Source organism: Heterocephalus glaber, unplaced genomic scaffold (assembly GCF_053883595.1).
Source record: "Heterocephalus glaber isolate CG9 unplaced genomic scaffold, H.glaber_assembly_v1.0 deba00001606, whole genome shotgun sequence".
Taxonomy (NCBI): Eukaryota; Metazoa; Chordata; class Mammalia; order Rodentia; family Bathyergidae; genus Heterocephalus; species Heterocephalus glaber.
In genome coordinates, this window is record NW_028258377.1 from 42,477,338 (window position 1) to 42,585,988 (window position 108,651).

A 108,651-nucleotide genomic window follows, 5' to 3' on the forward strand; every position below is an offset into this window, starting at 1 on the left:
ATGTGAGATTTCATAATTAACAGTTGATGCTGGAGTCAGTTAGGATAACTTGGGCTTTTGGGATGAGCTGAATGTATTTTGCATGCAAGTGCATGAATTTTGGGGGGCAAGTGGGTGGAAAGTTATGACATTGTGACTCCCCCAATTCCTATGATAGAGTTCCAACCCTCACACCTCAGGAGGTAACAGTATTTGGAGACAGGTTGTGTATTGAAGTAATTAAGGCCAAATGAGGTCACTGGGGGGGGGTGTCTTAACCCAATATAAGTAATAAGAAGAGGGGACCAGGACAGAGACATGAAAAGGAAACTCCATGTGAAGAAACAGGGAAAGAGTGGCCATCCACAAACCAAGGAGGGTGGCTCAGAAGAAACTGAACCTGCCAATACCTTGATTTCAGACTTCCGGCCTCCAGAATTGTGAGAAAATTAATTTCTGCCGTTTAAATAAAAAGGAAGAAGGAAAGTAATGCAGTACTGATACATGCCACAACATAGATGAATCTCAAAAACGTTATGCTAAGCAAAAGAGAGTAGACACAAAAGACTATACCTTGAAGGATCCACTTACACGAAGTATCCAGAAAGGGCACTGTTGCGCCGGGGATTTAGCTCAGTGGTTTCGCCGCGGGCTGTGCAAGCGCAAGGACCCAAGTTCGATCCCCGGTACCAAAACAAAACAAAACAAAACAAAAACCCCAGAAAGGGCACTGTGTATATATTTATATAGAAACTGCATCAGGTGTTGCTGGGGCCTGTGAGTGAGAATGGGGAGTGAGTACAAAGAGCCATGACTTTTCTTGTTGGGATAATGGAAATGTTAATAAATTAGATTCTGGTACAAGTTCTACATTTTATAAAGTTACTGAAAATTCTTGAAGTGTAATCTTGAATGGGTGAGTTTTATCATGTAAATTATGTCTCAAAATTGTTTAAAAAGTTAATAACTGAAAAGAACTGAGGTGATATTTGTAGGATGACAAAACATATTTTACTCTTCTTGGTACGGGGGATCGAACTCACGTCCTTGCACTTGCAAAGCAAGCAGCAGAACCACTGAGCTAAATCCCCGGCCAAAACATATGTCACTTTAATGTGTCTATAAGAAAAATTTGTTTGACTAATTCGTTCAATTAATAAGTTTAACATTTAAATATTTAACCATCAAAACTTATTGAAATTTCATATAACTTTAATTACATTTTAGAATCTCCTTTAAACATCTGGGATAATTCCTTTTCATATTGTGACAGTTTATACATGACTACTATGACTTTTTCTCTTACCTCATCTTAGAAAAGGTTTGGAAGCATAGCAGGCTGATACGAAAATAAATAAATAGATAAATATCGGGAAGCCAAGATACCAACATCGTTAAAACCGTTTCAAGCCAGACTCCTGAACTGTAGAAGCCTCTTTCATGTCTTAGGAACGCACAACGTTCCCGCCGGTGGCTCGGCTGGTTACACAGCGTCGGCGAGGACAGGGCGCCCCTCCGACGGTTCCGCTCAGCCCTCCCGCCCTGCCTGACCCCCAACCCGGCCCGGGGCGGGACCTGGAGGGCTGGGGACTCCAGGGGGCGCGGTCCTCTAGGCTCCGGAAGCCGGGCAGACCTGGCGCGAGTGCGCCCCGCTCCGGCCGGGAAGGGCGGGCCCGAGGAGGCTCCCCCGCCCGCGCCCCAACGCCCGCGCCCCACGTCGCGCGCTCCAGGAGTCTGCGCTGTGGGCGCCTCGGCGGCTAACGGAAACCTCCGGCCCGCGACTCCGTTTGCGGAACCCGACCTGCAGAACCGCCCTTCATGGGCGGTTACCTGAGCCGGGCGCGCCAGGGCCCGCAGCCCCTACCCGTGCGGGGCCAGGACCAGCTGGAGAGGCCGCAGAGCCTCGCACTCCCCCGCCGCGACCGCCGCGTGTCCTCTGCTTTCCGGGTCCCCTCGAGGTTGCTGTCCCCCAACCTGACGAGCAGACTGTCCTGTGAGCACCCCGTGGCTTCCCCCTGGCGACGTCGGCACCGTCGGCGGCTTCTCGTCGTCCACAGCCAGCGAGGTCCCGCCCAGAAGGCTCGGTGTTTGTTTCTGGGGGTCTTTCCCTCCACGCCCTCGAGGGGCTTTCAGAAGAAGCCGGCGCGGTCAGTGTCCAGCCTCAGGATGGCCTGCCCCGCAGCCATCCTGAGCCTGGCGTCCGCGAGGGGAAAACTCAGGCTCTGTTTGGCTCTGGACCCGTCAGCCTTGACCGGCTGGACTTCGCGAACCGGCCTCTTCTCAGTCTCAATTGCAAAGCAGTCCCGGCTGACAGCTCTAGAAGAAAGTAGTCCAGAGAAAGCCAAGGAGGAGAAAGACCTGGCCTCCCCGGGAGAGAGCGGGGAAGGATTTACAAGGCAGGAGGAGAGCAGCGCTATCCCGGAAAGACAGGCGGATCCGAGAAGGCTTTCTGAAGGCAGCGAGAGCCACCAGTCTGCGGTTAGGCGCCTCGAGGTCAGCGGGGCGCTCTCTTCTTTCTTGCCCGGGCCTGGGCCTCTGAAGATGGGCTTCTGTTCCGGGAGCTCAGTGAATAGTCTGATGACGGAATCCCAGGGCTGTTTCTCGAGCTCACGCAGCAAACGCAACGCCATCACCAGTTCCTACAGTTCCACCCAAGGCCTCCCACTGCTGCCCAAGAGAGGTGGTGCAGGCCCTGCTGGGCGCCCCCACCCAGGCCCATCCCATTTTCTGGTGCCTGCAAAGAAACCCAGTGAGGAAGGCCATCAGGCTAGCTCTTCGACCTCGGTGGTATCACAGAGGAAAAGCCAGCACGAGAAGGGCACCAACGCTCCATCAAGCCAGCAACAAAGCCTGCGGGGTTGCTCAAACCCGTCTGATCTTTCAAGGCACCCCAAACGAAAGATTCTTCTGCTGTCCTGTACAAGAAAAGACCCAGTGATCCTCCCCCCACCTCTCCTGCTTGGCTATCGGGTCACGGCTGAAGACTTGGACCTAGAGAAGAGAGCTGCAATCCAGTGGGTCAACAAAGTCTTGAAGGGTAAGACCTAGGACGCGTAGAGCGCAATGCCGTCCAGCCTTCCTCTTACTCCTGCCTGTCTGCTCGGTCACGCAAAGCACTAGCGCTTCCTCCAGTTCTAGCACTCGTTTGTGTCCAGAGGGCTTCTGGAAGATGAGCAGGCCAGGACTGCTGGCCTTCTCATAACCTGGCACAGCTGCTTCAGTGGGCTGCTTGCTTGGTTCTTCCCAAAATTTACTTACTTGGTCTGGCTGTGAAGAAATAGGGTACTTCCCCCTGGCCTACCAGGGTCTGTTCCCAAGTATTTTGCCGCCTGGCTCTGGCTGATTACTGGGATGGTCACTGTGGGAGACGATCATGAGTCCAGCTTTGCTCTTGAGGAGCCCAAGGGACCCCCCCCCCCAAAGGAGCTCCCATGGACCCTCCAAGATGGTGTCCCAGAGTGACAGTGTTCCATTCCCATCCTCTTTTCTGCCAGAAGTGCCTCCAAAAGTTGGTTGCTGGAGGCTATCAGGCTGATTCGCCTCAGTGATTAGGGACTTGCAACAGAAGAGTGAAATTTGGACCAGTTTTTCCTCGAGGCAGGAAGAGGCAGGATGCCCATGGTTCTTGTGGCTTCTCCCATTGTCTTAACTGAGTCCTTATCCATCTTTTTTAAACAACAGAAAACACACGCACATGCACACGCACACATCTGTCATGCATCGATTGACAGTGGAGATCCGAGGAATGCACGGTCAAGGAATGTTGTCACTGTGTGAACACCAGAGTGCGTACACATAAACCTGGATGGTATATGTCAATCACTTGATGTGGCCTCTTGATGCAGGACAGAGATGGAGTAGGGCCTGGGGTTGTGGTTCAGTGGTGGAGTGTGTGGTTAGCATGTGCTAGTACTTGGATGGGATCTCCAGCATTGCAGGGGAAAAATCCTCCCAAATTTGGTAAATATAAGATGGGTGAGGCTGCTGCTGGCATAATAAGGCATGTTGTTTTAAGTAAACACTTTTAAAGAAGAATTCTATAGAGGTAATATCCTCAGGATATCACAGGGAGTACAGAGTATCCATGTTTTCTGTGGGTCCTGTTACCCTTAATGATCTACTGTAAAGTTACTGTTTTTCCCTGTATAATAAGTATGTGGAAGCGGACACACTTTGATGCTATGCAAAAATTCTATATATCTTTAAACTTTCACCACCAATTTTCGTTTTTTATTTTAAGGTATACTTTATTTTAGTTGGCACAGAGTTGCACAAATTTTTGGAATACAGTGTGATGTTCTAACACATTTTCATATTGTATAAGGAACATGTAAGGACAGTTAGCATAGCTGTCACCTTCAAACATTTATTATTTACTTGTGGTGAAGCATTCAAAATCTTCTAGCTCTTTAAAAATTCACATTATTTTTTGTTTGCTTAAATTCTTTTATTGGTACATTTTAGGTATACAATACGTTTACGTTTGTCATTGGGTGCTTGTACCTGTACATGATGGATCTTGGTTCTTGTTTTTTCCCCATTCCCTGTGCGCCCTTCATCCCTCCACCCTTCCCTATTTACATAGACTTCGTTTCCATTGTTTTTCTTTTCTCATAATTTTTCCTTTCCCTTCTTGGCTTTCCCCATCTCCTCCCACCACCCCTACCCCTTTGGACCTTTTCCTATTTAAAAGTATCAATTATTAGTTATTAATCCTTTTAGTCCTTATTTACACTCTCAGTTTCTCACACTGGAGAAACTATTCGGTATTTACACATGTGTGTCTTACTTATTTCACTTAAGAGTATGGCCTCAATATGCATCCATTTAGCTATAAATGACTCTAGTTTCTCGTTCTTTATGGCTGAGTAGTACTCCATTTTATTAAAAAACCACATCTTCTTTGTCCAGTCTCCAGTTGGGCACTTGGGCTGTTTCCAAGCTTTAGCTATTACAAACTGTGCTGCTATGAACATGGGTGCCCATATATCACTGTGGTATGATTCTTTTAATTCTTTTGGGAAGATCCCCAGCAGGGCAATAGCTGGGTCAAATGGGACCTCCAGCCCTAGTTCTTTGAGGTATCTCCACACTGATTTCCATAGTGGTTGCACCAGTCTGCACTGTCACCAACAATGGAGAAGGGTTCCTTTCTCTCCACTCCCCCGCCAGCATTTGTTATTGGTTGATTTCTTCATAGCAGCCACTCTTCCTGGGGTGAGGTGGAATTTCAGTGTTGTTTTCATCTGCATCTCTTGAATGACCAGTGATGTTGAACATTTTTTCATATGTTTATTTGCTGCTTTTACTTCTTTGTCTGAGAAATGTTCATTTCAGATGCCCGTTTTTGAATTGGGTCTTTGAATTTGGGGGGTCTGATTTTTTTCAATTCTTTATATATTCTAGATAGTAGCCATTTATCTGAGTTACAGCTGCTAAAAATTTCTTCCGACATTGTAGGCTGTCTGTTAGCTCTGTTGGTGGTTTCTTTTGCAATGCAGAAGCTTTTTAATAAGATGAAATCCCAGTTGTTGATTCTTTCTGCTAGCCCCCGTGCTACTGAGGTTTTGTTCATAAAGTCTTTTCCTATGCCAATATCTTCAAGAGTTCTACCTAACTTATCTTCCAGCAAGTTTAGTGTTTCTGTCTCAATATTTAGATCTTTAATCCACTTAGATCTTAGTTTAGTTCATGATGATAGATATGGGTCTAGTTTTCATCTCTGACAGGTTGAAATCCAGTTTTTCCAACACCATTTATTAAATAGGCTATCTTTCCTCCAATGAGGGTGGTTGGCTCCTTTGTCAAAGATGAGGTGGCTGAGTACATCTGAAGTTGTTTCTGCATCTTCTAATCTATTCCACTGATCCTCGGGTCTGTTTCTTTGCCAGTATCATGCTGTTTTTATCACAGTAGCTTTGTAGTATAGTTTCAAGTTGGGGATTGTGATACCCTAGCCATGTCTCTGTTGCCCAGAATTGCTTTTGCTATTCTAGGTCTCTTCTGGTTCCGAATGAATTTTTGGATTGTTTTCTCTAGTTCTGTGAAGTATATTGTTGGAATTTCAATCGGCATTGCATTAAATCTATATAGCAGTTTTGGAAGTATGGCCATTTTCACTATATTGATTTTTCCTACCCAGGAACATGGGATGTCTTTCCATTTTCTTATATCCTCCTCGATCTCCTTTGTCAGAGTGCTGTAGTTTTCAGTGTAGAGGTCTTTTGCTTTCTTTGTTAGATTGATTCCTAGATAATTCATTTTTTTGGATGCTATTGTAAAAGGAATTGTTTCCCTAATTTCTCTCTCAATGAGTCTGCTATTTGTGTATAAGAAGGCTATTGTTTTTTGAGTGTTGACCTTGTATCCAGCTACTCTACTGAATCTGACAATTAAGTCTAGATGTCTTTTGGTAGAGTTTTTTGGGTCTTCTATGTAAAGTATCATATCATCAGCAAATAATGAGAGTTTAACTTCTTCCTTTCCTATCTTTATTCCTTTTATTTCTTTCTCTTTTCTAATTGCTGTGGCTAATGTTTCAAAAATTCACATTATTTTGTGCGGTTTTTTTGTTTGTTTTTTGGGTTTTTTTGGTACTGGGAATCGAACTAGGGACCTTGCACTTGCGAGGCAGGCAGCAGAACCACTGAGCTAAATCCCCAGCCCAAAAATTCACATTAATGACTATTATCACTCTGCTGTGCTGTGCAGAGTAGAACTTATTTCTCTTATTTATGTGTAACTTTTTACACAGTGGCCAACTTCTCCTCATTCCCTTCCACCTCTCCAGCCTCTTCTGACCATTATCTACTCTCCTGTGAGATCATCCTTTTTAGAATTTACATGAATGAGGTCATGCAGTATTTGCCTTTTGTGCCTGGCTTATTAAACTTAGCATAATGTCCTCTGGGTAATTCCACATTGTTCAAATGATATGATTTCATCTTTCTGAGTTTGAATAATAATCCATTGTGTACATATACTACGTTTTCAAGTCCATTCATTCTTTGATGGACACTTAGGTTGATTCCATATCAGTATCTTGGCTGTTGGGAATAGTGATACAGTAAACATGTCACTACTGCTTTTGGCATTCATCAGTGAGTACATCTTACCTGCAGCAACTATTATTGTAGTGTTCTAAGGGTGATTTTCTGTTCCCTTGTTTCTTCTACATTTATTTAGTATTCTTCTTTAAGAGTTTTCTCAATTTATTTAATCGTTTATATCTGGACTTACTTATTTCATTCTTTGGGCTGTTACATGTTATTACTGTATATTTTGTTGCTCAGATTTTTCCAGATGGGCGTTTGTGAAGTCTTCAGGTTCGCTCCTGAATCTTTTAAACATACTTGCATCCCCCCTCCAGGAATTTTTTTCCCAAGCACTTCTTTGCCTTCTAGCCCCATAAAATGCTCTGGATCATCTTGTATTTTATGTGCCCCAGTTCTGGAGCCAACTGCTTCTTCAAGGAGCTTTGGTTCCTTTTACTGGAGAATGGAATTTAAAAAATATGGTCATGAGACTTAGATGTGCTCATGACGACTAAGAAATCTCTTGCTTCTTCTAAGTCCACTTATGAGACACAGCTAGGAAATATATGTATATATATATATATATATTCTAACCCATTTACACACAGATATATATCTGTGTGTAAATAAATTCATTACTGACTTCTCAAACTCGAATTCAGAACCACAGAGTTTATTCTAGAAATTTCCTCCTTTCCTTATGTATAACTTCTTTCTCCAACAGTTTCTCCAGAAAAACCTGATCTAATTATCTACATATATTGTTCAACCTTAGTATACATGTAGAATAGTTTCAGAATTGCTAAACCTGTGTGAAATTTAGCAATGGCTTTAGTGTACAGTTCTTTCTGTATGTAGGGTTAGTATCCAGTAAAACACTGTTTCTCAAAATTACTTGATTTACTCTTTCTTCTTCAGTAACACTGTGTGATTCCTTTGTAATACAGTTAGACCCACTTGTCACAACCACACTCTGCATTCCATGACGGGGTCCTCCAACAACATAGTAAAAATCGATTTGCAAATGGTAAAACTTACTCTTTATGGTGTATAATTTACTTATATTTTGTTGAGTATTTTTATGTCTGTATTCATGAAAGATGTTGGCCTAGCTTTGTCTGGTTTTGTTGTCAGGGTAAGATTTCCTACATAGAATGAGTTGGGAAGGGTGGACTCTATCTCTCATTTGGAAGGATTTGTAGAACAGTTGGTAAAATTTTTTCTTCCTCTTCCTTTCTCCCTCCTCTCTTTCCCCTTTCTATCTTCCCTCTCCTTCCTTCCCCCTTTCTATCTTCCCTCTCCTTCCTTCCCCCTCTTCTTCTACCGTCTCCTTTTCTTCTTCTTCTTTTATTTTTTGAGACAGAGTCTCCCTATGTACGTCAGGCTGGCTTTGAACTGGTGGTAATTCTCCTGCCTCAGCTTCCCAAGGGGTGGTATTACAGGTGTGCACTACCATGCCTTGCTAAAATTTCTTTTTTCAGTGTTTGGAAGAATTCATTAATGAAGCCATCTGGCACTGGGTTTTTCTTTATGGAAAGATTTTAAATTGCTTATTCAATTTATTTTACTTGTAGGTCTCCTGAGATTTTGTTTTTGAGTCTGTTTCAGTAATTGATGCTTTCCTGGAAATCTGTCCGTTTCATCTATATTGTCTAACTCAGTGTCATAAATTGTTCATAGCACTTTCTATAAAGATAATAGGAAGCATTGTAGTATCTGTAAGGTAGAAATTGATGCCCTCTCTAACTCCTGGTCACTATAATACCTGATAACATATTTGGCAAGCCATCCAGGAGGTAACAAACAGAGCCAGGAAATAAGGCCATAGAGCATGGTTACAGTCTTTTAATGTATTCTTTTGAATTTAATTCATTCCCCCCATGAATCTTCTTGGGATAATGCTGGCTTACCTTCTGCTATTCCTGTAGATTCACCTGAGGCGTAATTAGAAGCTTCTGTAGGTGTTCACTGTGCAGTGACTGCTGTTTAAACGACTCTTTGTAGTTACTTTTGATGTCACATGCTTCAGTTTATCCCTGAACTCTCCAACTCTCAGAAATCATTTTCTATCTTACTGTGTTTAGTGCCATGCTCTAGTCGTATCTGTGCCAACAGCTCTTTGTTGGTATGGGGCAACGTATATATTGTATTATATAATCTTGTATAATACATGTAGTCTTGCGTAAATATGTAAAATGCTATAAGATTTATATTCACATTTGTTTCATAACAGGAAGCTGAGGGCCTCTAGGAATCCAAGAGTTATATTAAGGTATTCTCGGAAGTTTGGTCCCCACCAATCTTGATCTCAGTTCCAACATTATATGAGTAGATGCTCTTAAAGCTCACAAAGTACCAACTATTTAAAAAGCTTTACAAGTACCATTGGTTCAAATCATTGTGTGTTCATAATGTATCATGTGTATTGTATTGAAGAGGGAGGGCTGAAAAATTTGGGGTATTGTAAGTTCAAAGGTATTGCTGAAGAGTTTAGTATAAAAATATTGTCCATTTTTCCATTTTATAGAAGAAAAGATACCAGGTTTGGGGACTACATATCAGTGTTCCTATCTGAAAAGGGTATTTCACATTCCCTGGTATCTATTGGCAGAGTATGAGCAAAGGTAAGTAGTGCTATGCTGTTAGATAATATTTAGTTCATTTTCCAGCACACCCTACACTAGACAGACACCAAAGGAGTCACTACCTGCGTAGAGATCAGAGAGATGTTCAAAAAGATGGACTACAGAGCAGAATTCCTGCTGTGCTGCTCATTTCTAGAATGCTAGGTTTTATTCGAATTGATGTCTTCACTGGCAAAAACCTGGAACGTGCTCTGTGTCTTCAAGATATCCAGAGAGAGGATAGTTACATTGCTCAGAGGACTCTGACTGAAGGAAGGGCCGCCTCTGACCTGATAAGGGTATCTCGGTAGAAAGTGGAAATTCCTTTGTCAAGATATAACCTGCTAGGGGAAAAGCAGCAGGTGACAACAGCAAGGAGCTGAGACTCTGAGACCAATGGCTGTGAGTGATGCAGCAGGAAGCTGATGTGTATAATATTAAGAAACTGGATGCTCATTAGTTGATAAAATCCAGCCTCAGCTCTGGCCTAATGATTATTGGCTCGTTCCCTAGATTTCTGTCTGGAATTCTGGTAATTACCCTAGTAAAATGAAAAAAGTCCTTAGACCTACAGACATTGCCAGCTTGAGGGTTTCCATTAACTCATTATTTTAACGACTCTAAGAAAATATGTTATCCATTCAGAAAATTTTGTTAAGAAGGTAATATGTGATAGACATTATAAAAATAATGAACAAAACATAGAAATATCTTGTCCTCATTGAATGCACGTAATGTTGGCAGAGATAGAAAATAAACAAGATAAACAGGTAATAATGTGAAAAACTGAACATTGGTATGATACTACTTTGAGAAGACATGAAAGGATCCTAACAGCAAGAGGAAAATTTGTGGGGGACAATCCAAGAGAGATGGTGGTGGTCAGACACTAGATATATGTTCACCAGCATAGGACTTGTGCCACATTGAGTACAGAATGTGGAAAGAGAGAAAAGGCGTGTTTCAACAAGTTACAGATGTTTAGTTCTTGTATTAAAAGCATGTAAGTATGGGGAAAATGTCATCTAGGATATTCCTTTCACTATTCTTTGGAATTTGTTTATATTTGAAAATGCTCAGAGTAGAAAGTTAAGGAGGAAATCCATAACCATAGACACTTGCTAAGCAGTAGTCCAATCAATTGCATTTTAATTTGCTGTGATATTGGCATTTGTTGTTGTTTTTAATATAATAAATTCCACATATACACTCTTTCCAAGACACTGTGACCACATCCAGTAAAAGTTTTCATTTCCTGATGATCAAATCTATCAATGACCTTTAGGTTTTGAATTGAAGATGCCTTTTAATGTTACAGAAGATTTCAGAGCAAGATAGCTTTTGAATTCTGTGATTTCCCTAACACCAAAATAGTTATGTTAGGGAAAATTCCTGTTTGTACATAATCAGTGTGACTGGGTTATTGGTTTTGATAGGAAAGCAGGTTAGCAACCCACAATTTTTTTTTGTATTAAATTCTTTTATTGGTACCTTGTAGGTATACAACACAATTACATTTCTCATTGGGAATTGTACCTTTACATCATGCATCTTGGTTCTTATTTTTTCCCCATTCCTAGCCCTCCCTTCACGCCCTCCACCCTTCCCTATTTACAAAGACTTTATTTCCATTTTTTCCATTTCTCATCATTTTTCCTTTCCCTTCTTTCCTTTCCCCCGCCCCTCCCACTACCCCTACCCCTTTGGACTTTTTCTTCCTATTTTACATTATCGATTATTCATTCTAATCATTGGTACATTTTAGGTATACAATATAATGACATTCATCATTGGAAATTTGCACCTTTACATAGTCTCTCTTGGTTCTTATTTTTCGCCCTTGCCCAGCCCTCCTTTCAACCCCTCCAGTCCTCCCTATTTACAAAGATTTTGTTCCTATTTTTCCGTTTTCTCATATTAATCCCATTCCCTTCTATCTTTTCCCCTAGCCCTCCCACTTCCTTCCCCTTTGCCCCTTTTCTTCCTATTTCACATGACCTATTACACATTTAGTCCTTATTCACACTTTCAGTTTCTCACACCAGAGAAACTATTTGGTATTTACACATGTGTGTCCTATTTATTTCACTTAAGAGTATCGCCTCAATGTGCATCCACTTAGTTATAAATGTCTCTAATTTCTCATTTTTTATGGCTGAGTAGTACTCCATTTTATTAAAAAACCACATTTTCTTTATCCAGTCTCCAGTTGATGGGCATTTGGGCTGTTTCCAAGTTTTAGCTATTACAAACTGCTCTGCTATGAACATGGGTGCACATATATCACTGTGGTATGATTCTTTTAATTCTTTGGGGAAGATCCCCAGCAGTGGACTAGCGGGGTCAAATGGGACTTCCAGTCGTAGTTCTTTGAGGTATCTCCGTACTGATTTCCACAGTGGTCGTACCAGTCTGCACTCCCACCAGCAGTGGAGCAGGGTTCCTCTTTCCCCACAGCCCCGCCAGCATTTGTTATTGGTTGATTTCTTGATAGCAGCCATTCTTTCTGGAGTGAAGTGGAATCTCAGCGTTGTTTTCATTTGCATCTCTCGAATGACCAGTGATGTTGAACATTTTTTCATGTATTTATTTAGCAACCCACAATTAAGTGTCGAAGTCAGTATATGGGCCAGTTCAAAATGAATAAATGTGTGTAACTCATATTATTATGGGAGATTGTGATGCTAAATTGAAGCAGTTTAAAAATAAATCAGTTTCATGTAGTGAGAAAAAAATGGTTGTTAGAGTGTTTTAGTAAAGGTTACGTGCTTCCTACAAGCCAGTTTCAGATCAACCTGAGAGTAAGGCAGCTCTTTCAAAAATGAACAGCAGCCTCTCTAAAAAATAAAATGCTTTAATGAAAAGCATGAACAGCTGATGAGGATCTATTCTTTTAATATGTAAATAATAGCTCTACATGCCAGGGATTTAGCTCAGTGGTTCTGCTGCCTGTCCCATTAAGCGCAAGGATCCGAGTTTGATCCCTGGTACAAAAAAAACCAAAACAGCTCTACAGTAATGGACGCTAACAAGTCCTAAACTGCAGAGTCTGAAATAATGGCCCTTTAATGAATTGCCCACGTTTCTCTGCAGGAAAAACTGTCTTCTGTTAGTCATTGCCTTCTATGCTTCTACAATTGCTAAAGAAGGCTTATTTAGCCAAAAGAGTTTCCTTACTCTGGGTTCTGATTATGCTGTGCTTCCCTCAATGAACCGTGAAGTAGAGGAACTGTGAGAAAAATTGTTCCAAAGTCAAATCCTCTTTTCGCACCAATCTCTGGATTGACTGGCCTAGACCCTCTCTGAGAGTGGGGACAGTCAGTCCTCCAGTGCCATTCGTCAGGCACATTGGCCACTTGACACTTGGAGCAGGGCCCAGGTGGTGGCTTGGTGGAGTTACAGGCCCAGCGTTCAGTCTTCTTGCATTTAAAGTGGGAACCTTTTAAAAATTGTACTTGGGCATCCCCCTTAGATGACTGGGGTGTGTTTAAAGCATTGCCAATCATGACCGCTACAATTAGGGCCTTTTTCCCTTAGCCTTTGTCTTTTTATCTTCCTCAACATCCTGAATGTCGAACACAGGAAAGGCCATTTCCAGCGGTTGGGTCATATGGGTCTAGTGCAGTTCCTGAGTATTTACCACCTGAGCATTAGAAGGGAAAGTTGAGGCTCCACCAGTGTGGTTGCTGTCCTTAAGCAGGTGGGAGCACCCTGTATCCTTGAGAGACAGGTGGGGATCTGAGGACAGGACCAGTAATGACATCAACTTCCTCTTCCTCAGGGACCTCTCTAATTACCATAGTTTCTCCAGAGATAGTTACAAAAGCCTTGAACAGAAGGGACTTTGCTCCATTTTCTACACTTTTTGCATAAACAATCTAACTACAAACTAGTATCTTAATTTAAACCGCCATCCTTTACTCATCTGCCATTCCTTAGTTCATACTGGACCCAAACTATATTGCAATAGTAGATACAAGTTGTTATTTTTTCAGAATGGCTGGGTCAAATCTTCTACAGTGTTGAAGGATGTAGCCTAATGGCAAGGTCGCTGGTATCTGGGGGATGTTTTTTAGGGTATTTACTATGGAGGGAGAAAATTAGATCTGAGGTCCTTCATAGGGCATCCCCTACAGAAGGAGGCAGGTCCATGAGTTCACAAAGCACCCTTGTGATACTCAAGCACTTACTAAGCAGATGTCTCTGCTCCAAGCTCTGGCAGTGTCACCAGTGTCTTCCTAGAAGAGTGGAGCTCCCAGTGACTCCCTCGACCTTGGGACTCTCCATGATGTGGCCCACTAACTCCTTAGGGAGAAGAATAGAAGCCCCTGGGGGTCGCTTAGCCACTTGAGAAGCAGCAGATTAGGGTGGAGCCCTCCCACGGCTTCCAGCTCCCTTGGCCACCTAGGAAACACTGTCTTACACTCATCCTGTCAGTGCTTTGTTTAAGGCAGTAAAGGTGGGAATTTAAAGTAATTATCTGAATTTTGAAACAAGGAGGGGATCTAACCTGAGTCCCACAGTTCTCTGAAAGCAAAGGCTTTGGGTTTTACCTATAAGGTTGATTCACTCAGCATTTTTATGCTCCCAAACCACAATCCATGTCCATTCATTCACAAGACTTACAAAAATAATATACCAGCTTTTTCTTTAAATCTCTTCTTCATATCTTCAGATTACAAGACACCAACAAATAGAGTGGGCACAGGAATCTTTAGCAACTTCTCAAAATATTGTTCTTTTATTTTAATGGGCCTTCAGGTTTTTCCACACTCTGTGAAGCTGAAACAATCTATCTTGGAACCCTCATGTTCAGACCTCTCCTCATCTGTCATTTCTCTTCTGTTCCTAGCAATTCTTTGGGTTGGATTTGTGAACAAAGTATTTTTGAACACTTGTTCCAAGGTGACTTGTTAAGAACATCAGAGAATCTTCTCTTGCTCTAACACACTGACTGAAGGAAATAGCATAATCTTCTAAAGGAGTCGTTCCTGTCATTACTGGGATTGGACACCAAAGAGAGAGGCCTAAAGCCTCTTTGGGAAATGAAAAGGCTGATAGGCAAGAAGAGCAGCTTTGCAGCCCCTCAAGACCCTAGCCTTGTTCCCAGTTCCTGAGGAACCATTCTGGTCCTTCCTCAGGGGACTCAGTGACAAGCTATAAAAACTCTACATGGGAAGTGTTCTCTTGGATTTTCACAGGACTAAGACTCTACTCCTGTGAACCTGTAGAAGACCAAAGGTTCCTCTTCAAAAACCAAGACTACAGTTCTGCTTTGAGTACAGATCACTAATGACCCCTAATCCATCACAATTTAGATAGGCAGTGGTAGCCTATCTAACATCATTTTGCATCCAGATGCTCCTGACAGGTTCACATCATCCTCAGGTAGTTGGAGACTACATAATCCCCAGTAGGTAGGGCCTGTGGTCCCCTTCTGCAGGAAGCAGGTATATGAGGACAGATACCTCCACTCCTTCAGCAATCCATAAAGGATTAGGAGGATTTGTATCTCTTGGGGAAAATGAGGCAGGAGATTAGGGCATGGCAAAGTGGCTGGGGGAATTGGGTGTGACCTGTCAATCATGGAAACTTGTTAACCATGAAGATTCAGGAAGGATGCAGAGCAGTGTCTGAGCACTGCACCTGATACTAATCAGGGAATGTGGTCTTCAGTTCTTCTGGTGTGGGATCTTCACAAGAGCAAGCCGAGCCCCACACCTGATGCTAATCTTTTGAGATCAAGCAGGTGTTTGATGGATGGCTTAGATCGGATGTCAGAAAGAGGATATAAAAGATGGTGGCTATCAAGCTTCTGCCTGGTGTGAGCCTTTTCACCAGCCTACCCTGATGCATTCTGCAAGGTGTATTTCTTTTCCTACTTTCAACTTGCCCACACTCACTCTGCAGAGTAGTTTTTCTTCTTGAGCACTTCTTTTGTGCTTATTTTTTTCTTACTTTGCCCCAAATAGACATTAAACGTTCACATTCATCAATTATTCCATCCAATTCTTTGAACAGGACAAAAGAGCCTGGAAAGGACAATACCCAATAACATCATTTCTATCCTTCTGTCACTGTCTCTATATCATTCTCACTTTTGCTTTCATTTTGGTCAGTATGGAGAAAAGTTTGTTGATTGTGTTGATTTTTCTTTTAAAGAGCCAAGGTTGGCGTGCATGCCTGCAATCCTAGCACCCTGGGTGGCCGAGGCACAGGAATCACAAGTTTGAACCTAACCTGGGCAACTTAGTGAGTTAGCAAGACTCTCTCTTAAAATAAAAAACAAAAATGACTGAGGATGATATAGCTCTGTGTGAAGCCCTGGGTTCGATCTCCAGTACAAAAAAATAATTTAGCCTTTGATTTTTATTATTTCATTCTATCTGTTTCTTTTGGGCTCAGCTTGCTCTTTTACTAGTTTCTTAATTAGGCTATGAATTTGAGATGTTTTTCTTTTGTAACTCAAGTGTTGAAATCTATAGATTTCTTTGTATTTTATTGACATGTCTTATTTTGAATCTGAAGTATCTCTTATAGTCTATATAATTGGATTCTACCTCTGAAAAAAATCCAATCTACTATGCTTTTTCATTAGAGTTTTAAATCTATCCACAGTTAATGTAATTGTTGCCATGGCTGAGTTTAACTTTTCCATTTTGCTAACTATTTTGTTTGTCTCATATCTGCTTTCTTCTTTTGCTTCTCTCTTCTTCCTGCACTATCTTTGTTTGTGCTAAGTAGATATTCTTATTGTCTCATTTTGTTTTGTGGTGCTGGATTTGAACTCAGGGTCTTGTGTGTGCCAGCCAAGCAAGTGGTCTACCACTGAACCACACCCCCCATCCCTAGGTTGTTTTTAAACCTTTTTTTTTTTTTTAAGTAAAAGAGAATAATTTTAGAATGATTTTAGTGGTTAAATCTCCAGTACAAATAATCATTTAGGCTTTGATTTTTATTCTAAGAATTATAATATGACCTTAAAATTTCAAAACTGACTTCAAGATTTAAAGATGGCAAATAAACTCATAAAAATATTTAAAATCATTCATCATGAGGAAAATGCAAATTAAAATCGCAATGAGATATCACTATGCCCATATCAGAATGGCCAAAATAGTGATAATATCAAATGCTGGTGAGGATTCAGAAATCTTATATATTCCTGTTGGAATGCAAAGTGATACCAATAAGCATAGATGTGCACACATGTACACACACACACACACACATGCACACACACAAAGCCTGCTCTATCTGGCCATGGGACAAGAAAAAAGGAGCCCAACCAAGACCTAACTGTGAGCCCTGACCTTCACTGCACAAGTGGGTCATCCATAAGCATCCCCAAATGCTCACAGTAGACTCCCTGCTGTCTGCCAATAGCTTAAGGAGACCACTCTGGAACAGAGTTTGGTAGTTCCTTTTTTTAATAGTTTATTTTTAAAATTTATATTTGTTTTATTTTATTATTTAGTCTTTTAAAAAGCAGTGGAAAAGTTTTTTTAAAAAAGTAGAAGTGTTGGGGGCCGGGGATTTAGCTCAGTGGTTTGGCTGCCTGCTGTGCAAGCGCAAGGACCTGAGTTCAATCCCCAGTACCAAAAAAAAAAAAAAAAAAAAAAAAGTAAAAGTGAAGAGTGGGGAGAAACTGGCTCTACAGAGCAAGCTTGGGCTGAGTAAAAGGAGAAAGAAAGATAAATGTACACCCCAGAGAATGCAGGGCAGGATATTGTGAGGAAAGCCTTGACAGCAAGCTCTTCCTGGTGTCTCTGTGCTTTTATACTGTTAAAATCTTGAGGAAACCCATGAGAACTTCTACATACGGGTCCTGAGAGATGGTGCTGGGATCCCATGCCTCCAGCTGATGTCAGATCTAGGCCATACTATTGAAAACCTGCTTGAGTTTTTGCAAGATGTCCACGTGCAGGGCTTTGGGAACTGTTCCGTGCGTGTGTCTGGGATCTTGTAATTAACAAGTCACGCCTACTCCAGCCAGCTTTGCCATGCCCTAATCTCCTATCTCATTTCCCCCTGAGAGACACAAATACCCATAATTCTTTTTTTCTTTTTTTGGTACTGGGGAGACAGGTGGCGGAACCACTGAGCTAAATCCCCGGCCCCCCATAATTCTTTATAGCGTGCTGAGGGAGTGGAGGTCTCTATGTTCTGTACCTTCTTCAAGCTGGAAGGGGCTATAGACCCTACCTATTGGGGATTATGTGCTCTACAACTACCTTGAGGTGCTGTGGCTCACTGGCTGGGTTGAAGAAAGAAAACCCTGTGAGAAAACAATAAGAGAAGAGTTAATGACCGTTGAACTTCACTGTCAGTCCAAATATGAAAAGCATATTAGATTTCTATGCTTTCTGTACCAGCATGGGAGTCTTGCTTTTTGAAGAGAAATATCAAGTTTTCCAGAGGCTCACAGAGTAGCTTTCCCATTTTGGGTGATCTTGTTCTTCAGACAGTTCAGGTGAGATTGACTCTATTCTAGAAAGATGAATCCAATTATCCATCTCTGCCACCTTCACTGCAATGGGTGTGGCAAAGATCATTGAGAAGAAGCCCTTTCATTTTGGCTTTAATTGGTCAGTGGATAGGTATCCTCTCTCTCCAAGTTTTTATGAGGAGTTGGTCTCCAAGACAGACAGTAGATGGTCCTCCTGGGCCAAGAGGTGTCAGGAATTTGTTCCTGTACATTTAGATAGCCTGTTGTACTTGGGCCAGATTAATGAGATATTGTAATAACCTCGTGGTCTCTGGGTCTACTATCATATCAGAGAATACAAGTGGCCTCCCATATAATATCTCAGATAGGCTCAAACGTAGCCCAGTTTTGGGCATGTTATGAACCCTCATGAGCACTATTGGCAGCAGTTGGAGCCATGAGTCAGACATCTCTTGACAAAGTTTTGCCAGTTTCCTTTAGAGTCTGGCTGGCTCTCTCTACCTTTCCAGAAGGTTGATGCCACTAGGAGGAATGGAGGTGGTGCTTTATTCCTAAAGCCTTTGCCACCCCCCTGAATTGTTTGGGAGATAAAATATGGTCCATTGTCATTCTGGAGGGATTTGGGTAGTCCAAATCTAGGGATGATTTCTTTTCTTTTGTTGACTACGTCCATAGCCTTTTCTGAATGGGTAGGATAAGCTTCAGTCCTGCCTGTAAAGGACCAATATCTGTGTAAATCCTCTGTGTGGTGGCATATGAGTGGTCTAATTGCCAGTCCTCTTCAGGGTAGGTCCCTCTCCTTTTCTAATAAAGGAAGTAGTTTGGGCTCTCCTGGGTTATTATAGGCACAGAGTAGGCAAGCTTTGCAGACAAGTTGGGTAGTTGCCACTAGTCCTACTCCTGTGAAAACTCAAGTGACACTACCAATGTAGCATCTCTTCCCATATGGAAGGAATAATGTAGGACTTTTGTAGTCCTCCACTGTGTTCCTTGAGGAAGGGCCAGTTTGTTTTCCAAATACCACCAGAGTCCCTTTTTAATTTCCCCCTGTCCTGATGCCCATTTATTTTCCTGGGGAATATAGATTGGTTTTACTGGTTCCTTTGAAACTTGGAATAAGACTAGAGTCTTAAGGGGCTGTAAGGTTGCTCTTTTTGCTTCCCTATGAGCCATTTGATTTTCCAAGGAGACTTCAGACATGTCTCTTTGGTGCCCTTTATAGTGCATAACTACAATCTTCTTGGGAAGAGGGACTGCCTCTAGGAGTTGTAGAATTTCCTGCTTCTGCTTGATAGATGATTATTAGTCATTAAAGCCATTTTACTTCCAGATTGCTGAATGGACATGAGTATCAGAAAGGCATATTTGGAGTTCGTATAGATAGTTAGCCTTCTTTTTCCTAATATCAATGCCTGTGTAAGAGCTACTATCTCTGCCTTTTGAGCACAGGTTCCAAGAGGAAGATATTTAGCTTCAGTGACCTATTTGTGAACCAATGACTACATAACCTGCTTTTCAATGTCCTTCTTGGACATTGCTACTTCTATCAGTGAACCACACTTCTTCAGGGTGGGGCAGATCCCTGGTGTCTTGCTTAATTGTATAGGTCTAGGAGATGACTTGTTTACAAGAGTGGCTAACTTCTGGGCTGTAGGCATCAAAGAAGCAGGGTTAATAGTAGTGAAAGTTTTTGTAATAACTTCAGGGGTGTCTAAGAGTATGGCATGATACTTAGTGAGCAATTCTGCTGTTAACCACAAGTAACCTTTTGTCTCCAGAATGGCTTTGACCTGATGGGGAGTTAGGACTTCTAGTTTCTGTCCCAAAATTAAAATTTCAGCTTCCTCTCTTAGTGCAGCTGTAGCTGCCACTGTACTCAGGCAGGGTGACCATCCAGTTCCTCTAATTTTTTTTGCAAATTCTGCCACTGGGCAGGGTTCATGTCCTAGTGTTTGGGTCAAGGCCCCCAAAGTGATTCCTTTCTTTTCTGATACATAGAGAAAGAAAAGTTTTCTTAAGTCAGATATTCCCAGTGCAGGAGCCTGAGTAAGGGCCTTCTTTATTTCCCTTTATTTGTCCTTTCTAGAGGCATAGGCCATTGACAGGCTCATATAGAGACTTTGCCATTAGTCCAAAAGTAGGTAACCAGATCCTACAAAAGATGGCCATCCTCAGGAAAGAGTGCAGCTGTTTGGTGGCAGGAGGCCCAAAATCATAGATAGCCTGGGTCCAATCCCTAGTCAGCTATCATTCCCCAGGTGTAAGAATATATCTCAGATATTGAACTTTTCGGAGGGATATCTGAGCCCCTTTTTTGGAGACTTTATATCCCTTCTGAAAAGTTGAGAGTGTAATTGTTAGATAATTTCTGAATTGGGCTACAAACTAGAATATCATCTATACATTGTAGAATGGTTCCCTGTTTAAGCTTTAAATTTCTCAAGTCTTTCTCTAGTGTCTGAGCAAAAAGGTGAGGACTGTCTCTAAACCCCATGGGACAACTGTGTTGCTGCTTTTCTCTTGAAATGGAATTTTCCCATTCACTTCAGATGCCCATTTTGGATTGGATCTTTAACTTGCGGGGCGGTCGTCAGAGTTTTTAAAAGTTCTTTGAATATTCTAGATGTTTAGTCCTTTGTCTGAGGAATAGCTGGTAAAAATATTTTCCCATTCTGCGGGTTGTCTCTTTACTCTATTGGTGATTTCTTTCACTGTGCAAAAACTTTTTAATTTGAAGAGCTTTGTTTTCTTATAAATAAAATGAGGATGGTCATGAGAAGTAAAAATTACAGAATGGGTTATATATATATATCTTCCATGAGGTCAGGTGCTTTGTATTTGTTCCTCTTTACATAGTTACTAATATTTTTGTTTTTTACAGAAGACCCCCAAGTGATTAAATGACTTGAGGACAGCCATATGATTCATCTGCATAGGAACTGACCTACAAATCTGAGTGCCTAGTGTATACTCTGTCCATGTAGTGCAAGATCACATTTCATGTAGGGTCATTTTGATACTTAAAGAAGATAATCATTTTAAGTGCTAATAAACTGTATTGTCTGATGTATACGGAAGAGTATGGTCCATATGTTCTCCTACTATGCCTGTGTCCGCCCCTTTGTAGGCCACAGGTGTGGACCAAACAGACCCTTGAAGTCTTCCCACCTCTCACTCGTCCTTCTCCGCTGTCGTATTTCTAACCACTCATCTTCTCACTTGTACTTCTACCCTCCTTTGTCAGTGCCATTAAACCCAATCTAGTTTCCTTCTCTAGGGCAGTAACAAAAATAAGACAGAGCTTCAACAGCTACAGAAGAAAGAAGACTACAAGGGGCTTGAGACCTGAGTGGGAGCTAAATCCTGAAAGACAGGGATATGTAATTGGAGTGTCTGAGACAAGACATGCCACCAACACCAGGACAGAGGGCCCTGTTAGAACAATGGCAGAAGAGGACTGAACTGTTCTAGGTAGGACAGGAACAGAGACAAGGGAGGAACTTAGCGTTAGGTGTGCAGAAAATGATCGCACTGTAAATAATCCCCCGGAAGCCTTTTCATGGGTCTGGTGTGCAGTAGTCCTCTCTAATCCACAGCCTAACTTTCTGCAGTTTTAGATACCCATGATCAACTGTGGTTTGAAAACATTAAATGGAAAATTCCAGAAATAAACAATTCATAAGCTTTAAATTACACCCTGTTCTGAGTGCAGTGTTCTAAGTTCATCATCATTTTGAGGTAGTTCAGTCTAGCCTTGAACTCACTATGTAGTCCAGGCTGGCCTCAAACTCACAGCAATCATCCTGCCTTAGCCTACCGAGTGCTGGATTATAGGCCTGCATCCAGCTTGCAATGATAAAATCTTGTGCCATTCTGCTCCATCTCATGTGGAACATGAACCATGCCTCTGTCCAGCATATCTACACTCCCTGTGCTACCTACCTATTGCCCACTTTGTGACTATCTCAGCAATAAGATTGGCTACTATGTTGTCACAATGAGTTTAAGTCACTTTGTGTTTACATAACTTACTGTAATAAATAATGTTCCCTAGGGCCGGGGATTTAGCTCAGTGGTTCTGGCGCCTGCCTTGCATGCGCAAGGTCCTGAGTTCAATCCCTGGTACCAAAAAAAAAAAATATTCCCAAAGCACAGGAGTAGTGATGCTGATAATTTGAATATGAAAGAAAGGCCATGAAGTGTTTCCTTTAAGCAGACAGATGAAGCTGAAATAAGTTATTTTGAGAGTATCCACATTCACATTTTATTACAGTATATTATTATAACCTATCTATTGTATTAGTAGTTATTGTTAACTTCTTACGTGCCTCATTTATAAACTTTTTAATAGTTAATGTGTACAGAAAACTGTACAGTTGTTCCTCAGTGTCCATGAAGGATTTGTTCCAGGACTCCTGCAGCTATCCAAATCCATGGCCATTCAAGTTCCTTATATAAAATGGAATGGAGGTTGCGTATAACTTACACACATCCTCCCATATACTTTAAATAATCTCTAGATTATTTATACTATCTTATATAATTCAAACACTGGTTATATTGTACTGTTTAAAGAATAATGAAGACAAGAAAGTGTACATATTCATTGCACATGCAAATAAACACTTTTCAGTCAGTGTTTTGTTGAATCCTTGATTATGGAACATGTGGAAATGAAGAGACACTGAGTTTACAGGGATCAGTACTATCTGAGATTTCGAGGATTCTGTGTATGAAAGGAGTGCCATATTTGCATTTTCATGGTTTGCAGTGGCAATGGAGATGCTTCTTCTGGTACCTTTGCAAATATTTGCAGATGAGTGAATTGTTTCATTTAGAAAAGTGGTTTACAAGGGTTCACTCCAATAGCTTAGGTCTTGCCATTTATTCCATTTGTTAAATAAACCCAGTATATTTGTGAGAGTGAATCTGTCAGGTCCTCAGCTTTTTTTAGTTGATAGATTTTTAAAATTGCATTTTATTGACTGATATTGGATTATTGAGAATTTTTGTACATTGATTCATTTTTGGCAATTCATATATATTTAGGAATCTATCCATTTATTCTGAAGTTTTCATTTTATGAGAGTACAGGTTCTCAAAGTAGTTACTGATCATCTGGATTTCCGCAGAATCCATCGTGATTTCATCCTTTTTATTTCTAATGACATGGATTTCGGTCATTTCTTTCCTTGTTTTGATAAGTGCTATAGTTACTTTTTTCAATGCTGAAACAGAATACCCAATACCCAGAGTTGAAGCAGAAAAGGTTCACTTTGGCTCATAGTATGTAGAAGTTTCAGTCCATAGTTGGCTGGCTTTAGGGAGCATGGCATGGCAGAGGAGCATCACAGGGTGGCAGGTACATGGCAACAAGCAGCAAACAGCCTGGTTTCTTTGTTCCTTTAAATTTCATACAGTCTAAAAACCTATTATAGATGGCACCCACATCCAGTATGGAGCTTCCATTATGTGCATCCTTAATCCAAATTTCACACCCTTAATTCACATTCACACATCCTAATTCCTGCCACCTCCAAAAAGCCCCACCTATGACAGCATGAGGATTTGGGAGGACATCTAGATACAAACCATAACAATAAGGTTGGCTAAGGGTTGGTCTATTTTATTTAATCTTTCGAAGAACCAATTCTTTTATTTGTTGATTTTTTTTGTATTGCTTTTTTAGTCTATATTTCATTTATTTCTGCTCTGATTTTTATAATTTCCTTCTTTGTACTAGCTTTGGGTTTGGAATGTTCATGTTTTTCTAGGACATTGAGGTGCATATTAGGTTACTTATTTGCTCCATTTTTCTGATGTGGAAATTAACTGCTATACACTTCCCTCTTAGGAGTACTTTCATTTCATCCCATAGGTTCTCATATGTTGTACTAGCATTATCATTTGATAGTAGGAACTACCTAATTTCTTCTGTGACCATTGATTATTCAAGAAACTATTGTTTAATTTCTATATGTTTAAATAGTTTTTTTGGTGTCTTTTGGTGTTGATTTCTAGTTTCATTGCACTATGATCTGAAAATATGCATGGGATAATTTAAATTCCTTTGCTTTACTTAAGCATGCTCTGTGGGTCCATATGTGGTCTATTTTGGAGAAAGTCCCAAGTGCTGCTGAGAAGGATGTATATTCTGTTGCTTTTAAGTGGAATACTGTAGATATCTATTAAGTTCATTTGTTCAAAGTTTGGTTCAACTCTGATAGTTCTTTGTTGATCTCTTGTCTCATTGATCTGTCTATTCATGACAGTGGAGAATTGAGTTCCCTCATTAAAATTTTATTGGTGTTTATTTGAATAATTTTCATATTCCTTAGTGTTTGTTTTATGAAGTTGGGTGTACTGGCATTTGGTGCATATATATTTATAATTATACTTTTTTTTCATTGCACAGCAGGCGATGAAACTACTGAGCTAAATCCCCGGCTGTGCATATATATTTATGACTAGTATTCTGTTGAATTGCTCCCTTAATCATTATGCAGTTACCTTCTTTGTTTCTTCTGATCAGTCTCTGCTTGAAGTCCACTTTGCAATTGGGATAGCTACTGCTGTTTTTTGTTTTTTTTTTCTGTTTCCTACTGCATGAAGTATTGTTTTCCATTGTCTTAGCTACTTTCTCGTTGCTGGGACAAAATATCTGACAACCAGAAGTTAATGGAAGAAAGGTTTACTTTTTTTTCTCAGCACTAGGGATTGAACTCAGGACCTTGTGCTTGCCAGGCAAGCGTGGCACCATTGAGCCACATCCCCAGCAAGAAAGGTTTATTTTTAACTTATAGTTTGTAGAGGTTTCAGTCCACAGTCTAACCCAAGACACAGACTAACCCCAGACAGGGTGGCATGGGAGAAGAGCAGCAGGCAAGGCAGGCAGGCAGCAGCAAGCAGTGAGCAGCAGCAGCCTCCCTTCTTTACCATCCAGGCTGCAAGCCTATTGGTTGGTGCCACCCACACCCAGGGAGGGACTTCCCATTATCCAGACCAAGACTATGCTAAAGTAGTTTAGTTACCACACACCCTAATCCATAGTCACACACTCCAGATCCAGCCACCTCCCAAAGCCCCATCTGTGAGCCCATGAGACTTTGGGAGAACATCTAGATAGAATCCTTAGAATTTTGTAGCTAAGCGTAATGGAAGATTTTGGCTAAAGCTCAGAAAACCAGAATGCTGGTTGGAATGCAGACAGTAAAGTTCAGATTCAAGAGGTTTCAGGTGGAGCAGAGACTCCATCAGCAGTTAGAGTAGAAGGCATGTATGTTACACTCTGGCAGAAAATTTTCTCCATTTTTCCTATGGTCTTTGACTTTATTGAAGACCAAAATTAAGGATGGTACACTCATTAATCAGCAGAGGAAATTTCAGTGGAGGCCAAAGTTTAGGCTGTGGTATGAATACTGCTGGTTGCTTTTAGTGAGATCTACAGTGAAAAAGAAAGACCAAAAGGAAAATATAAAAAGCAGTTTCATTAGGAAGGAAGCACCTATAAAGTTAAGAACATAGAGAATTTGGTTTCTTTTGAAAAGACCAGCATTTAAAAGTAGCCAAGCACTTTGTATTAGTACAATAGAAAAGATGGTTTGAAGGCATCTCAGGAATCAGCAGGGCATCTCGGGAAAAGGCAAACCTGTGCCCTTCACAGGCTCAAGGGCGCAAAACTGTAAAGCTTTCATTTGGAAAGAAAGCCCCTAGGTCCCCTGCTCAAGAAGGGCTGCCTAGGGAATTGGTTCCTCAGAATTCATTTCAGAGGGCTCAGTCATCCAGATACTCGGCAGCCTCTGCAGTCAGGATTCAAGGGGGTCTGGCTACTGCTTTAGCTGGCACTAGACCTTAGCATCATCCATGTAGTAGTACTGGTTTTACAGGCATGCAGAATGGAAGAGTTATGGGATCATGGAGTATCTTAGTCACTTTTTTGTCACTGTAACAAAATATACAACATCCACAACTTAAAGGAGGAGAGGTTTATTTTGACCCACATTTTCTGTCCATAGTCAGCTGGCTCCAAGACAGAAATGGCGTGGTAGAAGGGCCTAGGTAGGGCACAGCTGCTCATTCCATAGTAGCTGGGAAACAGAGAGAGAAAGGAGGAGCCAGGAGGGAGATATCCAGGTTATATCTCCAGTGACTTATTTCTTCTGAGCAGGACTCACCTACTAACAGCACACCCACCTATGCACCCATCAGTGGGATAATCCACTGATGAGAATAGTATTCCCATGATCCAATCACTTTCCAAAAGCCCCACCTCTGAACACATGAGGCTCAGGGAACATCCTAGATCTAAACATGGAGGCTTCCATCCAGACTTCAGAAGAAGGCCTGTGAGGCCGGGGAGTGTGCCCCTGAAAAGGAAGTGTATGGACCTTGTGAGAGTGAAACTTGAAGTGCAGAAGAGACCACAGGAAGTTCGAGATACCAGGAACACGGATTGTCTGCTGAGCAAAGCTGCTGGCCGTGAGTGCAGCCACTCCAGGAGAGAGGCCATTTAGCCTGCAACGGGCAAGGTCTTGGGGGGGTCTGTAGGCCCTTTGGAGTTCACATTTCACCGAGGTTTGTCTCCAGTGGTGGACACGGAACTATAGGATTTAAAGTTTGCCCTGCAGGTCCCATGACTTTCCTCTAGTAGCATATTTTGATTCCTTTTAATTTTTTTAAAATTAATTTTATTGGTACATTTTAGTTATACATAATGATAACATTTCAATTTGTATCTGTGCGGGATAGATCTTGATTCTTCTTTTTTTCCTATTTATCTCCCCTTCCTTCAACTCCTCTTCCCTTCCTTATTTACAAAAGCTTTGTTTCCATTTTTTCCTTCTTATTCTCTTTTTTCTTTTTCTTTGCTCCCTTTTACCCTCCCTAGTTCCCCTTCCCATTTGAACATGCTCTTTGTATTTAACAATATCTGTTATACATTTTGGTCCTTACTTAAACTTTTGGTTTCTCTCACCAGAGAAACAATGTGATATTTGGACATGTGTGTCTGATTTATTTCACTTAAGAGTATGATCTTAAGGTACATTCATTTAGCTATCCATAAATGTCTCAAGTTTGTCCTTCTTTATGCTGAATAGTACTCCATTGTATAAACCCTCCCCCACATTTTCTCCATCCATTCATCCATTGATGGGCACTTGGGCTATTCCAAGAGTTAGCTATTACAAACGGTGCTGCTATAATCATGGATGTGCATATATCACTGTGGAATAATGCTTTTAATTCTTTCGGGAAGAGATCAAGAAGGGAAAAAGCTGGGTCTATTTCCACAAGACTCTCCCTAAGGTCAGTGCCATCCCAGATACCCCATCAGCAGACACTGGCCTGTGATCAGGCACTGCACAATTCTGCTGGGCTCTAGGCAAAGCAGCTGTGCATAGACTAGCCTTGGGCTCCTATATCACACATGTGGCCACTGGTGCCACCAAGCTATGTCTATTCTGAGCCTCTCTAGCCCACCTAGACCAGCACAACCCTGAGAAAGGAATAAAGACTACACTGCTATAGGCTATCTATTGTTGAGATGGATTCTTAGTTCAAGACCATGGCAACCAGGCATGGGTGATGGTAGCTGGGATAGGACTTTGAAAGATTGAGGCTGGATGTCTTCCCCTGGCACTAGAGTTGTTCCGGTCTCCGTCTATCAGCAGGCCTGGGGTTGAAAGCCATTAAGATCTGCCAAAGGTTAGGTTTCACAAGCCCAGCACTTAATTTCAGAGAATTCTTGTTCCTGATAGTTTATCCTATCCATAGTGAATGGTGAATTGCACCATGGCATGGTAGTCTTAGTGAAGGTGATCTTGGCTACCTGGGCAAAAGTTAAACAGGATCATGCCTGACTCTCACAGCCACAAGGACTTGCACGATCTCAGGGGCAGACAGAGGGCTATGGTGCAGCTGGAAGTGATGCAAGCTAAAACATGACTCTTTCGCACTGGTGCACAAGCCTTCACCTGCTACTGAGGCAGTTCTAGAGTCCCATCTGTGCACAATGGCCTGGCGATAACTGGGCTGCTCATGGTTGAGGGATAGATAATAGAGATTGTATCTTGGACTCCAAGGATGATAACCTGAGTCACCCCCAAGTCTTAACAGCCACAGGCACCTGCACTGTCTTGGGGGAAGGGCACATGTGTTCCAGGCCCACTCCAGGTTGGAAGTGATGCCGCCCAAAACTTGAGTGTGTGCTCCTGATGCACAGGTCTCTGCTTGATACTGGGGCTGAGCTGGAGTCTCTGTATGTGAGCTCTGGCCTATTTGAGGGAGTCTTCAGTTTCCACTGGGTCTCACTATGGAGAATCTAGCACTGAGCTCCAAGACAAAGCCGTGTGCTAGCTTTCATGCTCTGTACCCCAGTGAGTGGATTCCCGTTCCCTGCGCTGCTACCTGAGCCCAGAGGAGATTGTATTGGATGTAGTCAGCCACCCAGCCTACAGTAGTTCCAGCAGCTCATGATGTGGCTTGGTAGTAGGGGTCATGGAGCTATGCTCAGCATGCAGGGGGCCACAATAATGATTATGCCTAAAGCAGGCTGTAAGCAGTGCAGGCTGTAAAGAGTCAACACCTGGGGCCCAGGGATTTAGCTCAGCGGTGCCGCTGCTTGTCTCGCAAGGGCAAGGTCCTGAGTTTGATTCCCCAGTACCAAAAAAAAAAAGAGTTAATGCCTCAATTGGCCTGTTTTGGAAGTGAGCCCAGCTGAAGCCTATGTACTGAGGTGAGAGTAACTTGCCCCAAATGTCGTTCCCATAATTAAAATCTTTTAAACAAGAAGGACAAGGTTTTAACTACAGCCCTATATTTTGTCTATGCAGTTTCTCACTGCCACCAGGTACCCATTAGCCACCCCTGCGACACAGAGGGTGTGGCTGTGCAGAGCTAGCCAGCAGGGAGCCTCTTCTGCACCAGCCCAGCCCCAGCCCCTCGGAGGTCACAGAGCCGGTCGTGTTTCTTGGGTTGGGCGGTGGTTGCAGGTGTAATTAGGCTTCCTGGAACTGCATCAGCTGGGACATGGTTTACTGTCTTTATTCTTGTCAGTGTTTTCCTGCCATGCCTGCTGGAACCGGCCTTATCCATCAGGCATGTCACCGCCTTTATCATCTCCTGTCTCCCAGCTTCTTTGACTCTTCTTTTCTCCCTTTTTAATCTAATGATTGAGATGTTTATGATATAAGGGGATTAGATGTAACTCCATACCTGCTAGATATTTGAAGCTTGAGTTTGTGTTCTCTAAAATCGAAGAATGAATTCTAGGAAAAACGGAGGTTAAGAGTGGGAAGACTTTATTGAGAGAAAGATAGCTTCTGTCTAGGAGAGACAGAAGGGGGACTGGAAAATGGGTTACCCGCTCATCCTGCTTCTCAAAGGTGTTATAGGGAACAAATCCATGAGGTGAGGCGGGTTTAGGGTGGGAAAAAACTAGCAAGATTACAAGTACAGCCACTTAGGTAATGATCCAAAGAGAAATCACAAGGTGGACAAAACTATGATCAACCAATAAGATTATGACAAGTATAGTCACCTAGGTAATATTGATCAGATGGGGATCCAGTGGGGAAGCAAGTCATGTAAGAAGTGCACAAGGCTTTTCAGTCAGGGATCTTTCCTGGAAGGGGTGGGTAAGGTCTTGGTCCCCCACCCAGGTGATTGATACTTAGACTATCAATCACTGCTATCATCCTTAGGGGAAGCACACAGGTATGGTAGTTTCTCTTCTTTTACAATGCTGGCCTTCAGTGAATGTGTTTAGATTGTCCTCCATGTTGGCTCCTCGAAGACAGGCCCTAACTGCCTACAGGATATCTAGTTAACTTACCTCTCTACAATATTTTCTGTAAGGTCAGACTGAGGCATGATTGAGACCACCGAGGCAGGCAAAGTCTAAGCAATGTGCGATCTGGGTTTATTGCCATCTGGGTGCAGATGGACCAAGGGCGAGAAGGCCGTTGGCACTGAGAAGGGGGTGCACGTGGTTATATGGGGCATTTTAGGTAGGGGAGGGGCCCTGGTTGAGAGAGTGGAAAATTTTAGAGTTCCTTGGGTGATGGGCCTGGGGATCACTGATAAACAGGGTGGTGGTGAGAACAGCAGGGCTGCTGGCTTCTTGTTATCCCTGCTCCTGTGGATGCAGGGAGCAGGGCTGGTTGGGCAGGGATCCGACTGGGCGGGGGGGGTGCTGTCATTTACATTTGGATAGTTCCCCCTATTTCAATATTCCTTTCAAATAAGCTCATGCCCTAACTCAGTCGGGATTGATTTTTTAAAAGCAATGTCAACAAACAACCGAAGGACAATAACTACATCAGAGATGGCAACAAATCTCCACTTCCTCTGTAACGCCAGCCACATGTATTTGTGTATACCCTTTGTAATGACTTTGACAATGTGTGAATGATCTGGAAAACAGGGATTTAATTCCAGCTTTCAAGTAGCTCTTAGCTCTAAACATATGTCATGAACTTGATGCTCTGCTTCCTAAGCATCTAAAAAATTCAGGGCAATCACTACTGCCCTTGAAACAAAGTGGTTCTGAGGACCCAGGAACTTTATCTTTTCCCATCCTTACACCCTGCCCAGCCTGACAATTCCTCATGACCTCCTAAAGTCACACAGAGCATGGCAAGACAGAGCTGCAGGTATATTGCTGACACAGTAGGGATTTTTATGAGGCTGAAGTTGACAATTTGTACTTCTTCTGAGAAGTGTGCATTTATTTCAGTTGGCTGTTTTTTTTCTAGATATTAGTACTGCCAAGAGTAGATAGAAAACATTTTCCCATTCTGCAGGTTATTTCTTCATTCTGTTGTTTGCTTCCATGTCTGTACAGTTTTTGAATTTTATGTAATTCTTTGTTGTGTCATTCCACCTTATTTTCCTCCAAAGACTCCAGGAACAGGATTGAGAAAACTATTTTTTTCATGTCTCCATATTTAGATCAAGGAATGCCTGTCTTATTCATGTTTCACTGTTGATGTTTTAATCTATGACGCAGCCATATATATGGCTGCTGTACAAATGCTACCATGAAAAGATTACTTCCTGAGCCACAGAACCATGGTTTGCAAGTGATTTTTTAATCCCATCCTAGGTCTATGTTCTTAATGAAAGCTTGTTTCTTTCCTTAAACTTAAAATACATATATAAAGAGAACTGTTTCAGTTTGCTAAGAAATCTTCCTAAGTCGCCCTCCAATCCCATCTTCAAAGCCAAGATCACCCTATCTCAGCCTCTTCGGATGCTGGGACTAAAGAAATGCATCATCACATTTGGCTTAGACCTTTATACATTAAGTGAGAAAAGGACAAACATTGAAGTGTAGTGGTTTTTATTAAACTTTTGATACTGGGGAGCCAACCTACGCGTCTCTAGTCACTGAGCTACATCTGCAGAACCTCACCATGCGTTCCGAGACAGGACCTCACTAAGTCGGGCAGGCTGGCCTCAACCTTGCTTTCTTCCCATCTCTGCCTCTGGAGTTGCTGACATCGCAAACATCCATCACCAAGCCCAGCAAGATGTTTTTCATGGTAACATAATGCAAAAGTAAATGTTCTCAGGAGAAAACATTGTGTAGTTCTAATATTCCATCACAAGCTGGAACAGCAGTACACATTGCATATCTTCCTAGTGATGGTAAGAAGAAATTTGCTGCGGGGAAGCTGGGCACATGTTGTAGTGGGTAAAAATCGACACTGTACTCTGCAGTGTATTATATTTCAGGAAATATAACAGATACTTCAGAAATAATTACACAACTGGTGATTTATGTGTCTAAGCATAATTAAGACTAGGGCAAGCTATAATGTTCCCTGCGTTATGGGTATTTAAAAATGAATCACTCACTTATGTTTTCACGACACCATCAATTTGTAACAATGTAATCCCATCAGAAATTGAGTTTTTAAATTTGAGAACACTGTATAAAACACTTTATAAAATATTTCAACGTTGAAAAGATAGTTAAAAATACAGATCAAACAAGACCAACCAGGACTCATGCACACACCTTGGACTCGTCAGTGCGTTTGAAGGCATTTGTCACATATGTCAAACATCAGACAGTGGTCCTTATGAATGAAACATAGCATTGTAAAAATGTATCTCTAAAATTGGGAAAAAACACAATTCGAATCATAATTTACTAAATTCCACTTTTTACAAAACTGACTGATACCTCTTATGAGTTAGGTTTTGTTTCACGCCATTATTTCAGCTTATTAGATAAAAACAATAATGATGGCCAGGCACGGTGGTGCAGGCCTGTAATCCCAGCATTTGGGAGGCTGAGGCAGGAGGATCACCATGAGTTGAGGCCAGCTTGGACTACATAATGAATTCAAAGCCAGCCTGAACTACACAGTGAGACCCTGTCTCAATATAATAATTACAAGATAGACTGGCATTACAGCATAGGGAATAAAGGCATTTACCTCATTACACTCAATAGCAATCATTCTCCCCAAAACAAACTCCACTGCTGACAAATATTCCTTTGAGTGTTGTGACTTAAAGTGTTGAAAGTGTTGTAAATCATGCCATCATTTATAATTTTGGAGAGATTACTATAATTCATGATATCCTTTTGGAGAGAAGTTATGGTCCTGCTGGTCTGTGGCAATCAGAAACTCACAGCAGTTTGGGTTATGTTTGGTACATACGGTGGAAAAATTACCACCAAATTAAAAGTCATTGCAATATAAACAAGAAAAATAAGATTTTAATGGTAAGAAAACAAAATTTTATGTAAATGATAATACTGGCTCAAATAAGAAAAATAGGCAAAATTATGTACAAGATATAATATACAATGTTGGGCTACAAGGAGGAGTCTTGTCACGATATGAGAAACAACGTGCTAATCTATAAATTGTGTGAAAACAAATCAACTTTGTCAAAAACACATGTTCACAAGTCTCTGAAAATGCATGTCTTAATACAAAATGTCATCCAATTAAAAAATACCTTTTATTACACAGAATACAAAGTATACACCAAAAATAAAAAGAAAGGTAGTGGTAAAATCCTAACAATAAAAAGCAATAATACCTAATTATGTCAACTCTGTATTTTATATTAAACACCAAAGATATATCATCCAGATATTTAAGTGATTTACTGAAAAACACATAATGTATGTACTTTAGGCTATCTCTTTATGGAGAAATACTGACATCAAGTTTTTGTATTAATTAAAAATTAATTAATTTTTTGTATTATTCCTATAGGTCTCCATTACATGAGAAATTTTCACAGGATTTCAAAATAGGCTTAAATGTAGTTTATTCCCAGTTAGACTTCTTTCATGTATTTGACAATACATGTGTTTTGAAAGCTTTCCCACATTGCTTACATACATAGGGTTTCTCCCCTGTGTGAATTCTTCCATGCATTTTACAGTGTTCTGTACTAAAAGCTTTCCCACATTGCTTACATACATAGGGTTACTCTCATGTGATTTCTTTCATGTTTTTTACAACAATCTTGTGTACTAAAAGCTTTCCGACATTGCTTACATACATAGGGTTTCTCCCGTGTGAATTCTTTCATGTATTTTACAATAACTTTGTGTACTAAAAGCTTTCCCACATTGCTTACATACATAGGGTTTCTCCCCTGTGTGAATTCTTTCATGTATTTTACAATAATCATGTGTACTAAAAGCTTTCCCACATTGCTTACATCTATAGGGTTTTTCCCCTGTGTGAGTTCTTTCATGATTTTTACAATAACGTCGTGTACTAAAAGCTTTCCCACATTGCTTACATACATAGGGTTTCTCCCCTGTGTGAATTCTTCCATGTATTTTACAATAATGTTTTGTACTAAAAGCTTTCCCACATTGCTTACATCTATAGGGTTTTTCCCCTGTGTGAGTTCTTTCATGATTTTTACAATAACGTTGTGTACTAAAAGCTTTCCCACATTGCTTACATACATAGGGTTTCTCCCTAGTGTGAGTTTTTTCATGTATTTGACAATAACTGTGTGTGCTGAAAGCCTTCCCACACTGCTTACATGCGTAAGGTTTTTCCCCAGTGTGGTATCTTTCATGTTGTTTACGATGTTGACGCCTACTGAAAGCTTTCCCACATTGCTCACATACATAGGGTTTCTCCCCTCTGTGATTTCTTTCATGTATTTTACAATAACCTTGTGTTCTAAAAGCTTTCCCACACTGCTTACATACATAGGGTTTCTCCCCTGTGTGATTTCTTTCATGTATTTTACAGTAATGTTGTGTAGTAAAAGCTTTCCCACATTGCTTACATACATAGGGTTTCCCCAGATTTTGATTTCTTTCATGGATCTGAACACCACTAGGTGTGCTGGAGGATTTCAAATTTTTCTTGTATATAAAAGTCTTCTCTCTAAGGTGAGTTCTTTCACAAAGATCAGAGTAGGATTTCCCACACTGATCATATTCATAGGGTATCTCTCCAGTCTTTGTCCTTGAATCCTTTTGAAAGGACTGCAATCCACCGCAGGTTCTTCCACGCGCATTCCATTTATACAGCTTCCCTTCTGATCCCAAGTACCCAGAGGTCTTCAGTGCAGCGTGAGCTATGATGGGCTCATTTAGGGACAAATGCTCACTCAGGGGCTTCCTGCAGGCAAGGCTTTCAGCTGGTTTTAAAGCAGCTTGTTTCATGTCCACATTAGCAACTGGAGTCCAAAGGAACATTTCTTCACATTGATTCCAACCTTTATTTTGATAGCATTTCTCTACCTCTTCATTTCTGTAAAGAAAACAAAAAAAAGACAGCTGCGATAAAATGGGTCTCCATATTAATGATTTACCGCAAGTTCTGCTTCGATGCCTCCTGAGAAATTCTGATCATGAATGTCCCGGAGGACACCTTCAAAACAGCCATTCCCAAGAGTAGTTTTCATTTGGCAATTTTAAATTGGCATATTTCACAACCTAGAAAGCTTAGTTTCATTTTGGGCAACTGGTACATATATATCACATACTGATCATTTTGGTACCTTTTCCCTCATCACTCTCCCTCTTCTCTCCTTACCCCATTTGTCTTCCCCATCTGTAAAAAGTCAGGGCTTTCTTTTCTAATTGCTTCTCCTAAAGTTTACTCCTCAATTTATATTTTTGGTTTTTCATCTAAAAGAAAGCATGTGACATTTCACATCTGTGTCTGACTTATTTCACCCAACACTATAGGATGAAAACCCACCCATTTTTTTGGCAAATGACATGCTATCATTCATCTTTATGGCCAATGGTATAGCACATTTTTTCTTTTTCTTTTCAGTGCTGGGAATTAAACACAGGTCTTAGCACTGAATTACATCTCCAGCTTTTTATTTCTTAGTTTGAGAGAGAGTCTCTTTGATGATTAAGTTGCTCAGGCTGAGCTTCCGCTTGCCATCCTGCAGAGTCAGCTTCCCAGAGTGCGGGGAATGCACCATCACGCTGAGCCTATCAACAATTTTCTTTATTCATGCATCCAATGATGGACATCTAGGCCGATTCCAGGGCTTAGCTATTATAAATTGTTCTTTTGAGAATGGGTATGCATGTATCAGCATAGCATGATGATTTTAAGTCTTTTGGGACTATACCCAGAAGTATTTCTGGGTCAAATGGAAGTAGTTTTACTTTTGGAGATGTCTGTATACTGATTATCATAGTTGCTAACCTTAACATTCCCACCAACAATGACGGAGGGTGTCTTCTAAGAATTTTAATTTCTCTGGAAAATGGCTTGAAAATACTTGTCATTACAACACTAGTATTCATTTGTGCTTTGAATACTGTTTCAAGGCTAGCAATTTTTTTAGACACTGAATGTTTCATATTCGTATGTATACAAAGATATCCTGAAGATGGATTTCTATCAAAACTCAAAATTCATTTCTTTTCATATACACCTATACACAATACCTAAATGCAACTTCATACATTTTCATGAAAGTGATTATGAAAAAACATTTTTTTATACATATACATCAATGTCACTTGTTGCATATCAGGACTAACTCAGTTTTCTATACTGAAATATTTATCTATTCAGTTGTCAGATTATACATAGTAAAACTATATACATCTTTGGAGAATATTTGTAAAACTGAATAAATCTGAATGTGGCTACTGATATTTCTGTTCTCATACTCCCTCTTGAGGAACATTCCTTTTCCTTTTGAGTGCAAATTACCTTAGATTTCTCCAGTAATTTTTGAACTCTTCTTCAACTTTCTGGTTATTCCAGGGTCTTCCTGAATTATAGACATAGAAATACAAGGAGATACTATATTATTACCTAAAAATGAATTGATTCCAGTTAGATTCATGGTGTAATGTAACCAGGCCTGAGATATTAAAGATGTTTTCATGGGCTGGGGATTTAGCTCAGTGGCACTGCGCCTGCCTTGCAAGTGCAAGGTCCTGAGTTCGATCGCCGGTACCACCAAAAAAAAAAAAAGTTTTCACATTCTTTTTAATGAAACTACACGGATGAGCAACAATGTTCTCTGACTGAATTAATGAGAAAGTGGTGTCATCCTTACCTACAGCAGCCAGGTTCCTAAAAGTCTCCCTCATCACATCTCTGTAGAGCTTCTTCTGGGATGGATTCAGCAAAGCCCACTCCTCCATGGTGAAATTCACAGCCACATCTTCAAAGATGACTGCTTCCTAAATGATCACACACAAGTTTCTTGAAGGAAGGTTAAGACTCATAGTGTGGGATATCTCAACTCCTTTCATAAAAAGTTGAATTGAGAGCCAGGTGTGTTGGTGGATGTCAGTAATCCCAGCACTCAGGAGGCTGAGGCAGGGGGATTGTCATGGGTTTGAGACTAGTATGGGCTACACAGTGAGTTCAAGACCAGCCTGAACTGCATAGTGAGAACCTATCTCAAAAATAGAAAACAAAACAAAACAAAAAGCTGAATGGCAGCTGCATCCTTCAAATATTAACTCTGTTAATATTTGGTCATTAAATCCCATGTGTATGCACATTGTTTTAGATAGCAATTTTGTGCCACTCATTGCTAAAGCAACAGCAGAAGAGGAGCACTGGTCCTCCTGCTGGGTCACTGCATGGGAACCTGTGCACTGCCTCTAAAACAGAGCTCACTGAGGGAGCCTACAAGATCACCACCCAATAACACTGGGGCCGATGAATATCAGTGAATGGTTTTGCTAGACCACAGGTAATAACTCTTTTCAAATCTTATTCATGTCATTGAGTCCTTCTTCCTTTGACTGTACTCAGTCAGCATTTTGAAACTTGAATTTGGCTTCGTAAAAAAATAATTGAACATCAAATAATGTTTATGAATGATAATTAAAATGTTAATGGAAAAAGTTTTACTGGAACAAGTCTATGAATATTGAAAATAGGGAAAGGGAGGCATTGAATTTTATACCTCAGTGTCACCAAATAGTCACCTTGCACTTAGATATAATAAATTTTTTTAGTATATGTGCTGCCGAAGCAAGCACTTAGATGTAATAAATTATAGTTGGATATGGGAGAGTAATGAGGGGAAAGAGATGAATAAAATATGTTGTATGCATTGAAAACCAATATATAAAACAAAATAATTAAGCACACACAAAAAAACTTCAGCCAAGCGTGGTAGTGCATGTGCATAATCCCAGCACACGGAAGACCAATGCAGGAGGACTGCCATGGAGTTCAAGGTCTTGGCTACACAGTAAATTCAAAGCCAGTCTGAGATACAAAGTGAGACGCTGCCTCAAATTCCCCTCCTAAAAAGGATAACTTCAAAAAAATTGTCACGAATAACACCTTTAACTTGTTAAAAATTTATAGCTGTATAGTATAAAAAAATCTAACAACATTCAATATATTTTAAGTGAGAAGGTTGATATTTTACATAATATACATGAAAGATGCTGGGGATTTAGCTCAATGGCACCGTGCCTGCCCACAAGTGCAAGGTCTTGAGTTCGACCCTCGGTGCCCCCCCCCCCAAAAGAAAAGAATATACACGAAAGACATTTAAATTCCACCTTTCACAAGACTCTACTATTAGTAGATAGAATGACAAATGGATTTCAGGAAAGAAAGTGTTCAATGGGTCCACATATATGTAGAATACTGATTCATGATAGAGCTGATGTTCTGTGTCTCTGGAGGAAATCACAATCTGTTTCATTTGTGATCAGGAAGACACAAGTATGTACTTCGAAAGCTGGACTGTACAATCTTCTGTGCACAATAACATCAATGGATAGAGACAAAACACAAGAAAGAACAAAGTAATATCCAGAGATTAAGATGGAATACATAAAATTGGCTTCACTTGCATATAACATCATGGTATATGTTGGAAAAATTAAAGTACCAACAAAAAAACTAACGGAATTACTAAGAAAATGTACCACAGAATATATCCCTAGCTTTATGTAAAAGAATCTGCCATGTAATTAGGTATCAGGTATAAATAAGTGGCTTAGAAATTATAAATCTTACAATATAACAAAGGCTTCACAGTGGCACAAATTATAAGAATGCTTGGGCCAGGGATTTAGTTCAGTGGTTCCACTGCCTGGCTCGCAAGCGCAAGGCCCCAAGTTTGATGCCCGCTACCAAAAAAAAGCTAAAAGTCCGTATGTGAAAAAGGTTCAACACTTGATGTAATAAACATAAGATAAAACCACAAAAATACAGTAACATATATTAGATGGACAAATATTAAAAAACTGTCCCACATGTTGGCCAAACACAATGAAACTGTTATCTGTAAAATAGTACATGGAAATTTCATATGAATATTTTGTAAAAATTTTGAATTTTTTTATCTGCATGCCAGTAGTTTTTCTTAATCAAAACTTTTAATTTCTTAAGCACTTGCAGAACAAAAATCAATAATAGCACTTTAATTGCATCAAAAAAAAATTTTAAAAGCCAAATTGAAATAACCCCAGCCCAGAGGCAGTGGAATAAGGGAGTGAAGTACCTGAAATATGAATTTCCCTATAATCCTATGAGCAATAAATTGAGGCAAAAAAACCATGAATAATCTTTTCACCATGATAATGATATATTAACCTCAATTATTAACTTATTCAAAACTCCAAAGAACTGAAACCAAATAACATTTTTGCTTGAGTCCAAGATTTCTGAAAATCCATCCTGTGCTCACCTTGCGGGTAGCTAGATAAAATCAGAGACGCACTGGAAATAACCCTAAGTAGCTTGTTCACTTGCATCCTGATTCTGTGGATCGTTAGGCACACATATGGCCGATCCAAAAAAAATTTTTTTTTTTTGCTCTTAAACCAAGCATGGTGGTGCATGCCTGTAGTTGCAGCACTTGGGAGGCTGAGCAGGAGGATTGCCCCAAGTTGAAGGCCAGCCTGGGCTACACAATGAGTTCAAGGTCAGCCTGAACTAGTGCAACCCTATTCTCAAAGAAAAAAAAAAAAAAAAAAAAAAAAAAAAATTACTTCTTAATTTTTCCTTGCTTCATCAGATGTAGTCAATTCTCTACTCCATTTTTAACTAGAAAAATCATAATCTTATGGTTAAATCACGAAAGTAAATTCGTAAGTCATTAAAATAACTTGTATTTTATACAAGCAACTTGGTGCAGAAAAACACAAGGGAAGCTGGTTAAGGATGAAGGCTGCTTTACTCTGTTTCACAAAAGAACCCATACTCAGAGGTTGAATACACTCCCGAAGTTATATACAATACACTGTGCAGGGAAATACGAGAGGTCAGGTGATTTAAATCTGAGGCCTCTTCACTTCCTTATCCATTTTCACAGAGTGAAATTTCAAGTCCTCAGTCTCAATTCTGAGCAGAGACAAAACACCCACAGTCAGTTGAAGGTTGACCTTTGTGTTTTCCCAATTTCTCTTTTGCATCCTAACATCTATTGCTTGCTGAGCACTAAGCAATTCTTCAACAAAAAATGGTGGGCCCCAAATCAGTGCACCACCCAGAGTGACCAAAACTTTGACAAATTCAGAGCGCTCCTCTCGTATACCGTTTCAAGTAAAGATTGGTGTCCAAGCAGGTGATGTTGTTTTTCATTATGAGGCATCACTCTGAAGTTATAAAGGGGTGGCACACCGAGTCACCTCATTAACAGAAATGAATACACTGCGTCAAATTGGCTCATGATAAAAGGGATGGACACTTCTACTGTTTGAAAAATTATGGTAATCTTAGGTTCTCTCCTGCATTAAAAAAAAATACCACACACATAACTAGCCTCAAATTCACAGAGAAGAAAGTTCCAAGGATGTCTTTCAGCATGGCATCCACACATTCACAATGGAAAACATTTACAACAGTCCTGACATAAAAAACAAATAATTGATGATGTTTAATTTAACCAAACACGGTGATCACAGTATAGAATTGTGCTTGATCACATCACTCTGGGAGGCTGAGGGAAGAGGATAAAAGCTTCAAGCTCAGGGTAGTGAGACCCTGTGTCAAAATTCAAAATGATGATAATTAAAAATATAGAAGGGGGCCGGGGATTTAGCTCAGTGGTTTCACCGCCTGCCTCGCAAGCGCAAGGACCCAAGTTCGATCCCTGGTACCCCCCCAATATTGGGGGGGTCCTGGGCCAAAACCCTACTACCATAAAAAATACTTTGAAATCATTTCTACTCCAGTGTAGCACCCTTCCCATTCTACTTAGATAATGTTGCCCAATTTTTAAGCTAACAACAGAGACAAAATTTCCAATTTTAAAGTCATATGTAGGCCAGGCTGAACTCGAACTCCTCGCAATCCTGCCTCAGACCCCCGAGTGGTGGGAAATTTAGGAATTCACTGTCAATATAAAAAGGCAAAGAGGGGCCGGGGATTTAGCTCAGTGGTGCCACCGCCTGCCTTGCAAGCGCAAGGTCCTGAGTTCGATCCCCGGTACAAACAAACAAACCAACAAAAAAGGTAAAGGTCTGAGGAGATGAGTTCTGGGTATGAGACCCTGCCTTGCGGACATTTATAAGTGTCAGGTCTTCAGGATCTGCTACTAAAAGGAATGAGACCAGGGACCTAGCACATCACAGCTGCACCCGGCTGCAACCCATACCTGAATCAGGGTCTCCCCAACACCCGCTCTGGCTCTTCCCAGACTGGTGTAGATGAGCCTGTGCCTGGTCCCACCCAAAACGCCAAGGTGGGCTGGGACTGTCAGCGGAGACAGGATGCAAGGAACCTGGAACTAACTCTGACCTAGCACAGGGAGAAAGGGACAAAAGCACCAAAGATCAGGAGAACCTCAGGGTCTGGAGCTAAGCGGGGAGGCTGTAGTTCCCCGTAGCTGGTTCTGCCCACGTCCTTCAGACCTCGTCCCGATTCCCTCTCACCCCCCGCTTCGGCCCCACATCACCATTGCGTGGCCTCAGGGTCTCCCGGAGTTCTTCCCATGCAGCGTGCAGCCAGTAGAAGCCACAGAGGTGGCCCAGCAAACTGAGGGGCTCAAAGCAACGTGTGCAGGTCACAGACTTTAGCGCCATGACACCGGAAGAACACCCCTACATTGGCCCCCCTGATTGGACACTTGGTACAGCCGCCTCTTTATCGCTGATTGGCTCCTGCTCCATTGACCTCTCTCTAAGCCAAGAGTGAAAAGAAATAAATCTGCATGGACAAATTGAAATGATAGATTGTAACCCAGGAACTTCTGGATCAGGCTCTTTCCCACGATGTCAACCTCACCTTCCCTAACAGTCATTGTATTTAAGCAGTTTACTCCTGGCTTTCCAGAGCTGCCCCTGTTTTTTCAATGGACTAGTGTGCTCTTATGGGGTCACTTGTGTGCCCAGAAGGTTCCATGGTCAGTGTCCTATGGAAGAATCAATCTCCTGATGTAAGAAAACAGCACGAGTGCAGTTCACGATAGGAAAAAATGGAATGGATGGCAGGTTGGCTATTAGGTCAATATTTGGGAATGAGTCAGCTGGTTTCATAGTCAAGATGTTGACACTATCTCCCTCAATCTATTCAATTTGAGCCAAGAAAATGAATATATGCCTCCCAAGAGGAACACAATTGTTGTGTAAATGAGGAAATTAGGGTTAAATGACAGCAATATTCTGCAAAAGAGTAAAGATGAAAGAAAAGCAAACATTCCAACTCCCTTAGACAAGCTTCATACTTCACCAAGAGTTCACCCTTAATTTTGAGATCCTGCAAAGCAAGTATAAAAGTTAAAGTACACCAGAAAAGGTCTTTTCCATGCTCATAAAATGATTTTTATCTTTATCACTGTCCCCTTTCTTTTTTTTTTTTTTTGAGGAGCCACAGTCCCAGAACCACAGACAAAAATTGCATACAGGAGAGAATAAGAGTATTTAAGAGACAGTTCAAGAGATCATTAAAGGAAATGCATAGAATCTGCACAGTGTGATGGCAAGTCTCAACCTCAGATTCAGCCCAGTGCAATATACTTTCAAATGCAATTCCATTCTTCCTATTTCTTTTCCAAAAGTGGACGTGGGTTTCAACGTGGCCATGGGTTTTCACTTACCTCTTATTCCTGACTGCTTGTAAACCCAATCCATTAAGGAGTTTTACATTCTCCAAATAATACGGCTTGACTTTCTCATTTTTTACCCTTATCCAACACTTCACTCTTTAGTATATAGTAGTGTGCTCATTGATCGCCTCCTCTGTCAAAATCAACAAAACCCATGAGATGTAATGGGTCATTTCCCACTTCGGTGGTCCTTCTGCGTGTTTGTGGCTTGGATTTAAGTATGTATGCTGAATATCAGCAATAGTCCTCCAACAATAGTATCAAAGTTTCAAGCCTTCACCCAATGCCCTGTAATCATACACACAGAAAGGGAGTGCTTCTAACATGCAGGACCTTGGCTGGACATTAAATTCCTGAATCATTATAAGGATCTTTTAAGGTGCATTTGAATTGCCCCTGGTTTTCTTGAAGCAGCTGAAGATGGAGACATTGAATAATGTCCCAAGTCCTGAAATGTATGTTTGTCTCCAGATAGTGTATTCAGTCTTTGCAGTGGGAGGTTTACTCCATATGGAGATTTCATTCTTTGATATATTATCCCTCGCTAAATGATTTCTGTGCACCCAACTTCAGCCTGCTATGAAGTTCCCACTCCCAACTTGGTCACTTTTGTAGACATCTTGAATGGGAATAATTGCTTTCTTATTCAGCTCAAGAATATGAGTTCTCTAGTCTATTCATTCTTATGTCAGAATGTTACACATAGAAAAATTAATAAAGAAATAAAAGACAAATCTTGAGGCTGGAAATTCTAAGAGCATGGCACAAAAATCAGGTAAAATCCTTTGTGTTCCACTACACATTATTGAATGCCAAGTAACAAGTAGTACTGTTTATATAAGAAGCCTATGTCAGTCATAAGTCTCCCACTTTCGTATTAATGAATTCATTTCATTCATTAGAGCAAAACACTCATTTGCCCATCACCTTATAAGTCTCTCTTGTCTCAACTCTGTATCACTATTCATTTCCAAAATATGAAGTTTAGAGATTATATTGAATCTCACACTGGGTTACTGATTTGAAATCTGACTTTAGCCAGGAGGAAGTCCATAGTACATAGATGGCTGCACTTTCCCTTGAATCTTTATGCCCTAGACACAGAAATCTCAGTGCCAGTCTCCATTTATTGCTTTATTGTAGGTGATGTAAATAGGGTATGTTATGCATCACTTATATTTATTTAAAATAAATGTTTCTCATTACATCATACAAAAAACCCCCGTTTATGACAATGATGAAATGGTTGAATGAAAGACCCAAGGTACACTGGATAGCAGTGTTCTACTCACTATCAAAAGGTCTTGTCTACTGAGTGACTCTGCAGAGCTTTTAACACTCTGAAGTATACTTTCATGGGATGTGAATAGAATGCAATATCAGCTTGGTTTATTGTGGGCTCTTTATTAGGACTTTGGTAGACATAAACTTTTTATACAATAACATTTCAGGAAGTGTAATATCATGTAAAGTATACTTGGGAAGATAAGGACTGGACTCAGTTCTGTGACCCTTACCATGTCTCTCAGGACTCTTTTTACTGAAGTATTTGTCTGTAATTCTGCTCTCCTCTGCCTCTTTTTGATCCTTCTCAGGCTGAGGGCCCATGACTCTCGAATCTCTCCTCTGTGGTCTGGTTTGTCTCTCTTTCTCCATTTATTTTTGTTTTGTGGCTCAGACTACGCATCTGTCTGTGAAAACATTCTAAGTATACAACTGGAGGAGAGGAAAGGGATGAGTGGAGGGAGTAAAGGGGTGAAATTAATTAAAGTATGCAGTAATAAAAAAGAAAATATTCTTCAATATACACTTGAAACCAATAAATATTTTCCTGTTGTTATTGTGGATTGACTTGTAAAATCTTCTTTTTTCTAGCAAATTAAAAGACGATCCATGTGTTGTGGAACATGCCTGTAATCTCAGCACTTGAGAGGCCGAGGCAGGAGGATTGCCTTGAATTCACCTATGCTATGAAGTGCGTTCAATGCCAGCCTGTACTACATAACAAGACCTTGCCTCAAAATAATGAAACAAAAACAACAAAAAAGAGGGATATTGAAATCTTTTACTATCATTGTGTATTTTCCTCTTTCTCTCTCTTTCTTTCCTCATATTTATAGGGGTAAACTGGTTTCTAAAAATAACTGTTAGTAACTATTTCACCGATGGGTGTAATCTGAGCCAATCAGGGTCTTAAGCCTTTGCTCCTGGGGTGAGGAGAGGTCAGGGGCCTGAGGGGTGCATAGTGAGTACACAATAATTTCACAAGAGCTTTCTCAAGTACATAGTGCAAATTAAGCTTGTGGTAAATATACAGCCACCAGCCACCCAGGTCATGTCCCATACCAACCCTACTTACATCCCCTTCTAACGGTCCCTCCATTAGCATCTACACTTTTAGCTGAATTTGTGCTTTCATAATCAAGTGGGTTCTCTGACTACTCAAGTGTAGAAAGAATCCTGGAAATATAATAGTGTTAAGCAAACACTACAATAGAAATTATTCGTGGCAAAAACAATGATGGCAAATCTAGTAGGTATTTCTTGTTTAACAATTGAGTTATGGTCCTTTGACTAAGTCACTAAGTCAATGGGTCCCTAAATGAGGAATTGTATAGAGTATGTACACTTCAATAATTAGAACAAAGAAATGGTCAAGGAAACTCCAACTTGATGACTTTGTTTTTATTTGCATAAGATTGGCATCCAGAATTGTGATGCAAAATAGAGCATAAAACTACACTACTGTACTGTATAGTACAATCAGCAAAAATTACCGTACCATATAAACAAGGCATGCTGTAAAAAAACCAAGAAGCTATTGGGCTCCATAAACAAGGTGTGCAGAACTGTATGTTTTAAAATTAATTTTATTGATAGGGCTGGGGATTTAGCTCAGTGGTTCTGCCACCTGCCTCCCAAGCACAAGGACCCAAGTTCAATTCTCGGTACCAAAAAAAAATAATTTCATTGGTACATTTAAGGTATACAATACAATGACATTCATCGTTGGTAATTTGCACCTTTACATAATCCATCTTGGTTCTTATTTTTCCCCATTCCCCTGCCCTCCCTTCAGCCCCTCCATCCTTCCCTATCTACAAAGACTTTGTTCCATTTTTTCTTTTTCTCATATTAATTCTATTCCCTTCTCTCCTTTCCCCTACCCCTCCGACTTCCCCTTCCCCTTTGCACCTTTTCTTCCTATTTCACATTATCTATTATACCTTTTAATCCTTATTCACACTTTCAGTTTCTCACACTAGGGAAACTATTCTGTATTTACACACGTGTGTCCTATTTATTTCACTTAAGAGTATCGCCTCAATGTGCATCCATTTAGCTATAAATGTCTCTAATTTCATTTTTTATGGCTGAGTAGTACTCTATTTTAACAAAACCCCCACCTTTTCTTTATCCAGTCTCCAGCTGATGGGCACTTGGGCTGTTTCCAAGCTTTAGCTATTACAAACTGTGCTGCTGTGAACATGGGTGCACATCTATCACTGTGGTATGATTCTTTTAATTCTTTGGGGAAGATTCCCCAGCAGGGGAATAGCTGGGTCAAATGGGACTTCCAGTCCTAGTTCTTTGAGGTATCTCCATAAGGATTTCCACAGTGGTTGCACCAGTCTACACTCCCACCAGCAGTGGAGCAGGGTTCCTCTTTCCCCACAGCCCCACCAGCATTTGTTATTGGTTGATTTCATGATAGCAGCTATTCTTTCTGGACCGAGGTGGAATCTCATCGTTGTTTTCATTTGCATCTCTCAAATGACCAGTGATGTTGAACATGTTTTTCATATGTTTATTTGCTATTTCTACTTCTTTGTCTGAGAAATGTCTGTTCCTTTCATATGCCTATTTTTGGATTGGGTCTTTAAATTTGGGAGGTCTGATTTTTTTTTAAGTTCTTTATAGATTCTAGATAGTAGACCTGTGTTTGAGGAACAGCAGGTGAACATGTTTTCCCACATTGTGGGTTGTCTCTTCACTCTGTTGGTGGTTTCTCTTGCTGTACGGAAGCTTTTTAATAAGAAGAGATCCCACTTGTTGATTGTGCTAGTTTACAGGCAATTGAGGTTTTGTTCATAAAATCTTTTCCTACACCAATGTCTTCAACAGTTCTACCTAACCTCTGTTCCAGCTGGTTCAATGTTTCTGTTTTAATATTTAGATCTTTAATCCATTTCAATTTTAGTTTAGTGCATGGTGAGGGATATAGGTCTAGTTTCAATTGTTGGCAAGTTGAAACCCAATTTTTCCCACACCATTTATTAAAGAGGCTATCTTTCCTCCTATGTCAAAGATGAGGTGGCTGAGTGTATCTGGAATTGTTTCTGCATCTTCTAATCTGTTCCACTGGTCCTCAGGCCTGTTTCTTTGCCAGTACCATGCTGTTTTTTATCACACTAGCTTTGTAGTATAGTTTGAAGTTGGCGGTTGTGATAGCCCCTGCCATGTCTCTGTCACCTAGAATTGCTTTTGCTGTTCTGGGTCTCTTCTTGTTCCAAATGAATTTTTGGCTTGTTTTCGCAAGGTCTGTGAAGTATGCTGCTGGGATTTCAACTGGGATTGCATTGAACCTATATAGCAGCTTTGGAAGTAGGGCCATTTTCACTGTGTTGATCCTTCCTACCCAGGAGCAGGGGATGCCTTTCCATTTTCTGATATCATCTTCAATCTCTCTTTTCAGAGTGCTATAGTTTTCAGAGAAGAGGTCTTTCATTTCTTTTGTTAGGTTGATTCCTAGGTATTTCAGTTTTTTGGATGCTATTGTGAAAGAAATTGTTTGCCTTATTTCTCTCTCAGTGAGTCGGTTGTTCGTGTAGAGGAAAGCTATTGATTTTTGTGTGTTGACCTTGTATCCAGCTACTTTACTGAATTTGGTTATTAAATCTAGAAGACTTTTGGTGGAGTTCTTGGGGTCTTCTACATAGGATATCATGTCATCTGCAAATGAAGACAATTTGACTTCTTCATTTCCTATCTATATTTATTTTATTTCTTTCTCTTGTCTAGTTGCCATGGCTGATGTTTCCAAAACTATATTGAACAGAGGTGGTGATAGTGGACATCCTTGTCTTGTTCCTGAGTTTAGTGTGAAGGATTTCAGTTTTTGACCATTTAGTATGATATTGGCTGTTGGTTTTTCATAGATGGCTTTTATCAGGCTGAGATAGAGACTGTCTATTCCAATTTTTTGTAGGGTTTTTATCATGAATGTGTGTTGGATTTTGTCAAATGCTCTTTCTGCATCTATTGAGATAATCATATGGCTTTTGTCCTCGGCTTTATTGGTATAGTGTATTACATGTATTGATTTGCATATGTTGAACCATCCCTGCATCCCTGGGATGAATCCCACTTGGTCAGGGTGTATGATCTTCTTGATGATCTTCTGCATTGTATTTGCCAGTATCTTATTCAGGATTTTTGCATCTATGTTCATTAGTGAGATTGGCCTATAGTTCTCTTTTTCAGTTGGGTCTTTCTCTGCTTTGGAGATCAAGGTGATTCTTGCTTTCAGGAATGAATTTGGGAGTGTTGCTTCCCTTTCAATTTTATTGAAGAATTTAAACAGTAGTGTCAGTAGTTCCTATCTAAATGTCTTGTAGAATTTCACAGTGAAGCCATCAGTGCCCTGGGCTTTTCTTAGTTGATGAGTTTTTAATTACATTTTCAATTTCTTTGGTTGATCTTGGGTTATTTAGAAATTTTAGATCTTCTTTGTTCAACTTTGGTAATTCATATGTATCTAGGAATCTGTCCATTTGTTCTGTGTTTTCCATCTTATTGGCGTATAGGTTTGCAAAGTAGTTATTGATGATCCTCTGGATTTCTACTGGGTCCATTGTAATTTCATCCTTTTCATTCCCAATTGCATGGATTTGGGCCTTGTCTTTCCTTTTCATAATAAGGTTGGCTAAGGGTTTGTCAATTTTGTTTATTCTTTCAAAGAACGAACTTTAGGCTTCATTGATTTTTTTGGTATCATTCTCTTAGTTTCCATTGCATTGATTTCTGCTCTGATCTTTATAATTTTCTCCTTTGTATGAGCTTGGGGGTTGTCCTGCTCTTCTTCTTCTAGAAGCTTGAGGTTCAGCATTGTTGTTTAATTGGGCTCTGTTTTCCTCATATGAGTATTCACTGCTATGAATTACCCTCATAAGAATACTTTCATTGTGTCCCATAGATTCTGATACGTTGCGTTGTCACTGTCATTTAATTGAAGGAACTGTCTGATTTCTTCTCTCACTTCCTCAGTGACCCATTAGTTATTCAGAAGTGTGTTATTCAATTTCCATGTGTTTATGAAATTTTTTCAGTTTCTTTTGCTATGGATCTCCAATTTCATTGCACTATGGTCTGATAATATACAGAGGATAACTTCAATTTCTTTGCCCTTATTTAAACATGTTCTATGAGCGAGTATGTGGTCTATCTTAGAGAATGACCCATGTGCAGCTGAAAAGAATGTGTATCCTGATTTTGTGGGGTGGAACACTCTGTAAACATCTGTGAAGTTCATTTGTTCAAGAGTTTGTTTGAGCTCAAGTATTTCGTTGTTTATTTTTTATCTAGTTGATCTATCTAATTGTGTCAGCGGGATATTGAGATCCCCCACTACTATTGTATTAGTGCTTATATGATTTTTCATGTCCATTAGTATTTGTTTTATACAGTTGGGTGCACTAGTGTTTGGTGCATATATGTTAATGATTGTCATCTCTTCCTCTTGGATTGTTCCCTTTACAAGGTTGTCGTGTCCTTCTTTGTCTCTCTTAATCAGTGTTGGTTTGAAATCCACTTGATCTGCAAAGAGGATAGCTACTCCTGCTTTTTTTCAGGTTCCTGTCACATGGAGTATTGTTTTCCATCCTTTAACTTTCAGTCTATGAGTTTCTTTTCGAATTAAGTGTATTTCTTGTATGCAGTATATTGTTGGATCTTGCTTTTTGACCCATTCTGCCATTCTATTTCTTTTGATTGGTGTATTGAGACCATTAACATTGATGGTTGTAACGGATACATATTGACTTATCCTTGTCATGACTTTTCCTTTTTGTTGGATTTGCCCCCTTTGCGTTTAATTTCTTGTCGTGCTCAATGGATTCATTCTGCTGGGCTTCCTGGGGTTGTGACCCTCATTGTCTTTTCCTAGGATATTGTCTAAAATTTTTTCAAGTGCTGGTTTAGTATTTATGAAGTTGCTAAGGTGCTCTCTGTCATGAAAGTATCTTATTTCTCCATCAATTTTGAAAGATAGTTTTGCAGGGTACATCAATCTGGGTTGGAGGCTGTTTTCCTTTAGGGCTTGGAATATGTCACTCCAAACTCTTCTTGCCTTGTGGGTTTGCATTGAGAAGTCTGCTGTGATTCTGATGGGCTTTCCTTTGTAGGTGATTTATTTCTTTTCTCTAACTGCTTATAGAATTTTGTTCTTCTTTTGGGTTTCTGGAATCTTAACAATTTTATGGCTATGTGTAGATTTTTTTTGATCACAGGTTGTTGGAGTCCTATATGCCTCACTTATCTATATGTCAAGTTCTTTCCCCCTGTTTGGGACGTTTTCTGCCTTACTTCTGTGAACAGTCTTTTTTATGTCATCTGCACTCTCTCCTCTTTCTTCATTGACTCTGATCATTCTGATGTTATTCTTCTTTGCATCGCCTAGCAGCTGCTGGATTGATTTCTCGTGGTTCCTTACTTTTTTTTGGTACCGGGGATTGAACTTGGGACCTTGCACTTGTGAGTCAGGCAGAGGAACCACTCAGCTAAACCCCCACCCTCCGTTCCTTACTAATTTTTTTTCCTCATTAACTTTATTGGTACATTTTAGGTATAGAATACAGTTACATTCATCATTGGGATCTTGTACCATTACATGAGTCTCTTGGTTCTTATTTTTTTTCCCCTTCCCTTGCCCTCCCTTCACCCCCTCCACCCTTCCCTGTTTGCAAAGACCTTGTTTCCATTTTTTTCCTCTTCTCATTTTTTCCTTTCCCTTTTTCCCTTCCCCACCCCTCCCAATTCCCCTGCTCTTTTAGACCTTTTCTTTCTGTTGCACAGTATCAGTTATACATTTTTTAATTTACAATATTAAGGTCTAGGAGACATTACCACAGATTTTACAGAATTTAAAAGGATATAGAAAGCATATTATAAAAATCTTTTTTGAAATAAATTTGACAACTTCTAAGAAGTAACTTAGAAGACAAATTAATGAAACTAACTCTGGAGGAAATATAAAATTTGAATAGCACCTATTAAAGAAAGTATATTCCTAGCTTGAAAACCTACCTATATGACAAAAACAGGCTCATAAACATTTTAACTGATAAATTATATCAAACAATTAAAGCAGAAAAAAGAAGGAACACTTCTCCCCTCATTTTAGGAACTCAACATTGTGCTAATCCTAAAACTGGATAAAGATAATAGAAGAAAAAAGTATGAACATAGATAGAAATTTGTTTAATAAAACAAACTCTTAGAAGTCAGATCTGGCAGGATGTAGAAAGTGGTTTTGTTATAGGGATGGCAGTGTTGGTTCAGCATTGGAAGATCCACCCCCAAAAGTCATCATTTTAACAGAGGAAAGGAGAAAGCCATGTGATCCTGTCACTAGTTGGAGCAAGAGTACTGGACTAAACTCTACAGCTGTTCATGGTGAAAGCTATCAGGAGACTAGAAGTAGACCAGAACCTTCTCAACAGATCAAAGACATGTACTCCATACTTCCAACCAAAACTCCTTCTACGAATGGAGACGATACAATGCTTTCTCCCTAAAGTGGGGAACAAGGGCATATATGCCTACTCTTCATCTGTCCATTAGACTTTGAAACATAGGTCTAAACCAAAATAGTCTGGCAATAAAGTGACACAACTAGGATAGGATTGGCATGGCAGAAGCAAAATCTTTATATGTAGATGAAATGATCATCTACAGAGAAAATACTAAGAAATCTCTAGGAGCCCCTAGAACTTGTTCTTGAATTTAGCAGGCTTAGAAAACACAAGGTATATATAAAAATTCAGGTCTGTATATACTTTCTATAAATGAAGAACTGGATATTGAAATTTAAAAGTTATGTAGGAGTACAAAGGACCCAGAAAAGCCAAAAACAAAAACAAAAACAGTGTTGGAAGATGTTTAGCACCCAATTTTAAGACTTCTTCTAAAGCTACAGTAATCAAGGCAGTGTTGGTGTAAGGAAAGACATGTAGATCATTGGAATAAAACAGAGAATCTAGAAATAGAACCACACATATATGGTCCACTGAGTTTTGAAAGATTATTTAACATTAGCATTTTATAGAATATAAACTCAATTCAAGAGCCGAGGAAGAGATAGTGTCTTCAGCAAATGGCACTAGAACACCTGGTATCCGTATATAAAAAATTAACCCCAATCCTTTTTTTCCATACATGAAAATAACTTGAAGGGATCTATGAACCTAAATATGAAAGCCTAAAAGTGTAAAACTTTAAGAAGAAATTATAAGGGAAAATGTTTATGAATTTAGGATAGGCAAGAACTACCTAGGATACAAAAATCATGATGCATAAAAGAAAAAAAATTGACGAGATTCCATCAAAATTTAGAACTTTAAATGACATCATTAAAATGAAAAGTAGTCCTTAAACAGACCATATTTACAATGCATACAACCTATGAGCAGAATATATAAGGAATTCTTAGAGCTCATTAATAGACAACCCAATTAAAATGTAGACATAAGAAGATGATAAATAGCCAGTACAGCACAAGGAATGGTGTGCAATTCTAGAATCAGAAAAATACTAATCAATACAATAATAAGATTGAATTATACACTCATTAGGGAGATGAAGTCAAAAGTTTTAAAAGCCTTGTCATGACTTTTTCTTTTTGTTGGATTCTCCCGCTTTGCGTTTAATTTGTCACGTCCAATGGATTCATTCTGCTGGGTTTCCTGGGGTTGTGATCCTCACTGTCTTTTCCTAGGGTATTGTCTAAAATGTTTTGGAGTGCCGGTTTGGTATTCATGAAGTTCCTGAGGTGCTCTTTATCATGAAAGTATCTTATTTCTCCCTCAATTTTGAAAGATAGTTTTGCGGGGTACATCAATCTGGGTTGGAGGCTGTTTTCCTTTAGGGCTTGAAATACATCACTCCAAGCTCTTCTTGACTTGAGGGTTTGCATTGAGAAGTCTGCTGTGATTCTGATGGGTTTTCCTTTCTATGTGATTTGTTTCTTTTCTCTCACTGCTTGTAGAATTTTATTCTTCTGTTGGATTTCTGGAATCCTAACTATTATATGCCTATGTGTAGATTTTTTTTGATTAAGGCTAGCTGGAGTCCTATATGCCTCACTTATCTGTATGTCAAGTTCTTTTCCCCTCCTTGGGAAATTTTCTGTCATCACTTCTGTGAACAGTTTTTTTATGTCATCTGCACTCTCTCCTCTTCATTGACTCCAATCAGTCTTATGTTATTCTTCTTTGCATCATCTAGCAGCTGCTGGATTGATTTCTCATGTTCCCTTACAATTTTAAAGCAATTCTTCTTTTCCTCCTCACTAATTGCAATCTTATCTTCTATATGTGCAATTCTCTCCTCACATTGGTTCATTCTGCTGTGCAGACTTTTGATGGAGTTTTTAATCTCTTGAAAATCTGTTTGTATCTGCTTTATGGATTCCATTTGTTTCCTATGTTGGGATTCCATCATGTTCCTCAGATCCTCTATTTTTTTTATCTGTGTCCTCTCTAGATTTATCAATCATGTCTTGCACCATGAGCAAAATCTTTGCTGTTATCTGAGCAATTATTTCTGATTTCATTTTTCCCAGATCCTCTTTTGTTGCCAGTTCAGAGAGTCCAGGTGGTTGAGTATCAGAGTGTTCCATCTCGTTTCCCTTTGGGCTTGCTGTAGGTGATGTGGAAGTCTGTTTTTGAGGCTTGTTTATGTGTCTTCTCATTTCCATGGGGGGGTGCTTCTGGCGCCCATGTGGCTCACCTTCTCTGCCCTAGGAGCTTGGGATGGCAGCAAGGGAGCTTCCTTCAGGGTGCTGGGACCGGCTGAGCTTCACTGCCCTAGGAGCCTGGGGTGGAGGTGGGGAGCTTCCTCTGTTCCTTACTAATTTTAATAAATTGTTCTTTTCCTGCTCAGTAATTGCAATCCTATCTTCTATATCTGAAATTCTATCCTCACATTTGCTCATTCTGCTGTGTAAACTTTCAATGGAGTTTTTAATTTCCTGGAAATCTGTTTGCATCTGTTTCATGGATTCCATTAGTTTCCCATGTTGGGATTCCATCGTGTTCTTTAGCTCCTGTATTTTTTTTTTTGGTACCGGGGATCGAACTTGGGTCTTTGCGCTTGTGCAGCAGGTGGCGAAACCACTGAGCTAAATCCCCAGCTCCTGTATTTTTTAATCTGTGTCCACTCTAGATTTATTAATCATGTCTTGTACTATGGGCACAATCTCTGCTGTTATCTGAGAAATTATTTCTGATTTCATTTTTTCCAGGTCCTCTTTTGTTGCCAGTTCAGGGAGTTCAGGTGGTTGAGTATCAGATTGATCCATCTCGTTGCCCTTTGGGGTTGCCTTAGGTGATCTGGAAGTGTGGTTTTGAGACTTATTTACGTATCTTCTCATTTCAAGAGATGCATCCTGCTGTGCCTTTTTTGAGGTGACTTTATGCTCACCCAGTGGTCTTGAATTCTCAGCAAGCCACTCAGCAGCCTCTACTCTGCTGCTCACCAGTACACCAATTCCTAGGTTCAGAGTGGTGGCCTTCTGGATCCCTCAGCTGACTTGTTGTCTGGGCAGGCTTCTGCCTGGGGCCTGTGCACACTTGGGATGGTATCTTGGCATGCTTCTCGCTGGGGCCCCTATGTAGCTGTTTCTGGGAGGGTCTTTGGCTGGGGGCTGTGCACCTCGGTTCCTGTTGTCTGGGAAGGCTTTGGCTAAGGTCTCCAAGCACTTATCAATGGTATCGGGGTGAGCCTTTGGGTATTGCTTGTGTGCCTTTGTAGCTCTTTTCTAGGCAGGTCCTTGGCTATGGCGGATGGTATGATGGGCCTCTGGCTGAAGCTTGTGTGCCTGTGCAGCTCTTTTCTGGGTGGGCCTTTGGCTTGGGTGGGTGAGCAGGAGGCCTTGGGGTCAGGGTGGAGCCCTGGCTGGGATCCACCTGCAGCTGAGCTGGTCTGGGGCACACAGCTGCTTCCTGGGATCTGCCTGCACTTATCAACCCAGAACTGTATTTTTAAAAAGACAGTACTAAATCCAAGCTGTGGCTCATAATTCAGAAAAAAAAGGCCTCAGTCATAGGTCTGAACAGTCATTAAACAGGTAGGTCATTAAATGAGGAATATCTGCAGTGGATACTAAACTGGGTAGATGTTTGTGAAATGTAAAGTGAGTAGATGTAGAGAAATGGGTTATTTATGTAGTCTCAAAGAAATTCCCAATGATAATGATTAATTACAAAGGAGAAAACCCTGTCAAACACTACCATAAACAAAATATCAATAGTGATAGCACCAGTAATAGAAGTTAGTGACACTATGTATGTCTGCACACAGCATGTTGGGGAGGGCACTTTATCTCTATACTGTCTTTGCCAAAATGTATAACCCTATTGTAATAGGCGAAAACTGTAAAAACCAAGGGGGATACTCTATCATAAAGTAAAGAAAGGGGCTGGGGATTTAGTTCAGTGGCTCTGCTGCCTGCCTTGCAAGTGCAAGGACCCGAGTTCAATCCCTGGTACCAAACAGACAAACAAAACAAACCCCCAAAAGTAAAGAAAGATCAAAGTTAGACTGGAGCAGGCTCAGTGGCCATGATAAGTAAACATAATGTGGGGTCCCTGATTGGATGCTGGAATAGAAAAGGGTCACTATTGGGCACACAGGTAAAATCCAAATGAATTCTTCCAAGTAGTAAGATTGTATAAATGTCTGTTTCTTAATTTTAATTTTTTGGTCATAGGTACAATTAGAACCTAGATGAAGGGGTTATAGGAAATTTTCACAATTTTTGCAGCATTTGCCTAACTCTAAAATTATTTCAAATGAAAAGTTTAAGATAAAACTAGTATGTAAAGTGTTTCAGTATTCTGCCCCAATAACAAATTTCTGTCTCTACAGCGGGAGGGATGCTACTCCCATCCGGGTCAGAGCCAGGCTATGTGAAGAGCAGAAGCACCAGGCCTGCAATGGCCACAAGGTATGATCCCACCTGCGTTGCCTTTTTGGCTCTCAGTCACGACCTTCACCACCACGGCTTGACCACTTTCCATGTACCAGGACCTTAAAGAGTCTGTGTGGCATCTTGTGATCTTCCACTGGGTGGATGCAACTCCTTAAAAAAAAAGAGAGAAACAGGTTCAGGGGCCCCGAGTGACCTTCCCAGGCCCTGTGTCTCTCTCTTCAGCGGCAGTGGCAGGCCCAGGTCTACAGCAAGGCATTCTGGTTCCCCAGGCCCCTTGCTTCTGGAGTTCCACCTGCCTCTCCAGGCTGCTTCTGTGTGTGTCCACATGTGCCTGCCAGCAGCGTTAGCACTTACTCCTAGCCAGCATTACCACCTCAGGTCTGCATCAATGACAATGTCAGAACGCATCTGTAAAGAAAAGGGTCATGTTGAAAATCAGTGAAACCATTATTACATTTGAAAAATTGATAGTTTTTTGTTAGCACTCAAGTTTCACTTATCATTATACCTTCCACATTCAAGTTTGCTTGAATCAAAATCCAAGTAAATCTCACACATTACAGTGTGTAGAACAGCCTCTTTATTTCTCCATTTTCATTCCTTTGTTAAGTGACAGTATAAATACAGGTTTGAGAGGGTAGGTCAGTTGTAGAATGCTTGCCTAGCATGCACAAGGCCCTGGGACTGATCCCCAGCACTGGAAAAACAAATAAAAAAACAAGGACAATACAAATATATAGAAATAAATATTGTAGGGATGTACATGATAGCACATAATTTGTGGTTTACGTAAATGTATACTCTATCAAATGACGGGGTCCCTGCTTTCTTGAAGAACCCCTGTTGTCCTGTGCTGGAGCCTGAGCTGTCATACATAGTGTTATCGGTAGCTCTTCTGGCCACTCTGCCCCAGCCACCTGTCTTCCAGGAAGGTCCTAGGCTAGGAAGACTGGGGGGAGCCCCTGCCCTCTCTTCAGACAGCTTGGTTTCTGCAGAGTGAAGAAATTCACATGTCTGGCCTGAAATCAAGTGGGCAGCAGGAACTTGCTGGGCAGCAATGGAGATTACAGACATCTCTCCAAACCCCTTCTGCTTGTTTTTCCTGGGGTCTGGATCACCAATGGCAGACTGCTTGGGATTTTTAGGGTTTGCAAAGGCTGAAGATGTGGATTTTGACAACTCAGTAAAAGATAGTCACAGAATTCACACTAGAAACTTGGGTAGAGTCACTAATGGAAGTCTGAAGATAAGTTAGGCATTTGGGTCTCTAACGATAAGTTTGTATGTGTGTGTGTGATGTGTGTGTGTGTATATGCGTGTTGTGTGTGTTTATGGGGGGCCAGGTACGCTGGCTGACCCTGTGCTCCATCCCAATATCAACCTAAAATGATATTTAATTAGTTTGGGTTTCAGTTAAACATTTCAGTAAAATCAGGTTAAGAATGCCACATAAGACACCATGGTGTAGTGACACACAAGTGTAATCCCAGCACTTGGGAGGCTGAGTCAGGAGAACTGCAGTGAGTTCGAGGCCAGCCTGTCCTACATAGTGAGTTCAGGGCCAGGCTTAAGTACATAGTGAGACCCTGTCTCAAAATAAATAAACAAACAAATAAACAAGAGGCGCTCCTGAAACTGGCTCACTAGCTCTGCAGACAGGAGGCACACCTCTCAGGCCACTGATCTGTGATGGCTTCAGGGGCGATGGGGTTGATGAAGCACTCAGACTTGTGGGTGAGGGCAGCAGCAGATGGCAGGCAGGGCAGGCAGGACAGCATGTGTTCTAAGTGAACCTTCTGTGATAGCTCATGTGGACGTTCCTGCCTGGAATCTTCCTCTTGCTCCCTCTTCTGCCCACAAAGGCCTCCTATTGTCCCTGGTGCACTTAGTTCACTTGAGCCCAGTGTCCTCAGTGTTGTTACCTGCTGCCCTTGGCACCTGTAAGCCCACTTCTGTGTGCCCTTGTCTTTAAGGACCCTGTGTTCTGGAGAGTGTGTGTTGCCACGCCAGTTGCCTGGGACCATGACCCTCTCTACCTTCCAGCCTTAGGAAATGCTGTTCTGTCTAGCTTGATCACTGTCTCTGGTTCATTCTCATTCTATAGGCTTCTATTAAATGTTACCTCAGAAAAGTCTGATAGCCCTTAATGAAAACATTCTCTTCCCCCTCCAACCTCCATCTCTCACTATTATGGTGCCATTTATCTCATCTGTAACATTGAACACAATATTATGTTGTAGGGACAGCTAGAGGGGGATGTAGGCAGGGGCATAGGTCCTGACCTGTGTGGCTGATCATTACAGAAATGACCACATGCTTACTTTGCACCATGTACTTGAGCAAGTTGCCTTTTGTGAAATCTTTGCATGCATTTCCTGTGTGCCCCTAGACCCCCTGACCCTTTGCTCACTCCAGAAACAAAGGCTAAGACCCTGATTGGCCTAGATTACACCAATCAGTGAAACAGTTATTTTTTGGGACCAACTTACCTCTCTAAGTACAGTGGTTCCCCTACCTCGCAGCCCGCCCTTGCTTGCTGTGCGGTAGCTTCTCTGCCTTCGCAAACCATAGATAAACTTTTGCTACCCAAAAGAAGGTTGTGACTACCTGCCAAGAGCAAGGCTTGAGAGAGCCCAGGGGGTAATGGTTGGCCAAGGATGAGGCTTGGGAAAGCACAGGGAGCAGTGGTTGCTGTCAATAGCAGGGCTGGTGATAGTGAGTCCCTGGGTCCCGCTGTGCTGAATGGGGGCATGTAGGGTGGTCTCTGGTCGGCCGAGGAGGGTGTGGTCAGATTCCTTCAGAGGAGGCCGTAACAAGTGACACCTGAGGAGAAGGCGCACACACCCCCATATGGATCCCCTCAGCCTCACAGCACACTTCCTCCTCTGTACTTTTCTCCAAAAACTCATAGTGTACCTAAGCACACTGTTGCATTGTCCTTCATAAGACTATTTCTATCCGTCCTGACTTCTCTCTTCTGTGTCCCTGCACTGCTACTTATCAATTAAGCATCAATCAAATCTTTCAATAAAGTGAAAAGCAATAGAATTACACTCAAGGCGTCACCTTACCTAAGATGGAGTGAAGAGAGTGTCTCTGTCCTCAAATTCGCAGAAATCTTGTCACCTGACAGATGGTGTGACTCCATTCAGGGGGCAGGAAGTGACTCAGTGTGTACCGACAAGTATTCATTCTGCTGATCTGGTGGAGCAGCTCCTCCCTCTCCTGTACTAATTCTGATTTCTGTTTGGATTTCTTTTCCTCCTCACAGCTGCACTGATATTTGTTTCACTCTCATTCTAGCTGGAAAATATGTCAGTGGACCATGGAGTGTCATGATGATACAGGATGTGTTCGGGAACTTGCTTCAGTCACAATAGAAATTAAAACAGAGAAACAGCATGAACTCACAGGAAAAGACTTATTGAGAAGGAAGAAAAATGGGGGAAGGGCCTTCAGCTGAAAGAGCCTAGCTCTGGCAGAGAAAATCTGACAAAAGAATGAACTAGCTTTCAAAGACGTCAATGTGACGTGCTCGTGTCTAGTAATTTTCCATGGTGTCATGAATATGATGTTTTAAAGACATTTTCCCCAGGTTTTGGAGAATTTCCTCTTGGTACATGATAGGAGACACCATCCCCTTCACCACCAGGGAGTAAGGGAAGAGCTCATTCCACTACACTGTTAGTAAGGGAGGATAGGGGGAAAAAACATGTCTTCCCTTTTAGCGAGTAACAGGTAAATGGGTTAAGGCCCAGGAATCCCTCCTGTCTTTTTTGTGAGGTCCTGTCCAATTTCAGAATTTCCTCTGAATCTGCACCACAAAAGAAAACCCTGTTCCTATCCAGATTAGTAATAACAACATCCTTGACTGGTAGCTTTTAGGGAGGGCATTGACTTTTATATTAAGGTTAATTCATGACTTGCTGCTCAAATTGTGTAAAAGAAGATTGAACTCTCAGAGATTCTCATTTCAGTTTATCTCCTTTTATGGTGGACAATATACCTAAAATTTTATACCAATTTGTACTTTTCAATCTTTACATGGTAAGGTCACTCAGTACTCACAGTGACTCACATTTTTATGAGAAAAAAAGTTCAGGGACGATGCATGATATCAGTGATCCTCACACATGTGCATTAAAACCACCAGGAGGCCTTGTTAACGCACAGATTGCAGGTCCTCACCCACAGTCTCTGCTTAACAGGTTTCATCTGGGGCTCAAGAATTTGTTTTTAACAAGATCCCAGGAGATGCTAGTGCTGCCGGATGGGGAGGTTTGAGACCCTGGTCTCTCTAGGGACACTCCAAGAATCATCGTCAAAACTTTTATTCTTCCAGAGTACTCATTAATGTTTCTTTCGTGGAGTAGACACTCAATTAAGAAACATTAAAGTGTTTCCTTAGTGCAATTCTTAATTAGAAGGTTTGTTGAGGAGAAAGTCATGAAGCAGTTGATGGCAAACCTGGCTCCTAGTTCCTGAACAATCCCTGGTTTGCATAGCTTATCAGCCTTCTGCTTTCAAGTCCCTCCTCCTTCACCTCACAGTGCAAATCGACAGCAGCCTAAGGAGCTGACCATTCACAGATACAAACGAGAGCATCCCACACACATTGTATACAAATGCACGCATTTGCGCAGAACACACACAAGAAGTGTGGAAAAATGTTTTCCACCACTGACTACAGAGAAATCAGATGGAATTAAATGTAGTTCAATAGATTAACATTTTAACCTATTAAAGTGTGACTTAAAATTTTCCCATATATTTATATATGAAGAAGTTATTTTATCATTAACTGTTTTCTAGATGTTTAGAGATGGTTCTAATAAAAACAAAACTGAAGGCTGAAATGCCATTTTAGGTCAATAATGTTTATGATGGAAAAATGACACTGCTGCAATTTGTTCCCAGCACAAAGGGTGCTCTCACCTCTGGGCTGCCATCTCACATAAGAAAGCAGACATTCAGAAGAACTTGGAGCTAAATGCAACTGAGCACTGCAAATTTACCTCCATAAACGGCATCATAAAACCAACATTTTTCTCTTTCTATAGAATAAATCATTCAAAGGCCACAGGAGAAACTGAAATTGAATGCCCATTTTCAGAGAAACTGAGAGTTAGCTAAAACTGTGAAACCCAAAATATCAAGAAGGACTGCCAAATATGGTGGCAAAGAGTGCCGGGCACGAGTTGAAGTGAGAAGAGAGTATTTTGTATCTATATACTTAGAAAGAGGCAGCAAAAGCTACTTCTCAAAGGTGAGAAGTACAGTCGTAGGTTCAAAACCTTTGTGTCAGTGGAAGTGAGGGCATGTACGGGCGGTGGCAAAGTGGTTTTAGAAAGTCATCAAATAGGCCCAACACAGAATCACACAGATATGCCATACTTATAAGAACTGTCTGTCCTTGTACCAGGTGAAGAGAAAAGAATCTTTTATTTCATCAGCTCTGAAACTTTTCTGTTTTGGCTGGGAAAAGTAAAAGCTAAAGAAACAGAAAATCCTAGACCAAAAGAAAAAAAATGCAGTTATACTGTTAGGAAGCTCTAAATGTCCCTCACAGAAAATCATGCAAATAGTTACTAAAGAAAAACCCACCTCCTTCAATGATGAGGTAACAAAAAAGAAGTAGCAGAGAACCTACAAAAAAAATCAGAAGACTAAAAGATCTAAAAATGAGAAAAAATAAATTACAGATAGCTAAAACATATCATAATAAAGGCTGCTAAGGAGTAAAGGAATGTTAAGAAAAGTATTAATTAGGACAAAGTAATAATTTTTAAAAACACAATGAAGCAATCACTTCTGACAAGCATGAATATAGTGAAGAGATCCAAAACTTCAGAGAGAACGTAATGTAAGAAAACAAGATGTGAACTGTAACCCAGCAAAGAAGTGAAATATTTCAACAGAACAAATATATTAACATATAATATTAGAAAGTTTCTGAAATTAGAGCTTTAAAGACAATTTAAGGAACACATTCTCTGGAAAACTGATTGATACTGAATTACTCTCTGGTGAATATTGAAGATATAGAATGTCTTGGACAGACAGCTAACAGGGTAAGTCCCTTAAGACAGCAAATAAATCAAGCTGGTCAGCCATATCTACAATACTCATCACTGAAGGATCGTAGAGCAGGGTTCCAAAAATCAGTAGAGGGCTGGGGAATTAGCTCAGTGGTTTTGCTGCCTGCTGCACAAGCACAAGGACCCGTGTTTGATCTCTGGTACCAAAAAAAAAAAAATCAGTAGAGCTGCACAGGGTATGCTAGACTCAGGCAATTTTTTTTGTGTGTGTGTGGGGAGCCATATATATTTTAAAAAGAATCCCTCAAAAACATTATGACCCTGGCATAAAGATAGACATATAGATCAATGGAATAGAATAAGCTCAGAAATTAAATGTTGAATATATGGTAAGTTGATTTTGACAAGAGAGCCAACATCATTTAATGGTGAAAGAAAATGTTTTCAACAAATGGTCCCTGGAAAAATTGTACATCCATATGAAAAAGACTGCAGATGGATCCTTACTTTGCATCTCACAGAAAGATTAACCTAAAATGGGTCAAAGACCTCAGCCTCAGAGCTAAAACTGTATCACTCCTAGGAGAAAACTTAGAGGAAAGCGTCACACTGTTACATTTGGCAATGATTACTTACCAGTGCCACCAGAAACACAGAAAACAAAATAAATAATGGATAAGTTGGGTTTCATCAAAATTAAAATACTTGTGCATCAAAGGACCCAATTAGGACAGTGACAGACACAGAAAAACCCACAGATTGAGAGAAAACTATTTTAAAAAATTAAATCATATATCTAATAAATATCCAGACTATCTAGACATCCTATAACTCAATAACTAAAACAACTCAATTTAAAAATGGGCAAAGAACTAGATATTTCTCCAAAGAAGATACATAGATGGCCAATAAAGACATGAAAAATGCTCGACATCAATGATCAAGGTCATAGAATTCAAACCAATGAAATAACACTCCATACTCACTTGGGTGATTACTAAGTGTTGATGAGAATGTGGAGAAATTGGAATTTCTGTGTTTTGTTGATAGGAATATAAAAACAGTACAGTTTCTATGGAAGATAATGTGGCATTACACCAAAAAGTAAGCATTAAATTACTGTATGATTGAATAATTCTATTTTTGGCCATATACTCTAAAGAACTGATAGTAGGAATTGGAAGAGGTATTACTATACTAGTGTTCACAGCAACCTTATTCTCATTAGCCAAATGGTGAAAGTAACCCATCCATCACAGATAAATAGATAAAGATTAGCATATACATCCAATAAAATGTTATTCAGCTTTAAAAAGCAAGGGAGTCTCTTACATGTGACAACATGGATATATCTTGAAAATGTTATGCTAAATAAAATAAGCTAGACACAAAAGAACAAATACTGTATAATTCCCCTTATACTAGGTGTCTAGAACAGCAAGATTCAGAAAGTAGAATGGTGGCTATCTGAGGTAAATAGGAAGAGGAATGGTTAAGTAGGGTTTTAATGAAAATGGAATCCATTTCTGATGTTTAAACTGGCTTCTTTTTCTGCTGTTGATTTGTATGCATTCCTTATCAATTCAATATATTAATCCCTTATCAGATATGTGTGATATACGTATTTCTTCCCATTATGTAAGTTATCTTTTTTTCTTTCTTTAGTACCAGGGATTGAACCAGGGACCTTGCACTTGTGAGGCAGGCGGCAGCACCTCTGAGCTAAGTCCCCAGGAGTTATCTTTTTATTTTGTTGACTGCTTCTTAGTTGTGGGGAAACTTTTTATCTTGATAGGGCATCATTTCATTATTTTTGTGCCTGTTGTCTTGCTTTTGCCATCAAATCCCAAAAATTATTGCTGAGGCCAAGGTCAAAGAAATTTCCCCCTATGTTTCCTAGGAGCTTTATAGTTCCTAGTCTTAAAGTAAGTCTTCTAAGTTCACTTTGAATTTATTTTTGAACACTGTATGAGAAAATAATCTAACATAATTTTTTGCACATGAACATTCAGTTTTCTCGACACCATTTGTCACTTTTCCATTGTAGAGTCTTGGCTTTTCTATTAAAAATTAGTTGACTATGTATGCATGGGTTCATTTCTGGGTTCTTGATTCTGTACCTTTGAAAAATTGTTTATGCATCTGTTTTAGGTCCATATCATACTATTTGGTTACCGTTAGCATATAGTTTGAAATCAGTAAATATTGTATCTCTGGCTTTGTCTTAAATTTTCCTATTGGGTTCTTTTGCAGTTCTGTATGACATTTAGGATTTAAAAAACAATTTCTGTGAAAAATACCACTGGAATTTTGATAGGGAGGTGTGATGGCTTGTGTCTAGATGTCCCCTCAAAGCCTAATTCAGTCACAGGTGGGCTCTTCAGAGGTGGCTGGATGTAGGGTGTGTGATGCTGGGATCAAGGATGTGATGCTGGGATTGATTCAAGGTGTGCTGCTAGGAGCTTGGATAAAATGTAAGAGACCAAAAAAGGGCTGTGCTTGTTGCTTGCTGCCTGCTGCTTGCTGCCTGTTGCCGGCCTACTCTGCGATGCCCCTCTGCCATGTCATCTTGCCTTGGAGCCAGCTGACTATGAACTGAAAGCTACAAACTGTGAGCTACAGTAAAGCTTTCCTCCTTTAACTTTCCACATCAGGTGTTTTGTCTCAGCAATGAGAAAAGAAACTAAGACAATCTGTACATCATATTGGACAACATGGACATTTAGCAATACTAATTCTTCCAATCTATGATATAAAAATCTTTTTATTTGTGTTATCTAAAATTTTCATCATTAATGTTTTATAATGTTCATTACAGAGATCATTAATCTCCTTGGTTAAGTTTACTTTTAAGTATTTTATTCTTTTTAATTTTCTTATAAATATGATTTGGCACTGACTTCTTTTTAAAATAGTTTGTTGTTGATGCTTACAAATGCTACTGAATTTTTGTTTGTTAATTTTGTGTCCTGAAAATTAACTGCATTCATTTGTCAGTTCTGACAGATTTTTGTGGAGTCTTTAGAGTTTTCTATGTAGAAGGTCGTGTCAGAGAGACAATTTCATGTCTTCTTTCATTCTTGATTGCCCTTTCTTTCCTTCCTTCCTTCCTTTTCTTTCTTTCTTCCTTCCTGCCTTCCTTTTCTTTCTTTCTTTTTTTCTTTCTTTCTTTCTTTCTTTCTTTCTTTCTTTCTTTCTTTCTTCTACCTCATGGCTTTGATCAGGACTTCCACCCTATATTGAGTAATGCAGGAGACCACCCTGTTGATTATACCCAAAGCAGGGTGTAAGCAGTGCAGGCTGTAAAGAGTTAACCCCACAATTGGCTTTTTTAAAGAAGTTAGTCTGACTAAAGCCTATGTAACTCATAGGGGCATTGTGGTGGCATGTGGATTAAAAACTATCCCTCCTAACAGCCACAGCAGAGGCCAGAGAAATGGCCCTTAAAGCTGTGGGGCTCTGATATGACCCACAGCCAAGATCAGAGTGACTCATACCCAAATTCTGTTCCCAGAAATGAAACCCTTTTAACAGTAAAGTCAGGTTAGTCATTAACCACAACCTGTATCTGTCTGTTCTGTGCTCAATTCGAGAATACTTTGTCCCTTCTCTTACAAGCCTCGCCTGCATCAGCAACTTATCTCTAGAAACCATACCCTCCCCCTCACATCAACTTAACAGTGATTGTGTCACCAATAAATATTGGTGTTCTGGCTGTTTTGGAGTCTTTGCTACTTGCTAAGCACTGGCCAACCTAGTTCCCTGTTTCACTTGAATTCTGTCTCTAAGTCTTTCTTCTCACCTTGCATCACAGCACAAAGTAGGAGATCAGGATCCACTGCAGGCATTCCCAGTAGGGTGTGCCACCCTTGGGCAGTGGGACTGGAGCACCATGGTCCTGCCAAGTGAGCTCATTAGCCAAGGTCGAGTTATAGTGGGGACTGAGGTCAGCGCTTGTGAAAGTGGACTCCAAGGCTGAGTCATGGTGTGAAGCTTGGAGCCCAGCTTGTGGACCTGCACCTTAGAGCAGCTCCTGAAGGAGGCTGGCCAAGTGGGAAGAGGAGTAACACAGGCAGGACACCCTTGGTGGGCCAGTTTGGGTTTGAGTGATGGACTGCCCTGGATAACTTCACCAGTTGAGTGACTGGCAACAAGACTGGGTCAAGTTCTCCATTGAGCAGCATATGCAGCCCTGGGTGGACATGGGGGAGAAGGAGTCTCAGCCTGGGGGTCCTTCCAGCCCAGGTCTGCTCTACAGTTGAGGATTCCTCACCTCTTCTGTGGTTTGGAGATCATCCCTGCCTTGCTCCATGAGACCTCTGGGCAGGTAAGGTAGAAGAAGATTCCTCTGGACCCCTCATTTTCTATCCAGTTTCTTCTTATGGCCACTCAGAATATGAGCAGGTGATAGCAGGCTTGTTCAGGGGCTTCAGCAGCTACTTCTACTCTGTCAACCCCAGGAAAAACTCCAAATCCTGGGGTTGGAGGAGTTCCTGCAGTTGTATCACCTCCTTCACTATCTGAACTACTGGAACTATTCTGAATCCAGGTCTAGAGGATCCTCCCTGAGCATCGTCTAATGAGCTGCTTTCATTGGAGGGAGGTGTTTCTGAGCAGTGTGGCAAGGTCTCAAGTTCAGGGTCACCAAGCCTACCCAGTCTGGTCAGGGACCCCTTGTTTCTCCACTTCTTCCTTCAGTGGCTATTTTCAGGCCTGGTAAAGTACACGACATCTCTCAGAGGAGAGATTGGACTGTCCTGAGGTTGTAACTCTGAATTCATGGTTACATTCAGCCACTGTGATGAACAGAGGGACCTGTGAAGCCTGGAGCATTGAGCCACACTCTGCTCCAAGGCAGCAGAGTATAAAGCAGCCACATGGTGGGGCAGGGTGTCCCATGTGTCTGCTGCCTCCTTCTGCCCTAGGTCCAGGAGCAACCAAGAGCTGTTCATAGTGATGCTTTGTGATGGGTAAGACTGGGTCCAGACAGGAGGCCATCTTACTAGGAGCTTCTAGAATCAGCAGTGCTAAGATCAAGTTTATTTCCTTTTCTTTGTGGATTACCAGTGGGTTTGGCTATGGGCTGAATAGGTCAGGCAACATTCTGGGAGTGACCAAGCTACCAGGCCAAGGGTGAATCAGTACATTTCTAAACCTAAGTTACTCCCATTATTACTGTATGTTATTTCTGAGTTGTCATTCCTTTGCAACATATAAAATGATAAAACAAGCATTGAACTAATATTTTAATATTTTAAAATTTACTATTTAGTTTAATATTTTAATATTTCATCCCTCCTGATGAGAAATTTCATGAATGTCATTGATGCTAATTAATCCTCGGTTTAAGAAAAGTGTGGGCACCTTTGTTTTGTTCTTGATCTTTTTTTAGTACTAGGGATCAAACTCGGAACCTCATGCTTTCGAGGCAGGCAGTGGAACCACTGAGCTAAATCCCTAGCCCTGTTCTTGATCTTATACTAAGGATTTTAAGTACAGATACTATCAGTAAAACCTCTCAAGAGCCAATTCTATACAATCCTTTCCTCCGCCTCTCTCTTTTATTCCTTGCTAAGAGCCAACCTCAAGTCTTACCTGCACCACTCTTTCTAGATGAAAACACCATTTAGGTGTTTTACCAAATAAAGGACCAATTGAAAAAGTTTTAAATGGAAGCAAAGTGGATTCTAAGAGACAGCAAAGACAGGTGCGAAGGTGTTAATATTATGCTTCATGCAGAACAACATCTCTGGAAGTAATTTAGCGACACTGGCAGGTATCTCATGGAAACAGCATCTGCCTCACAGAAAAATTTTCTTGCCAAAAAAAAAAAAATGGCCATGTGAGCCATTCATAACAGTGGCCTCTCTATGTTGCTCAGCTATGGATATGCTCCTTTTAATATAATTGGGTAATGATATTTTCAAAATGCCAAGTGAAAGAATGACACATTAACCACAAAATAAGTTTATTAAATTATATCCAGGTAGTTCAAATAATTTCATTTTATTCATTACATTAACTCATATGCTTGAATTGTTTGGATCTTGAAACAGAAGAATAAACAATTGTTCTACATAGATTGTTGGTTAGTGTCTTCACCTTCTAAATATACAATATGGATACTTAGGTAATGTCTAGGTGGGTCAGACTTAGAATAAAAGAGGCCAGATTCAAATCCTGATGCTCCATTTAATGCTTAGATAACTTCAGTCTAATCAGACTACTGAAATTTCAGTCTCTTGATCAGTAAACAAATTGAGAGAGGAAAATAATTCCTTTATTTTTATTGTAAAAATTAAGGTGACAATGTAGTAAATTGTACGGCATTGTACTTAAACTATGCTAACGCTTCAAGAAAAGAGAACAATTATTGTTGGATATTGGTACATGAAAATAAATGTACCATCCAACCAAAATTTGTGTTACTGAGAAGAATGTAGAATGCTTTGGCTAGAATCAACTAAAGCAAAACTGTGAGGCACATTAAACTCATATTTTATTCTCTTTCCATTTAACTTTCTTGCCAATCTCAAACTTCTTCTGTTAAAATTTTACTCTCAGAAAAGGGGAGTTGGATGGTGTTAAATAGTGAGAGTTGGATTTGAGGTTACTAAAGCTGAGATCTCAGCATCACCTAAGAACTTTCATAGGTGATTTAAACTCTGTGAACATCAGGTTCCTTAGGGAATGTAATCAAGCTAACTCTCATTAGCCTGGGGTAAATGATGATTTGTATAAGAATGTTTTTCAAATATTAAGCACATGTGTTATTTTTATGAAATTTACAGACTTAAAAGGTTATTAACACAGATACCTGCACTTTAACATGAATCAATCATTTAAGTTCATAGAGTGACATGACAGTGGTAACATTTGAAATAACCATCACTTTCATACTTCAGTCTAATGTTTCTAGAACTTCACACCACTCCCTACCACAACAATCTCTTTTCTCATTTATGTCTTTCCCTTTTCTTCCTTCTTCCTTCCTATATTACCTCTTCATGGCTCATTAGTTTTGTGCTCATGTCTTTGGAATCTTATTTATGACACCAAGCAGCATGACTGAGATTCTTAGTATAGCTGATGACATGTTGACGCCTTCTTTTACTCAGTGCCACTGTAATGCAGCGGTGCCTCGGTTCATGAACTCTATTCTTACCATGATTCTGGTTGCAAATCGAATTGGATGAGAACTGAATCACATTTCCCATAAGATCAACATTGAATTTGATTCAGTTTCTATCCAATTGGGTTTGAGACCAGGATCGTGGAAAGAATTCAGTTCCTGAACTGTGGTACCACTGTGATTTTGCCACGTTTTAGCAGGGAAAGGCATCATATTGGAAACTCTGTGTGCTGCATTAAGCACATTTGTTCATGATCTTGTTTCCTTCAAATATCGTGGAAAGAAAACCACTGTACAAAAATTTAGAAATGAATGGGTCCTGAGATGTGAGCAGCCATGCCCAGGGCAATAGCTAATTCGAAATGCAGGGTGAACTTTTCCTCTGTCTTTGAGCACAATGACATGGCACCACGGTAGGAATCACTGACTCTGAAAACACTGTCACTTCAAATTAAGTCTTTGATCACTCTCTTCTTGCTAAGAAACTCAAGCTCTGACTCCGTGTATTGCCATGATACATCTATTTCCCAACCTCATTGCTTTAAAAAGTTGTGATAAAAATCAGCACTTACTCCTGGAAGAACAATGGCCATAAGAAATGAACTAGAAAGAATTTCAAGGTATCCTGCCTGAAATTTCCAAGTCAGGAAGGCATTAAAGCCCTGATAACCACAGAGGGCTGTTTCCTACTGACCAACAGCCTTTCAAGGAGCAGGAAAGAATCCATGAGAGTTACTACCTAAATTCTGTCGGCCTTCTTTCCCCTATGGCCCCAAGTCTCTGCCTCTTCTTACTACCTTCCATAGAGCACCCTTCACATCCTTGTTTCTCAGGGTGTAAATCAGAGGATTGAGAATGGGGGTGACTATTGTATAAAAAAGAGCGACAAATTTTCCCTCCTTCTCAGAGTAACTGCTCATGGGTTGCAGGTATGTGTAAATGGCTGAGCCATAAAAAAGGAAAACCACCAGGAGATGGGACCCACACGTTCCAAAAGCCTTTCTGCGCCCAGCCATTGACTTGATCTTTAGCACAGCCCGAGCAATGTGCACATAGGAGACTAGAATTAATACCGCAGGAAGAGCAACGATTATGACTCGGGCCACAAACATCTTAGCCTCTGTTCCTCCTGTGTCCTCACAAGCCAGCTTCAGAAATACAGGCATCTCACAGAAGAAGTGGTTCAGGTGGTGGCCACAGAGAGGCATGGCCATCGTGAGGCCTGTCTGGATCAGAGAGTTTATGAAGCCTCCCACCCAGCAGGACATAGCCAGAGCATGGCAGAGTTGGGGGTGCACGATGGTTGTGTAGTGTAGTGGATGACACACAGCAGCATAGCGGTCAAAGGCCATCACCACCAGGAGCACACACTCAGTGGATCCCAGGGCAAGGTAGATGTAAAGCTGGGCCACACAACCTCCATAGCTGATGGTGCGGTCACGTCCCTGAAGGTTGATCAGGAGCTGGGGCACAGTGCTGGTGGTAAAACAGAGGTCCAGGAAGGAGAGGTGGGAGAGGAAGAAGTACATGGGCGTGTGCAGTCGAGGGTCCAGTCGGGAGAGAATGATGATGACAGTGTTGCCCAAGAGAGTTAGGGAGTAGAAAATCGAAATGAACACAAAAAGGAAGAGTTCCAGTTGAGGCCAATCCGAGAAGCCCACCAAAATGAAACCATCTGCAAAACTGGTGTTGAAACTTCCCATAGCCTTTCACCTGCACGAATAGCAGTAGACAAATTAATGCCTCCTGTGAAGAATATAGGTTAAATACTATTTCTCACTATTCCCCAAATACTCCAGAGTCATACATTTTGCTTTCTATTTTGCTATTGCATTCTATCTTCTTAGTTTTTCTCTTCTGTTTTTTAGACGGAAGATTACTGGATTAAGAATGATATGGACTTTGTTTGAACCCTAGTCTTCTGCCTGGTGTTGTTTTGGTTTGTTTTTTACTTTAATTGGGCCACTCAGTCTTTTGGAACTGATTTTACTTGTATAAAAGTAGAGATGATCTGTTGCCTCTCTGACAGCATTGGATTGTAAAAATTTCTTTTTGAAAACTACAGTGTACTGGATACCCATGCTTATTGCAGCTCAATTCACATTCGCTTAGCTCTAGAAATGGCCTAGGTGCCCACAACAGTTGAATGGATTAAAAACGTGGTGTGTGTGTGTGTGTGTGTGCGATGGAACATTATTTAGTTGGAAGAGCAAAATCATGTCATTTGCGGAAAATGGATGGAAACAGAGATCATCACATTAAGTGAAAAAAGTCAGACCTAGAAAGTCAGATATTGTGTATTTTCTCTCACATATGAAAGTAGAATATAGACTATTAGAGAAGGAGAAGGCGATCAAGGCCGGGGTGGGGGGAAGACAAAGGGGATAATGGGGGAAATACGTTAGATGCCTGTAGCAATATGCCAAAGTGAAGCCCGCTATTCTGTATAACTAATGTGCACCAATAAAAAGAAACTGACGAGTAAAAGTGTAACATTAGTAGCTTACATCCTATATTGTTGCAATTTGTTCCTTTCCCTGATCTAGTATGGGATTTCAATTGGGATTGCACTGAATCTGTACAGCATCTTTGGAAGTATGGCCATTTTCACTAAGTTGATTCTTCCTCCCCAGGAGCAGGGGATGTCTGTCCATTTTCTGCTATCCTCTTCAATCTCTCTTCTCAGAGTGCCATAGTTTTCAGAGATGAGGTCTTTGATTTCTTCTGTTAGGTTGATTCCTAGGTATTTCAGTTTTTTGGATGCTATTGTGAAAGGAATTGTTTGCCCTATTTCTCTCTCAGTGAGTCTGTTCGTGTAGAGGAAAGCTATTGATTTTTGTGTGTTGACCTTGTATCCAGCTACTTTGCTAGTATGTAGACTGTTTTCACAGTGTATTGTCTGACCAGGCTGAGCTCTTAAGCTAGATCCTGGATGTTTGTTGGATTTTTATCTCCCAGTCAGTATGGTTGGTGCACCAGGACTGAATGTCTCCCTGTGAGTGAAAAAAGGACAGGAAAAGTGTAGCTCCCCATTTTTTGAGGGATCAATTAACAAGAAATGTTTCTTATCGAGTCTGCCTACCTGGAGTACCTTCCCCCAGATGTTTTCAACTGATCAATCCATCCAGTGCTCCCCAGAAAGAGTTGGCCCCTGCACCCTCTGGCCCAGCTCTTTGTAAGCTTTCTTTATAGCACTTGACACAATCGTTGGAATTATTTTGTGTCTTCATCTCTCTTTGAGCTCTGAGACCTCAGTGGTCGAAAACATATTGAATATTAAAATAGATGTTAGAGTTTTCCTTTGTCGTATACTTACAGGTACTGAATTAATGCTAATTGCATTTGGGATACATAGAAATTGTTAAATACATTTTGTGGAGTGAAACATTTATCTTTCCTTTCAAATCGAATAAAAATTTAGTTTTTCTGAGAAACTTGTAGATGAACTTAGTTTGGTAAACTATGAGGGAGGGATAGGCATAATAATTTGCTGTCTTTAAGACTGATATTTTAAAAAAGGAAGCAAACAAACAAAACAAGGGAGCCTTCAATCAACGGAGCCTAGCATTCCTCAATATGAGCAAATTTTGCCGAATTAATTGATTTCCTTGTTTATTAAGTCTACTGAACTGGAAGTTCATCCTTAATAGATCTGTGCCAATCAGTGACTCCAGTAAGGCATTTATAACATTGATGCACTTGTGGAAAAGATGGAGATAATGTAAATGATAATAACAAAGTATTCATTCACATGTAGTTTAACCATTACATCATAGCTGTCTTTGAATGAGCCCATAGCAGAGGGCAAATGTCTCAGAGTACATATCAGGTCTCTACTGATCAGCTCTACCACGGACAAGCTGTGCCACCTGTTCCAAAACTCACCTCTGTGAAAATTGATTTTTATTTGTAAAGTGCAAGAAATCTTTATTTTACAGCTTTTTGATTGGTATTAAATGATACACTGCATTCTGTAAACTAAAAAGACTATTCTGCTCCTACTTTTAACATGTCTGTCCTACCACATCTTCTCCTGCTTGTGTTCACCCTTTGTCTCACCTCCCAGTGCAATGCCTGGGGAATGAAAGGCTCTTGGCAAACATTGTGAACCATTAGTGAAACTATTCCCCATGCTGGCACCTTGCCTGGCACACATAAATGTTCCAGAAATGTTTGTTTCATGTGCAATGTGAAGGACATAACATATCTGCACTGTTCTCCACTTAGTGGCACAAGGTTTTAACAGTTCTTGTTCTATATTTTAAGAAAAATCAATAATGCTTAATATGCTTAATGCATTTACAACCGAGAGACAATCTATAGAATGGGAAACATTTTGCCACCTACGCTTGGAAACAGGATTAATATCTGCAATATATAAAAATAAATCAGATCCCTCCAAAAAAATAAAAGACATCATCACAAAATGGGCAACTGAAATGAAGAGACATTTCTCAGGGAAGAAATACAAGTGCCCAATAATACATGAAAAATCATTCAACATCACTGGCCATTAGAGAAACGCAAATTAAAACCACACTAAGATTTCATCTTACAATAGAAAGAATAGCTAGTATCAAGAAATCAAATAGTAATAACAAGTGAGGTGAGGTTGTGGTGAAAAAGAGGCCCTCCTACATAGCTAGTGAGAACGTAAACTATGGAAATCAGTAGGGACAGTCCTCAGAAAATTAGAAATGAAAATTCCATTCAACTCAACCCAGCTATTTCCCAATTAGGTACATTCATGAAAGAGTTCAAGACCTCATATTGCAATGATACATGCATACCAATGTTTATAGCAGCACAATCCGTAATAGCGAAATCCTTGTATATCCATCAAGAGAAATGGATAAAGAAAATGTGGTATCTGTACACAGAGGAATACTGCTTAACTGCAAAGAAGGATAAATTTGACTGATTTGTAGGAAAATTGGATGCAACGTCAAAACATGTTAAGTGAAATAAATCACAGACATAAGCTTAAATGGTATGTGGTTTGTCTCATATGAGAAACCCAAAGTATAAATAAACAGCAAAAAAAGGGCTGGGGATTTAGCTCAGTGGTTTCGCTGCCTGCCGCGCAAGCGCAAGGACCCGAGTTCGATCCCCGGCACCAAAAAACAAAAACAAAAAACCCCAAAACAAAACAGCAAAATGCAACACAGAGAAAGGGAAACGGGGAGATCTTTTGTACATGGGGGGGGGGGGCAAGAGACAGCGGGTGAGGGAGGGAGACGAGGGGACATAGAGAGAATTGAGGTGAGCTTCGTACACGTGGCGACTGCTCACAATGAACGCAATCAGCCCGAGAGCAAACAGGAGCCAAGAAAGAAATGGGAAGCGGTCCAGAGACAGAGGGAAGAGGGAGAAGCAGTGGAGGGGAGTAAGAATGATTAGGAAAGTGCATGTACTTACTCCCCAAGAGAAATGTCAGATTATATACTGAAATATGTGCTAATAAATAATTTTAAAAATAAAATGTAAAAATATGTTTATTCGCAATTGAACAAAAACTTAGGAACATAAATAAATAGATAAAAGGTTGAACAATAAATCAAAAGAATTTCAAAAGGATGAAACAAGGAGTCTTAAACCAATAAATAGCTACCACGGTAGATAAAATACTATGAAAAAGTTGAACTGGGGAAGCTGAATTTAGCTTGAGACTAATTAGACAAATGAACAATAGAGAGAGCTGAACTTGCAAGCCCAACTACCATTTATTAGAAAAGTAGAAGACAAAGATGATCGAGAGGTATACTGACCCAAAACCCAGCAGAAGTCAACAGTGACCATTGCCTGCCAAGTTTACCAAATGCAAGCTCGGATCGGATGAGACCCTTGTTGTGGGATTGGGGAAAAACCTAACTGTCTCATCTTCAGAGCTCTGATGTCCCCTAATCAATGATTCCCTTAAATAGAATCTCAAAACAAGATCTTATTTAATAATTCCCCTGCCTCAATTCATTATGTTTGGTCCTTTACTCCTTATTTTTATCAGGTCTTACTTCCATCTTTATGTACCTTTTATTCCTTTTTATGTGTCAATCATTTTTTTTGGCTAATATCCTGAAACTTATTATCTCTCTGTCCTAGTCCTGAAAGACTTTTTTTTCAGTATTAGAGATTGAACTGAGGAAGAGCTGAGCTACATCCCTAGTGGTGCCTCTTGCTGCAACTTTTACATTTTATTTTGCCCAGGCTGTCCTCAGACTTTCCATCTTCCTGTGCCTTCCCATATGTCATATGCCATGTTTGACTTTAACTTTGGAATTTTCTATTCTTCTTTCCACACACTAGAATTTATAGAAAACAGAGCCGTATCTATCTTGCTCACGGTTTTAGTGCCTAACACGTGACTGCCACGGTAAAAGCTAAATAACTGTCTCTGATGTCTGCAGCATGGCCCTGCAGTAGCTTTTCACGGGCTCTTAGGAAGGCTTGAAGCCTTGCAGCAGTATCAGTTTTATTTAGAGAGATTTGGAGGAAATCCTCTTTCCTTGAGACTTGGTTCTTTTTTCTGGAATCTAGTGTGTAACAAGAGGACCCAATACTATGAACCCTCAAGGTCCAAGATTTTTTTCTGTCCCTGGTCCATCATGGCACCCCCTCCTTTCAGACAACACAACATCAGCTCTCGCTTGTCAATCACTTTGAGCTTTGGCTCACACCCTAAATCCCTGTGCCTGGCTAAGAACTGTCTAATCGTCAAAGCCTTAGTGCCCAAGTCCACCCGAAACATATATTAAATCTCTCTCAAAACTATGCCAGAGGCTCGCTCCTCAGCACAGCGCATGCCACTCTCCCTGCCCTGACCACACACTTGCTGTTCAGGAACCAGGTGCTGCAGTTTTGACTTTTCCATCCCTCACAGAGCTTTTTTTTTCTTTCCTGGGCTTTCTTCTGGTGTCTGACTTCTGCCTACATCTGCTAATCATGAAAAGAAAGCCTCTTATTACAAACTCCCTGAGAGACCTTTCCATTTGCAGGAGCAGATGCAAATTATTCCTTACATGAACCCAACATTGGGCTCTGTGTATCTCACTCAGTCTTAGTTCTACACCTCACAAACCAAGTGCAGTCTGGCCCTGGTCTAATGCCTCAGGGGTTGGCAGCAGTGAACAGAGTTCCAGGGCATGCAAATGAGAGAGAGAGAGAGGAAAGACCTCACTTGGGAGCGATCCTCCAAATACTGAGGGAAACCACCAGGATTCCAAACTTTGCTGGATTCCCTATTCCCCAAGTTGTAGTGATTAAATATTGATGACTTCTTTTTATATTTCCTAAGTCTATCATATCAATAAAAACAATGTTAAATTCATATAGCTGGTCCCTAGTGGCTCATATTTCATCCCAGCCATCCCAGGACAATTATCCCTCTTCACATTGAAAGTGTTATATGACAGTCTGCAGTGGTTACGCAGAATTCTGAGTAATTTGCAAATTTTGGGCGATAGACTTGGATTAAAATCTTGACAAAACACATAGAATAAAGGACTGCTGTAATTTAAACATAAAACATCTGAAAAATCTACATGAGAAACTTAAGTTTTTGATGAGAAAAGAAAATACTCAAAAATAAGCTCAATAGCTTGTATCTATATTTAAGGATTCATCTTATGGAAAAGATAGTAAATTTCTCTGTTCTTCTCCAGAGGTCAAACACCAGGACCATGCTAGAGGAAAGATTGGCCTCAAAACAAAGAGAACTTGAAATATAGTGAAGCAGTCTAATTACAGTTTAACTACTTTCCAGGCTGCCTGGAAAGGAAGTGATGAAATCTGGTTATTTGAAAGTTCCCCATTCATTCAGAGGCTAAAAATTGGATGTACAGGATGTGAAATGTTCTAGCATTAATTGGAAAGTTGAGTTGAATGGTTTCACACATCATACCCAATACTATATTTATATTTTTCTAATCTTAAATTATCTTTTTCAACTTTAACCCTTAGTCTTCATTTCCTTTAACCCACTTGAAAGTTTTTGAGATTTTCATGTTTAAATGCTGTTGATTTCCTGCATTAGAAAGATCATTAATTGTGTGCATTCATATCCCTTTGTTTCTACGCATGATCTCTGCAAGTATTAAAGTTCTTGAGATCAGAAACATTTTGACAATTTTTCACTACTACCACATGGTATTGTATACTTCATGCCAATCTGATATTTTAATGATATTCTTTGACTATTTGGGGGCACATTTAAGCCAGAATGTTCCATTTTCTGTGTGAACAAAAGAAGTTGTACAAACTCCTAATCACTTTCCTTGGTAGAACATTCAGCCTTAAATCTGAATCTAATTTTACTTTTTCCTGTAATTCCTGAATGCACAGTTAATAGTTATTGAAAGACTTTCAAAAGCTGAATTTAAAAAATTGCTAAAATTATTAACTCTGAATCCTCACATAGAACACTCTCCTATTATTGGCCGTCTTCTTCTTTACCTACTTGTCCAAGAAGTCTTTGATCAACAACTCTGACCATGTCTCTGTTTTTAATCTCCTGGCTCTGATGTGTACCTTTGCCATGGTATTTCCTCAACATCATGCCATTTTAACTTTGGCAGGGGCCTCGGAATGATATTCAGCCACTTTCAAACTAACAGAGGGAAACTAAGTGTTATATAAATGTGTAATAAATTTCCTAAATTTATGCAGTTGGAGAATAAGACATGCGGGTGACACTATTTTGTGACATGCTGTGTGTAGTTGAGTGGGTGCCCAGGTGGCAGAGAAAGACTCATTCAGTGATAAAATAGCTTCATGCATAAATTTAACATTTCTCCATTCAATCCAGGAAGTCAACACAGTAGAATCCAGTGGTAATTGCCTAACAGAATATTCCTTGTTCTGTGATTTTACGTATGAAGGCAGAATAGTCTACCCAAACAATACTCACCCAGAACCCCAGGAAAGAAAACTACTGGATCAAAGCAGATGACAGACTTGCTTGAGACTGGTGGCATGTAGCAATGCCGAGAAAGCTACCACTTTTTTGGTACTGACTTCATCTGTGGAATAGAAGTCTTCAGTTACATCTCTGGTGCAGGAGGAGCTGTGGAAACATGTGGCTCTTTCACGCAGCTGGAGAGAGTGCTGAGACCCATAATCCAGGAGGGGGAGCTTCCCCCTCACACCTCCTGTTGCTCAGCCTAGTCAACTCAGCCTGGGAAGGAGCTGGTGTGTCATCAGACTATCTCCTAACTTCAAACTATTTGTGAGTGCACAAATTCTGCCCTTGGGATATTGCTCAAGCCTCTTTAATAGTGGAGAGAGATTTAAAATTATCAGAGGAGACCCTAGAGACCCCATGGGCTCCAATGCGACAACTATAATCAACTGGCTTTCCACACTCTGTCCAAAGTCCTCAACCCTCTCCCCACACTGTACCGAGCAAAACTGATCTATTCAGTATCCTCAAAACACAGCTTGTCACCTTCGCACGGGACCCTATACCTTACACCTCCCCTGCCTCAACTGCAAACCTACCAACCATTTCCCATTCGCACAAAATTTTGTGTCTCACTTGAAGCCTATTCTGCTCATCATAATCTAAATAGCTTCCTTCTCTGATGCCTCATGTAACATTAATATATTCTTTTTTAATGTGTATTATTGATACAAGTAAATATTTATTTCTTTAATAGCAAGTTTGAATATTTTATCTTTCTTTCTCACATATTATATATTAATGTACTTTATTGCTTATTTCTTACTACTTGTTTTTATCCCCAATAAAAATTAAAAGAACATATTTATTCCTCTATTCATTCAAAAATTATTTATTGGGCATCATTACAAAAAGTCAACAATCAAATTATGTGTATCCACTTGAGTAATCATAATATGCTATACAGGAAACAGTTCTGCCATTCTTAACATTGTGATCTCAAAAAGCATTCTTGACATGCTTGAGCCTCAGTTTTTCCATCAGTAAAGTGATGCAAATATGACCTCTCCTTTAGCACTGTTGTAAGTGGCTGCTATGTGGTAGGAGTACATTCGATGAAATTGATGGAACTTCAATAAAAATATTTATGCAATGACTTCTTTTTGCCTGAAACAGATGCAAAAATATGATCTCTGAGTCCAAAGAAATCAACCTCAAAAGAAGATATGGAAATCACCTGAAATAATTGTGATAAATTGGTAAGTGTAATAGTTTCTCCCTTCATGTAGTGAGCTTAGCCATTAATGAAAATGTTAAAAATAGTTAATATAGTATTACCTTGCTCAGTATAACTTTACGTGCAATTAAAGCAATGCCTCAAAAATATGTACAGTTATTAAAGGGTCTGTTACTTTCCAAGAGGATGGGGGAAAGTTTTCTTTGATGATCTGATCCAAGAAAGAAACATAACAGCCAAAATTGTAGTTGCTATTTGTGAACCACCTTCTACAAACTTTGCACATATTCACCCACATCAATCTTTGTAATGATACTGTTTTAATTGCTGTTTGTGTTAGCTCTTCATTACTGTGACAAAATACCTGAGATAATCCATTTATAAAGAAGAAGTGTTTGTTTTGGCTCACAATTCTGGAGTTTTTGGTCCATAGCTGGGCCAACCCCTTCTTTTGGGACAGCACACCATGGCTGGACATGCATAGGGGAACAAAGCCTGTCACTTCATGGTCCAAGGAAAGAAAGTGAAGAGACCATGGTCCCACCATCACCTTCAGGGTATATCCCCCAATCCTAAAACCTTCCAGCAGGTCCCACACCCTAAAGTTTCCATTGCCCTCAGTAGTGTGGAGCTGGGGACAGAGTCTTTAACACAAACTATTTCAGATACAAGCTACCACACAGTTCTTATTTCTATTTTACAGAAGAGAGCACTGGGGCACAGACAAATTAGTCAATTTTTCCATGGTTACACAACTATCAAGTTCTAGAGGAAAACCCTTCATCCAGGTATGAATGAGCAAAGTAGATTCCTAATAATGCACATAGTGTTATAATGTCTTCAGAAAGGGAGAGGGCTGGGTATACATATCTGTATACTTATATTAGAAAAGATTCACCCCAGAGTCATGATGATATGCTGCTCATCACTTCAGGAGTGCTGAGTGTGGGGAAAGGCTGAGGAGTTTGATGTGTTTTTCTCATAAAATAAAGGTTTTGTTTGCTGTAGAATTGACACATGCTGCCTTTGATGTTACTGAGGTAACGTTCACATCATTCGTTTCACATATTTAAAGGATGCAGTTCAATGACTTTTATTACATACGCATAGTTGTTCACTCATCATGTTAGAGCATTCCCATTACCCAGAGTGACACCTCAGTCTATTTGCAGTCATTCTTCATTGGCATCCTCAACTTCAGGTAAGTACTAATGTACTCTCTCTCCATATTAGTTTGATTTTTGTAGTCGTTTAACACAAATGAATCTTCACAATATGCTTTCAGTTTTCATCCATGTAATAACATGCAGCAACACATCATTTTTCTTTTGTTGAATAATATTCTATTATATTTATCACATTTTAATTTATTGATCTGTTGATAGATACTGGTTTCCATCTTTAGATTATTATGAATCACGGTATTATGAAATATTTGGATCTGGCTTATTGGGTGCATAGATTGGTTTACATAATTCTTAGGAAAATGTTACAAAATATTTTAATGAAAATAGAGAAGCAAATCATACATGTATATAAGTTACACATACCCAAATATGAAATATATGCAAAATAAACCCAGTGTTAACAGAAGTAGAGAAACACAAAGATCACAGCAGAAATTAATGAAAAACACATAAAGGAATCATGAAAAAAAGAGGTGATTCTTTGAAAAAAATTGATGTCTTCGAGTAGGCTAACAATAGAGACACACACAAATAAATAAAGGCAGAAATGATAAAGGAGGCAGTAAAACTGATTGAACAGAAATACAAAAGATTCCATAGGACTTCAACTAGCCCTGATAAAAAAAAATCTACACACAGGCATATAATTGTTAAGATTCCAGAAACCCGAAAGAAGAACAAAATTCTATAAGCAGTTAGAGAAAAGAAACAAATCACGAATGGAAGGGTTGAAGGGAGGGCTGGGCAAGGGTGAAAAATAAGAACCAAGAGAGATTATGTAAAGGTGCAAATTTCCAACGATGAATGTCATTATATTGTATACCTAAAATGTACCAATGATTAGAATGAATAATCGATAATGCAAAATAGGAAGAAAAGGTCCAAAGGGGTAGGGGTAGTGGGAGGGGCAGGGGAAAGGAAAGAAGGGAAAGGAAAAATGATGAGAAATGGAAAAAATGGAAATAAAGTCTTTGTAAATAGGGAAGGGTGGAGGGGGTGAAGGGAGGGCTAGGAATGGGGGAAAAATAAGAACCAAGATGCATCACGTACAGGTACAATTTCCCAATGAGAAATGTAATTGTGTTGTATACCTAAAATGTACCAATAAAAGAATTTAAAAAAACAAGAAACAAATCACCTACAAAGGAAAGCCCATCAGAATCACAGCAGACTTCTCAACGCAAACCTACCAGGCAAGGAGAGCTTGGAGTGACATATTCCAAGCCCTAAAGGAAAACAGCCTCCAACCCAGATTGATGTACCCTGCAAAACTATCTTTCAAAATTAATGGAGAGAGAGCACCTTAGGAACTTTATAAATACCAAACCAGCACTTCAAAAAATTTTAGACAATATCCTAGGAAAAGACAATGAGGATCACAACCCCAGGAAGCCCAGCAGAATGAATCCATTGAGCACGACAAGAAATTAAACGCAAAGGGTTCAAATCCAACAAAAAGGAAAAGTCATGACAAGGATAAGTCAATATGTATCCGTTATAACCATCAATGTTAATGGTCTCAATACACCAATCAAAAGAAATAGAATGGCAGAATGGGTCAAAAAGCAAGATCCAACAATATACTGCATACAAGAAATACACTTAATTCGAAAAGAAACTCATAGACTGAAAGTTAAAGGATGGAAAACAATACTCCATGTGACAGGAACCTGAGAAAAAGCAGGAGTAGCTATCCTCTTTGCAGATCAAGTGGATTTCAAACCAACACTGATTAAGAGAGACAAAGAAGGACACGACATCCTTGTAAAGGGAACAATCCAAGAGGAAGAGATGACAATCATTAACATATATGCACCAAACACTAGTGCACCCAACTGTATAAAACAAATACTAATGGACATGAAAAATCATATAAGCACTAATACAATAGTAGTGGGGGATCTCAATATCCCGCTGACACAATTAGATAGATCAACTAGATAAAAAATAAACAACGAAATACTTGAGCTCAAACAAACTCTTGAACAAATGAACTTCACAGATGTTTACAGAGTGTTCCACCCCACAAAATCAGGATACACATTCTTTTCAGCTGCACATGGGTCATTCTCTAAGATAGACCACATACTCGCTCATAGAACATGTTTAAATAAGGGCAAAGAAATTGAAGTTATCCTCTGTATATTATCAGACCATAGTGCAATGAAATTGGAGATCCATAGCAAAAGAAACTGAAAAAATTTCATAAACACATGGAAATTGAATAACACACTTCTGAATAACTAATGGGTCACTGTGAGGAAATGAGAGAAGAAATCAGACAGTTCCTTCAATTAAATGACAGTGACAACGCAACGTATCAGAATCTATGGGACACAATGAAAGTATTCTTATGAGGGTAATTCATAGCAGTGAATACTCATATGAGGAAAACAGAGCCCAATTAAACAACAATGCTGAACCTCAAGCTTCTAGAAGAAGAAGAGCAGGACAACCCCCAAGCTCATACAAAGGAGAAAATTATAAAGATCAGAGCAGAAATCAATGCAATGGAAACTAAGAGAATGATACCAAAAAAATCAATGAAGCCTAAAGTTGGTTCTTTGAAAGAATAAACAAAATTGACAAACCCTTAGCCAACCTTATTATGAAAAGGAAAGACAAGGCCCAAATCCATGCAATTGGGAATGAAAAGGATGAAATTACAATGGACCCAGTAGAAATCCAGAGGATCATCAATACCTACTTTGAAAACCTATGCACCAATAAGACGGAAAATAGAAGAAATGGACAGATTCCTAGCTACATATGAATTACCAAAGTTGAACAAAGAAGACCTAAAAAATTCTAAATAACCCAAGATCAACCAATAAAATTGAAACATAATTAAAAACTTACCAACTAAGAAAAGCCTGGGTCCTGATGGCTTCACCACTGAATTCTACAAGACATTTAGAGAGGAATTACTGCCACTACTATTTAAACTCTTCAATGAAATTGAACGGGAAGCAACACTCCCAAATTCATTCCTGGAAGCAAGCATCACCTTGATCCCCAAAGCAGAGAAAGACCCTACTGAAAAAGAGAACTATAGGCCAATCTCACTAATGAACATAGATGCAAAAGTCCTTGATAAGATACTGGCAAAAAGAATGCAGCAAATCATTAAGAAGATCATACACCCTGACCAAGTGGGATTCATCCCAGGGATGCAGGGATGGTTCAACATTTGCAAATCAATACATGTAATACACTATACCAATAGAGCCGAGGACAAAAACCATATGATCATCTCAATAGATGCAGAAAGAGCATTTGACAAAATCCAACACACATTCATGATAAAAACCCTACAAAAAATTGGAATAGACAGTCTCTATCTCAGCCTGATAAAAGCCATCTATGAAAAACCAACAGCCAATATACTAAGTGGTCAAAAACTGAAATCCTTCACACTAAACTCAGGAACAAGACAAGGATGTCCACTCTCACCACTCCTGTTCAATACAGTTTTGGAAACATCAGCCACGGCAACTAGACAAGAGCAAGAAATAAGAGGAATAAAGATAGGAAATGAAGAAGTCAAATTGTCTGCATTTGCAGATGACATGATACTCTGTATAGCAGACCCCAAGAACTCCACCAAAAGTCTTCTAGACTTAATAACCAAATTCAGTAGAGTAGCTGGATACAAGGTCAACACACAATCAAGAGCTTTCCTGTACACGAACAACAGGCTCACTGAGAGAGGAACTGGAGAAACAACTCCCTTCACAACAGCATCCAAAAACTGAAATCCTTAAGAATCAATCTAATGAAAGAAATCAAAGACCTCTACTCTGAAAACTATAGCACCCTGAAAAAAGAGATCGAAGATGATATCAGAAAATGGAAAGACCTCCCTTGCTCCTGGGTAGGAAGAACCAATATAGTGGAAATGGCTCTATTTCCAAAACTGCTATAAAGATTCAATGCAATCCCAATGGAAATTCCAACAGCATACTTCATAGACCTTAAGAAAACAATCCAAAAATTCAAGTGGAACAAGAAGAGACCTAGAATAGCAAAAGCAATTCTAGGCAACAAAGACAAGGAAAGGGGTATCACCATCCCCAACTTGAAACTATACTACAAAGCTACTGTGATAAAAACAGCATAGTACTGGCAAAGAAACAGACCTGAGGACCAGTGCAACAGATTAGAAGATGCAGAAACAACTCCAGACACACTCAGCCACCACATCTTTGACAAAGGAGCCAAACACCCTCACTGGAGGAAAGATAGCCTCTTTAATAAATGGTGCTGGCAGCTGGGGATTTAGCTCAGTGGTTCCGACACCTGCCTCTAAAGCACAAGGACCTGAGTTTGATCCCTGGTACCAAAAAAAAAAAAAAAAAAATGGTGCTGGAAAAATTGGGTTTCAACCTGCCAAAGATTAAAACTAGACCTATGTCTCTCACAATGTATTAAACTAAAATCGAAACACATGAAAGATCTAAATATTAAAACAGAAACACTAAGGCGGCTGGAAGAGAGGTTAGGTAGAACTCTTGAAGACATTGGTGTAGGAAAAGATTTTATGAACAAAACCTCAGTTGGACGTAAACAAGCAAAAACAATCAACAAGTGGGATCTCTTCTTACTAAAAAGCTCCTGCACAGCAAGAGAAACCACCAACAGAGTAAAGAGACAATCCACGATGTGGAAAAAAATTTCCACCTTCTGTTCCTCAGACAAAGGTCTCCTATCTAGAATCTATAAAGAACTTAAAAAAAATCAGACCTCCCAAATTTAAAGACCCAATCCAAAAATAGGCATCTGAAAGGAACAGACATTTCTCAGACAAAGAAGTACAAATAGCAAATAAACATGGAAAAATGTTCAACATCACTGGTCATTTGAGAGATACAAATGAAAAGAATGCTGAGATTCCACCTCACCCCCCAAAGAATGGCTGCTATCAAGAAATCAACCAATAACAAATGCTGGCGGGGCTGTGGGGAAAGGAACCCTTCTCCACTGCTGGTGGGAGTGTAGACTGGTGCAAGCACTGTGGAAATCAGTGTGGAGATATCTCAAACAACTAGGACTGGAAGTCTCATTTGAGCCAGCTATCCCCCTGCTGGGGATCTTCCCCAAAGAATTAAAAGAATCCTACCACAGTGATAGATGTGCACCCATGTTCGTAGCAGCACAGTTTGTAATAGCTGCATCTTGGAAACAGCCCAAATGCCCATCAACTGGAGACTGGATAAAGAAAATGTGGGGTTTTTAAAAATAAAATGGAGTACTACTTAGCCATAAAAAATGAAATTAGCGATATTTATGGCTAAATGGATGGACATTGAGGCGATACTCTTAAGTGAAATAAATAGGGCACACGTGTAAATACTGAATAGTTTCCCTAGTGTGAGAAACTGAAAGTGTAAATAAGGACTAAAAGGTATAATAGATAATGTGAAATAGGAAGAAAAGGGGCAAAGCGGAAGGAGAAGTGAGAGGGGTAGGGGAAAGGAAAGAAGGGAATGGAATTAATATGAGAAAAAGAAAAAATGGAAACAAAGTCTTTGTAGATAGGGAGGGGTAGAGGGGTTGAAGGAAGGGCAGGGGAATGGGGAAAAATAAGAACCAAGAGAGATTATGTAAAGGTGCAAATTTCCAATGATGAATGTCATTATATTGTATACCTAAAGTGTACCAATAAAATTAAATTTAAAAAAGATTCCTTAGTGAGGATCACAATCAAATATTTGCTAGAAAATGGAAAACTTATAATAAATGGACAAATTCCTAGTCAGGTGCAAACAACCAAGATTAAATCATTGAGAAATAGAAAATGTGAATAGATCAATAATGAGCAAGAACTTGAATCAGTAATAAAATTCTCACATTAAATAAAAGGTGCGGACTTATGGTTTAACAATGAAGCCAAAGAACATAACATTACCACCTTATAAAGATAACTAAAAGTATATTCATTGCGGTATTATTCATCACAGCCAATATGTAGAAATAACTCATGTCCATCAGTGTCTTTACACTGTGATATTCATAGTGAAATATTATCAAGCCTTACAAAAAAGGAGAGGCAATCATTTGCTATAATACTGATGGCCCAGGAAAGCATTGTGTTAAGTGAAATAAGCCGCACATAGAAAGAAAAATATTGCATTATTTCACTTATTCGCATAATTTTTTAAATGGTCAAATATACAGAGGTGCATAATTAAATAGTAATTAGGATGTTCAGGGAGAGAGGAGGAAATGGAAAGATGTAGGTCAAAGAATAGAAAGTAGCAGATGTTTAGGATGAACAAGCCTAGAGATCCAATGTACAAAGTAAGGACTAGTTTATAAAATCGGATTTTATTAGAAGTTTTTGGCAGAGAAGTAGATTTTATCTGTTTTTTTTTCATCAACACAATGAGGTGTGAGATATCTCTATTATATGAGATGGTATATATTATAATCTGCTTCACTATGGTGACCATTTTACCATCTCTATGAATCCCATACGTAAACTTCACACATATGCAATAAAATTTACTTTAAAAATTAACAACGTAGGGGCTGGGGATTTAGCTCAATGGTTCCGCTGCCTGCCTGGCAAGCGCAAGGACCTGAGCTCGATCCCCAGTAGCAAAAAAAAAAAAAAATTAGCAATGTAAAATAAAAAAGTAAAAGAATAGATGCCGAAGGTTCTTCTACATGCAAGGAGTCAGCTCTGACTATCTCTATCAGACTGGCCATCGAAGGGTCCTGGGAATCACCTACTGGGTCTGGTGTGGCTATGGGGCCCTATTGTCTCTGATCATCTCTACATTGAATGAGATGAGTCAATGAAGCCTGAGGGGTGTATGTTCCCATGGAAACATACCTTTTACTCCCCTGTGAAAAGACGTGAATTCATGGGTTTCACTATGTGCCCAACAGTATCAGTTGTCTCTTAAAATTGCTTGAATATGAGATGTGCTCCCATTAATATACATAATTGAGTGACTGTATTCGGTGCATGCTAAATAAAACAAGAACACATTAAAATAAAACAATTTTATTAAACTCTGTTCTGTTTGTTCAAAGGAAGCCTTCTTCACATTATACATATGCTTGAATTAGTTAGACATTGATATACAAAGATGCAGAAAAACAAGCACATTTATTTCATAACATTATTGATAAAGGCCTTGAGCTAATAAATATAAAAATATGGATTCCTAGGTAGTGACTATGTGGATATGGTTCAGAGTGAGACAGGTTAGATTCTGCACTTAATGTCTGGGTAATTTGGAGAAAGTCACAAAATAATGGCGCAACTTTCAGTCTCTTGCTAAGTAAAAGAAAGAGGGAATGTACCTATGTTTCATGTTTGTAATAATGTTTCATTTTATATGACACAGTGCTTGAGCTCTAATATGGATTAAAAAATGGGAACTATTATTGTAGGTTATATTGAATTTCTCAATGGAAGAAATATGACCTTTGACCCAACTATAAATAACAGAGAAGAGTCTAGAACCCAGGCCAGAATCAATGAGGTGTGAGATATATTAAAAAAAAAGCTGTGAGATATATTAATCTCATTTTATTTCTTCTTCAATTGTCTTTCTGTTCAAATTAAATCTTTTCCATTAAAAATTCACTCTGAGGAAAAGAGAACTGGTATCAAGATGTAGTAAGGGTTGCAGTTAAGAATGTTAGAAGCTTCACCCATATTTGCTATGTTAAGTGGATACAGTACATAAACCAAACTTCAATGTCATTGTGAATAAACCAAGCATACGACAAAATTAACTCTAAATTCCATTGTAAGGACTAATGACAATTTTGGCAAATAAGTTTTTTGAATATTCATTTGAATGAATACAGTGATCACTGTTGGAATAAAAGGTGATTCACTTGTGATTTTAATAGACTGCAAAAGGCTTCTGACAAAGATACTTGCGTTTTTAAAAATGAAGCCATTGTTTAAGTACATGGAATGAAATAGTAATGGTTGAATTTTTAAAAAACCCAAAAAACAAAAACCACTACGTTCAAAATTTGATTAAGTGACTTGATCTTTGCAAAAATACACAGGAACCTGACTCTCTCTCTCTCTTCACCCCCTTTATCTCTCTTTAATCACTTCATTTATTCTTTCTTATTTCCAATATCACTTCCTCTACACTCATTGCTTTTGTGCCCTTTTTGTCTCTCTCTGTTCTCTCCTGGAAAATGTCTCCTCCCTGACACGAAGAAGGATTTCTGAGACTCCTGGTGCACTTGACGAGGATCCTTTAACCAAATGCCTCCTTCTTCCAGCAGTAAATGGCACTTATGTGAAACTCTGTCTGCTCCAAGCTGTATCTCTGAATCATCTTCTTATTTTCTCACAGTTTCATGCAAGTGTAATCTCTGAGCAACTTGCAGACAGACCCTAACATTTGGGTGCAAGACTAGACTCACAGTTAATTAGGAGAGTGGTGGTCGAAGAAGCTCATTTTCTCTAATCACAGTGCAATCTGCCAGACAACACACTGGTAATCAATTATTTCCTCTCATTGCCTAGGTAGACTCATTCTCCACACAGGCACAACACAGCCACTTCCCAAGCTTTGTGATTCAAATCGGCCTTTATTCCCTGCTGCACGTTGGTCAGACCCACTGACTAGAAAGCATTTTCAGAGATCTTGTTCCTATTTTATCAAACTTGGGCCCTTGTGCTTGCAGGGCAGGCAGCGAAATCACTGAGCTAAATCTCTGGCCTTCTTGCTTCTATCTTTTTAATAAAGAAAATAATAAAACCCCGAGGCCTACTGAAGGTGACTTTTTAGTGACAGATGCCTTTGCAAGGAAAGCAAGGATTTCATGAACAGTAAAAACTGTGTTGATTTCCTTCCCTCTCCTACTCTGAGTCTCTGTCTCTCCCTAGAACCTTCCACAGAGCTCTCTTCACATCCTTGTTCCTCAGGGAGTAAATGAGAGGATTTAGTATAGGGCTGAGTATAGTATAAAACAGGGCAACAAATTTTCCTCCACTGTCAGAGTAACTGCTCGTGGGTTGCAGGTATGTGTAAATACCTGACCCATAAAAAAGAGAAACCACCACGAGGTGGGACCCACACGTTCCAAAAGCCTTTCTGCGCCCGGCCATTGACTTGACCTTCAGCACAGCCTGAGCAATGCGTGCATAGGAGCCTAGAATTAGTGCTGCAGGAAAGACCAAGATTATGGCTCGAGCCACAAACATCTTGGCCTCTGTCGCTCCTGTGTCCTCACAAGCCAGCTTAAGGAATGCAGGCATCTCACAGAAGAAGTGGTTCAGGAGGTGGCCGCAGAGAGGCATGGCCATCATGAGGCCTGTCTGGATCAGGGAGTTAATGAAGCCTCCCACCCAGGAGGAGATAGCCAGAGCATGGCAGAGTTGGGGGTGCACGATGGTTGTGTAGTGTAGTGGACGACACACAGCAGCATAGCGGTCAAAGGCCATCACTCCCAAGAGCACACACTCAGTGGAGACCAGGGCAAGGAAGATGTAAAGCTGGGCCGCGCACCCTCCGTAGCTGATGGTGCGGTCACGTCCCCGCAGGTTGATCAGGAGCTGGGGCACAGTGCTGGTGGTAAAACAGAGGTCCAGGAAGGAGAGGTGGGAGAGGAAGAAGTACATGGGCGTGTGCAGTCGAGGGTCCAGTCGGGAGAGAATGATGATGACAGTGTTGCCCAAGAGAGTTAGGGAGTAGAAAATCGAAATGAACACAAAAAGGAAGAGTTCCAGTTGAGGCCAATCCGAGAAGCCCACCAAAATGAAACCATCTGCAAAACTGGTGTTGAAACTTCCCATAGCCTTTCACCTGCATGAATAATAGACAACGTTTCAATGCCGCTGATGAAGAAAATGGAGTAAAACATTATTTCACATTATTTTAAATTCTCCAAAATTCTGCATTTTATTTTCATTTCTGCAGTTCAGCTTGGGACTATCCAGGCTTGTATTCATACACTTTAGACTGGATATTCCTGGAGTATGAGGGAGTAATTTTTTGTACACTTGCCCTACTGCCTATTGGTTCCAGAATGTTAGCATGCCAATCTACACTGTGGATCTGATGCTTTCTTGTTGAAGTGTAGATCTGATACATTGTCTCACTCACAGCATTGGGATTAGGACCTAATCCAGTAATGTGGGAATTGACTTAAAAATTTGAAGTGTAAAATGTAGAATTGTAATACTCTATTGTTCTCTTTTGGTCCTCTTCTTTGTCGACTAACTAGTGTTTCAGCAGATGAAGTCCCAGGACTAAGCAGGCTGGGATCACAAGTTTGACACTTGGGTGCTCATGTGTCTCCTTCTGCTCAGTGAATATGGTTGGAACAGCAGTCCTGGAACCCAGCTCATCACCAGGTTCCAACTCATTTCTCTTATGTTAAGTATTCAGAAATGGAAGATAATCATTAATGAACCAGTGCTGTATCACTGATTCCAGGAAGCCATTATGCCATCATTGACCCTCACATGAAAAAGATGGAAAAAATGTGAATTGTAACAGCAGGGCATTAGTTCACATGGAGCTTAACTTTTATATCACAGTGTTTTAAATGACCACTATAGCAGGTGGGAACAGTCCTAGGGTACCTAGCAGGTCTACAGGTCAACTTTATCACTGACAGGCTGTACCACCTGTTTGTTCTGAAAAAGCAATGGGATGCAGAGAGTTGTTCCAGCACGTGCATAAAATGCTCAATAATCAAATCCAGCCTAGCTGTCTCCGACCTCAACCTCCTTCTTTCCAAATTTAGTGATCACTTTTCTACATTTTTTAAAAAATTAATTTTATTGGTACATTTTAGGTATACAATTTGTTTACACTTATCATTGGGTGTTTGTACCTGTACATGATGTATCTTGCTTCTTATTTTTTCCCCATTACCTGTGCGCCCTTCACCCTCTCCGCCCTTCCCTATTTACATAGATTTCATTTCCATTTTTTTTCTTTTCTCATAGTTTTTCCTTTCCCTCTTTTCCTTTCCCCTTCCCCTCCTTTCACTCCTTCGTCTTTGGACCTTTTTTCCTATTTCAAATTATCAATTATTCCTTTTAATCATTTTAACTCTTGTTTACACTATCAGTTTCTCACACTAGAGAAACTATTCGGTATTTACACATGTGTGTCCTATTTATTTGACCTAAGAGGATGGCCTCGATATGCATCCATTTAGCTATAAATGACTCCAGTTTTTCGTTCTTTATGCCTGAGTAGTACTCCATTTTATAAAAAAAACACATTTTCTTTATCCAGGTTCCAGTTGATGGCCACTTGGGCTGCCTCCAAGCTTTAGCTATTACAAACTGTGCCGCTATGAACGTGGGGTCACATCTATCACTGTGGTAGTTTCTGATCTTTTCTCCACAGAGAAGCAAGAGTATTCATGTCTTATAACACTTATCCTCCAGCACCACTAATTTTTGCCATCAACAGAATCTGCTTTTGTTCACCATTGTATCCCATCTACCAGTTCAGTCAGTGCCTGGGAAATAAAAAGTTCAATTTTTCAATAATTGTTGAATGAATTAATGAATGCATCCCACGCCCTGGTGCTGTGCCTGGTGTGCATGAGTAGATATTTGCCTACCATTTCTGTTCTGAACTTCAGACTGCTATAATCCATCTGAATGGATAATGACTTTTCACTTTATGTATTTCAATGCACTGACGTTTGGTAGCCTGGCTAACTGTGGAGAAACTGTCCCTCTTGGTGACAGCATTTTCTATAAATAGTAAGGCAGTTTCCTCATTGCACATTTCATTTGCAAACCAACCAGTATGCAGTTCACATACCACTCAGCCAGTTGCTTGGCTTCCCACTGGGCTCTTACACTCTGGACCAAACCCTGGCCCCAGTCGCCTCATTGCCAAGTATCAGACAACCATGGACAGACTGTATCATAGAGCTTGCTGAAATTATTCAGAGTAGTAAATTCTCAGCTGTATAAGCTGCCTCTTGTCTTCCTTTCTGTACAAACAATGGCCATGGCTCTTGTTCACATTTTCCTCCATTTCTCTGCTTCCTAACAAGCCCTGAGGCTTCTCCATATGGTCCTCATGGCATGTCACATACTTCCTCTTATGAACTGTCAGTTATTAAGTATTGACTACATGACAATCATATCCTCATCAGCTTGCCTCACTGTACTTTAATGATAACAAAGCCTTCCTGTTATATATCATCTTGCTGCTCATCTCCACTTGGATATCCCCTGGGCACCCCAAACTCGGCATGTTTAATGTGAAACTCATCCTTTCCCCCTACGAAACTGCTTATCCTGCTATAGGTCCCATCTCAGCCAAGGGTGCTAGCACTACATAGTTTACCAAAACATAGTTTACCAGTCTGTACACTGCAACTTTCTTTAAACATACTTAACATGTCACTTCACCTATGATAGCAGTTCTCAACCAAGAGTGATGTTCCCCCTCAGGCAACATTTGTCAATGCCTCCAGACATTTCTGAATGTGCTGAGACCCTGTAGTTCTCTTGTACCTATTGAGATGCACAACATATCCACCCCCCCCCCCACAAACATTAGGTCCAAATCTGTCCAAAGTAGTGAAGTGAAGAAATGCTCCTTTTAGAGAAAGATCTTAGATTCCTCTGGTATGAGCTCCAGCCTTCTGTTATATAGTTCTGTGGGGTATTGTGCCTTCACATATTTACCATGTATGATGTTCATTTCCAAGCTTTCTACTCTTCTGTCTTGCCCCAGTGAGTTTACAGAGAATAGAGCTATCTTGTTCACAGTTTCAGCATCTAGAACAATAACTGGCACAGAAAAGACTGAGTAAGTTCTTGCTGCCTATGGGATTGTCCTGCACCAGTGCTTAGCAGGTCCTTAAAAAGGCTAGGAGCATTGCAGGACCTTCAGTCCTATACAGAAAGTGAGATGGGGATGTAATCTTGCTTCATTGAGATATAGTCCTTTTCATGAAATTTTGTATGCAAGTCGAGGCCCCCAATACTGTGTATCTTCAAGGTCAAATGTTCCCAATCTATCACCCATTTTCTTTAAGGTTCTTTTGCCTGAGCACTTGACATGTGCCTACCTTCTTGCTAATCACCTTCTTTTCTGTGTGTCCTTCTCCCTAAACCCCAAAGCTCAACTAAGAATGGGGTGATCTCCAAAAGCATAATATCAAAGTCCATCTGAAGTGTTGCATTAAACTTCTCCCAAGACAGAAACCAATGACTCTATGGTGAAATTTTTTTTTGGTACCAGGGATTGAACTCAGGACCTTGCACTTTTGAAGCAGGCGGCAGGACCACTGAGCTAAATCCCTGTTCAGAAACCAATGACTCTATGTTGAGTTCAGCTCACTTCACTCACTGACCGTCAGTCTCCCACACCGGAGCCAGTTGCTACAGTCATGAAACTTTTCCAATCCCCAAACTTTTTCTCCACTCTCCCCTGGGCTTCTTTCTGGGAACTACCTCAAATCTACAACTAGTTATCATGAAAAATCTTCTTACAAACTCGCTTAGGGCTGGGCATGGGGGCACACACCTATAATCCCAGCACTAGGGAGGCTGAGGCAAGAGGATTGCCATGAGTTTGAGGCCAGTCTGGGCTTCATAGTGAGTTCAAAGCCAGGCTGAACTACATAGTGAGACATTGTCTCAAAACAAACAAACAAACAAACTCCCCTGGAGACGTTTCTTCTTTCAGTAACAGGTGCAAATTACTCCTCAGATCAACCCAATGTTGGGCTTCATAGGCCTCACATATTGTTCCTAGTCTGATGTCCCTTAAGCCAGGTAGAGTGGGACCCTGGTCACTTGGCTCAGGGGTTGGGTGACACTGAGCCTTCACAGGTAGAGTTCCAGTGTGTGCAGTGAGAAAGACCTCTCGTGCAAGCAGAGAGAATAAACACAAGCCTTGAAACAAATGGCAGTGCTCCAAATATTGAGGAAAACTACTATGGTACCAAGTTTAGCTGAATTCCATAATCCCCAAGAAAGAGCAACAGTCCCAAAGGGACTACTTCCTTTTATATTTACTAGATGTATCATATTAATAAAAATATAATTAGGTTATGTTGGTATAAGTGTTTCTTCAGGACTCACATTTTCATTTTCAGTATCTCCAGGGCACACGTGAAAATATTTTGTGACAGTTGTGTATAGTTGAGTGGGTGAATTGGTGGTAAGAGAAAACAAGACTGAACCAGTTAAAAATCTCTCCTGGCATAAATTTAGCACTTCTGTATTCAATCTAGGGACCCAATGTGACAGACCCCAACATTAATTACCTAAGGGCACATTCCTTGTTCTCTGGATTTTGCCTGCGAAGGCGGAATATCCTGCCCAGCCAGTACTCACTCAGAGCTCCAGGAAAAAGAACCGCAGCAGACACCTGTTTCAGTTCTACTGGCATCAAGCCAGACGATAATCCCTCTTGAGACTAGTGGCATCTGGAATTATCTGAGAGAGCCTTCCTACTTTCGGTCCTGATTTTATCTGTGGAGTGGAAGTCCTGGGGTAGAACTCTGGTCCAGGGGAAGCTGTGGAAACATGTAGTTCTCTCCCTCAGCAGGAGAGACTGCTGAGAACCACAACCCAGGAGGAGGGGGACACCCCCACTGCACCTCCAGTTGCCTGCCCTAAGCCACTCAGGTGGGAAGGAGCTGGTGTAGCATCAAACCACCTCCTCATCCCAAGGCTGGGCACACCAACCGGCCCTCATGGCATTGTGTAGTTTTCTTTACAGCAGGGGAGAGGAGTTTGTTTATCATGCAAGACCCTAGAGACCCCTGGGCCCCAGTGTGGCAATTATAATCGCCTGACTGGCTCTCTGCACTCTACTTTTCAGTCCTTGGTTCGCTCTATTCTCCATACTCTGCCCAAACCAAACTGATAAATTCAGTGTCCTCAGAAAATGCCTCCTTCTTGCTCATAGCGCTCTGCAGCTTGGGACTCCTCACGCTTTCCTTCTTTTATCCCAATCTTACCAGCCTTGCACAAACCAGACCAACTTTCATGTTTTATTTAAAATCTACCATGTTCATCACAGCTTGAAATTTTCCTGTACAGGCCTCATAAAATGGTCATATATTCTCATGTAGATAATTAATAGATTAATTAATAGATAATTCTCAGGTAGATAATTAAGTAAATATGGGCATTTATTTCTCTGATAAAATATTTAATGTTTTATATTTCTCTCAAACCGTATTTATTGTCCTAAATATTCATCATTTCTTTATATCTATTTTTCCACAAAACATTCAAAAAGAATGTGCATTCATTTACCAATTTATTTCAAATTTACATTATTGAGCACTGAGCATCATTCTGTACACCAAGGGAAATAAGACGTCAATACTCAAAGTCATCTATATCCACTTGAGCAATTATATTACAGAGGAGCTAGCTTTACCATTACTACCTTTGTGTTCTTCAAAATATTTCTTAATGTGCTTGAGCCAGTTTCCCCTTCAGTAAAATACTGCACAGGTGACCTCTCCCTTACCACTGTTGTGGGTTGGTTTAATGACACATTGTATATGAAGTTCCTGGTCTGAGGTAGACCTTCATTCAGTGGAATTGTTGTTGTTCTAACACAAATGTTTATTCACTGCCTTCTCTTTGCTTGAAACACGTGCAGAAAATAGGATCCCTGACACCAGAGAAATCCACCCGGTAATCAGAGGCAGACAGCCCTGCAATAATGGCAATCAGTGTTAAATGCAATAGTCTCTTCCTTTATTTAGATAGCGTCAAATTAAAATATCGAGACTACTGAAAACACTGCTACTTTTTGGGACTAACTTTACATAAAGTTAATTCAATGCCTAAAATATTATTACAATTATGAAAGAAAGTGCTCCCTTCCTAGAGGATGGAAAAGTATTGTTTCCTTATCAAGGCAAGGATGATAAGAAGTAAAACTATGCAGTGCTTGCTATTTGTGAGGCATTATTCTAAAAACTCTGCACATATCAACCCCATAAATACTTGGAAAAACTCTCTGTTTGAATTACTATTTGTTTTAGCTTTCTGTTACTATAACAAAATTCTTGAGATTAAGAATTTATATGAAGAAAAGATGCAGTTTGGGTCAGCGTTTCAGATATTTCACTCAATACCTGGATGGACTCACCGCTTCTGAGGCCATGTCGAAGTAGCATAGTACAGCAGGGATGATGGGAGGCAGCATAGCATTTGCAGGGGAGCAGTGCCTGTCATTTCATGGCCAGGATGAAGGAGCAGGAGGAGAAGAGTCCATGGTCACACAATCCACTTCCAAGACAAGCCTTGAATGATGTAAAACTTCCCAGTCGTCTTCACATTCTAAAGTTTCCACCACATCCCAACAGTGCCAGTCTGGAGACAAACCTTTAACACAAGCGTGCTGAGGACTTCCAGGTACAAACTGTGGTAATATTGTCACTCCTATTGTGGAAGAAGGCAGTGGGGTTCAGAGGGTCTAAGTATAATTCCCATGGTTAGATAGCTCTCCAGGCCCAGTGCCAGGCTCCTCACCTAAGTGTGAGTGAAAATAACTAGGTTTCTATTGATATACACAGTCTTCTATTGTTTTTTAAGGGGTTGGGTGCTGGGCCTACACATCTGCGTGAATAGAAGGAAAGATTCACCCCCAAAGTAATCACAATGTGTTGGTATTGGCTGAGGGGTGCTGAATATGGAAAAGGAGAGTGATGAATTTTTCTTATTAAAAATAGTTTGTTTGCTACGTAATGGACATATATTGCCTTTAATGACTTAATTGAGATACAATACAAATCCCACAATTCACACATTTGAGGTACGAAGCACAATGAGTGGTGCATCCATCTTTTAGAATATTCTCAATACTCAAAATGTCACCTCATGACCATTTGTAATCACTTAATTCTCATCTTCAACTTCATGCGAGCACTAAGGTGCTTTCTGCCCCTATTGAACAGAAAGGATCCTATGGATCCTTCCCATAAATAGATTGCGATGTGCTTTCAGGTTTCATCTGTGTGGTGACGTGTATCAGTACATCATTCTGTTTGCTGGCTGCTTCATATTCACCTGTGTGAATATACCATGTTTCTTTATCCATCCATCTGTTGATGCACACTTGTTGCTTCTACCTTTTGTTTATTCTAAATAATATTCCATCAATCTTTTGTGTGTGACTTATTGTGTATATATTAATTTACATAATTCCTTGAGAAATCAAATGTTTTTAATGAAAATAAAGGTGCTAACCATACCCTTTAATAACCTGGAAAACATAGACATTTTCTACAGATAATTTTACTCCTTTATAGAGTTTAAAAAGAAGGAGTATGTGAGACCCAAGGTTCACTCCACAGTCACACAAGAAAAAAGAAAAGTCTAACCTTGTGTACAACTGGCAGCTACCTGACGGTGTTCAGCCATCATAGCAGTCACTTTTCGCTGGCATTTTTGATAGTATATGAAAATCAGAATTCACATGAAAATATGGATTTTAACTTTTCTGTAAGTCCAAACAACCAGGAACCCTGGACCCAAATTTCCTCGACTAAATCACTAGAAGCTGTGCAGCAGTTGTCTGTCTCTTTAGAAGAAATACTCAGCTTCTCCACTCATTGTCCCTATTTTTGCTCATACTTCACTGCCCTTTAGCCACTGTGATTCATAACCCTGTGTTCCTAGGAAGAGGATAAAGGGAGGAAAGTAGGAACCTTAGGGCAATATATTGGTTTTAGAAGCAAACTTTGAGATCCTCCCTAACTACCAGAATTTCTCTGCAAAGTACCCAAATATTGCCATGAAGCTCCTGTCCAAAATCTTTGGGAAAGGGCACACACAGCCTCGCAGCCAGTCATATACATACCGTGTGATGGGCAAGCAGTTCACCACAGAGTCACATCCCCAGACAATTCATTTATAATTTTGACTCTTCCTTTGTGAAAAGTCCATTTACAATGAGCCAAATTAAGGTTTCTATGAGCATCCATGTATATTCATAGCCTTGGAACCACAAGCAAATTTGAATTTCATCTTTAACATAGGAAGATTTCAAATCCTGAGATAATTTTTTATTAGTGCATAGTAGTAGTGCAGGATAATGATGTCCCCAATGGGGCATGGATATAATGTAGCTTGATTATGCTCACCTTCATTACTGTCTGCTCGCTTGCCTCCCTCTTCCTCTCAGTCCCTTTCCTAGCCAAGAGAAGACTACCTTCTAATTTTCTGTCCTCTCTCCTTTGTGTTTGTACTTATTTTTATTTATTTCTGTTTAGATTTCTTGTGCAAGAGAAAGCACATGATTTTTAACTTTCTAGGATTGGTTTATTTCACTTATCATGATGGTCTTCACTTCCATCTATTTCAATCAACAGAGTGAAGAGACGACATACAGAATGGGAAAAAATTTTGCCATCTACTCCTCAGAGGATTGATGTATAGAATATAGAAAAATAGGTCCTCTAAAATAAAAGACCCAAACAAAAGTGGGCAATTGAAATGTTAGACACTTCTCAGAAGACGTACAAGTAGCCAATAGGTACATGAAAAACTGTACACTATCTTTGGCCATCAGAGAAATGCAAATCAAAACAGCCCCGTGATTCCATCTCACTCCAGAAAAAATGACCATCCTCAAGAACTAAAAAACAATAAATGCTGGTGTGGTTTTGTGGAAAAAGAACACTTCTACACTGTTGAAGGGAATATAATCTATTAATCATTATGGAAAATTAAAAATGGAAATTCCACTTGACTTAGCTCTATCTCTTCTGGATATTTCTACAAAAGAATAAAGTCATCACATTACAGCGATGCATACATACCCATGTTTATTGCAGCACAACTTTCAACAGCTAAATCATGAAAGTGGCCTATAAAACCATCAGTAGATGAATGGATTAAAAATGTAGTATTTATACACAATGGAGTACTACTCAGGCTTATAGAAAGGTAAATTTGAATTATTTTTGGGAAAATGGATGAGTTTTAACTGTAATACTAAAAGAAATACATCAGATACGGGAGTTAAATATTGCATGGTTTCTCTAATATGAGAGACCTAAAATATAAATAATTTAATGAGCATATATGCCTGTTAGAAACAGAGAAGTAGACTCTGTGCAGGGGTAGGGGATTTGGGGAAGGAGGGAGAAAGAAGGTAGAGGGAAGTGTAAAAAGATTAAATTTGGTATGCACATGTATCACTGTGGTATGATTCTTTTAATTCTTTTGGGAAGATTCCCAGTAGGGGAATAGCTGGGTCAAATGGGACCTCTAGCCCTAGTTCTTTGAGGTATCTCCATACGGATTTCCACAGTGGTTGCACCAGTCTGCACTCCCACCAGCAATGGAGAAGGGTTCCTTTCTCCCCACACCCCCACCAGCATTTGTTATTGGTTGATTTCTTCATAGCAGCCACTCTTTCTGGGGTGAGGTGGAATCTCAGTGCTTTCATCTGCATCTCTCAAATGACCAGTGATGTTGAACATTTTTTCATATATTTATTTGCTGCTTTTACTTCTTTGTCTGAGAAATGTCTGTTCATTTCAGATGCCCATTTTTGAATTAGGTCTTTGAATTTGGGGGGTCTGATTTTTTTCAATTCTTTATATAGTCTAGATAGTAGACCTTTGTCTGAGGTACAGCTGCTAAAAATTTTTTTCCCACATTGTAGGTTGTCTCTTAGCTCTGTTGGTGGATTCTCTTGCAGTGCAGAAGTTTTTAATAAGATGAGATCCCTGTTGTTGATTCTTTTTTTTTGTTATCCAAATTGAATAATTTATTGCTGGTCTGAGGCTTGCCTTGTTATACACTTAAGTAGAATTTACACTGTTTCCACAAATACCAGATATCAACATTTAAAGAATTTAATAGTGACCTATTCAATAAGGCAGTCATCTTGGTAGCAAACTTTTATTTAAATCTTACATAACTCAAGCTTTATAGAAAGCTAATGTAATTGAAAATTGGGTTCTTTCTCTAAAGTCTTAAGTATTCAAAGCTTGAAATGGTTAATTTAAAAATAAGCAAACAAAACAAAAAACCCCTGCAGCAGATCCTGCTGAAATACTTTAAAAAGAATCTAAATGAGCTTAATCTTTACAAAAGTTATTTTAGCTCAAAAACTATAAAATCAAAGTTATCTTAATTCTACAAAGAAAGGAGAGGGTCTTTAACTTCATGCCACCATTTTAGAACCTCATCTTTTTCATCAAATTTGGCCACAAATCAAATTTCCGTGTGCCCCTGTTCTCAGGAGATCCTCTTGCAGAAGAGGCCAAGTACAAACATGGAAGAGTAACCCGCCTAAGCAAGCAGGAAAGTGTTGCATAGTAGTGTGCAAAGAACAGCGTTCTGGATTACTCTCTGGAACTTGATCTGGACCTTGACCTGCGGCCGAGCCTTTGAGGGCGGCACAGGTACAGGTGAGTGGAATGAGGCCGGCTCCTTGATCTGGATTTTGACTTTATATCACCTTTTCCATTTTCTGTGGGGGATCGAGATCGGGACCGAGACCTGCTTCGGGATTTCTCAGACTCATCCTTAGATCTGCTTCCAGAGTGTGAATGTCAGCCCCGATCAGACTTGGGCTTAGATTTGCTCTTTGATCTAGATTTCCTGCCTTTTGATCGAGAACGTGATCGACCTTTGCTCCGTGACCTGAACCGGGAGCAGCTTTTTGAGGCACTTCCAGATCTACTGCGGCGGCTCCTGCGACTCCTACTCCGTGACCTTTGTCTAGACCATGATCTGGATCGGATCCCAGAGTATGACCGCCTGTGGCTTGCTCGTGGCTTATTTTCAAAAAGCCTAATATTTCTGCAGTTTATTTCTGTACCATCCAGTTTATCCAAAGCATGGTTCATGTCAGAGTAGGAGCAAAATTCAATTACACCCTCATTTGTGCGTTCTTTGTGAGCATCTGCATAGGTGACTTCACCTGCTTGCCCCATGAAATCCTTTAAATCTTGCCAACTGCAACGACTGGAAAGATTTTCTACAATAAGTCTGTATTCTCTACGAACAAGTGGTCCCTATTTGTCTCGGCCAGAGGTTCTCCGACTGCTGCATCCACCTGCACCACTGCGGCTTCCGTAGCTGTAGCGGTCGCGATCGCGACCTGGGCCCCGGGCGTGCTCCACCATCACGCGCTGGCTGCAGAGCTCTTTGCGTTTAGCTCGTAAAGGGGCCTCGTCGGCGTCGCAGGAGTCCTTGAACTCCACGAAGCCATACCCATTTTTGAGGTCTACTTTGAGTAGGCGGCTGTAGCCACTGAAGAAGCGCTGGATGTCCTTTTCCCGGACATTGTAGCTCAGGCGTCCTGTGTAGATGTGCGGCATATCCGTGGCGAACGGAGTCCCGAAGGCTGGTCCTCCAAGGCAGGCCAAAGACAGGAGCCGCGGTGCGGGTCGGGGGACAGCGAGAGCTCGAACACACGCCTCACACCGCGGCGGTGGCCGAGTCCAGCCTCACAATCCAGTTGTTGATTCTCTGTGCTCGTTCCCGTGCTACTGAGGATTTGTTCATAAAGTCTTTTCCTATGCCAATGTCATTGAGAGTTCTACCTAACTTGTCTTCCAGCAAGTTTCGTGTTTCTGTCTTAATATTTAAATCTTTAATCCACTTCGACCTTAGTTTAGTGCACGGTGATAGGTATGGGTCTAGTTTTAATCTCTGACAGGTTGAAATCCAGTTTTTCCAACACCATTTATTGAACAGGCTATCTTTCCTCCATTGAGGGTGGTTGGCTCCTTTGTCAAAGATGAGGTGGCTGAGTGTGTCTGGAGTTGTTTCTGCATCTTCTAATCTATTCCACTGATCCTCGGGTCTGTTTCTTTGCCAGCACCATGCTGTTTTTATCACAGTAGCTTTGTAGTATAGTTTCAAGTTGGGGATTGTGATACCCCCAGCCATGTTTCTGTTGCCTAGAATTGCTTTTGCTATTCTAGGTTTCTTCTGCTTCCAAATGAATTTTTGGATTGTTTTCTCTAGTTCTGTGAAGTATATTGTTGGAATTTCAATCAGCATTGCATTAAATCTATATAGTAGTTTTGGAAGTATGGCCATTTTCACTATATTGGTTCTTCTTACCCAGGAACAAGGGATATCTTTCCATTTTCTTGTATCCTCCTTGATCTCCTTTCTCAGGGTGCTGTAGTTTTCAGTGTAGAGGTCTTTTGCTTCCTTTGTTAGGTTAATTCCTAGATATTTCATTTTTTTAGATGCTATTGTAAAAGGAATTGCTTCCCTAATTTCTCTCTCAATGAGTCTGCTATTTGCGTGTAAGAAGGCTATTGTTTTTTGAGTGTTGACCTTATATGCAGCTACTCTACTGAATCTGTCAATTAGGTCTAGAAGACTTTTGACCGAGTTGTTTGGATCTTCTATGCAAAGTATCATATCAGCAAATAATGAGAGTTTAACTTCTTCCTTTCCTATCTTTATTCCTTTTATTTCTTTCTCTTTTCTAATTGCTGTGGCTAATGTTTCCAGAACAATATTGAACAGGAGTGGTAATAGTGGGTATCCTTATATTGTTCCTGATTTTAGTGTGAAAGTTTTGTTTTTGACCATTTAGTATGATGTTGGCTGTTAGTTTTTCATAAATAGCCTTAATCAGGTTGAGATAAAGACCTTCTATTCCAATTTTCTGTAGGGTTTTTATCATGAATGGGTGTTGGATTTTGTCAAGTGCCTTTTCTGCATCTATTGAGATGATCATGTGGTTTTTGTCCTGGACTCTGTTAATATAGTGTATTACACTTATTGATTTATGGATGTTGAAGCATCCTTGCATCCCTGGGATAAATCCAACTTGATCAGGGTGTATGATCTTCTTGATTACACTCTGTATTCTGTTTGCCAGTATCTCGTTGAGGATTTTTGCATCTATGTTCATTCAGGAGACTGGCCTGTAATTCTCTTTTTGGGTTGGGTCTTTCCCTGGTTTTGGAATCAAAGTAACACTTGCTTCCAGGAAAGAATTTGGAAGCCTTGCTTCCCTTTCAATTTCCTTGATGAGTTTAAAGAGTAATGGTGATAGTTCTTCTGTAAATGTCTTGTAGAATTCAGCAGTGAAGCCATCAGGACCTGGGCTTTTCTTTGTCGGTAAATTGTTTATTACATTTTCAATTTCACTCATTGTTATTGGGGTGTTTAGAATTTCTATATCTTCATTTAACTTTGGCAATTTGTATGTATCTAGGAATCTGTCCATTTCTTCTCTGTTTTCCATTTTATTAGAGTACAGGTTCTCAAAGTAGGCATTAATGATCCTCTGAATTTCTGCTGGATCTGTTGCGGCTTCACCTTTTTCATTCTTAATTGCATGGATTTGAGCCTTTTCTTTCTTTGTTTGGATAAGGTTGGCTAAAGGTTTATCGATTTTATTTATTCTTTCAAAAAACCAGCTCTTCGATTCATTGATTTTTTGGTATCGTTCTCTTAGTCTCCATTGCATTGATTTCTGCTCGGATCTTTATAATTTCCTTTCTTGTACGAGCTTTGGGTTTGTTATGCTTTTCTTTTTCTAGGAGCTTGAGGTTCTGCATTAGGTTATTTAACTGAGTTCTCTCTGTTGTCCTAATATGGGCATTCACTGCTATGAATTTCCTGAGTAGAACTGCTTTCATTGTGTTGCACAGATTCCTGTATGTTGTACTGGCATTATCATTTACTTGTAGAAAGTGTCTAATTTTTTCTTTAATTTCCTTTGTGACCCATTGGTTGTTCAGGAGGGTGTTATTCAATTTCCATGTGTTTGTGGGTGTTTTGCGGTTTCTTATGCTATTGATCTCCAATTTTATTGCACTCTGGTCTGATAATATACAGGGGATAACTTGAATTCTTTTACATTGACTTAGACATGTCCTATGAGCTAGCATGTGATCTATTTTGGAGAATGTCCCATGTGCAGCTGAAAAGAATGCGTATTCTGATTTTGTGTGGTGGAACACTCTGTAAACATCTATTAAGTCCATTTGTTCAAAGGCTTGGTTCAGTTCTAGAATTTCATTGTTAATTTTTTGTCTATACGATCTGTCTATTTGTGATAGTGGGGTATTGACGTCCCCCACTACAGTTGTATTAGTGCTTATTTGGTTTTTCATGTCCATTAATATTTGTTTTGTATAGTTGGGGGCATTTGTATTTGGTGCATATATATTTAGGATTGTCATCTCTTCCTCTTGGATTGTTCCCTTCACAAGGATGTAGTGACCATCTTTGTCTCTTAATTAGTTTTGGTTTGAAATCTACTTTGCAAATAAGATTGCTACCCCCACTTTTTTCTGGGTTCCTGTCGTGTGGAGAGCTGTTTTCCATCCTTTTACTTTCAGTCTATGAATTCCTTTTGAGTTAGGTGTGTTTCTTGTATACAGCATATTGCTGGGTTTTGCTTCTTAATCCATTCTGTCAGTCTCCTTCTTTTGATTGGTGAATTGAGGCCATTAACATTGATAGTTATAATTGACAGATATTGACTCATCCTTGTCGTGATGTTTTACTCTTGTTGGCTCTTTTATTTCTTATTTTTCCCCCTTTCCTTTTAGTTTCTTACCTTTCCTGGTGGCTTCCCTCTGTTGGGCCTCATGGAGTTGTGACCTTCATTGTCTTTCTCTAGGATATTGCATAAAATTGTTTGGAGTGCTGGTTTGGTGTTCATGAAATTTCTCAGGTGTTCTTTGTTGTGGAAGTAGCTAATCTCCCCATCGATTTTGAAAGATAATTTTGCAGGATAGAACAGTCTACGTTGGAAATTATTTTGTTTTAGGGCTTGAAATACTTCACTCCAGGCTCTCCTTGATTTGAGGGTTTGTGTTGAGAAATCTTCCGTGATTCTGGTGGGCTTTCCTTTATAGGTGATTTGTTTCTTTTCCCTAACTGCCTGTAGGATTTTGTTCTTCCGTTGGGTTTCTGGGATCTTGACTATTATATGTCTAGGTGTAGATTTTTTTTTTTTTGATCGTGGCAAGGTGGAGTTATATATGCCTCACTTATCTGTATGTCCAATTCTCCACCTCTGTCTGGGAAGTTTTCTACTATTACTTCTGTGAACAGTTTTTTAATGTCAGTTGTACTTTCTCCTGTTTTTTCATGGACTCCTATCAGTCTTATGTTATTCTTCTTTGCATCGTCTAGCAGCTGCTGGATTGATTTCTCATGGTCCCTTAGTATCTTTAAGAAATCTCTGTTTTCATGGTCCTTAACCACAACCCTGTCTTCTATATCTGATATTCTATCTTCAGTTTCTCTTAATTTGCTCTGCATGTTTTCAGTGGAGCTTTTAATCTCCTGAATATCTTTTTGAATCTGTTTCATGGATTCCATTTCTTTCTTATGTTGGGTGATCATGGTTTCCACGTCTTTCTTATGCTGGGCATTCATGACTTCCAGCATGTTTCTGATCTCATCTCTTTTCTTATCTGTTTCTGTTCTAGAGCCTCTAATCATGTTTTTCACTCTGCTCACCATGTCTGTAGTTATCTGAGAGATTATTTCTGCTTTGAATTTTTCTAGAGCTTCATTCATCTGTTTTGTTACTTCCTGTGCTATCAGTTCAAGGTGTCCAGGTGGTTGATTATCAGACTTTTCCACCTCATTTCCCCCGGAATTTGTCTTTTGTGACATGGAAGCCTGAGTTTGTGCCTAGCTTAAATGTCTTCTCATTTTTGTTTTTGTTACTGTCCTTGGTTTAATTCCTGGGTTGATATTTCAAAATTGCTTAATGTAGGTATCTTTGTTGCTTGTGTTTAAAACCCTCGTGGAATTATTGCTTTTCAAAGATGTCTTCCAGATATAGCTGCTCTTTAGGTTTTGAGACTCTAATGACTCTGAGGCTATTTCATTTTCATTGGGAAATATTTCTGTAAACTACACATCTGATAAAAGGTTAGTGTCCAATATTTATAAATAACTTTTACAAGTCAATATAAGAAATATATTTAAAAACAGGCACAGAGGCCCTGCATCCCTTCCGAGGAGGCACGGTGGCGGCCCCAGGTGGGGACATTGGCTCAGCTCTTTTTGGAAGTGATCTCTGCCCCCCTGAGAGATCCTCAGGGCTGAAGGCACCCGTGCCCACTCAGGAAAGTCTGGGAAACGCTTTTGCTTGCTGCCTGCTACAGCTGGAGGAAACCTTAGTGGGGAAGGTTGTGAAGAAACTGAAACTTCTTTTCCTCCATTTATCACTTAGATGGCTGCTCTTCTAAAGAAATTAATGCTGCGAACCATAAAGACTGAAAAAAAGTGTATTAGAAGATGTTTTGGTAAATACATGGTTCAAAAGTCAGCCCCAGCACCGTTGTCCCTGGCTGCTTCTGCCCCAAGGCTGACCTTTCTAATTCATGCAAAGTGTTTTAGTGCTGTTGAAGACACCCAGGATGACAGGAAAAAGACAACAAATTATAGGACTTTGATTAACACTGGAAGGGAAATTCATGCACAAATTTTTCGAGTCTTTGACGGGGAGGGCAGTGATTTGGGAAACATGCACCGGGCAGACGTGATTTGACTCATGAACGAGTGAGACCTGAGGCTGGTGCAGAGGAGCACCAGTGTGGAGCCCCCAGAGTACCTGCTCATGATGGGCATGCAGATCCACCAGGAGCACTTAAAACTCAGGGAGCAGAAAAAGGCCAAACTGAAAACTGGACCATGACAAAAGAATTGATGTTTTCTTCAAATATTGGACAACATGACTTGGACACAAAGAGTAAACAGATTCAGCATTAGATTGGGAAAAAAATACCGGGTTCAAATTACCATAAAGAAAGGGAAAAATGCAGATGCGCCAAAAAAACCCCAGAGAAAATATTTCATCAAATACTTCAAACAATACCATAGCCACCTTCTTATCCAGAGAACAAGCTGTTAAGGAGGAAGATCTTTAATGTGCATTCTTCATCATCTGAGCAAGAAAGAAGAGAAGGAATATGCAGACTCTCAAATCCAGAGAAAGAGACACTTTGAACAAAGAAAATGGAAATGGCAGAGAATCAGATGTGGTGCACCCATGATTTTAATAAAGAAAAATAGGCTTCTGAGCTATACTAAAAAACAAAAACAGGCACAGAGTATTTCTCCAAAAAGCACATAAAAATGGGTGACAGGTTTGTAAAATGTACTTGACGTCAGTTATCATCAGAGAAATATAAGTTATACCACTACAAGCTATCATTCCACACTTTAGAATGGCTATACCCCAAATCCAAGTGATGTCAGTGAGCCTGAGGAAAAAGGAAAGCCTATTACACAATTGGCAGGGATATAGATCAGTACAGCTATTGTGGAAACAGTATGAGGGCTCCCAAAGAAATTAAAAATAGAAGTACTACACAACTCAACAATCTTTTCCTGTGTATTTACCTAAAGAGGATGCAATTACCACCAAGAAATGTCTGCAATCTTTTCTTTCTTTTTTTTTTTTTTTTTTTGGTACCGGGGATCGAACTCAGATCCTTGCGCTTGCGAGGCAGGCAACGGAACCACTGAGCTAAATTCCTGGCCCATGCAATCTTTTCATCACGGAATTATTCGTAACAGTCTAGAAGTGGAAACAATCCTGGTGTCTGTCAATGGATGAGTGGATAAACTGTGATATATATATTTACAATGAAATATTATTCACCTTAAAAAGATGATCCTATCACTTGCTACAGTATGGGTGGTTGAGGAAAACATTACTGTTCAGTGAAATAAGAATAAAGGGAAAATATTACATCATTTCACTATATGTAAATATTCTGAAGGATGGAATATACAGATGTGGAGAATAAAACACTTGTTACTGTGTTCAATATGAAAATGGGGAGATGTGGATCACAAGACACAAAGCAGAATATATGTAGGATGAAGAAGTCTAGATATCTAATGTACAAAATGATGACTGTAGTTAAGACAATTTGATTGTTAGAGATTTTTGTTAAATAAGTAAAATTTATCTGCTGTTATCAACACAGTGAGATATGAGGTATGAATATCATGTGAAAGAAAAGATATGCCATTCTGTTTCAATGTGATTACCATTTTATTATCTTTATAAACCTCATGGCATCATGTTATGAACCACAAATGTAACAATAAAATTTGCTTTAAAAATTAAGAAAAATAAATATGAGATATAAAGAAGAGAAATATAGGTTGTTAATTTTGCAGTGCAGGAAGGTCACCTCTGATTACCTCTGTTGAGTTGAAGAAAACTGGGAATCACTCACTAGGTCTGGTGTGGCTATGGGGACCAATAATCTCTGATGTTCAATTACCTACTGCTCTGAAGGAGAAGATCCATTGATATCTGAGGGGTATGTACTTCCATGGAGACAGAAGTTGTCTCCCACAGGACGGGACTTACAAAAAGCTGTATCCCTGTGTGCCCAAATGTGTCAATGGCCTGTTAAAATTGCTTGAATGCAAT

General features: G+C 40.0%; 4 protein-coding genes and 3 pseudogenes across 8 annotated transcripts; 3 read left to right on the forward strand and 4 right to left on the reverse strand.

Moving 5' to 3' along the window:
• The first annotated feature begins 1,683 nt into the window (after nt 1-1,683).
• On the forward strand, nt 1,684-80,415 carry LOC101703649 (nuclear envelope pore membrane protein POM 121-like). 5 transcript variants are annotated; one of them, XR_015444891.1, is made up of 4 exons: nt 1,684-3,016; nt 44,472-44,571; nt 55,743-55,821; nt 59,110-59,218. XR_015444891.1 is itself a non-coding variant. In XM_087195019.1 (4 exons), the coding sequence occupies exons 1-3, from the start codon at nt 1,798-1,800 to the stop codon at nt 79,113-79,115; spliced, it is 1,368 nt and encodes a 455-aa protein (XP_087051145.1). In that variant the 5' UTR covers nt 1,684-1,797; the 3' UTR covers nt 79,116-79,128; nt 79,810-80,415. The 5 variants fall into 5 exon arrangements, 4 of the variants coding, with proteins under 4 accessions (XP_087051145.1, XP_021098305.2, XP_021098313.2 ...); XM_087195019.1 differs by lacking the exons at nt 44,472-44,571; nt 59,110-59,218 and adding exons at nt 79,046-79,128; nt 79,810-80,415; XM_021242646.2 differs by lacking the exon at nt 44,472-44,571 and having other exon boundaries at nt 59,110-59,325.
• On the reverse strand, nt 32,799-41,582 carry LOC101704022 (uncharacterized). Its single transcript, XM_013065302.3, has 4 exons — nt 41,448-41,582; nt 36,627-36,753; nt 36,275-36,335; nt 32,799-34,840 (listed from the first exon to the last, which is right to left on the reverse strand). The coding sequence occupies exons 1-4, from the start codon at nt 41,448-41,450 to the stop codon at nt 33,613-33,615; spliced, it is 1,419 nt and encodes a 472-aa protein (XP_012920756.1). The 5' UTR covers nt 41,451-41,582; the 3' UTR covers nt 32,799-33,612.
• LOC101713272 (olfactory receptor 2Y1B) lies at nt 64,545-70,679 on the reverse strand. Its single transcript, XM_004836795.2, has 2 exons — nt 69,771-70,679; nt 64,545-64,589 (listed from the first exon to the last, which is right to left on the reverse strand). Exons 1-2 carry the CDS (start codon nt 70,677-70,679, stop codon nt 64,545-64,547), a joined length of 954 nt encoding a protein of 317 aa, XP_004836852.2.
• Nucleotides 65,737-66,424, forward strand: LOC101712900 (ketosamine-3-kinase pseudogene; annotated as a pseudogene).
• An 8,723-nt stretch (nt 80,416-89,138) lies between the features above and the next one.
• On the reverse strand, nt 89,139-90,213 carry LOC101713631 (olfactory receptor 2Y1B-like). Its single transcript, XM_004836796.2, has one exon. It carries the CDS (start codon nt 90,072-90,074, stop codon nt 89,139-89,141), a length of 936 nt encoding a protein of 311 aa, XP_004836853.2. The 5' UTR covers nt 90,075-90,213.
• Nucleotides 90,214-100,544: 10,331 nt separating this feature from the next.
• LOC101713981 (serine/arginine-rich splicing factor 6 pseudogene) lies at nt 100,545-101,578 on the reverse strand (annotated as a pseudogene).
• A 4,154-nt stretch (nt 101,579-105,732) lies between these two features.
• On the forward strand, nt 105,733-107,606 carry LOC101714319 (translation initiation factor IF-3, mitochondrial pseudogene; annotated as a pseudogene).
• The last annotated feature ends 1,045 nt before the right edge of the window (nt 107,607-108,651 follow it).

Coding starts and splice junctions, on each gene's coding strand:
- LOC101703649 (XM_021242646.2), top strand. CDS start 1,798: ATGGGCGGTTACCTGAGCCGGGCGCGCCAGGGCCCGCAGCCCCTACCC. Junction 3,017..55,742: donor GGTCAACAAAGTCTTGAAGG/GTAAGACCTAGG, acceptor CTGTCTCTACAG/CGGGAGGGATGCTACTCCCA. Junction 55,822..59,109: donor AGGCCTGCAATGGCCACAAG/GTATGATCCCAC, acceptor CTCTCATTCTAG/CTGGAAAATATGTCAGTGGA.
- LOC101704022 (XM_013065302.3), bottom strand. Junction 36,336..36,626: donor TAGGAACCTGGCTGCTGTAG/GTAAGGATGACA, acceptor TCTATAATTCAG/GAAGACCCTGGAATAACCAG. Junction 34,841..36,274: donor AATTACTGGAGAAATCTAAG/GTAATTTGCACT, acceptor TTTTCTTTACAG/AAATGAAGAGGTAGAGAAAT.
- LOC101713272 (XM_004836795.2), bottom strand. CDS start 70,679: ATGGGAAGTTTCAACACCAGTTTTGCAGATGGTTTCATTTTGGTGGGC. Junction 64,590..69,770: donor AGGGTGCTCTATGGAAGGTA/GTAAGAAGAGGC, acceptor TTTATATCATAG/ATTGGAAGAATTAGTATTGC.
- LOC101713631 (XM_004836796.2), bottom strand. CDS start 90,074: ATGGGAAGTTTCAACACCAGTTTTGCAGATGGTTTCATTTTGGTGGGC.